The sequence below is a fragment of the Hylobates moloch genome, unplaced genomic scaffold (assembly GCF_009828535.3).
Source record: "Hylobates moloch isolate HMO894 unplaced genomic scaffold, HMol_V3 SCAFFOLD_8, whole genome shotgun sequence".
NCBI lineage: Eukaryota > Metazoa > Chordata > Mammalia > Primates > Hylobatidae > Hylobates > Hylobates moloch.
In genome coordinates this window covers 85961414-86105592 of record NW_026652283.1, presented here as the reverse complement: position 1 = coordinate 86105592, position 144179 = coordinate 85961414, and the positions used below count along the sequence as shown (strand labels likewise).

Sequence of the window (144179 nt, the reverse complement as noted above, 5' to 3'; positions counted from 1 at the left end):
ATACATATTCTCAATTCCTACAAAGTGCTGATCCACAGCACATGGCTGAACGCAGACTTGTCTCTAGGTGTACATGATGGTTAACTGTGGCAGGTGTGTTTGCATTCAGGAGACTTGAAGATGTCGTTTTGCTACATCTCACCTCCCTTCTGGGCCGCTGGAACTGGAAATGAAACTGCAGGTGGGTCAGGTGAGTGGATAATTGAAATGAACAGATGTAGGAAGAACAAGAGAGTAGGTGCAAGTCACAAATGACAGCCTGAAATGGTCCAAGCTGGGGAAGCCCAAGAGGGTCTTCAAGCCCAAAGGATGAGTGAGGAATCAGACGTAAGAGAGAAAAAAACAGGGCAGTTGCTGGCAAGATCCTAAGACAAGAGAGTTGAGAAGACCAGAGCACAGTGAAACAAGTGGTTCTAAAGCCACTGCTTCAAAAGCCCTACCATAGCATTGCCATGGGAGTTTGGTTACGACTGAAAGTTATAGGGCTGGAATAGAGTAGGGCTGGAGCTCCTCAATGCTTATTCAGCTCTTAGAACCTCCTTGTGAAAAGATTTCCCCAAGTGTTTGCAGTTCACACAGCAAGTTCTTTCTAGAAAAAGTGTCCCAGATGCCAACACTGCTTCAGAAGGAGCTTCATCATTTGAAGGGCTGCTCCTCACTGGGAACAAGCATGATTCAGGTGAGTGGTCTTTTTGATCACAGAGTTCCAATTCTCTAGGGCTTTGGCTATCTCACGGCAGAGTAGCTTATAAATTTTTGCCAATGCAGTAATTTTAACAGTCATTTTCAAAGCAGGTTTCAAAGCACTGGTGGAATACAAGAATTCTCCTGATGAGTGCAAACTGCTTTCCAAACAGGTAAATCCCCTCTGCTCTTCTGAGTGAATGCCACACAATCCTCCAACTGTCATTTTTACGGAGAGTTCGTTGCTTCTTACTAGTAACCTATTAAGAGAATCAGTAAGGATAAGTGAATTTGGAATTTGTGAACCAAAAGTAGTGTGTGACCTGAATACTTTAATTCAGGCTTCTACTCCAAAATCTGTCATCCATGTAGCAAGCGGCAACCAACAAAATTTCTGCTGTGCATTCCATACCTGTAGATGTCTGGAAGTCCCACACTTAGAAGGAAGCAAAGTTTGTTCTCTCACTCATCAGTGGCTACTGCTGTGCTATCCACGTAGTTGATTGCAGATAATCTGCTCTCCCTTGCAATGTTTAGGTTTCTGTATTCACCACATCAGTATTAGGGTCTTCTAATTTTCTAATTAGATTGAAAGATATGCATCCAGTGTGGTTCAGATAGGAATCACCAATACTCTTCATGCAAAAGCAAATGTTACATAATACCACTCCCTCCCAAAAGAGCCCTGCTCACACAGCAACATTTTGTTATTATACACAAGTCTCATGGTTTTTCCATAAGAATTTGTAAAAGGGTAGAATAGGTGAACATTGTGTCTTTTGCTCCACTTAAGTGGGTGAAAGTAAAAAATATTTGAGAGTTATTTTTCTTCTCAAGGAAAAATTTTTAGATGTAATTTCTTATTTTTTGAATAGCTTACATATTCTTATGATTCAAAAGTCAAAATAATATCAAAAGGAATCATTGAGAAGTTTTTCTCCACTGCTACCCTAGTCTATTAGGATCCTCGCCTCCATCCCCTGGAGGTCACCACTTTGTTAGTTTCCCGTATATCCTTCCAGTGTTTCTTTATGCAAATAGAGATGTATTTCACTAATGCATAAAGCTCCCCTGCCCCCACATTAGCAGGTAAAGCTGAAAAAGGTAGATAAAAGCATAAGTGACCTCAGAAGACTGAAATTGCACCTGAAGTCTATCTCCTTATGACCCTCAGCAGCACAGGTATTTTTTTTTCTACACCTGATTCTTGGGAAAATGATGGAATAAAAAGAGTCTTTTTCCATCTCCCTAGCTCTGCTTTTATACTCTTCTGCCCCCTGCCATGTCAACATCCCATAAAGATCTCTGACAAAGTTTTGCTTTTTGTTCTATACTCCACCCCTACCTCCAATAAACACACCTGTTAAGGGTTCCATCATATCAGTGCCTGTGGGGATGGGCAAATGGATTCTAATGTATACAGTATTCAATGAGGAGGTGGCTGGCTCATTCAAATCAAGGTGTCTTCCCACTGTAAATAGTCCTTCAAAATGGATCTCATGGGGAAACTTCATACTGGAAGATATCCCAAACATGCAATGTTCAACATATGTATGGAGTGCTTATGTGCCAGGTGCTATGGCCAAGTGCCAGGTAGAAGGGTGAACAGGACACGGATCCCACCCTTGCAGACCTCACAGCCTCATGAGGAGAGTTACAACACGTTGTAATAAGAGTCATGAGGATGCACAGAAGAAGGGCCCCCAACCGGGGTGGAGAGCTTGGAGAAGGCTTTGCAGGGGATGCCTCATTAAAGCTGAGACCAGAGAGGTCAGCAGGATTCAGCCAGTCCATGAGCGGGGCTCTGAGGCAGATTATGCACAAAGACTTTGGGTTGAGCAAGCCGTGGCTTATTCCTTTTCTCTTACAACTTTCTCTTCGACTGGCAGAGGACCTTCTGGAGATAATTCAGGTAACCAACAGAGTGACTTTAATAAAGGGATAACAGCAGCAGGAGTTGGAGCTTCTTGGGAGTGGGTGGAGGTGTGGAATCCCTCATATCACAACACAGGGATGTGGGCATTGCTCTGTGCATGGTCAGGTTGGGGGTGCTACCAGGGAAGAGTCAGGAAATTAGAGGTCTTCTCTCCTCAGGCCCCTCACATTTATTCTAGATACCATGCATGGCTTGGAAACCTCGGGAACGCTCATGGCAATGGGAGCTTCAGGGGGAAGGCCTTGAAATGTCAGTGAGTCAGGAAGTAAATCAATCAGATTCCCAATAGAAAACAGATGGCATGCTCAACATAGGATGACCTGGGGAGGGAATATTTACAAAAGTGCAGGTGGGTAGGGGCACAACCAATAGTGCAGTTGCTAGGGACTTACCATCCTTACACCTAAAGGAGGGAGGTAAGGGACAGTAACCAGAGCGCGACAGGAGACAGCATCTCATTAGGCTCCTGAGTCTTGAGAGGAGCAGTGATCTGCAACAAGGTGACCTTGCAGGGAGGGAGCCAGAGGAACAATTTCACTGACTTTACTCTCATTCCTTCTGCCAGGCCTTCCAAGTAGCCAAACCCAGTCATACAAGAGGGCACAGGGCCTGCTGATGAGGCTGCAGGCACAGAGCAGCACAGGGCATGGATCTGGAGGGCATGGGAGGCAAAAATACAGAAGGCAGCTCACCAAGTCCTCACTGTAACTCAGGGTGGCGGGAGACCAGACAAGCTTTCTTTTCTTCTTTATGCTTTTCTTTATTTTTCTAATCTTCTAATCATCTCACACATATAACTCTTAGAATTGGAGAAAATATTGTTCGTAAATTAAAAAGGAAAACAAACAACAACAATAATATCAACAAGAAATATGCACCAAGGAGGTACCCCAGGGCAGTACAAAAGCCTTCATTAACAAGAATGGGAAAAGGAGGCCTCAAGAAATTTTTGTTCCACTCTGAATAACCAGCCAACCTTTTTCCACAGGACACTAACCACAACAAAGGCAAATGCAACTGGCAATCTCAACTAAGTCCTTGGGAAGAAGAATCATTGGGGCATAAGGAAAGTGATGCCCAAGCCCCTCTTGTTTCTCTGAAGTGAATCTTGTGGGGAAGGAGGTAATCAGAGGGAAAGACACTCAGCATTCCAGGGGCATCTCTTCAAGTCCCAGCTCAGCCACTTCATCAAGGTAAAACCTCAAGCACATCACTTGCAGACTCTTGAAATCACTGTGAGGGTCCATGGTCCCGTAAACAATTAGACACTCTACAAGTCTTCCTTGTGAGTGTCAGAAGGGAGTGCACAAAAGATCAAAACCACCACAAAAGGCACTGAAAAATACTGCAACAGGCCCCCTCTGTTGCAGCCCGTAGCACCTGGAAGGCCTGTAGCACCACTACTCCTTGAAGCGAAAGAAAACAGTCTTGGGTTAAACTGAGCAAAACACACATGGAGGGCCAGAGACAGGTGTGATCAATTTCTCTATTTCCTATTTGATGGCCTCTATCTCTAGAGTTCTCCGTTTTTTCTGCCTTTTCCATGCCTCAGCTCCCTGAGTTCCCTGTGCCTGGGACATGGCCAGGAATCTCTCATGGGGGTCTCTCCTTGCTTAGAGGGTGGAGGTAAACTCTCAGGTTTAGAAATTCCAGTGATTTTGAAGGTGCGTTTACTTAGTGAGTTATAGCTGGGTCTAGGGAGGCTAGAATTCCAGGGCTAGAAGTGACCTTCACACATTCAAGCATCCATTTATCTCACACATGTTTGGGCATCCACTATGTTCTAGGTATTGTGCTAAGAACAAGGGACACAGAAGGAAGTAAAAGCAGACATCATAGAGAACATAGAGTCTGGCAGGAGACAGGCATTAACCAAATAATCATGCAATAGGGGACTAGTTGAATAAATTATAGAAGATCTACATATTGAAGTAAGGTTAAGTAGAAACTCTGTAATTTGAAATTTGAATTGGAAATAGAGTATGAAATTATAATATTTCCCTCTAAAAAATATTTATTTGTAGTGCTATCCACTGAAAAAGTCTGATGACGACAAGCACCCCTAGTGCCCAGATTGTGGTCTCTAAATACCATTTCTCAATATGATAGGCAGAGCTCCTTGGAGAGATGACTGATTCCAAGGGTGAGTAGGAAATGTACAAGATGAGCCTGGGACATCTTGTGCCAGAAAAAAGAAAAACTATAAAAAACTATGAAGACTATGTAAAAGATACCCAGAGGTCAACCTGAAGGGTTTCCATTCCAGAAGACTGGAAATTCTTAGCAACAACAACAACAACAACAAAATAATAGAACAGTAGATTAAAACAGCAATATAAAAATCCATGAGTTTAAAATAATACTTTAAAAAAAGAAAAGAAAGGAAAGGATCATGGTTCTCCACTAGAGGTTGCTAGGGCTTCAGCTCATTACTTCAAAAATTGGTAAATAGAAAGAAAAACATTTATTTTAACTTTCTGGTCTGTATAAGTGTATTTCTGGATAATTGAATTGTTTCTGGGGAAATTTCTTTATGGAAAAATTTCCACTATTAAATGCAGGAGGAATGATATAATTCCATTTGTGACTTTAGTGGAATAATTAATTTAGGAAACAATCATTAATGGATGCTGAAAACCTTAGGGGAAATGTTGATGGGGAATTTCATAACAGAGCAGTGAGGCTGACACCATCTAAATCCACTGATCTATCACTATTAGTGAGATAACCATGCTTTATGTGTCTACTCAGATGAGACAACATGAAATACACAACACTATGACACATTCTTGCCTTTGAAAAATTAATACTGAATTATAAAAAACCTCTAGATCTCTTACCAGTTTACAGGAAATATAGGGGACTGAAGAACAAATTAAGCAACACTGCAAATAAGCAATCAGCCCAATCTAGATTGTGAGACATTCTACAAGATAAATGACCAAGTTTCTTCAACAAATCAATAACATGGAAAAGAAACAAAAAGGAATGAGAACTGTTTTGGTTTTTAATAAAAATTGTGTACATTTAAGGTGTGCAATGTGATGTTTTGATATATATATATAGTAAAATGATTACTACAGTCAAGCTAATTAACATATCCATCACTCTACATAGTTGTGTGTGTGTGTAGAACACTCAATGTTCTACTCTCTTAGCAATATACAATATACAGTATTATTAACTACAGCTACCCTGCTGTACATCCTACTTTCATCTCCCCATTTCCTTTGCTGCACTCCCTATCCATGGTGTTAAAAGGTAAACTTAGGCACATTAAAATTTTAAAGAATTTATTTGAGCAGACAGAGATTCATTAATCAGGCAGCTTCAGACCACAAGTGGTTTGGGGACTCCCCTGCAGGGGCACAAAAGGAAGACTTTTATAGGATGAGCACGAAAGTAAGGCAAAGAAAATACTTGATTGGTTAAAGTGGAGCAGTAGCCTTATTTCAGTGGAAAATTCGTAATTAGAGATTTGTTGGCAGTTTCTGTTTGGTTAAGATTAGGTAAGACCCAAGGCCTTACCTCCTTAGCCTAATGACCTCCCAACTAACTATTTTAACTATTTTAACACTGGTAACCACCATTCTTCTTTGGTTCTATGAATTTGACTTTTTTAAATTCCACAATTAAGTGAGATCATGCAATATTTTTGTGTGTGTCTGGCTTATTTCACTTAAGATAACATCCTCTGGGTTTATCCATGTTGGGACAAATGGCAGGATTTTCTTCTTTTATGGCTGAATAGTATTCCATTGTGTGTATTTACCACATTTTCTTAATGTATTCATCTGTTAAACACTTAAGTTGATCCCATATCTTGGCTATTATGAATAATACTTTCATGAACATGGAAGTGCACATATGTCTTCAACATGCTAAATTTATTTCCTTTGGATATATACACTGAAGTGAGATTGCTAAATCATATGGTAGTTCCATTTTTAATTTTTTGAGAAAACTCCCTACTGTTTCTTCATAATGGCTGTATCAATTTCTATTCCCACTAACAGTGTCCAAGGGTCCCCTTTTCTCTACATCTTCACCAGCACTTGTTATCTTTTGTCTTTTTGATAATAATCATCCTAACAAGTGTGAGATGATCTCTCACTGTGGTTTTAATTTGCATTTCCCTGATGATGTGTGATACTGGGAACCTTTTCATGTACCTGCTAACCACTTGTATGTCCTTTTTGGGAAAGTGTCTATTCAGGTCCTTTGCCCATTTTTTAATCAGGTTGTTTTTGTTTGCTATAGAGTTGAATGGGTCCCTTATATATTTTTAATATTAATCCCTGATCACATATATGTTTTGCAAATATTTTCTCTGAATCCCGTAGGTTGTCTTTTCATTTTGTTGATTGTTTCCTTTGCTGTGCAGAAGCTTTTCAGTTTGATGTAGTCAAAATTGGGAACTATTAGAGAATAAAAGAGACTTAAACATATGACAATTGAATGAAATGAATGAGCCTTGTTTGGATTCTGACTTTAAAAACAATCCTAAAGAGATATCTTTGAGAGAACTAATCTAATATTAAGGAATAATTGTTAACTTTGTTAGAGTGGATAATGGCATGGTGGTTACATTTCTAAAAAGTCCTTATAAATCTCAGATACGCGTAAGGGATGGAATGGCAGGATGCTTGGGATTCAAAGGCAAGGAGTAATGGGAGGCAGTATTATCACTGTTGAGTGGGGTGATGAGTGTCTGAGGTTTCATTATACTCTTCTGTCTATATCATGTACATCTGAAAGTTTTCATAAAAAATTTCAAAGTATTAACAAATATATGACTATAAATTGTGTGAGGTGCTGAATCAGACAACTCTGTTGTGACTTTAGCATCTGTCAGGCTTACCTATGCTTGCATCCATGGCTGGGGTGGATAGTTCCATGAAGGTTTTGATCATCTTCATTCCAGAGTGAGTCACATGTCTCTGATTTGTGGCATTGGATGCTAACTAGGGACTGCCCAGGACCTTGCCACCACCACATATGCTTCTACACAGCAAAGGACACAATCAATACAATGAAAAGGCAAGCTATGGATTCAGAGAAAATATTTGCAAACCATATATACTGTATGTCTGATAAGGGGTTAATACCCAAAATATATAAAGAACTCATGCAACTCAATAACAACAAAACACAAATAATCTGATTTTAAAATGTGTAAAAGACCTGAACAGACATTTTTCCAAAAAGGACATACAAATGGTCAGCAGGTATATGAAAAGGTGCCCTGCCATGAGGAGCTCACAGTGTAGGGAAGTTAATGCCCAATGGGATAGTAAGCACAAGTGTCTTGTTTTAAAGGTGTATAAACTAAGCCTCCTTCAGATGAAAGAGCTGGACTAGGGCTTCTGTCTTGATGCCTTCCACAGAAGTCAGCAGAGGGCTTTGCTCAAAGTGGGCCCCCATTGAGGATGTTTTGCATGATTAAGTAAACGCCTGAGCAAAGGCATAGAGACCATAAAAACACAACACAATTAACAATGGAGAGTTCTAAAAATAGGTCTAATGAATAGACATTTCTCAAAAGAAGATATACAAACAGCCAACAAACATGGAAAAAAATGCTTAACCTCACTAATCATCAGGGAAATGTAAATTCAAACCACAAAGCGATACTACCTCACTTCTGCAGGAATGGCTATAATTAAAAAGTCAAAAAACAATAGATATTGGCATTAATGTGGTAAAAAGGGAATACTTTTACACTGCTGGTAGAAATGTAAATTAGTACAACTTCTATGGAAAATAGTATGGGGATTCCTTAAAGAACTGAAAGTAGATCTTCCATTTGATCCAGCAATCCCACTGCTAGGTATCTACCCAAAGGAAAAGAAGTCATTATATGAACTGTTCCAAACAATTGAAAAGGAGGGACTCCTCCCTAACTCATTTGATGAGACCAGCATCATCCTGATACCAAAACCTGGAAGAGCTATAACAAAAAAAGAAAACTTCAGGCCAATATCACTGACGAACATCAATGTAAAAATCCTCAGTAAAATACTGACAAACTAAATCCAGTAGCACATCAGAAAGCCTATCCACCATGATCAAGTAGGCTTCATCCCTGGAATGCAAGGCTGGTTCAACATACACAAACCAATAAATGTAATTCATCACATAAACAGAACTAAAGACAAAAACCACGATTATCTCAATAGACACAAAAAAGGCCTTCAGTAAAATTCAACACCCCTTCATGTTAAAAACTCTCAATAAACTAGTATTGAAGGAACATACCTCAAAATAATGAGAGCCATTTATGACAAACCCACAGCCAGTATCATACTGAATGGGCAAAAACCTGGAAGCATTCCCCTTGAAAACCGGCAGAAGACAAGGATGCCCTCTCTCACCACTCCTGTTGAATATAGTATTGGAAGTTCAGGCCAGGGCAATCAGGCAAGAGAAAGAAATAAAGCATACTCGAATAGGAACACAGAAAGTCAAATTGTCTTTGTTTGCAGATGACATTATCCTATATCTAGAAAACCTCATCATCTCAGCCCCAAAGCTTCTTAAGCTGATAAGCAACTTCAGCAAAGTCTCAGGATGCAAAATCAATGTGCAAAAATAACAAGCATTCCTATACACCAACAATAGACAAGCAGCCAAATCATGAATGAACTCCCATTCACAATTGCTACAAAGAAAATAAAATACCTAGGAATACAGCTAACAAGGGAAGTGAAGGACCTCTTCAAGGAGAAATAGAAACCATTGCTCAAGAAAATCAAAGAGGACACAAACAATGGAGAAACATTTCATTTCTAGGAATGTTTCTAGGAATACAGCTAACAAGAGAAGTGAAGGACCTCTTCAAGGAGAAATAGAAACCATTGCTCAAGAAAATCAGAGAGGACACAAACAATGGAGAAACATTTCATGCTCATGGATAGAAAGAACTAATATCATGAAAATGGCCACACTGACCAAAGTAATTTATAGATTCAATGCTATTTTCATCAAACTACTATTGACATCCTTCACAAAATTAGAAAAAAAATTTTAAAATTCATATGGAACCAAAAAAGAGCCCATATGGCCGAGACAATCCTAAGCAAAAAGAACAAAGCTGGAGACATCACGCTGCCTGATTTCAAACTATACTACAAGGCTACAGTAACCAAAACAGCAAGGTACTGCTACAAAAACAGACACCTAGACCAATGGAACAGAATAAAGAACTCAGAAATAAGATCACACATCTACAACCATCTGATCTTTGACAAATCTGTCAAAAACAAGCAATGGGGAAAGGATTCCTTATTTAATAAATGATGCTGGGAGAACTGGCTAGCCATATGTGGAAAATTGAAACTGAACCCCTTCCTTACATTTTATACAAAAATTAACTCAAGACGGATTAAAGACAAATGTATAACCCAAAACTATAAAAATCCTCAAAGAAAACCTAGGCAATACCATTCAAGATATAGACACACGCAAAGATTTCATGATGAAAACATCAAAAGCAATTGCAACAAAAGCAAAAATTGACAAATGGGATCTAATTAAACTAAAGAAAGAGCTTCTGCACAGCAAAATAAACTATCATCAGAGTGAATAGACAACCTACAGAACCAGAGAAAATTTTTGTAACCTATCTATCTGAGAAAGGTCTAATATCCAGAGTCTACAAGGAACTTAAATTTACAAGCAAAAAAAAAAACCCATTAAAAACAGGGCAAAGGACATGAACAGACACATCTCAAAAAGACATTTATGTGACCAACAAACATTTGAAAAAAAGCTCAACATCACTGATCATTAGAGAAATGCAAATCAAAACCATAATGAGATACCACCTCACACCAGTCAGAATGGTGATTATTAAAATGTTATGAAATAACAGATACTGGCGAGGCTGCAGAGAGATAGGAATGCTTTCACACTGTTGGTGGGAATGTAAATTAGTTCAACCATTGTGGAAGATGGGGTGATGATTCATCAAAGACCTAGAACCAGAAATACCATTTGACCCAGCAATCTCATTACTGGGTATATACCCAAAGGAATATAAATCAATCTATCATAAAGATATATGCATGTGTATATTCATTACAGCACTATTCACAATAGCAGAGATATGGAATCAACCCAAATGCCCACCAACGTGATACATGGGATAAAGAAAATGCAGTACATATACACCATGGAATACTAGGCAGCGATGAAAAAAATGAGATCATGTCTTTTGCAGGGACATGGATGGAACTAGAAGCCATTATCCTCAGCAAACTAATGCAGCAACAGAAAACCAAACTCATAGGTGGGAGTTAAACAATGAGAACAGATGGACACAGGGAGGGGAACAACACACAACGGGGCCTGTTGGCAGGGGAATGGGGAAAGGGAGCGCATCAGGAAAAATAGCTAATGCGTGCTGGACTTAATACTTAGGTGATGGGTGGATAGGTATAGCAAATCACCATGGCACACATTTACCTATGTAACAAACCTGCACATCCTACACATGTATCCTGCAACTTAAAATAAAATTAAAATTAAAGTTATAAAAGAAGTCATTGTGTAAAAAAGACACACTCACACTCATGTGTATAGCAGCACAATTCACACTGCAAAGATATGGAATCAACCTAAGTGCCCATAAACCAATGAGCAGATAGAGAAAATGTGGTATATATATACCATGGAATACTACTGAGCTAAAAAAGGAGTGAAATAATGTCTTTTGCAACAACTTGGATGGAGCTGGAGGCCATTATTCTAAGTGAGGTAACTCAGGAATGAAAAACCAAATACCATATGTTCTCACTTATAAATGGGAGCTAAGCTAAGAGGACACAAAGACATATAGAGTGATACAATGAACTTTGGAGATTCAGGGTTGGGAGAGGTTGCAGGGGAAGGGATAAAAGACTACACACTGGGTACGATGTACATTGTTCTAGTGACGGTGCATTAAAATCTCAGAATTCACCACCATAGAATCCATCCATGTAACCAAAACCCACTTGTACCCCAAGAGCTACTGACATTTAAAAAAATAAAATAAAAATAAAAATAGGTCTAATTTGTTTCCTGTGACTGATTTTGAGATCCCAAAACAGAATATGAGAAAATATGTAACTATAAAAGAAGATAGTCCTTCATCCCATAGCAATAAACTTCCACATAAGTGTTAAGATACAACTCTTACTGTCTCATAGCTCTGCCTTCAACATGATGAACACAAGTATCCAGGCACATTGATGTGCGTGCAAACAGGTGTATGTGCTCCATATTGTTGCAGATAAAAATAGCTCATGAGCTTGGAAAAACTATCTGCTTTAATCCTTGGATTTTGGAAAAACACTTGTAGCCAAGAGCAGAATCTCATTTTTGAAGATAATTGGCATTTCCCCCTCAACCACAAATATTTCAAATATTTAAATAAGCTTGATAGCATGCAGACACAACTCCTCAGGCCCAAGTCCTTGTGACCACGGGAATTCGATCTTTCTCCCTTATCTCTTTCTGCCCTCTCAGAGCTTTCGGGTGCTGTGATAGAATCTGTAGGATTATCAAGATTTAAAAAAAAATAAGCTACTTAGCTATCAGGCAAAAAAAAAAAAAAAGTCATTATGCCTTCTTTTTTGAGGTAAAGAGCAAGATAGGAAATATTTTTTATTAAAAAACCAGCAAGAGGAAAGCTAGTTGACTGATGAAGGTTCCAACTGTGCGGATAACCTGTTTAGCCAGGACCAGATGGTTGAGAGAGCTGATAATGAAATACAACGTCTTCTCTATCTAGGTCAGCACTGAATCCAGCCTAGGTCACAAATAACAGACAGTTGTTTGGCCAGATGCGTGTTCAGAGGCTGATGGAAATGAAAGGATGTCCTGGAACACGGACATACCTGAATTTGGTTCTAATTTGGCTCCTTTTTTGGCAGCCTTCGGTTCTGAGTTCTCAGATGGAGTTGTAGTGGAAGAAACGCTTTCTGTACAGGACAGATCTATAATTGTGGTTCTGTTTGAAAAGATTATAGCATATCATTGACTTTCCAGAACTTTAAAGAAAAACATAGTGTTCACCATAAACTAGAGTGTAGGGAATCCCCTCAGATACAGTAGACAAGAGTGTAAATTATTACAACTTTTCTATAGGTTATTTGACCATATATATCAAAAACTTCTAAAAACTTGCAAAGCATTTGCCTAGTATTCTACTTCTAGGAGTTTATTCTAAGGCAATAATCAAGAATGTGCCATAAGATCTTGTTTACAACAATCATTTAAAAACTAAAGCAGCATATTAATCTTATCGCTCAATAAGAGGGGATTTTTTTAAAAATGGTGATGCAATGGGATATCTTCAGCTATTAAGAACAATATTTCAAATATATATTTAATAACATAGAAAGATGCCAAAATTGGTTATAAAATAGCCAGACTCGACTTTTTCTTTTTTTCTTTTTTTTTGTAGAGACGGAGTCTCGCTCTGTCGACCAGGCTGGAGTGCAGTGGCGCAATCTCGGCTCACTGCAACCTCTGCCTCCCGGGTTCAAGCAATTCTCCTGTCTCACCCTCCTGAGTAGCTGGGACTACAGGCACAGGCCGCCACACCAGGCGAATTTCTTTTGTATTTTAATAGAGATGGGGTTTCACCGTGTTGCCCAGGCTGGTCTCGAACTCCTGAGCTCAGGCAATCCTTCCCCCCTCGGCATCTTAAAATGCTAGGATTATAGGCATGAGCCACTGCGCCCGGCTGACTTCTGCTTTTAAGAAAAGCTTTATATACACACATGCTTATATATATATAATACATATATATAATGCTTAAAAAAAATAAAAGCCACAATTAACCCTGGGAAATAGAAAAACAGGCAATTTTTCTTTCGTTTTAAAAATCATCTATTTTCTAAACTTTTTTATAACAAACAAGTGTTTACTTGTATGTTTCTTGTTGAAAAGATATTTAAAAACAGAAATTAAGAGCTTTTCAGAAGGATTTGACTTAGCGGCCAAAAGGCAAGATGGTGAAGGTATAGTTCAGGGAAGAAAGGAGGTCTGTGAAAGGAAGAGGTGACCAGGATTCTATCCTCTCTCACGGGAACTGTGCTTCTAAGGAAGTCAGCCCCAAACTCCCATGGAATGACTTTGCAGTGGAATTAAGAAGAAGCCTCTATGGTCTTTCCACAGCAACACAGAGACATCTGTGTTTTCAGAACTTCCAGGCTGCACTCAGCCAGCTCCCTAAGGAGAAACTTTCCCCTCTGAGTGTTGGGGTGGAGTGAGCAGCTCCCAGGCAGGAACAAAATCAGGGCACCTGTCCCTTTTTAAAAATGCTCTTCTTGTCTTATTTCTCATCCTCAGTGATTTAAACATTAAATTTTCTAATTCCCCAAGAAGGTTCTTTGAAAATATGAAAAGAACACATATAATGTGTCAAGAGAGAGTAGAGCCAATAAAAGGAGACTTCTTCTCAGCTTTGTTGGTTTCAGGTATTATCTCCTGACAACAGATGTCTCAGCACTGGGGGGCCGGGCATGGCGGGGGAGCAGGTGTGTGGGATTGGACAGGACCCAGCTCTGTGGCTGATGCCCCTTTTCCTGTTTGGTCCTCTGAGGCCTGCAATAAACATCTCTCTCTCACACACACACACACACACACACACACACACACACACACACCTTTTTAGCACAAGCATGTTCTCAAAAGAGAGTGCAGCAGTCAAACTGAGAATGAGTAAGTCCACTCCAGAATGCTAACATCAGCTCAAAACCCAAGTAAGCCAGCAGCCCAGCCTTGGTTTTCAAGACTCCTAGGTAAAAGGAGAGCTGAGATGATGTGCATAGTTTCCGTGCAACAGGCTCCTGGGCTTCTCCATGGCAGAGTGTGGAGTCAAGAAGACATATGTGTTTAGAGGTGACCATGCCTACAGCTGAGAGACCTACAATAGACCAATGCAGCTGTCCCCTGGCCAGACTCTACTTACCACATCTTGGTGCCACAGGGAAAGGGGCTTTGGGAACACACAGGGCTGATCCTGAAGAACGTAGAGGCCAATAGCACACTTTATGGAGCTGCTTTGGATTCAGTGACATAAATTCTTGGAATATTAGTGCTTTGTTTGTAAAGTGGAAATGAAACCACAAACCCAGGGAAGTTGTAAGGATTAAGTGAAGCGATTCAGCCAGAGCATCCAGAAGTGTCTCATGTAAAAGGTTTACAGTACTTGGACTGAAAAAGACTTTCAGAGTCCTATCTTCTGACCTAACTTTCCAGTGCCGAAGATTGCAAATCCTCTATCCCAATATTAGTTTTCCCTATCTAAACTGGGTAGACGGCTCCCTGGAATAAAGACCACGTTTTCTAGCCTCTCTTGTAGTTAGGTATGGCCATGAGACTATGTTCTGGCCACGGGGATATAAGTGGGAGTGCCATATACAGCTTCTGTTACTGGAAGGAGTGGGTCTCCTCACCCCTCCTCTTTCCCCGGGGCCAGAATATAACTTGATGACCAAAGCTTAAATAGTCAAATAGTCACATTGACCCACGAAGTGAGAATGACAGAACAACAAGACAGAAGGACAGAAGGAGGCTGAGTTCCTGACAACTTCACAGTAGCCACATCATTCCCTACCTCTGGATTCTGTTACATGAAGAAAACATAAACTTCTGTGTTTTTAAAGCCACTGTTGTTTTGAATTTTCACCTCATTTAAACATCACTCATGCTGTATTTAAAGCTGACTTTTTTTGGTCTCACTGTCTGTGAAAACAATGACTAGCAGCTTACCATCCTGATAGTAGACTTTCATATTTGTGAAATCTCCTGCCAAATGCCTCCTCCCACTTGCAGCATCATATATTACACAGTCTCCCCTGCTCCCCATCTTGTCTGTCTCCATCTTGTTTATAGAAAGTCCTGCCCACCCTAAAGTATTTCCCAGCTGAAACAGGGCTCTTCTGCTGGGCACTCACCAGAGTCACCAAATCTATTTGAACATTCAAAAAAGATTAATTTTATAAGAGAGGAAGTAAATGCACACTTCAGGGAGTGGGGAATGGAGATGGTATTCTAAGGTCTTTAAACTGCAACATTTCAGAGATGTTTTTAAAGATCCAGAAAGATTTGTTTGTAAACTTTTGGGAATGATGTTTTTTCCTTTAAATAGAAGATTAATTTTAGTCTCCCATTTCCTGTTTCTCTCTGTTTATTTTATGATGAGTGACCCTGATATGATGTTTGTTTTGTACTAATTTTATTTCCTAAAGATTTTTATCTCTGATGGTGTTTTGTACCCGCAAAAAAGTTATTCTATTGGCTATGATTTCTTTGGGGCAGTTTATTTCCTTGCTACAAAAAATATTTCATGATTTGTTTTGGTGGTTGCTGATGGTATGTGGCTGAATGTGTAAGTGTGTGTGTCAAAAGATGTATATGTATTTTTATATATAGAGAGAGATATATATATAAAGCATTATATACATATTTTATGTGCCAAGTGACAGTTGTCATGATATATATATAAAACATAAAATATACATATAAAACATAAAATTTATCATTTTCAGGTGCAGAGTTCAGTGGTATTTACACTCATATTGTTGTACAACCATTACCACCATCCACCTCCAGAACTTTTCTATCTTCCCCAACTGATACTCCATACCTATTAAAAAATAACTCTTCATTCTTCACTCCTCCAGTTCCCAGCAACCATCATTCTACTTTTTGTCTCTGTGAATTTGTCTATTCTAGGTACCTCATATAAGCATAATAATATGGTATTTGTCCATTTTGGATTGGCTTATTTCACTTAGCATAATGTCCTCAAGGCTCACCCATGTTGTAGCATATGTCAAAATTTCCTATCTTTTTAAGGCTGAATAATACTCCATTGTATGTATATACCACATTTTATTTATCTCTTCATCCATTGACAGTCACTTGAGTTGCTTTCTACATTTTGGCTATTGTGAATAATGCTGTTATGGGTGTACAAGTATCACTTTGAGACCCTGCTTTAAATTCTTTTGGGTATATACCTAGAAATGGAATTGGTGAATCACATGACAACTCTACATTTAATTTTTTGAGGATACCTCATATTGTTAAGGATTACTTCAGAGTTAGAGTGTGAGGGTACAGTTATTCCAGTAGTGAGTAAAACAATGGTTGCAAAACCAAATTATGCCACAGAATTACTTGGGAACTCTTAAATACAAATCCTTGAGTGTCCCACTCCCCAAGACTATCCAATGAGATTATCTGTGGAGGAGCTTGGCATTTGGAACTTCAACAAGTTTTCCATGCCACTCATTTGTGGAGTGTCCTTTGGGGCCATTGAGGAGAAGAAGGAGGGTTCTAGCTGCCCTGTATGTCTACTATACACACTGACACAGAGACAAGCTTTGTGTAGACACTGGGTCACACTCTGTCAAGATCGCTATGCAGTGTAGAATTTTTTTTGTAAGAAAGTGAAGGGGCAAGGAAAGCCTTCTCTGTGGCTTTGTGGAGAACCACAATAATACCTCTCACCTTTGGAGATTCACAGTTGCTTAAGGGCTGGTTGTCCTTGTTAATCTCTCAGGGGTGGACAGAGATGCTTCCTCAGAGAGTTTTTTACATGCACAATTCTTGATTGATCCTGTTTGTCACTCTCCAATATCAAAGGCTTCTGTCTGACAATGCCTTGGGTCAAGCCTTCTCATAGGTGATTGGGCTTCCTTCTACCCAGCCCACTGAAGCTTTTACCTCTAACAGGATTTCCTGGTTCAATGGATTATACCAAGGGTGGCAGGGTCACTTGGCACAAAGCGTGACAACTCTGTGCAGGAAGAAAGATCTGTGTCTGCCTATATCCCCTGTGCAAGAAGGAAGATCTGTGTCTGAGCTTATGGGAATGCTTATAAACCTCTGTGGATTCTCCAGGATAGACACCATTCACAAGGATTGTGCACCAGGGTATTTTCTTTAAATAAGTTATTTTTTAAAGTTTTGTTTTATAGTTTGGTATTGGTATAAAGTCATTCATATGGAGCTTAGTTTGGAAATGATGAAAAATAAAATCATTCCAAACCCACTCCCAGACTCTGCCATTTTAGTGAATTTCCTTCTTGTCTTTTTCTCTGCATAGTTTTTTGTTTGCTGACTTATTATATCATAAGTTTCTCCCCATGTTATTATAGACTCATAAGCACATTTCAGTGGGTACATGGATCTGCCATAATTTACTTAACTGTTTCCCTATTGTTTCCAACTTTTCTGTATTGAAAATAGTACTGAAATGCACATGTTCAGGCAGAAAGCCTTTTACAAATCGTTTTCTTGGGGCAGAGTCTAAGAAGTGGAATTATTAAGTCAAGGTCATGAACGTATTAAGGTCTTTGATATGTAGCCCATCTAATTTATGAAAGGATTGGTATCCAGTTGTACCCATTAGCAATGTATAAAAGTGGACAGCATTATATGGATTTTAAATCAGCAATTTTGCCCTCAGGGAACATTTGGAAATGTTTGGAGGCATTTTCAGTTTTACAGCTAGAGGTATACTGTTGGCATCTGGTGGGCAGATCCTGCAATGCACATTACAGTTATACACAGAAAGAATTATCCGTCCCTGAATGTCAACAGTACCAAGGTTGAGAAACTCTGCTCTATTAGTTGGCTCACAATCCTCTTTAAAAAATAGAGAATCTTAGTACAATTTCAGGGCTAAGTTGTCACTTATTTCTTCTCTCAGTGTCATATGATGTCAATGTTGAACACTGGCCTAACACCAGCTCAATGTGTTCTTGTTCAGAATTGGCACTCTGTTCCAGAATCCAATCTCCTCTTGACCAGCCCAAGGTACCCCTAAAGCATCCCTTCTTCTGAGACCCTGGGAGTTCTCACCAGTCGGCTGTCAGTGGCTCTCAGTCCACACCATTTTCACCCATCAGAAATGTTCTAACACAATTGCACTTCAAAAAGGGGGATCCAGGTGTCCAGATTTTGAGAAGTGTTCTGGAATCCAATGTAAATTTGTCCACATGTCCCCCATCCCAAACCTACCGTAGCCCCTGTACAACATACTAAAACCCTAGGATTTTGAGAACACAATTTAAAAATCACTGCTTATTCTGTGGTAGTAACAGCTAGCTCCTCCCAATATCTATACTCCCTTTCCTGTATGGAAACTGAATCCTCAATTTTTAGCTGATCAATAGCGTCTCAGAGTATATATCTCAATTTCCAGATTCTCTGACAGCTATCCAGTGGATTATAAGTGAAAGTGTTGAGTGTGATTCTGATGGTACCTTTTCAGAGAGAAGACATGCCCTTTTTCACTAAAAGCAGAAATGCTGGCTTCATGGCTTGAGCTAGAGTGACCATCTTAGACCAGGAAGTGGAAGCCATGTTTGGAGGATGGAAGAGCAACAAGATAGAAGGAGCTTGGGTCCCTGATGATCATGGAGTAACTGTACCAGCCCTGCATGGTTTACCTCCAGGCTTCACTTATGTGAGAGGGAAATAACCCTATGCTTAATTTAAGTCCCTGTTATTTTGGTTCTGTTACAATTGAGCCTAATCCTAATTCATACATAATCCAACTCCCTCATTTGAAAGATAAAAATGGAGGCTGGAACTGACTATATCAGCCTTGTTTCATGGTACATTTTCTATCAGCTCTCTTGGAGTTTGATGAATAGGTTAAAAAATGTGTGAACGATTTAAAGAAAATAGTGTATTTTGAGATACCTTAATACAAAGACTAGAATTTGGAATAAAGCATAGGTTTCAGAATATATGAGGTAAAATTTGGGGCACAATCAAGAAAGAGAAAATAAAACATCAGCATTCATTTTTCAGGCTTAGATCTTCTGAATCTGGGAGTAGTTATAGCTCTAACGACACCCTTAGTGATGTAATGATCCATTTTTAGCAATTGGCATGTCTGAACGCAGAGACTGTTTATAGAGCCGCGTAATTAGTAGATACTTCATGGAAATGATTGTTGTTGGTTCAATTATTCTTTAATAGATTGGATAGATCAAGAGACTGCTCTAGAAGGAGAATCAACCTTTCTTTTCTCCTCACCAGGATAAGAGAACAATCATAATTTATTGAGATTATCTCCTCAGTTTCATTTTGCTCACAAAGGAAATATATGCACCTTCTGAAAATATACAGATTTCTTTCCCTGAGGGTCTAGCAGGTAAAGAAAAAAGATAATTGGCGTTCCATTGAGTTAGAAAAAAGCTGTCTGCACATCGCCTAAGCAACCAGTCACTCGGGACAATTCTGCCAAAACACTCGATTCTGTGAAAAATTCATCAGCCTGGTGATTTGACATCCATGGCCTTCTGCTTGCACCTCCCAATTGAGTAACTGAATTTCTCCTTTTCTACTGCCTGTGTTAGCTTTCTATAGATCCTGCTGCAGGTAAAGCTTTGATTTCATAGAGGAAGTCATCTATCTTTAAAACTCCCCACTGGGTGCCTTGACTCATCATCATCAGAAAATTCTCTGCAGAAATGAGTTTCAACTGCCTAGTGGAGCCTGGAAGGCCAGACAAAACCCAGTCCATTGGATGAGAAGAAAGAATTTGAAAGATGATCATTAATTGGCTTTCTCCTTTTACTTCTTTCCAGTGTCTAGAAAATGGTTTTTCTTGGCTCTAAGACTAAATGGAGTGAACACCTGGTCCAGATTCACTTGAGCCTTCTTCTCTAAGCAACTAATTCCCAACAGAAAATATGCTCACACCACGTAGCCTCACACCAAACGGAAGGAAAAGCTTCCATTTATCCTGTCTCTTTGATTTCATTTCAGCCTCTGGGAGGCCAAGTCAGTCCAGGCAAGCCTCATCAGGTGATTCATAGCAGCAGAAAACACTTTGGCCTGAATGACTGCACCATTATCAAAGTGCAACAGAACCGCGGCAGCAGCCTTTTGAGTAGGTCTCTGTGTTTCTGAAGGATATTTGCATTGTAGAAGAGAAACTCAGAGCTGCACCAAGATTCAACCTGCAGAATGTGGCCTTTCTATGCCAAGTTACTCTTCTCATCTGGGACTGGCCTACTTTTATACTGCCTCCTCTTCTCATACCCGCTAATCTAGCTAGTTCCAATTTCTCGTAAGCTGCCACACCCTGATTCTATCTGTTGGTTTAATCCCTCACTTCAATCAGTGGTGTGTTAGAGCCAGCTCTTACCAGCTCAAGATAGTCAATTATGCATATCTCTTCCCAACGACATGTTCAATAGCATCACTTTGGTAGCATGAAATTGGGCAGGGTGAGTGTAGTTACACCACAGAAATGAGCAAATCCTGCAAATAGGGCTTTTTCCCTCTAGAGAGCCAGTTTTTAAACATTTGCCACTAGGCCACTGGATTTACTTCTTTTCAAAAGGTAAATCTAATTAGGACTGACTTTATGTTGATAAGTGTTTAACTCTAATTTCAGCCTTAGAATAACAAAAAAGGAATACCAATTCTGAGCAAAACTGTAACATGTGCCCTGTGCACTCCTGCATAGTTTTCTTCAGAACTCTTTCCTCCAGATTGTTCCTCCTCCCCTCCTTCAATCTCATCTATCCCCAAGCCAGCCCTTCTCCAGCAAGACTGGGCTTCCTGGACCTTTCCTGACCATTCCTTCCTTTCAAAATTTACCTGACCAGGCCAGGCACGGTGGCTCACTCCTGTAATCCCACCACTTTGAGAGGCTGAGGTGGGAGGATTGCTTGAGCCTAGGAATTCAAGACCAGCCTGGGCAACATAGCAACACCCCATCTCAAAAATAAATAAATAAGTAAAAATAAAAAATAAAAAAATTTACCTGATCAATGTTCCATTCACCCAGGCCAAGTGGATAAACATCTTCTAACTGGAATTGGCTCCATAATTTATTTCTATTAAAGGAGTATATTTTTAACATAAGGCATTCAATGTCTTAGCTTTAAGCAGTAAGATTGGGGAAATTTCAGTCATATTAGCAAAGCTAGCAAATATTTGGACAGCAGTAAAACCAATTGCTGTCTGTTAAATAGACCCTACATATTTATTTCAATAAAGAATGGTAAAGGCCAGGTGTGGTGGCTCACGCCTATAATCCCAACACTTTGGAAGACCAAGGTGGGTAAATCACTTAGGCCTAGGAGTTTGAGACCAGCCTGGGCAACATGGCAAAACCGCATCCCTAAAAAAAAAAAAAAAAAAAAATTAGCTGAGCACAGTGGCGCATGCCTATAGTCCCAGCTACTCAGGAGGCTGAAGTGGGAGGATCACCTGAGCCCAGGGAGGTGGAGGCTACAGTGAGCTGTGACCACACCACTGCACTCCTGCCTGGTAACAGAGTGTCTCAAAAATCATAATAATAATAATTATTATTATAAAATAATGCCACTTTGGAAAACAGTTTGACATTTCCTCAAAATGTTAAATGTAGAATTACCATATGACTTAGAAATTCTTTTCCTAAGTATACACTCAAGAGAATTGAAAATATGCACTAAAAAATGTATATGAATGTTCATAGCCACATTATTCATAATAGCCAGAAAGTGGAAACAACCCAAGTCAAATGTCCATCAGCTAGTAAATGGATACACAAAATGCGATTTATCCAGAGTTACCCCCACTTACCTCCTCACAGAAGAAATGAAGCATTCCCCCAACCAGAGATTCTCCAACCCTAGGTGGCTCAGGCACACGATGCCGACACTTTCCAGCATTTCTGGCCCCTTTCCATCATTTTGGGCACATCTGTGTGATTACAATCATATTCCTCACACAAGACTTTATTCTAGCTGATTCACGGTTCTCACTTTGCTGCCAGAAATGAGTTGTTAACGATGCACACACATTTTTGGTTTTCCTATGCAAACCATTTACTGAAGTGGAGAAAGCCTAGACTAAAGAATCCAGAAAAACCTGGATTTGAGGTTCTCCCTACCCATTAGTATATTACCAGCCCCAATTTGAGTATCAACAAACCATCAAAGGCAAATGGAAGCAGAGTCTTGGGCCCTTCACTAAAGTCCTACCACAACAGGATGTGGGCTTCACACATTCCTTGGTTATCTCTGAAGATTGCTCCAGTGACCTCCTTGCCATCTCAATCATCCCTTCTCAGCCTCATTTTGTATTTGCCCCTCAGATCATAAGACCAATGCAGCCCTGAATTGTATGAAGGGTGTTTCTGACCCTTGATTCAGGACCTTCTAGAGGAGAATGTCTCCAACTCCCATCCTCTTCCCCTTAGCTACTGGCACAGAGCTTCTTCCTTCTCTCTTGCTGTGGTCTGATGGCTTGAAGAGAACCACAAAGCTGACACAGGACAGACTGTAGTCTTGGACACCCTGCAGAGCCTTGTTTCATTCCATAATGGGATTAATAAAAGCTGTCTGTTTTATCTGCTTTACAGAGCTGTTGTGAGGATCAAAAGAATGAAAGTCTACCCAAGTCTGAGGTTTGCTATAAAGTCCATTATAAGTGTTGCTTGTTATTATCTATTTTTATACAATTGAATGTTTAATGTTAGACAGTATCTTTAGTGACTCTTCAAACAGCCCAGTGTTATTTGCTTTCTCATAAAAAAATGAGGATTAATGCAATATGTTTCCACCCAGAAAAATCTTAACTAAAAGGAGGGGTAGCAATCAGTGTCCTGTAAAGAGGATTCTCAGGCCCATATAAATGGGTATGTGGCTCCTAGACCATGTTCCTGCTCTGGTCATTACCTACAGATCTGGCTTTTGCTCATTTGGGAACTGCTGACATTGACTTTTCATTGGTTTTGATTTTTTCTTGGCCTTCATTACTTCCTTTCTTTCTTCCTCCCTCCCTGGCTTCCTAAACTTTTGTGATGTTCAAACTTTTGGCACAAAGGACTGCTGATGTACCTTTTGTACAACAAGCTGTCATGCTTTACTTTTATAGGAAGACACAATCAAATGTTGTTTTTTAAAGCTTCTAGGAACCTTTTGAGAACAGATTTTGTCCAGTTCTGTTCATATTTTGAACAGAAACAGTTCAGGTCTTCCTACTTCCCCACCTACTGGTGGAACACCCACTCCAGGTTCAAGTGTCAACAAAACCATCAAAGGCAAATGGAAGCTGAGGCTTGGATCCTTCACCAAAAACGTCCGTCAACAGAATGCAGGATCAGATATTCGGCACCAGTTATATTTCTGGTGGTGCCACCAAAACTCCCAACCTAAAATCATCTTGGGAGAGTGGAAGTCAGGGTCAAAACCCTGGAGGACTGCTATTAAAGCACTACAGGTGAAAGGGATCCCTTTTAATACCCCCGAGAAACTTCCCTCTTGATTAGTTCTGGGCCAAATAAATCATAGCTGTATTGAACTTTCAGCTGAATCAATTTCCTCATGTGAGCCTCTCAGTCCTCAGAGAGACATCAATCAACAGAAACGATTCCAGGGTGGGGCAAAGCTATTAATAGGTCTTCAGCACGTTGGCAGATGAGGGGCTCTCTAAGTTGGAATCAGAGGCCGAACTAGATCTGCAAACCTCCATAGTTCCTAATATTTGGTCACCTTCTTTTCCCTCCTTTATAATAAGATTTAGATTCAATTTGTCAAAGCCTGTCATTTAGTCCACCTTGGAATTTTCATCTGCAGAACATAGGCAATCACAAATCTTCACCTCCCTCCTTTCGAAGAGGTGAGATTTTGAAATCCTGGTCAATTCACATGTGTGGTAAGTGCTCAAGTGTAATAACAATCATCTGCCTTTAGATCCATTCTCTCACTAAAACCTCACTAAATGCCAGGAGGCTAAGGCAAGTACTACCAGAGTCCCTTTTTATAGTTGAAGCAACTGAGATTCAGAGAGTTGGAGGGGGTTTCTTCAAGGTCCTACTGTTGGTAAACAACAGAGCTACATCTCAGCCCTACATGTGTCTAAGTCTTACGCAGTTTCTTTGCATTCAGAGGGTTCTTAACCTAGAGTTGTTTGGCTGGCCTCAGGAGATTGCCTAAAAGAATGTATATGTATAGCACATGCATTTTTCTACAAAGGGAGTCCAGAGCTGTCCTGGAATTTTCAGATATGCAAGACTAAAACATTGTTAAGAACTTTCTGCCTGCTTCATCTGGCATAGAGTATGCATTCAACATTTGTATGCTGAATTGAGGATTCATTGTGGGGGAGCAGCAGGAAGAGGTGGGTCCCAGGGGGATAACACTGCTTATTTGGAAGAGACCCAGTAGAGAATGACCCCCAGGCTGCAGCAGCTGAGGTTCTGGCCGTGGCTACCTAGAGAGCACGTGCAGTGTGCTATGGGTAAATTGGTGGACAGCTAGGCAAATTTTATGATGGATATTTAGTTTGAAACCCAGGACCAATCCAATTCACTTGGAGAGGACACATCACTGTAGAAGTCTATAGAAAGAACCCAAGAACCCCATCGAAAGAGAGAAATTTCCTGCCCCTCTTCTGTACTTGGAGTGTAATGACCAGTTTAGGGGTTCCTGAGTCTTCCCTGGATGAAAAGACCCTCTAGTGCTTTTTAAGAAGCAAATAAATAAAACCTTCCTGGGGAGATACCCTTCATCGGCTGCCCAAGCCTCATCCCAGAGTGAGATAAAGGGGAAGGTTGAACCTCCTAGCCTTATGCAGAGAAGATAAATGAATATGAGGCTTTGGCAATAGAGCTGGAACAAATGTGTCGATCAAGGAGGATCATTGTCAAGCCGGTTTTCATCTCAGCAACTGGACTCACATTAGAGACACTCATTTGAACACCTTAAAGAACTCGACATGTATGATGGTGTGGCATCCCATCAGAGACATGAAGTACAATCAGGACATTTTTATCATAATGACAGAATATTATGTCCTCCCCTCTTGGTTAACAGGACACATGCTGCTAGAATGTGTAAAATCTGATTCACTTGGGCAGTAAGAAACAAGCATAACAACCCCAAGTCAGGCTTCTAGTTTTGGATGGTTTGGGTCTTTGTGTTTGACAGGATGTGTTTAGAGGAGAGATTTCCGTAGCCACTGAAGCACAGAGAAACCTGGTGCCCAAAGAAGAATGAGAGGAAGCAAGAGCTGCGTGTGTCTCATGGTAAACAATGAGGCCGGAAGCATCCATCTGGAATGCAGTCAAAAACAAAAAACCCTGGCCACTCAAATGCTGGAGGACCAATGCAGCTTTTTGGCAAAACTTTGACAGATGTCAGATATTAAAGAATGCATGTGTAGAGATGAGTTATATGGGGAAAAGTTAGGAACAAGAATTATTAGTAACCAAATAGTGTATGTTTGTACATGAAAGGTGGGGAGGGCGTCAAAAAGAAGCCCAGAGTCTTGCTGGAAATATCCTAAGTTTAAAATTCAGCCCACAATCCATCTCAGTCCCTTTCAGTAGAGTCCTGGCACTAGACTTGGCTCCTGGCAGCTCTTTGGGGGACCCCAAGAATAATAGCATGGGAAGAAATTTATGACATGTTTCAAGATCGTTGAATGCTTCTTAATCAAGTTATAGTGAGGAGGAGAGGTTCAAGCAGCAGTACTGGCATTATTTTAATTCAACTAGTGGGAAATTATCGAAGCATATTTTATATAATTAGGGTCAAGAATGGATTTGGTGTCATTTAAGGCAAATGCCCTGAACACAAAGCCGATTCAGCTGGCATGATTTCTAGCCTTGAGAACAGCAAGTCTGGCAACAATTAATCAGGCCAGAGGAAACAGTACAGAGACCACTGTTTGGCCACCCTCTGCATAAACCAGGGCAAGGAATTATGGAACTCCAGCAACTAGCAATAGAAAGGGCCCTCTGGAATACAGCAAAATGTTGTAGATAATGGCTTGTGTCCGGAACATCTCAGGAAGTTTTGTGAATGTTAATTTAATTGTGCAATAGGCCAGGAAAGTCAGTAGTCCTTGTTTTACAAGTGCTAAGCATGCTAGGAGCTAGGTCTCCTTAGGGCTCACCAGGTGTCCTGGAGTGAATTGTCCTGGGGGTGAATTGCTGAGAGATCAAAACGAAAAAAGAAAGAAAGAAAGAAAAAAAAAGAAACCAACATTATTAACAACACAGCTGATGAGCAGAAACAGGACTTGGAGCAGAACCATGATGCTTAGCACAGATGCGTCCATTCAGGACCAAAAACTGTTGTCCTGAGCCTCAAAGCTGTCAAGCTGTGTGCAAGAAAGAATGACAATGAAACCCCCCAAGCAGCCTCATGGCATTCTTGGACCATAAGCCTCTGAGGAGACTGGCTCCCAGCATGCGGAAGTCTGAGGTTCAAGTGTGGTGACAGCTTGCTAGTGGATGCTATGGAGCCAGAGCCAAAAGACACACATGGCACTCACTGTTTATTGCTTTGCTTTTCCCCTTTGGCCACTCCCTGAAAATGCCTTGGAGATAAGACCAGCAGACTTGTCTCCAGGCATATTCCAAGGAGAATGTTGGGAAGCAGAGCACCAAGTTCTATTACATACAACAGAGCAGATAAATAGATGAATTGGAGAAGGGAAACCTCATAGACACAGGTGACATAGTGTAAGAAGACTCACAGTTTCAATGACTCAGACAAGATGGAAGTTGCTTCTCTCTCAGGTAACGACCTGGACATAAATAGTCTTGGGGAAGTATAATGGCTTTATGGTGAAGGGACCCAGACTCCTTCAATGTTGTTTCTCCTCTGTGCCTAGGGCATTGCCCTCATCTAAATGGTCCAAGATAACTCATGACCATCATGGCCACATTCCAATAGCAAAGGAGAAGGGGAGGGCACTCCTGTATCTGGTATGAGAACAACCTAGAAGTTGTACACATCACTTCTACTCACATCCCATTGGTTAGGAAATAGTCATCTGATCACAACCAACTGTAGAGGAGGCTGGGAAATAATCTCTTTTTTTTTTTCTGGGTAGCCAAGTGCTTAGCTGAGAATTATATTTGTATGAGAGCAGGAGAGAGGCAGTCTGAAGGAGCAAAGTGTGATGGCAGCCAAGTCTTTGGCTGTCTGTTGGAAGTCTCCCACCCCACACTCCTTCATCAGTTACTCCTCCTTTTCCTCCCTCTGGCCCTCAACATTCCCTTTCCTGTGCTCCACACAGCACCTCCAGACCTGCTCTTTGCCAGTCCTCTGCTACCCAGATTCCATGATCCTGCTAGCACTCACTTCTTATTCTGCGCTTTTCACATTCTCTTTTTCCCTCAGATCAGAGAAACTTAAAAATAAGGAAGAAAATGTTGCAACTTGCATGAACATCTGGGGAACACTTTTGCCTGGTTATAACTCCTTGTGTTAATTATCTTGACACTTTAAACCATCACCTCCCTAAATGCAATGGGAGCCTTCTGTACATAGAAAGTGGCTCTAGCATTTTTCTGTACTACGTGTGCTCAAAAACATCAGATATAATTTCAAACACACAAATCAAGATTCACTTTGCCCTGGATAATGGTGGTATATATGTATATATGTATATATGACTAGATATGCAAATATGTGTATATATGTATAGATGACTAAATATGCAAATATATACATATGAGATTAAATATGCAAATGAACAATGACCAGACCATATATGACAATAGAATTCGGACTCACATAAGAAGCGCAGAAAGCCAAATCACAGTCTCTGAAGCAATTGGCACAGGTCAGGACTTGGTCAATGACTGCCAGCTTCCCTATATTTGGGCCCTACTCTTCCAACTCAGAACCAAACAGAAAAAAACAAATATGATGCCCTAACAATCACATAGGATGTCCCCCTTGTTGTTAGCCCACTTCCAGCTTCCCCCATGCTATTAGCCTCCAATCAGGGCACACCTGAAGTCTTCCCATTTTTCTGCCATAAAGTTTTCCCACTCCTGCTTGCCTTTGAGTCTCTGCTGATGAGAAGCGATGATGCTGATTCCCTTGCTATAGCAAGTTCTGAATAAATAACCTCTTATTTTCATTTGGGTGGTCTTTGTCTATTTTCACACTTGCAAAAAACTCACTGAACTGAATATTTAAGATCAATGCTCTTTATACTAATTACTGTACATATCTCATCCATCAAAAAATCTTGGAACCTGCCTGGTGAGGTGATGTGCACCTGTAATCCCAGCTACTTGGGAGGCTGAGGAGGGAGGATTGCTTGAGCCCAAGAATTTGAGACCAACCTGGGCAACATAGCAAGACCCATCTCTAAAAAAAAAAATTAAAATCTTTATTTTGCTCAGCTGTCTGATAAAGAAGTTAATAATAAGGACGAGTAAAGGAAAAGTAAAGTCAATGGTAAGATGAAGTAAGTACTGCCAGTTTCCATAGGCAGCAACAGAACTAACAGCTTCTCATCGCCTGTTCATTTGAAATGTCACAGACAGACTTAGGGATGTCTCCTTCATTTTATGGAGACACTATAGTCACTGTGTTGAAAAGGAAGATTAGAATAAAACATCCAGAGAAATTGTGTGTCCAGAGCTTCTGGGGCCCTGTTCCACTCCCTAGCATCTGCATGGGGGGTTAAGGGAGAGACAGCCCAGGATATAGCTGACCCTAAGTATTCAAACTTTACCAACAGACCCATACACACAGCATGTTTTTTGCTCCCTACCTCTACCCTAGTGACACAGCTCTCTGTAGGAATCCATTTCATCTTAATATGTAACTTATGCTAGCCAGTGCCTCCCTGAGACCCACCATAAGGATGGCAGAACCATCTTCCATCCCCTAAACCAGCTCCCCAGGAGATCTCAGAGCACAGTAAGGAATGTTCTTCAGTGCTCTCCCGTTGGGCAGTAGAGCACAGCTTGCAAATTAAACCCAGACAATTAGAATATAAAGAACTCCCCTACCAACAAACTGACTTTTTAAATATATATATATATATATATATATTTAAGAATGTAATTATGATTTAAGAATGTATTAATTACAAATTTATATATATATAAAAGAATTTAATTATGTGTAGTTCTAGAAACAAAATGGAACTTCCCCCATTGTTTTGGCTGAGATTCTGACATAAATTTTAATGCATTAAATATTCAAAAAAATCAAATATAAAAAGAGTGACACCTAGGATTAGGGTTGAGCATCACTAAAGTCACAGAGTCAACAATGCTATTTGTTACAATAACACAGGCCTGTTCTTCCAAATTCCAAAGTTGAATGTCAAATGTAAAGGACAAGCTCTTCAGTTTGTACTCCAGCATGAGTGGAGAAATGTGAGTAGAATCTACCAGAATAAAACATTATATATTGACGACTGACACCAAGCAAAAGATCCCTGGGGATCCTAACTCATGGTTTTCACCAGAGACATAAAAAGATAATAAATGAAGGGAAAGATAGCTAACAACAGACAGTAGGTGTGAGAGTCAACTTAGCAATGCTAATTCGTTACAAAGCAGCAGAGACCGGACATTAAATATGAATGCCAGGAACAAACTGATTATACCCAAGTCCTGCATGCAGCATAGGCTTCTCACCTTCCAGACAGAACATTACCTGTTACATGTTACCGAGCTCTTCCATGCTTTCTTAATTAATCCCCTGAGGCTCTGGGAGGGAGTTCTAATATTTCTTTCAGTTAAATCTGTCTACAGGTGTCCTTATTCTGGCACCAAATGTGGTGGTAGGAAAACCCCAACCACCACCTCTTCCCTGACACTATCTCAGCATGCTCCCTGCCCAGGACCCACCGACAGGGACTCTCGCCACTGAGGCCCTTAGCCCTCCTTGCTGCTCATATCCATCCCTTTCTCTCCCGTTTCTCCTGCTTTCCACTGACCAGGCTTTTGTGTAGGCTCTGCTGGACCCTTGTCCTGGCCCCTGAGTGGGTAGCCTTGTGACCCAGCCTCTCTCTGCTCCTGCTGACAACCTTATAGCTGTTCCCCATCGCCTTCCAAACTAAACCACATTCTGACAACCCCGCCTGACATTCTAAGTCCTCCTCCTTCCGGCTCAACCCTTAACCTGACTTCCCTGACAATCCTTTGGACACCCTCTTGTCTAGCCTTATTCTTTCTGGCCAATATTGCTTTTTTTCTCTTCTTTATAAACAAATTTTTTTATTATGAGATATCAAAATTCCTCTTAGGATGTAGAAAGCCACAAGAGAACAACATTCCTACTCTAGTCATGTGAAAATCTAGATAATCTACAAAATCATAAATTTTCTTGAACCCATTAGAGAGCTAAGATCACAAAGAAACCCAAGTGAACTAAATTCCAAAGATGACAAACCCCTTCAAGGAGATATGAGACAAAAGAATTGTTTCCCCTTTGACAGATCGTGGAAGGAAGAGGTAGCTGTGGGCCAATACAAGACATAAACATATAAAAGTGCATAGAACAGGTCTACAAAGCTTCACAAATTATTGGAGACCAAATACCTGTATAATCACCACCCAGGTCAGGAGACACCTCCCAGTATTCCTCCTCCCTCTGCCTGGTCTTTATGGTAAAGATGCCTTGCTTCTCTTTACCCTTTTACTGCTAAATGTGAGTCTCTAATCACTACAGTGCAGTTTGTCTTCTTTAAAACTTTATAAAATGGAATCCTACAATCAATAGATCCTCTTCAGCAACTGGCATCTTTCACTCGACATTGTGTGTGTGAAGTCCCACCATGTTGCATAGAGGTATAATTTAAGCCCGTTCATCTTCGCTTCTGACTTCTCCCTCCTAAAATGTCTGTCCCCACCATCCCAGGCAATCCCAATATCCACCCACCAAATTATCACCCATCCTGGATTCAATGCAAACGCTCCTCTTCCTCCAAGGCCTCCATATAACCCCTTGGAAGCTGCAATACCTGTATGTAGCTCCTCCACTTGGGACGTCTCTTCTACTCTACCTCTTTGCCATTTTGCTGCCTGCACAATGGTTAATTGTGTGTGTTTTAACACGTAGAGGGCGTCCTCCAAAGCAAACAGCTGGATTATTTTATTTATGTGGGATCCTGCAGAGTGCTTAGCACTGTTCAATGAATTCAATAAATGAATGTTTAACAATGTTCAATGAATTGCTTAGCAATGTTCAATGAATTCAATAAATGAATGTGTCTACTTATCAAACTCTGCCTGCATGACACAAAAGAATCATGGACTCCAGTAGGCCAGAGCCTGGCAGTCCCTGGAAGTTTTTCTTCTTATTAATGTTTGAATGTCTCATGTGGTCCTGTAGATGGTGGTGTGTCAGGGACTAGAAGCAAGACTGCAGCTTGATCTTGGAATTGCTTTGGGAATTAATTCCTCAATTCAAACTATTTCCATTTTATCTGCCTCTTTCTCAGAGGAGCGACATGCAGAACATCGTCTGGCTTTTTGAGCTTCCTTATTTGGATTTTGGGCAAACAGACATTTCCTTTTTGGCTCTCTCAGATTAAACAAGTTGGTATATTATTTCAGTTTGAATGAAAACAGAGCAATGTCTCTGACATTTGCATTTTGAAAAATGGAAACTGTAGAGACGATCTTAGTGCATCTTGGGTGACCCATGGCAGGGAAAGAAGTGGCTGAGAAATCCTAGCAAACCTGCCTCTTTGCTCTGAAAAGGGACCTGAGGATGTAGAGGGAAATGTGGGAAGCAGAGCAGCTGAACAGGACCCCAAAGCACCAGTTCCCATGACAATAACCACGAGGACTGAGGCTCTTGCCTGCACCTCAAGGGGCCCCGTTGCCTGGTAGGAACACTTTGCGTAGGGTGTCAGCCCTTGATCTCCTATTATTGTTTGCACTCTGTGGAGTCTGGAAGTTGAAAACAAGTGTAAGCTGGGAGCAGGAGGAACAACACTTCTCCCTCAAAAAGGCAAACAAAACAAAAGAACAGTGATTACCAAACTATTAACAGTGGCTACTACTGGCAGATGAACTTATGGTGGGGAGTAAAGGGAGGTGTCTTTTTTCTTTCTGTATTGTTCCTTTTGGAATTGTTTGTAATTCTTTCGAAAAATCAAAATATTTTATAAATGAAGCACAGGAATAAAGTATAATATTGGTCTCTTTGCAAATGTGAAGACATTTACCTCCAGACTCCCCCAGCTCCCCTTCAGTTTCCCATACCCCATCCAGACAGGTATCGAATGCCTTCCTCCCACTGGCAGCTTCCCTCTGGTTGGCTATCTTCCTCCCTTTTCCTCCCCTCTTTGCAGTCCTCTGCAAGAAACCCTTGGCTTGCCAGGCCTGGGAGATAAAGCTCTTATCCTCCCCAGACTTGCTGATATGGTTTGGATGTTTGTCCCCTCCAAATCTCATGTTGAAATGTGATACCCAATGTTGGGGATGGGACCTGATAGGAGGTGCTTGGGTCATGGGGGTGGATTCCTCATGAATGACTTGGTGCCCTCCTCGAGAAAATGAGTTCTCATTCTGAGTTCATGAGATATCTGGTTGTTTGAAAAGAGTATGGCTCCTCTTCCCTCTCTCTCGTGTTCCCACGCTCACCACGTGGCACACCTGCTCCCCCTTTACCATCCACCATGAGTAAAAGCTTCCCAGGAGTCACCAGAAGCTGAGCAGATGCTGGTGCCATGCTTTTACAGCCTACAGAACCATGAGCCAAATAAACCTCTTTTATTTATAAATTACCCAGCCTTGGATATTCCTTTACAGCAACACAAAAGGACTTACACACTTGCCCACACCATATTCCATTCCTTCAGCTGGTAGCCTGCCTCAGCTGGCTTATGTTTGATCAATTAACTCATAATGAAGTATTAATGCCCAGACTAATGCCTAAATTTCCTGCACCAAGAAACATGTTCTAAGAGTTATATACATGTTCCACCATTTTATCTAATAATCCCATTTCTTGAAATAAATATATTCCAAAGAAATCATCAAAAGAGTGTGTAGTGGATCCTGATGATGCCCCACTAGTCCCCCTCTGCTGAGAGTGTTAGCTGCAAACAGTGCTCAGCTGATCCTTTCTCTGGAGGAAGTTACGTGCGCTTCCCAACTACCCACCATGGGCAACCCATAGCTGATGACTGACTAAAGTTCCTCTGCCTCAAGGTAGGATCAACTTTGGTGCAATTCAAGTCCAGAGCTCCGCATGTGGACAGGCCAAAGCCACCTCCAGCTAAGACCCCATCCTTCTGTAGCGCCTTTCCTGCCCCAGCTTGCTTCCCACTCCTGTCCTCCTCTGCCCCTGCCTCAATAAATCACATGCACCTGAATCCTTCTCAGGCTCTGCGTATGGACAACCTTATCTGAGACACAGGGAAACATTAGACTCATGAAAAAGGTTTATTACAGAGTAATAGAAATAATCAGAGAAAAACTAAGCAGACATTGATAAGAGAGACTGCCTTGAAGGGGCAGAACTGGGGTAGGAGACTGTTGCTTTTCACCATAAGCTTCCTCTCCCCTCTGACTTTAATTCATCACCAGGTGCTTGTATTACTATGATTAAAATATTTTAAATTTAGAAATAAAAAACACCCATGCCTCTTCCAAATGAAGTGATGGTCCTGCATTTAACGGCTTTGATTTTGGAAAGTAAATCCAGAAAATTCAATAAGTTCCATTGGGCCTACAACAAAATCTATATTCTGGGAGAATTTTATCTCTCTATATGTATATTATTTTCTGCTGGAACTGAAAGTAACCAAATCCCAAATCACGATAGAGTGAAAAAAAAATGGAGCCCCAAATATTTGTTACTAAGCCACAGGACATTCCAATTATCTTAAACTGCCCAGTGTTGATAGCCCCTAATGTGGTTTTAGATTAAATGAAGAGGAAGAAATTGAGGAACAGGATAGACAGCTAAGCAGAAACTCTGAAAGGCATTGGCCCTAGCGGAACTGACCCAAAAGGACAGCAGCTCCTGCCTCTGTGTGGGGTAAGGCTCTGTTGGGGACGAGGGCCAGTCCTCATTGCGGTGGGGAGCAGACAAGGAGGTAGGGAGCTAAGCTTGGCCAGGTGACTGAGTTGGCCTCACTGAGGTGTGAGGCAGGAGTGACAGCTGCAAGAAGCCTGGGGGAAGGATATGGCCTACAGGCATCCATGCAACAGCTGCTGGTGCCCCCTCTGTGCCAGGGACTGTGAGGGGGCTGGGGACACTGGAGAACAATGAGGAGAAGTAGAGAGTAATAGTCAAGGACGTTTGATTGCAGGCAGCAGAAACAGATTTTGTGTAATGGCAGCAAAACTGAGCTTATTGAAAGGATAATGAGCCACAAAAGTACAAGAAAGTTGTAGAACCAACTTGGAAACAGGCAGGAAAGAAGGCAGTTCAAGGCGGAGGGACTAAGAAGAAGGAACCACAGGAATGGTCTGAGGGCAGTTGTAGTCAGTGTTAACAGCATGAAAGGCCAGCAGCCATTTCTTCCATCTGGTATGTTCCAGAAGAAAGCATCGCAGTGGCTAAGCATAGGCTACACATCTGTCCTTGGCTGTGTGGGGATGATCAAATGAGGAGTCAGCCTCCCACATTTGCGACTGGTGGGGCTCTATTGGAGTTACTGTCCTAAAAAGACCACATACCATGGTGGATTCCCCACAAGGAAATTGAGGTGCTGAGAATGTGAATGAAAAGACTTTCTGGGGGAGCTGAGATCTAAGCTGTGATGTGAAGGATCAGTGTGAGCTGACCCAGCAGAGGGGAGCAGGCAGCCGAGGAATGCTCTGGGCTGAGCACACTGCCAGTGGCCGGATGCTGGAGAGCCTGGAGCAGTTTTGGAAATGGTAAAGACTCTATTTCCCCATTTTACATGGTTCCTTATTCTTATAGGAGTGATTCAGTTGATGGTGCAACCTCAGGTAATGATGCAACCTCAGCTAATGAGGCCTGGGATTGGGGGACATCAGCATCTCCTTGGGCTGGATGCATAGCATGAGCTGGGTATGGCAGGAGAAGGGCCTGAAGAGGTCAGCAAGGCCACTCATGAAGGGCGCTCAGCGTTAAGCAGCTCCAGGAGGAGAGAAATTGAAAGAATCCTTCCTGCAGTGGGTAGAAGATTGCAGAGCTAGAGGCAGGCTGAGAGTCAGAGGCTGTTGCTGTAATCTATTATAGCAGAGACAAGACAAAAGCTGAAGGTGCAGGACACCAAGGGCAGTGAGCAGCAAGCAATGGCAGGCTTTGTCGTAGCATAAAAGGGGTCCCCAAGGGCAGTCTCTGCATGTACACAAAGTTGCAAAGCCTCTGGGTTTCCTGTTGACATTCTAGCCACAATTAGGACACCCAGGATTAGGTCAGGTCACAGGTTCAGAATGGATCTTAAAGGAGGAAGGACTGGGTTTCAGACTCACGGCTGCCACTTTCCTGCTGGGTGGCCCTGGAGACAACATTTCATCTCTCTGGGTCATGGAGAATAGTTTCCCCATGTGGTTTGACTCCTCAGCATCTGCTCCCTCTTCGTCCAGTAAGACCTTTGATTTTTGTTTGGGGATCTGCCCTGTCTTCATTCTCCAGGAGTGGAGCTCATCCCATGGGCAACAGTGATTGGTTCTGGGATGGGCACACACCCTAAGCCAGTCCAGTAAGAATGAATCTTGGGAATTTCTGTGGACGCCCTGAGATTTTTACTCTTTCCTACTGAGCTCAACCCTGAAGTTAGTCATTCTGCAGCCATCTAGCCTTCAACATGGAGAGAGCCACAACATGGAGTTCAAGAATGGCAGAGCTGAGAGACCAAGAGAAAATGAGTCCTGGTGGTAGTCTCAGCCCCTGGAGCAATCTAGACCCGAAGCCAGAAAAATAGTCCTGACTTTTCCAGTGCTTGTGACTTCCTGTACAAGTTGCTGAGATCATCCAATAAAACAATAGAAATAAACAAGCTCTACAGTGCCAAGCTCTCAAATCATTACCTTGACACCAAGGCCAGAGTTTGGTTGGTGATGTTTTTCAGATGAAGTAGGTCCTCTGAAGCAACTGCTCCTCTGGGCAGTGTGTTCATTTGTTAAGAACATCCTCAGTCACATGCATGTTGGCCTGCTGCAGCTGGCAGTGAGGACACAGGGGCAGGCCCTGCTCACTGAAGTGGGAGCTGCGTGGGAGGGTGCACAGGCAGGTGGTGCCTAGCTCAGCTCTGGGAAAACTGGCAAGTGTGATTTGCCATCTCTGTACCAGCACACCATGCACTACAACCACCTCTCAAAGAAGTGTTTCTCCAAAGGAAGTGCAATGGAAGCTTGTGGTACAGCCAGGAAGGACACGGGAGGCCCCAGGAAAGGAGTCTGATCGCAGCAGCATCCAGTGATGGAGGCAGCAAGACCTCTGAAGGGGTGGGTTGCCCCTCCACACCTGTGGGTGTTTCTCGTTAGGTGGAACGAGAGACTTGGAAAAGAAAGAGACACAGAGACAAAGTATAGAGAAAGAAAAAGGGGGCCCAGGGGACTGGCGTTCAGCATACAGAGGATCCCACCAGCCTCTGAGTTTCCTTAGTATTTATTGATCATTATTGGGTGTTTCTCAGAGAGGGGGATGTGGCAGGATCATAGGATAATAGTGGAGAGAAGGTCAGCAGGTAAACACGTGAACAAAGGTCTCTGCATCATAGACAAGGTAAAAAATTAAGTGCTGTGCTTTAGATATGTATACACATAAACATCTCAATGTCTTAAAGAGCAGTATTGCTGCCCGCATGTCCCACCTCCAGCCCTAAGGCGGTTTTCCCCTATCTCAGTAGATGGAATATACAATCGCGTTTTATACCGAGACATTCCATTGCCCAGGGACGAGCAGGAGACAGATGCCTTCCTCTTGTCTCAACTGCAACGAGGCGCTCCTTCCTCTTTTACTAATCCTCCTCAGCACAGACCCTTTATGGGTGTCGGGCTGGGGGACGGTCAGGTCTTTCCCTTCTCACGAGGCCATATCTCAGGCTATTACATGGGACGAAACCTTGGACAATAGCTGGCTTTCCTAGGCAGGGGTGCCTGCGGCCTTCCTCAGTGTTGTGTGTCCCTGGGTACTTGAGATTAGGAAGTGGTAATGACTCTTAACAAGCATGCTGCCTTCAAGCATTTGTTTAACAAAGTACACCTTGCACAGCCCTTAATCCATTTAACCCTGAGTTGACACAGCACATGTTTCAGGGGGCACAGGGTTGGGGGTAGGGTTACGGATTAACAGCATCTCAAGGCAGAAGAATTTTTCTTAGTATAGAACAAAATGGAGTTTCCTATGTCTACTTCTTTCTACGAAGACACAGAAACAATCTCATCTCTCTTTTCCCCACAACCTCCCCGTTTGGGGTCATAATAAAAGGTGTGGAACTTGGTGTGTGTTTAGGGTAATTGTACCAGCCCCTTCCCAAAGAGGCTCATGTTCTCCTCCCAGGATCTCCGTCATCATAGTGATCACAGCACTGACAACAGAAGCTTCCCTTGCTGAAGTGGCGATAGAGGGTGTCACAGGGCTTTGGCCTGCACTATGCATTTCTCAGTGGCACATAGTGTGCAGGTGTTGGAGCCGGGGGGCTGGGTTTGAATACTGGCAGCTGCGTAGAGCGTGGGCAAGTGGCTTGACCTCCATGCTTTAGTTTCCTTTCTATAAAGTACAGTTAATAACAGAGTTGGCTTTATGAGTTGTTGTGAGAATTAAATGAATATATCTAGGGAGTTAGGACAGGGCCTGGCCTGTAGTAAGGGCTCTGAGTCTGTGGAGTAAGTATTACAAAGAAACCTGTCTTTAGCTGACTGGCAAGGCTAGGCCTTGAATCAGGGCTTCTGACTCCGGGATCCACTTCTGACTCAGCCGGGAACAGAAGGGTGATGTTCAAAAGCCCCAGAGTGGTTCATGTGGGCACATCCACACCCTCAGAACACAGAAGCCTCCAGCAGAATCCCTGTCAGGTGCTCCCTCTGAGTCAGTGGCACACTGGGCACATTGTCATTAATTATACTCAGAGCAAGGATGTGTCAATGTTCCCATTCCCCACGTCTGCAGCTGCAAACAGCTGGAGAAACTGAACAGAAACCCATGGCATTTTTATCAATGTTCATATGCTACTCCTGCCTTCTTAGCCTCCCAACTGCTGACTACTTTGGTATTTAAGGACAATAGGCAACTGAGGATTCAGTTGAACATCTGACCTGATGTTCGTGGTGGCAAAACTTGAAGCTTCTCCCCTCACCTGGTGTGAGTGACGTGGTTCTTGGACATGTGACTCCTAGGAGCTGGGGATCCTGGGTCTAGTGAACACACAATGTTTACATAACAAGCTCCAGGACCTACTGGAGATGAAATGAGATTCATCCTACTAGGTGGGATGCCCAGATTCGCTAGTTTATTATTTTGAGGGGACTCCTATCTCCCAAATTGGGCTGGGAGGACATCGGGACTGAGGTGAAACATTAGTCACCCAGAATATTCTCCACTCAGCTTTGCACAAAACAAAGGGGGACAATTCCTCTGTTGTGACCACAGCCTCTTGGCTTGGCAGTTTCAATCATCTTCTAACTGATCTCTAGCCTTCTGTTATGCCCCTTCTGATCCATCCTCAAGTGACCACAAGGAGAACTCTGTGAAATACAAATATAGATATGTCATTCCCTTGCATAAGATTCTCTCACAGTCCCCCTCCTGTGGTCTAGACCAGCACTGTTCAATAGGACTTCCTGTGATGGTAGAAATGTCCTTTATCTGCTTTGCCCATTAGCCATATTGGACAGCTGGGTGATTGTATGGCTATTGGACAGAGCAGATATAGAACCCTTAGTCACAAGTGCCTACTGAGCACTTGAAATGTGGGTGCTTGTCTGAAGAATGGGATTTTTAATTGTATTTCATTTTAGTCAATTAAATGGCCACATATGGCTACCATATTGAACTGCACAGGTCTAGAGAATAAAATCCGAAGTCTCAGGCACAGCCCAGTTCTCCCTATCTGAGCAGCCTAAATTTTTTGCCAGAATTCATTCAAGTTGGGAATTCCAGCCCTAACAAATGGCTTACAACTCCTTAAACATTGTGCCTACTTCACACCTCCATGCATTTGCATCTGCTGTTCTCTCTGCCTGGAATGTTCTCATACCTTGCCTAAACTCGCAAGCTGCCTGTTTGAACAACCTGCTTTCAATAAGTAACTCCAGTGTTACCTCTACTATCAAGCTTTACCAACCACCCCTGCCCATCTCCCCAAACCAGAATTAATCACACCTTTGTGCATCCAGCACAGACATGCTTAGAGGCCCTTTCAGCACTTATAGCACTGATGTGTCTCCCATCTGCTCCCTCCAAGGGTAAAGGAAGGCTCCTGGAGAGACAGTCCTGTGTCTATTCCCCTTTGGGTTTCCACTGCCTAGGATTGATTTTAATCAAATAAAGCAGTCATTGGATGATGGCTGAAGAAATAAAATTATCATAGCAGACATATGTCACAGTATGGGTTGTCTTGCATCCAACTTCCTGCCTTATTCTACCCCTGGGACACCCTGGGACATCTCTTTATGTGTGGCCTTGAGATTTAGGGGAAGTCAAAAAGAAGATCCTCCTCTCACTGTCCTAGCTAATTCTTCCAGGGACTGATGGAACCATGAGAGATGCAGTAATGCCAGGGCAAATAGTAGCATTTCTGAGCCTTAGCATTTCTGTTGCCCAGTTTGCCAGCAGCTCTAAGACTGGGTCTCCAGTCTCTTGTCAAGCATGCCCTGATGGCCTTCCAAAGATTCCCTGAGATAGTCAGCTACCTCCTGGTAGTTGGCTACCAAGTGACCTTCATCAGCAGTTACGCAGATAAAGATTCCAGGTCAACGGGGTCCTGCAGGAGGGGAGGGTATGTCATCCTGTAAGCAGATTCGATGGATGATGGGGTGAACTATTACAATGCACACAGCTGCAGTCGAAGCTAGAGCAAAAGACACCCAGCACGCTGGGGAGGACCCACCTGAAACTGGAGGGAGATGAAACTGACAATGCCAGGGGCCTGGCCCATGCCAGCAGGGCAGAGCGCCATCCACTGCAGCCAGAGTGGCTGGGATAGCTGGGTGACTACATGCTGGGCCATAGTTTGGGCTGAGGGAAAGAAGGTAGGTTACCTTGGAGATTCCAAATAATGCTGAAAGATTGTTTTGATAGGAATTGGGAGACTGGGGGTCATGGGGGGGATCTGGGGTCCTATTGGCAAGTAGTTTTGGTTGGATTTCTAGTCTCTTAAATAAACATACCTTCAAATACATTGTAAACTGAGAGCTTCGTTCATCTGTTCAACAAAGTTTGTGAAAAGCCTCTTTGTATGAGGGACCATGCATGCCAGCACTCTTTCCCATCTCTGGCCTTTGCCCAAATTGTGTCGTCTGCCTGGGTTGCTCTTTTTGCCTTGTCTTAGCAGCTCCTACCCATTATTCACACTCAGCTTAAATGTCACTTCCCAGCAGAAACCTACCTTGACACCCAGATTAGATCAGCTGGACCATATTAAGTCTCCTGTTAGCTCACTTTATAGCACTTACCATAGCTGTAGTTGTACAGTTATTGGTAGAGTCATTTGAAGAAAGCCTCTCCTCCTTGCTAGGTGGCAGGCTCCACGAAGGCAGGGATGGTGCCTCTCCTGTTAACAGATACATCTTCACCACCTCATAGCACAGTGCCTAACACTCAAACATTTGTTGAGTGATGAACAAAGGAGAAATGGTACAGAGGAAAGGAAGGAGGGAAGGAAGGGAGGGAGGGAGGGAGGAAGGAAGGAAGGAAGGAAGGAAGGAAGGAAGGAAGGAAGGAAGGTGGGAGAGAGAAAGAGAAAAGAAGGGAAGATTTCAGGGAAGGAAGGAAGGAAGGGGAGAGAGAGAGAAAAGAAGGGAAGATTGCTGCATTCCCTCTTGGCCCTCTGTGTGCCCACAGTATGTTACTGTGTGTTACTTGTCCCCACGTATGCTCCTTACTCTTACAAGAGGAAACAACAAGTGGCCTCTCTAGGCCAAGCACTCAAAGCCCTGGGACCCTGCACCCCTGCCAAGCAGGGTACCACTGCTGGGTCTTAGCCATCCTCCTCAACTTCACACCAGGTCGTCTGTAGGGCGCTGGACAAAACAACTCAAAACAAACTCCCCACTTTCCCAAACTACTGTTACAAGGGTGGTAGGTATCCAGTGTTTTATTCTGAAGCTCAAACATCAAATAATATAAAGACAATATTTCCTTATTAGTATTTTGCACATTACACCTAGGGAGAATGAAGACATGAAAACTGAGCACTATGTCCACCCAATGTATACCCTGAAGAGGATCCTAGACAACACAAAGGACATAGTAGAAAAACTGGCAAAATCTGAAGAGACTTTGTGATTGCGCTAACAGTATTGTACCAATGTTAATTTCTGAGTTTTGACAAATGTTCCATAGCTATGTATGATATTGACATTAGAGGGAAATAGGTGAGGGGGATATGGGAACTCTGCATCATGTTTGCAACTTTTGTGTAAATCTAAAATTATTCCAAAATAAAAAGTTAATTTAAGAAAAAAGGCTGGGCACAGTGGCTCACGCCTGTAATCCCAGCACTTTGGGAGGCCAAGGCGGGTGGATCATGAGGTCAGGAGTTTGAGACCAGCCTGGCCAAGATGGTGAAACCCCATCTCTACTAAAAATACAAAAATTAGCTGGGTGCTGTGGCAGGTGCCTGTAATCCCAGCTACTCGGGAGGCTGAGGCAGGAGAATCGCTTGAACCCAGGAGGCGAAGGTTGCAGTGAGCCAAGATCGCACCACTGTACTCTAGCCTGGGCGACAGAATGAGACTCTATCTAAAAAAAGAAAAAAGAAAAAACGGAAGAGTTCATTTCATCTCTTCTTTAAAGCACTGCAAGATATAAATTTCTGGGTGAAGAAATGATGGGTGATTTTTACTGCCTTTATTATATTTTCTCTACTTTTTACAATAACATATATTGCTTTTCAAATTAGAAAAGTATTTTTATTAAAATAATTAAATAGCTTGGTTTAGAAAGTGTTCGAGTATGTGTGATAATTTGTGTTTTTAATTGAAAAGACAATGGCACCATTAAGAACAAATTGTAAAAGATATAATGACTCATAATATTACTACCACAACAGAACTGGATTCTCAATTTTGCATGTAACTGTTCACATGCCAACATAATTCTAAGCTGCAGTCATTACTGGCTGCCATTCTAACGCAGGTGCCTGCTTGTATTTCCTTCAGATGCAATTAAAACAGACTGTACAGTGAAATACAAATGATAAGTGCTCGAAATGTGCAGCCGCTCATATAGAACAAGTATGCAGAGGTTCTGAAAATGGAGCGCTCAGCCCTCTCGGCCTCTTCAAGACCTCCTGCCCTTGCCATGAGTACAGGGAGCATGGTCAGATAGGGATCTGGGAGAGTCATCCCTTCCTTGCCATCGTGTCCCAGAGCACACCCATGTGACACCACTCTGAGCCACAGCTGCCTACTGGGAGTAGAAGAAACTGCCTGAGAGACCTCTAGAGCTGGACATGCAAAATGGGCACTAATGGGAGCCTGTTGTTCTGATGTCATTCTAGATAGGAGTTTTGGGAGAAAAGAAAATGGATGGCTCCATCTCCTCTTGCAAAGTGAAGCAGAGAATTAAGTTAATTATTCAGAGTCAAACAGCCTTCTTGAGCATCAAACAGGAACCAGGAATCCTGAGGTTTTGCAATGCTCTGTCTGTCCCTACCTAGCCCTCCCGCATCCCATATTCTTATCTTGACCTGAATAACTTTCTCTTGAAGACCTCTCAATGGTTGTGTGAGCTAGTCCAAATCCTGTTAAATGAAAGCTTTCTTCTTTTGCCAATTTGGGAAACAAAATACCATTTCCCACAAAGAAAAGTGACACTTGCCTTGCCTGCCTGAAGAAACTAGCCCTGTCCCATAAATGAGGAGAGCAGCCCTTTGTCCACTGCAGAATATAAGCAGCTCTGGAGCATCCCTGCAATTTATGACTACACCCGTGTCCCAGGAGCGGGACCAGAGTGACACATTCTCTGCTTGGGGTGGTGGAGGCCTGGCTTGCCAGGGAACCCTGACCTTGGATCCAGGCCCAACTCAGGATCATTGGTTGCTCCTTGGACACCTGTGCCTGGGACCATGCCCTTGCTCCTCCTGATTCCCCATGCTACCAGAACACTGGGCTCCCACTTAAAACCACCAGCAGTTGCTGATGGGCCAAGTGCCAGGTCCTTGGCCTGGCATCAAGGTGCCCACCAGGCTCTCTGCTGCTTCTTCCATCAGGCCAGTTCCTTTGACATCCCTTGGCACAACTCCCTCACTTCTACCTCCTCATGTCGGCTCCTCCTTTTCCGACATCCTTCCCGCACCCATGAATTTCTACCCATTTCAAAGCCTGACTCAAGTCAAGCTTCACAGAAGGGGACCAGCAGCATCAGCTTCCTACAGATACAGAATCCTGGGCCCCACCCCAGAACTGCAGCAGCGGAATCGTGCTTTAATTAGCCCCCTAGGTGATTCATGTGCACCCTACAGTGGGAGAGGCAGCTTTTAAAATGAAATATTCTCAAAGTGTGGGCCTTGGGCCATCAGCAGCAGAAATCTCTTTGCTGAAAATTCAGGCTCCTGGGTCACACCCCAAACTTCAGGAATTAAAATATCTGGGTGTGAAACCCAAGAATCTACATGTTTACCAGATACCCCAAAGTGATTATTTTGAATTTCATATACAAATTATGAACTGCATACGTAAAAACCATAAATTGCTATAATAACCCTATTTAATAAATTACTTCAATAATACTTGTGTTGCATTGATTATAAATTATTATACATTGCTATATAGTTATTGTATGTAAAAATATGTTATTAGCTATTACATGTGATGATTTTTACTTTGTACTTGAACCACATTGGAAAACAGCAAAACGTTTTTGAGATGGCTGACTTCTCATTCGACCACTTTAACCTGTAGCTGTCCCGTTTCCAGAACATCTTTCTGTTATTTACACACACACATACATATATTTCCAGAGAATGAAATACAATTATTTTGCATTTGGGTTTTTACATGACTGTTACTTTTTGTATCATTCTGCAATTTTATTTTTCTCACTCAACAATGTGCTTGAAGAACGGCCTATGATAGAAAGCAGAGGGCTGCCTCATTTTTAGCTGCATGGTGTTTCATTGCATGGATACACGTTGTTTAAGCCATTAATGGACACCGAGGTTATTGACAGTTTTTCTGCTTGCACAAGTATATAGTGAACATGCTCAAACATACCTCCTTATGCCAAGGTGTGTGGGTTTCTTTAGAGGAGAAACCATGACACGCTGGAAGGTGGAATTGCTGGTAACGGAGGGCTGAGCATTTTGAATGTTAACAGCTCTTGCCCGCGATCCTTTGCACCTTCAGATTTAATCCCTTTGGGGGTTGATTCACACTAAGTCTGGAATTAAACGTTGTGTTTTGGCATCAGAACTTCTGCTCCAAATATGTTCAAATTCACTTCCTTGCACTACTGGTAACAGCTGACATTTACTAACCTTTCTAAGCACTGCTCATGACTTCACTCATTTAATCCTCCACCTCAACAGCCCTTTGAAATATTTGAGGGTATTTGCATTACCCTCAGAATACAGATGCCAGCCTGAGGCCTTGACCAAGTTTGGACAGCAATGAAATAACAACCCAAGATTCAAAGCCAGTGTCTGCTGCTCTCCCTTGTTTGCTATTCAGAGTTCTCGGTAAGCCAGGGACCTGATCGGACTGAGGCATCTTTAAATGTTGGTTTGAACCCACATATTTATAATGGACTTATCTCAGGAAATTACCAGTAGGATTTGCACTGTGTCAATCTGTCATATGTTTAAAATATGTACATCAGAGCTTTACCCAAGGCTTATGGAAGGTTTAATAGAGGTTGTAGTGGCAGGGACAAAAATTTCTGAGAAGTCATCATAAGCACTATTGAAAACAAAACGAAACGCAGGCAAGCATTTTCCATCCATAGGTAAGAATGTGCCCAGGACTCAGCATTCAATTTTCACCTTGTGAAGTTTCTCTGACATGAAACAAAAGGAAGCTGACCTCATCTACCATCTCTGAATGGAGCTTTCTCATGGTTCTCTGGAGTTACATTCAATTCAATATATATTGAATTTAAAAACAGTCCCAGCTCTCAGTGTATCAGGACGCAACTGCACTCAGTCTTATTTTTTTTCCTTTGACACTTTTTACAGAGAGAAAATGTGTGACTTTTTTGATGAGCAAACAGCCAAAGGTGTTTAGGAAAGGTCTGTCATTTTTCTGGTGGCAAGACACCCCAAACTAAATTCATTAACAGCTCTTCTGTTGGGAATTTTAAAATACTCTGTGACCTATATAAATTCCTTGCTATGTCATCTACTAATATAAGAAAAGTAACTGACATACACTGTGGCTACAGATCAAGGAAGCAGCGTGGAATCACAGGAAGGTGGTGGGAGATTGTCACTTCACAGTTGAAAACGTCGAAATCCATGTCCTATGCCCTGCTTCTACCCCTCCCATGAAATGTTCTTTGTTCTTTGTGAATAGTAATAGTTGCTTTTTGAACATTGATTCATTTTCTCTTTAGTTTGACATGTATATGTCATTCAATCAAGTGTTTCTATATTTTCATAACTTCTAGAAAATATTAGAGGAACACCCGGACAGAGCAACAAGAGTTTGGCTGTGTTTTATGAACAACTAAGTATAATGAGTGCCATCAGCCACCTGCTGGGCTGGTGACCCTAACCTGAAATTAATCAATTCACTTCCTTGCTTCTCAGTTTTCTTTCCCAAAATATCTAAATACATGACACAGATTTGTGTCATTCATTCATGCCAGTATACACGACATTGGTTCATCCATATGATAAATATTCATGGAGCCCTTACTCTGCGCCTTGCATCCATGAAAGGGACTGGAGCTGCAATGGTAAACAAAATATATGAGATTCCTGTCCTCATAGAACTTAAACTGCAGATCTATAGAAGCATTGCAGAGGCAAAAATTCTGTACCAGTCAAAAGCAACACATGCATCTGCTTACAGAGATTTCTTTTTTCCTTTATATCTTAAATCTAAATCTCTTGCATGTCTACACTGTGTAATGGCGCTTATTCTACAACACCTTGGCAGAAAATAAGCAGCAACCTCCTTGACAGGAAGATACGGCTTAGAGTTTTCATGTCGCCAGTGTTTATGTTGATGGGGTAGCTGGCTCTGAGCCCTGAACATAGCCGAGAGTCCCTAGGCTTTCTCCTTTTCCAATGGCCTTTTAGCTGGGGCAGGTTATTGTAAATATTGAATAAAATGATAATGATGATGATTATGGAACTGATGTTTTCCTACCAGAACTAACAGTGGGTGAATCTGTTGAGAGGATACTTTAAACAATATTAATGATTTGAATGATTCAGACTTGGGTTTATAGACATTTGCACACAGTACATTTTATGTTCATTAAACCTCAATTGGTTTAGTCTAGTGACTTTTTCCCCTAGTTTATGACCAGGATTAGCAACTCCAGAAAGCTGAATTAGGCCCTTTGGTCGATTTCATTTAGAGTAGGGTTAGATATAGCTCACTGGTTATAAGGAATTATCTTGTTTGCACTCTCAGTTAAGATTCGGGTATTTTTCTGGTCCATCCCTTGGCTCTGAGCTTCCATAAATACTCCATCACCTTGAATAACTGAGAGTTTACTTTTGGGAAATATGAGGATTGTCATGAATAATCCACACCCATCCTCTTTATTGCAGATTGATATCTAGTAATTAGCATCAGGTACAGGCAATGGGCCCTTGTTGGGTGGGTCCCCAGTACAGATTAGGGATCTGAGTTTAGTCATTTTCTGGGTGAGTCAGGCTCCCATGTAGCATCAGGAGTGTGTAAATGTCAGAAAAGAAGAAGAGTTCAGCTCTTGCCAGCAACCTTTGTTCCTTTCCCCACTATCCACACCCCTCAATTTTCCTCCATTAAAAGAGGCAGACGTGGATTGGATGAGGAGGACGAGTCAAATGACCTCCCCAGTCATTCCAGAGAAGGTGGCTTCTTAAAGAAAAAAGAAAAAAGGAGGGATGATGGATGCCTGTACAACCCATTCCACTTCTTATGCCAAATCTTTTCACCACTTTTTGAAGACTATGATTCCTCCCTTTCAACATTATTAACTTAAACCTTGTGGACAAAAGTTTTGTTGTTGTTGTTGTTTGTTTGTTTTAAACACCTTAACAAGTAGGATAGTCTAAATGTAAGGTCTTAACTACTAGACTCTTGAATCTTGAAAGTCATTCATTCAACTACTTGGTATATTCACTGAAAAGTGTTTATTGAGTAGCTACCCTGTGTAAGTCACTGGGGATTCAATGGTAAAAGACTTTCAGTCCCTGTCTTAGAGACGAGCTTACAAATTGGTGTGAAATTAAGAGAGATTATTGTAATAGCACATTGGAAGATCCATGACAGATGACTTGTGTTGTGTTATGGGAATGGAAGGTAGAAAGTAGGCCACCCAATCCAGACAGAAGGGCAGAGGATGTGACACTGAAGCTAAGACCTGAGGGTCATAGAAGTAAGCAAGGAAGGTAGGAGATGGGCGTGTGGGTGTGTAACTTTAGAGGGCTACAAAATTGTGGTTTGTAACTTTAGAGGGCATCAGAAAAAAGATAGGTCTTTCCTGAAGGTGGGCTGGATGGAGTAGCCGAGTATGACCTCTGACAATAGCCTGGCTCGGAGTAACCAGCAAGGCTTGGAGAAAACCAAGGTTGTTTTCAGTCAGGAGTGGATTGTCAGGCACACGGTGTATGACTTGGGGGCCAAAAGTCAAGAAACAAGTAAACCAAGTAATTTCCTGGTTTCCTTTCCTTGTCAGCAAATTCAAAGCTAGAGCAGAAATAAAGGAAGAGTTAATGGTTTTGAAAACACAAGTGCCAAGGATTTCACTTCTATTATTATTATTAAAAACAATACTATGTTTTCTGTGTTATGTAACTACTTATAATCTCCCCTGCCTAAAACAATTTCAGTAATGTCTTCTAGAAGGATCCAAAACTATCATGGCAGAGAACACTGAGTTTGTTGTGAGAACTGGGGCTGGGGTGGGAGGCATTGAAAATGACACATTTGGCATTGGTAGAGGAGGGATATTCCCATAAAGAAGACGACTTCTAGAATCAGCAATAAGATTCAAAAGTAGCACTGGATTCGGAACCAGGAGTTAGAGTTCTTGGGAATGGTTCTTATTCTAATGAGTTGCATCCTACCTCAGGAACTTAACCCTTTAGGGTTTCAGTCTCTACAGATATAAAACAATGAATTGGGTTCTGTTTATATATTCCTCAAATATGTATTGAGCACCTACTATGTGTTAACACCATCCTAGATGTGGGGAACGCAGAGAATTATAGGAATTGATTCTTGGTCCTTAGTAGGAGATGGGAGGACAGCTCACAGCCTGGTGGAAGAGGATGAATAAGTTTTTAGAAGTCAATGGGAAGGCCAGGCCCGGTGGCTCACGCCTGTAATCCCAGCACTTTGGGAGGCCCAGGCAGGCAGATCACTTGAGGCCAGGAGTTTGAGACCAGCCTGGCTAACATGGCTCGTCTCTACTAAAAATACAAAAGTTAGCCAGGCATAGTGGTGCATGCTTGTAATCCCAGCTACTCTGGAGGCTGAGGCAGGAGAATCACTTGAATCCGGGAAGCAGAGGTTGCAGTCAGCTGACCTTGTGCCACAGCACTCCACCCTGGGTGACAGAGCGAGACTCCATCTCAAACAAACAAAAAACAACAACAAAACAAACAAAAGATGTCAATGGGAAGAGAAAAGTGCTCTTGGGAATACATGGAGCAGAGGAGAAAACCATCCTGAGGAGTCCCACGGGTGGACAAGAACACGCAGGTATGCTGGGCAAAAGGACTCGTAAAATTCTATGCTTTATAGGTACATAGTATTGCTTTATATCCTAGTTTTGTGAATATAGCATTTGTTTTAGCTTTTATGAAAATAACACTATGAAGAAAGGAAATATAATTCAGGGGCTTTGACAGGATTTTTTTATTGCTTTTTCATTTCACTGCTATTACCATCTAGAATACAGGAAGAAAAAAATAATCACCAGTTAAAAAACTTTTTATACAAAATGTTCAGCTCTGTATGAAAGTGGAGAAAAATTATAATAAACCCCTTTTTGTGTCACCCAATTTTGTTTCCTCCCTACTCTACCACACACAATATTTGCTGAAATATTTTAAAGCAAATTCCAGAAATCATTTCATTTCATCCAGAAATATTTAAGCAAGTATCTCTATCATATAATAACTTTGTAAAAATATAACTACACTACCATTATTATGGGACATAATACTCAGAACTTATTAAAATTGTCCTAATTAGCTCAAATAATATTTTTATTCAAATCAGTATCCAAACAAAAGCTAAATATGGTATTAATTTTTTATTTTATTTTATCTCTCTTTTTTCCTTTTTTTTTTTTTTTTAGACCAGGCCTCACGTTGTCACCCAGGTTGGAGTGCAGTGGTATAATCTTGGCTCACTGCAGCCTCGACCTCCCATGTTCAAGCAATCCTCCTGTCTCAGCCTCCCAAGTAACTGGGACTACAGGTGCACACCCCCACGCCTGGCTAATTTTTTTTATACTTTGTAGAGATGGGGTCTTGCCATGTTGCCCAGGCTGGTCTCAAACTCCTGAGCTCAAGAGATCTGCCCCTGCCTCCCAAAGTGCTGAGATTACAGGGGTGAGCCATCGCACCCAGCCTATTCTCTCATTTTTTGAGGTAGGGTCTCACTCTGTCACCCAGGCTGAAGTGCAGAGGCACAGTTACGGCTCACTGCAGCCTCAACCTCCCATGCTCAATTGATCCTCCCACCTCAGCCTCCACAGTAGCTGAGACTACAGGCATGCATCACCATGCCTGGCTAATTTTTTTTTTTTTTGACGGAGTCTTGCTCTGTCGCCCAGGCCAGAGTGCAATAGTCTGATCTCAGCTCACTGCAACCTCTGTCTCCTGGGTTCAAGCAATTCTCCTGCCTCAGCACCCAGAGTAGCTAGGACTAAAGGTGCACAACACCACGTCAGGTTAATTTTTTTGTATTTTTAGTAGAGACGAGGTTTTACCGTATTGGCCAGGCTGATCTCAGACTCCTGACCTCAAATGATCCGCCCGCCTTGGCCTCCCAAAGTGCTGAGATTACAAGTGTAAGCCACCACATCAGGCCTAATTTATGTATTTTTTTTGTAGAGTCAGGGTTTTGCCATGTTGTACAGGCTGATCTTGAACTCCTGAGAACAAGCAATTCGCCTGCTTGGACTCCCAAAATGCTGGGATTACAGGCTTGAGCCACTGCACCTGTCTTCTTTTTTAATTTTAGATTGAGGGGGTACATGTGCAGGTTTGTTACATGGGTATATTGCGTGATGCTGAGGTTTGAGCTTCTAATGATCCCATCTCCCAAGTAGTGAACATAGTACCCAATAGGTAGTTTTTTTCAATCCTGGCTTGCTCCCCTCTATCCGCCTTTAGGAATCCTCAGTGTTCATTGCTCCTATCTTTGTGTCCATGTGTACCCAATAAACAATGTATTTTATTGAAAAGACTCTTAAGTCTCTTTTACTTTACAAGTCTTTCCCCTTCCACCTTCCCCCTTTTCATGCCATTCACATGAGGAGGGAAAGAAAGGAGTCATTTTTCCTGTAGAATATCTCACATGCTAAACTTATCTGATTGCTTCTTCTTGAAGTCGTTTAGCTTGATCATCCATTTCTGGTAAACTGGATTCAATTCTTCTTAAAACAGTTTTTTGGCTAGAAAACTTCATAGGAGATGGTGTGTACCTTCTGATGTATCACATCCTAAGGGACATATCAGATTGTTCCACTTTTAGAGATGTAAAAATTGAGCAATGGGTTCAAGTGTTCTTAGCTTGATCCATCCATTATTAACAGTTCTCTGTCATTCTTTTACCTAATGGTTATTGATGGTCATTGACTTGAGTCATTATTTCATTACATGCTGTGAAGTGGTGATTTTCTAGTTCTATCATTCCTTCTGTCTTTATTAGCTGGGATTCTTCCTTAAAGAACTCCTTATCATCTCTTTGGTTACTCTGAAATACAGTTCATACAGGAAAGGCAGGAGAATTGCTTGACCTTTCCCTTTATGTATCCATTTTCAACAAATTTTAATTCATTGTAGGTTTTTTTTATGCTCAGATTATCCCCTCCTTGGCCAGTGGAAGGCCCTTCAAGTTGGCTCCTGTGCTGTTTTGATCTGATCCCAATAGTCTCTGATACCTCCCGTAATTTCAAGAACTAAAAGCATCCACAGTTTCTTTCTGAGGCATTAATTAGACTTGGAAAACACTTGCTGTACTCCCTACCCCCACCCTTTTGCCTACCCATGACAAGTAATGGTTTATATTAGTCGTATCCATTAGGAATGCTTTCAGCTATAAGGAAGCATAATGAACAGAGTTCTTCATTTATTCACAGAACAAAATGTCTGAAGCAGGCAGCTGTTAGCAGTAGTTCAGCAGCTCATGAAGTCCAGAGCCAGCGTGGCTGTGCTTCTCCCAGCCACTCCTTCATGGCTTCAACATGGCAGCTCCTATTCCAGGCATCATGCTCACCATCAGGGCAGGAAGACAGGGGAAGGCCAGAACCAGCTGCAGCTGTCCCTTTGTATGAGAAAAACAAAAGCTTTCCACAAACCCTTTCCCTTGCCCCACAGTTGAATTCCATCTGGGTCTATTGGCTAGAACCAGATTCTATGGCCACCCCTATTTGCAAAAAAAGCATAGGAAAATGAGCAATTAGTTTTGCCGGTCTCTACAGTCCAGGCAAGGGAGTGGGGTTTGAGAGTGAATATAGGGCTACTGTTTCTGGGAACCCTAATAATAAAACCAGGGTAAGGCAAGTTGATTCTGGGGCCAAGAGGCCCCCCAGAATCAACTTGCCTTACCCTGGTTTTATTATTGTCAATGTTACATGCCTAACACTTCCTAATTTTGAAGCAGAGTAGAAAAGTTAAAGAGAACTGTGATCTGAAAATTAGTAAAGCTTTATTTTCAAGACCACCTAAGGAAGTAAGCATCAGCCGTTTTGACCTCAAGGTCCCGATGCTTCAGCTCGGCTCTGTTCAGTTATCGGATGCCAAGTCCAATGGCTGGGTCTGCACTGTCCAGTGTTCCTCCTGTCTCTAAAGGGATGGATCAATCTCACCCTCATCAAAACACACACTTCATTTGAGCTACAGTGATTTCTCGTGATGGTGGAATACCTCATGGCCACAGCTTCACAAGAGGCTGTCCAGCATTCACACTGTTTTTGTAAAGACCAAGGCAAATGTTCAGCAGCACTCAGTACTGATGTTAAAACACGAAGCTTATTCTGCACCAACTGATAAACGGCCACTGCCTGGAGCCCCCAAGTCCTTGGTTATCCCAGCTCCTCTTGGAAGTCCACACAAGACCTCCTCCCAATCCAACAGCTAAGGGCGAAGACCTGGCCTGGCGGGGGCCCTAGGACCCTACTCTAGCCAGCACTAGGGCCATCTACTTTGTGTCCATCCATTTAGGGGTCATATGGCTCCAATTTTTAAAGTGTCTTGAATACTTTCCATGAGAAAGAACCCTTGTCACTATTCTTTCCTGTCATTTCTCTTGACCTTCCCTGTCTCAAGGACAAATGGGTAATTAATGATAACTAACTCAAGGAATGGAGGTGGATAATTTCATCACTGATAGTCTTGGTTTCTTCAAAGCTAATTCATAAATTTCTTATTAGAAAATCTGAGCTGCTCTGATACTGTTTTTTTCCTTTAATATTCCTACTGCAAGTAAAAAAGTCAGTCACAGAAGAACCCACTTGTATGATCCCATGTATATGAAGTTGAAGAAGAGGCAGCACTAATCTGTGTTGTAAGAAATCAGGCAGTGGTTACCCTGGTTGGGATACTCATGAGGAGGAAGCACAAGAAGGCTTCTTGGGTGCTGGTTTTGCTCTTTTTTCATGATCTGAGTGTAGAGACTGATAGTCCATTAACCCAGTATCGCCCACCTCTTTTCTCCTTTCTATCAGAACGCTGATTTCCTTGTTGGAGCTGGGGTGGCATGTGATGAGCTGAAAACTATATTTTCCCGTCTTCTTTGGAAGTAGCGCTGGTAATTTGACACTCTTTTGGCCAGTGAGATGAGATGTAAGTGAAAGTTCTTGATGGGACTTCCAGGAAATCTTCAGGTGGACAGGCTTTGTGGCCAGTGTCATTCACCCTTCCCTAAGTGCACTAAAGAATACATTGCCATCAGCCTTGGTCATCCCAAATGTCCATTCACGTGCTCATGTGTAAAAATCTCCCATGTGTTGCCTGTTCACTCATTCAACTAATACTGAGCACTTACTACCAGTTAGGTTGTGCTGATCAGGTGTTACGGATTCAGATGTTCCAAAGCCAGTGCAGTAGTCCATTCTCACACTGCTATCAAGAAATACCTGAGACTGGGAAATTATAAAGAAAACAGGTTTCATTGGCTCATGGTTCTGCAGGCTGTACAGGAAGCATGATGGCTTCTGAGGAGGCCTCAGGAAACTTTGAATCATGGTGGAAGGCCCAGGGGAAGCAGGCATGTCTTACACGGCCGGAGCAGTAGGAAGAGAGAGGCGGGATGTGCTACACACTTTTAAACTGCCAGATGTCCTGTGAACGCTGTCAGGAGAACAGGACTAGGGGGATGGTGCTGAACCATTAGAAATTGCCCCCATGATCCAATCACCTCCTACCAGGCCCCTCCTCCAACTTTGGGGATTACAATTAGACATGAAATTTGGGTTTGGGCTGGGACACAAATCCAAACCATATCAGCCAGGCCTATAACTGGAGATGTAGGCCTGCAGTGAAGGACAAAAGCAGGTGAACTGGAGGCCCTAGACCCTGGTAAACAAAGAGCACAGGGAGAGTGCTGCTCAGCTCTAGCAGATGTTAGAAATTCAAATCTCAAGTTGCAAGATCTTCCAATTTTTCAAGAGAAGCCAGAAATCTTGATTTTATTTTTCAAAATTAACTCTGCCAGGAGGTAGGACTTCTAGCTATGGCAGAGTCAAACTGGACAAAGTTGTCATATTAGTTTTCTATTGCTGCATAACAAATTACCACAAACAGCAGCTTCAATAACACACATTCATTACCTCATTTTCTGTAGGCCAAAAGTCCAGGTAGACTCTACTGGGTCCTCTGCCTAGTGCTTCACAAGACTGAAATCAAAGTGTTGGCCAGACTGGTCTCTTATCTGGATGTTCTGAGAAAGAAACTGCTTCATTCAGGTTGTTGGAAGAATTCAATTTCTTGCAGCTATAGGACTGATGTCGTGTTCCCTGGCTGTTGGCTGGGAATCACTTAGCTTCTAGAAGCTGCACTCTGGTCCTTTGTATGTGGCCATCCATCTTCAAAGCCAGCCACGGAACATTTTTAATTCTTCTCATGCTTTGAATCTCTGACTTCCCCCTTCTTCCCACCAGCAGGAGAAATTCTCTGATTCTGAGGAGCTCACATGATTATATTAGGCCCATCAGATAGTCTCCCTTTTCCTATAAAATACAGGCATACCTTATTTTATTGTGTTTCACTTGATTGCACTTCACAGACAATAGGTTTCTTATAAATTGAATGTTTGTGGCAACCCATAATAGGTTTTTTTATAAGTTGAAGGGTTGTGGCAACCCTGCATCGACCAACTCTATTGGCAAGATTTTTCCAAAAGCACGTGCTCACCTGTGTCTCTGTGTCACATTTTCGTAATTCTCACGATGTTTCAAATTTTGCCATTATTATTTTATCTTTTATGGTGATCTATGGTCAGTCATCTTGATGTTACAATTATAATTGTTTGGGGGCACCACACACAGTGCCCATAGTAGACAGCAAACTTAATAAATGTGTGTCTTCTGACTGCTCTATCAACTAACCATTCCCCCATCTCTCTCCCTTTCCTCAGGCTTCCCTATTCCCTGAGAAACAACGATACTGAAATTAGGCCAATTAATAACCCTACAGTGGTCTCCTAAGTGTTCAAGTGAAAGGAAGAGTGGCAATCTCTCACTTTAAATCAAAAGCTAGAAATGATTAAGCTTAGTGAGGAAGGCACATCAAGCTGAGATAGGCTGAAAGCTAGGCTTCTTGCACCTAACAGTTAGCCAAGTTGTGACTGCAAAGGAAAAGTTATTGAAGGAAATTAAAAGTGCTACTCCAGTGAATGCATGCATGATAAGAAACTGAGACAGCTTTATTGCTGATATGGTCAAAGTTTTAGTGGTCTGGATAGAAGATCAAACCAGCCACAATATTCCCTTAAGTCAAAGCCTAATTCAGAGCAAGGTCCTAACGCTCTTCAATTCTATGAAGGCTGAGACAGGTGAGGAAGCTGCAGAAGGAAGTTTGAAGCTACCAGAAGTTGGTTCATGAGGTTTTTTTTTTTTTAAGCCATCTCCATAACAGTACAAGTGCTGATGGAGAAGCTACAGCAAGTTAGTCAGAAGATTTGGCAAACATTATTGATGAAGCTGGCTACTTTAACAACAGATTTGCAATGTAGAAGAGACAGCTTTCATTGGAAGAAATTGCCATAGACATCAACCATTATGCAACCCACGGATCAAGGAGTAATTTTTACTTTCAAGTCTTATTGTTTAAGAAGGATGTTATGAAGCCTGGGCAATATAGGGAGTATGAAAAATAAAAATTAGTGGGGCATGGTGGCACATGCCTGTGGTCCCAGTTATTCAGGAGGTTGAGGCAGGAGGATCTCTTAAGTCTGGGAGGTCAAGGCTGCAGTGAGCCATGATCATGCCACTGCACTCCAGCCTGGTTGACAGAGCAAGACTCTGTCTCCCCTCAAAAAAGAAGAATAAGAAGAAGGAGGAGGAGGAGAAGGAAGGAAGGAAGGAAGGAAGAAAGAAAGAAAGAAAGAAAGAAAGAAAGAAAGAAAGAAAGAAAGAATATTTTGTAAGGCTATAGCTTCCATAGATAGTAATTCCTCTGGTGGAAATTGAAAACCTTCTAGAAAGGATTCACTATTTCAGATATCATTAAGAACATTCATATGGTCAAGCACAGTGGCTCATGCCTGTAATCCCAGCATTTTGGAGGCCAAGGAGGGAGGATCACATGAGCCCAGGAGTTTGAGACCAGCCTGGGCAACATGGCAAGACCCCATCTCTACAAAAATTTTTTTTAAATTGCAAGATGTGGTGGCACGAGCCTGTGGTCCCAACTACTCGAGAGGCTAAGGCAAGAGGGTCACTTGAGCCTGAGAGATTAAGGCTACAGCAAGCCCTGTTTGCACCAATGCACTCCAGCCTGGGTGAAAACAAAACAAAACAAAACGAAACAAAAAGAATATTCATGATTCACGGGAGAAGGTCAAAATATAGACATTAATAGGAGTTTGTGAGAAGTCAATTCCAACCCTCATGGATGACTTTGAGGGATTTGAGGCTTCAGTGGAGGAAGTCTCTTCAAATATGGTGGACATAGCAAGAGAATTAGAATCAGAAGTGGAGCCTGAAGAAGTGACTGAATTGCTGTAATATCAAGATAAAACTTGAATGGATGAGGAGTTGCCTCTTATGGATGAGCAAAGAAGTGGTTTCTTAAAATGGAACCTACCCTGATGAAGATGCTGTTAATATTGTTGAAACGACAACAAAGGATTAGAATACAACATAAACTTAGTTAATAAAGCAGCAGCAGAGTGTGAGAGAATTGATTCCAATTTTGAAAGAAGTCCGACTGTGGGTGACATGCTGTCAAACATCATCACCGGCTGCAGAGAATTCTTTTGTGAAAGCAAGAGTCAACTGAAGAGACAAACTTCATTGTTGTCTTATTTTAAGAACTAGCCACAGCTACCCCAACCTTCAGCAACCATCAACCTGATCAGTCAGCAGCCACCAACATCGAGGCAAGACTCTCCACCAGCAAAAAGATTATAACTCACTGAAGGCTCAGATGATTTTTAGCAGTTTTTAGCATAAAGTGTTTTTAAATTAAGGTGTGTACATTTTTAAAGATATACACTTGATAGACTACAGTAGAGTGTAAACATAACTTTCATAGGCACTGGGAAACAAAAAAAAGCTGTGTGACTCACTTTAATGAGGTAGTCTGGAACTGAACCTGCAATATCTGTGAGGTGTACCAGTATTACATATCATAGGAGTGACATCTCATCATATATACAGGTTTCACCCAGACTCAACGGGGTAGGGATTATACAAGGGCAAGGGTCATTGAGGGTCATTCTTAGAATTCTGCCTATCACAGTTTTTAAAAACAATGATTTCTTTTTTGAAAATTTTTAAACATTTTAATTTTTGTAGAGATGGGATTTCACTATGTTGCCCAAGCTGATCTCTACCTCCTGGCCTCAAGTAATTCTCCCACCTCAGCCTTCCAAGTTGCATGGATTACAGCATAAGCCACAGTGCCTGGCAAAAACAATGATTTCAGAACACTAGAAATAGACCAAAATCAAATGAACGAAAAGAAACCGAAAAACGAAAAAAGAGAAATATTTGTTCATGAAGAAATTCTAAAACTTCAGATATTAATAGTGGGAGTATGCATTCCATTCCCCAGTCCAACCCTCAGCTCAGTTAGTGAGGTAGTGTTTACCAGGGGATGACAGGCTATGAAAACCAGTAGTGTTGTTTTGAAAGACAGCTCATTTGATTTGGAGTGGAGGGCACAAACCCACGCCCTGCGGTATTATCTATAAAAGTAGTAAACATGGTAGGAAACAGAGGGGGAAAATACATAGCTTGGCTAGTCTGAGCCTGCAATCCTTGGTGTAAGGAATGAACCAGCAAAAATGTAAAGGGAAGAGCATGTAAAGAAGAGAGCCATTGAAGGACTAGATAGATAAGCTTTCCTCACATCCTTGGCTGACTGGGAAGGTAAGCACGTGTGCCAGGGAGACCTGAAAGGGTTTAGTAGAAAGTCAAAGCTGAAGTAGGCTTGAAAACTACCTTGCTTTTCAATTCATGCACAGATTCATCAGCAACGTGTGGAAACCTTATGGGTTTGGACACAATGTCTGCCCGATCATTGGCTGACCATTAAGATATGCAAATACAGAAGCAACCATGGGGAAGACAGACTAAGAAATAAAACTAAGATCAAAACAACTGAGCAGAATCATGTGCTGCACACCATGAGGGAAGATTCTGCAGATTAAGTTCAGGCAAGCTACTAATGAAAGGGGGGAAAGCTTTCAAAGGAGAAAATCAGAATCCAGAGTTGCTACAACATATAATTTTAAATGTCCAGTTTTTAATAAAAAATACAAGACATGGAAAGAAGCAGGAAAATGGGACTCCAGATGAGGGGGAAAAAGCAACTATTAGAAACTGACTGGCCAGGCACGGTGGCTCATGCCTGTAATCCAAGCATTTTGGGAGGCCAAGGCAGGTGGATCACCTGAGGTCAGGAATTCAAGACCAGCCTGGCTAACGTGGAGAAACCCCACTCTACTAAAAATACAAAATATTAGCTGGGCGTGGTGGCAAGCACCTGTAATCCCAGCTACTCAGGAGGCCGAGATAGGAGAATCGCTGGAACCTGGGAGACAGAGGTTGCAGTGAGCCGAGATTGTGCCATTGCACTGTAGCCTGGGCAAGAAGAGTGAAATTCTGTCTCCAAAAAAAAAAAAAAGAAAGAAAAAGAAAAGAAACTGACTATACATATCATATTCATGAATTGAAAGACTCATTATTGTTAAGTTGATAATTCTCCCCAGATTGATCTATTCATATAACATAATCTCAAAATTTCTAAAAGTCAACAATTTTTTGTGAAAATTGACAAGCTGACCCTATAGTTTACATGGAAATGCAATGTACCTAGAATAGTAAAACCATTTTGAAAAAGAACACTATAGATGGAAGACTTATTCTACCCATTTTCAAAACTTACTATATGACAATAGTAGTCAAGACTGGATCATAATGTTGTAAGAATAGCCATATAGATCAACAAAAATGAGCAGAAAAATCCTTACATTAAGTTGATTATCAACAAATTGCCAAGGCAATTTAATTGAGAAAGGATACCGTTTTCAACAAATGATTCTGGGATGATTAAATATCCATAAGCAAAAATCAAATGAAAAAAAAAAAAACCCCATAGCCTCTAAACCTCACTTCATGAATAAAAATAAATTTAAAATGGATCATAGACTTAAAGGCCAAACTTAAAACTATAACACTTGAAAAGACCAGAGGAGAAAATCTTCGTGACCTTTGCTTAAGCAATTTCTTAGATACGACACCAAACCATGGTTCATGAAAGAAAAATTGGACAAATTGGAATTCACCAAAATTTAGAACTTTGTAACTTCTAAAGACATCATGGCTGGACGCGGTGGCTCACGCTTGTAATCCCAGCACTTTGGGAGGCCGAGGCGGGCGGATCACGAGGTCAGGAGATCGAGACCACGGTGAAACCCCGTCTCTACTAAAAATACCAAAAAAAAAAAAAATTAGCCGGGCGTGGTGGCGGGCGCCTGTAGTCCCAGCTACTCGGAGAGGCTGAGGCAGGAGAATGGCGTGAACCCAGGAGGCGGAGCTTGCAGTGAGCCCAGATTGCACCACTGCACTCCAGCCTGGGCGACAGAGCAAGACTCCGTCTCAAAAAAAAAAAAAAAAAAGACATCATTTTAAAAATGAAAAGACAGGCCACAGCCTGGGAGAAAATATTTGCAAATCACATTTCTAATTAAGGACTTATATCCAAAAAGCATAAAAAATTCTTACAACACAATAAGACAAACAACACAATTAAAAATGGGCAAAAGATTAGAAAAGTCCTTTTATCAAAGACGATATATGAATGACCAAAAATCACATGGAAAGCTAAGGAACGTCATTACTCGTTAGGGAAATGCAAGTGAAAATCATGAGATACCACTATATATGTATTAGAATGGTAATAATCTAAAAGTCTAACAATGCCAAGTGTTGGCAGGGATATGGAAAAACTAGAACCCTCATACACTGTTGGTGGGAATGTAAAGTGGTACAGTCATTTCAGAAATAATTTGTCAGTTTCTTAAAACGTTAAGCATAGAGTTATTGCATGACCCCAAAATTCCACTCAGCAATGTACCCAAGAGAAATGAAAATATGTCCCCACTAAGAGTTTAAATAGTCATAGCAACACTATCCATAATAGCAAAAATCTGGAAATAAATGAAATGTTTATCAGTGATTGGATGGATAAAGAAAATCTAATACATCCATATAAAGGAATACTGTTCAGCAACAAAAAGGAATGAACTACTGATACATGCTAGATGGAAAAACATTATGCTACATGAAAGAAGTCAGACACAAAAGAGTACACATGGTATGATTCCATTTATATGACATTTCTAGAAAAACACAAATCTATAGAGGCAGATAACAGATAGTATGTGTTGGGGGCTGAAAGTTGGAGTGGGATTGATTGCATGTGCACAGGAGAGACCTTTTGGGGTTGATAAAAAAATTTTTTTTTGAGATAGGGTCTCACTCTGTTGTCCAAGCTGGAGTGCAGGGGTGAGATTCCAGCTCACTGCAGCCTTGCCCTCCTGGGCTCAGGTGATCCTCCTACCTTAGCCTCCCAAGTAGCTGGGACCAAGGTGCATGCCCCCATTCCCAGCTAATGTTTTTCATTATTTTTGTAAAGATGGAGTCTCTCTGTGTTGCCCAGGTTGGTCTTGAACTCCTGGCATCAAGTGATCCTCCCACCTCTGCCTCCCAAAGTTTTGGGATTACAGGCATGAGCCACCTCTCCCAACCCAGATGAAAATATTTCAAAAGTGGATTGGGGCGATGGCTGCATAACTTTATAAATTTACTAAAAAACCATTAAATTGTCCACATATTATTGGTGAATTTTATGGTATGCAGATTATACTTCAATAAAACTGTTAAAAGTATTAAATCTCTCAATTTAAAAATGTTCTCAACTAATTCAAATTCTTAAAGAACCTATGTGGGGAAAAACAATGCCACAAGTCTGTGGGTGAAAAGCCCTGGGACTGCCTATTTGCAACCTCAGTGCTAGGTGGCAGGAATAGAAATTTGAATAAAATACAATCCTTGTCCCCCCGGAGTTTAAGATCCAAAGGGAGAAAATGGAAAAATAACGTTACAAAACTGTATGATACTATGAGTGGGATGGTATGGGCGTCCCAGAGAACTCCTGGCTCTGACTGGAGTGGGACAGTTAGGAGTAGCACAGAGGATGTGACACGGGAGCTGGGTTTTGGTGGGTAAGTAGGAATTCAGGAAACTGCAGGTGTAGGAAGTGGAGAAAAGGAGTAGGTGACATTTCCAGACAGAAGGAACAGAATAGGCAAAGGCTGGGAGGTGTGAAAAGTCAATTCTCTTTCTGAGAACTGGGAAGGTTGGAGACAGGGTACACATGCAGAAAAGAAAGTGCAGGAGAGGAAGCCAGGGACCAGATCAGGAAGGGCTTGGTAGGCTGTATTGAAGTTTTTAGATAAGGGATTTATCAGGATTTATTTGTTGGAAGAACAACATGGACATGCTTCTTTTGGCCTAAATTAGACTTTGCATATTTTGGCAAGATCATATTGCACACATTAAAAAATATTCATTAATATACTGCTTACTGTATGCCAGCCTCTGTTCTAATACTTTATATAAACTCAATCTCATCAACTCTGGTTCTCAAACTCTAACCTGTCTCAGAATCACCTGCAAGTCTTAAAACAGAGAAATCAGAGTTTCTGATTCAGTAGGTCTGAGGTGGAACTGGAAAATCTGCATTTCAATCCAGTTCCCAGGAGAAGCTGATGCTGCTAGTCCAGGGAGCACACTTTGAGAACCACTGCTTTACATCAAACTTATAAGAAAGGTATTATTATCATCACTGTCTTTCTCATTTTACAGAAGAAACATATACAAGGTTATGCAACTTTCCCAAAGCCATCTTGCTCTTAGCAGTAGAGATCGGGTTAAATGTCAATGTCTGTCCTATCTTCTAGTTCACTGGTTGCAAACAAGCAGAGTTAAGGACTGGCATTTCCAATTCTTGTTTGCAACTATCAAAAATATCACACAGACACACACACACACACACACACACACACACACACACACACACGACCTTAACTGACATCTGAGATAAAAGAGTAGAAGATGTTAACTGATGCCAATAGGGTGGTGAAGGAGTCTTTGAGGAACTCTTTAGGTCATTCCAATTAAGTATTATTTTGATCCTACTGGAGTGAAGCCAGGATCTAGAAATGCACAAGTATAAATGTATGAAATAACTAATTAAATATGTAAAAGGAAATGTTGTTAAATAAAATGTCACAACTCAAAATTGAACTGTGTACGAATATTCAATGTCTGTTGTTTTAAATACATTTATTTTAAAATTTGAAATAAATTACAAAAACTAACAATATCCAGAGAAGATAACCTTGTTACATATGCTGCTTTTGGGGTTCCAAAGATGAGAATGACAATTCTTTCATCAATCTGCTCAATTTTCACATTTTGATCTAATTTGTAGCACCTCCCTGGTTTCCTTCCAATAAACAACATCTTCCTTAAACTGGTGGCATTATGTTATTTTTGAGATCTGAATCACAGAGACTGTAATACAAGCACGCATGCTTCATCTTGTCGTTTTGTAGAACGCTGTACATCTAATTAAAGCTTCTTACAGGTCCATAAAAAGACCCAACATTAAAAAAGCAGTGTGTTGGAGAAAGCCCCAGGGCAGAGTGGAAAAGGAGTTTCTTCATTAACTATAAGCACATTTGCTTAAATTCCAAGTTAAGTAATACTATTAATTTGTACTTGAATATTTTAAAATATTGCCCAAGTATAATGAGATCATGTCACCACATTTATGGTGTGGAACCAAAAATGGGTCACGTTCTTGCCAGCAGCACTTCAGCTACCCAAGAAATACTGGGGATGAATAAATGATTTACCATGTGGTCAGTACTGCGTCCTTCTCTAGAAGAGTATTGCAGCCAACTTCATTTAAATCAATTTATTATTTTGCCCTTTTTCATTTGTTTTGCTATTTTATGCCTTGTTTTCCTCAGAAAATTTATTCAAAACCTAGTTAAATAGCAGCAATATAAATACTTTATTTTTCAAGAGCTTATATATTATTGTCATTGTTCTGTAGTTACTGATATAACTCAGAGACTACAGACTCAGGGGTGGAGGCCTTCGCCCACTGGAAATCCCTTGGGAGACCATTACAGTGGTATTTTCTCCCTTTAGTTGGCTACAGAGTTCCCTGAATAGTGATATCTCCCTGAGGAGAAAAGTGCATGGTCTTCCTGATTTCTAGCAACAAAGGAACAAATTCTACAAACCCAAGTTAGAAGCTCTTGCTTAATATGCTGCTACAGTTACGATTTCCATGTCGAAATGAGATGACTCTTTTATGGTCTTTTCAGGTCAGAGTGATCCCAGGTGGGACCCTAAGGCGCAGAGGCATAATCTGAGGCTTTCCCTGGTGCTCTCCCACCACCTGATGCAAGGGTATTAGGGTAACTGGGAGTCCCCCTTGATCAGAAAACCCTATGTTATTACCCTAAGAATCAAACTGTTTGCACCTCCCAACAATCCACTCCTGCTTCCCAATCATCTTCAGTCATGCAAAGTTGATGCATAGAAGCTAAAAGGCTTTTGACATTTGCAGGTCAACAGAGATTTGCTAAAACCATCTAGATTTCTCTTCGCAGTCCAGTCAATTCAACCAAGCCTGCAGCATCTCCGCAGCCCTTCTGGCTTGTGTCCTTCTTTGCTAGGGGTCCTTTCTTGGGGAAGGGTGGACACAACGTGGGAACAGAAGGAGAAAAGCAGGTTGAAGAAATCTGGCGTCTGGTTCGTTGGTGCTCCCTTCCAGGAAACCTGAAGAGCTGGTCTCTATTGCATGCCATGCTTCCAGGGGTGGGAGTCGGGAGTCCCCTCCCACCCTCTGCGGCCATCCCTAAGCTCCCTTCCAGAGGAACCCGGCCTGGCGACCGTACCACTGAACCATCCAGGGCTATGGTTAATGCCCGGCGTGTTTTGAATCTCTGACTTCACGTGCTTTGATATGTCCCCACGACCGTTTACTTTTCTATGCTGTTGCCAGAGGCTGCCTAGCAGGGCCTGTGCCTCTCGCTGACCTTTAAGGCCAGCACCGCATTCAGATGTTGGGCTTTTCCCATTTTGCTTAAATAACAACAAAATCAACAGAATTTTTTCAAATTAGAGTCCTAGCGAGAAGAAACTACAGGGAAAAAAATCGTATTATGTATATATATGTATATACATATGTGTATGTGTGTATATATATGTATTTTTACAATTTTTTAATCCTTGTTTAAACCTGGGCGGGAACCAAAGAGTAAAGCGCGTGCGGCTCCCTGCCCCCTGCCGCCAAGACGCAGTCCTGTACAGATGCGGTCCCTTCCCTCCGATTTCCCCTGACAGCTCGCGCTACTTTTTCCCGGCCATTGTTCCGTGTCCCTGGTGCTTCCTCCTCCCCCGTCCTCCATCCTCCTTGGGCGCCTTGCCCGCTTGGTCCCGCCAGCCGCCGCAGCCCCGGCTCGCCGGGGTCAGAAAACCGCCAGGGTGCCCTCCAACAGCCCGAGCGCCGGCCGCAGGTGCGCGCCGCCCCGCCCTGCCCTTCCCGTGGTCCCGCCCCAGCGCTGACGTCACAGCAACGCGCATCCCGCGCAGGCGCAGCTAGCCGGCACCCCCTCCCCGCGGCCGGCAGCCCGCTCGGTATTATGATTAGCGCTGGGTGCGGGGTTTCGGCGGCCGAGAGGGAGTTGTCGGCGCCGCGGCCGCTGCGGACGGACGCTCGCCTGCCGGCTGAGGTAGGGGCGAGCGCGGAGCGCGGCGGGGCGCGGCGGCGGTAGGCAGGGTTCGGGGGCGGCCTCCGCCGCCTCAGTAGCCTCCGCTGCTGCCGGGCTGGGCGCCCGGGCCGGGGCGCTCGCCGCAGGCGGAAAGTAAGTTGCGCTCTCGGCGCCGGCCGCAGAGCGCGGCCCGGGAGGACGCGGGGCCCGGGCTGCGGCGGCCAGGACCCCGCGGCGCGGCCTGGCGGCGGGGCGGCGGCGGGGCCCGGCGGGAACCGTCACTGCGGCGGCGGCCGCGGTCGCCTGGAGGCCCTGCCCTTGCGGCCGCGGCGGGATTGCGGCACCTCGGAAGGCGCCCGCATCCCCGCGCCCCGCCCCGGAGCGGGCCGAGTGCGGCGCCCGAGGGGCTCCGCGCCCTGGGCGCTCGGTAGGGTGTGTGTTCTTTGAATGCGTTTTCCCCTTTCAGAGGACTGTAGAAATCTGGCCTCAGCAGAAGGGTTCCGTGGTCAAACTGCTTTACAATAGAGTGGGGATGTTGTCTGTAGAGAAAGGGCAACGGGGTAAGGAAAGAGGAGCAGTGCCATTCCCGAGGGAGAGCTAGAATTTTGCGGACTGGGAGACTGGGAAACCTCCGTTCTTTTCCATAGTCATCGCCTGTTGATTTCTTTCTGGACCATTTTACAGGAACCTTCCTGCCTTTTACTTGGACTTGGTTTGCAGGAAAGTGGCAGCCTTTTATCTGCGGGGTTCTTGGAGCTGTGCTATTTGTAACTGTTGGATCGCATACAATCCAGTAGCTTCATAGGGAGTTTCAGGCTTTGGGGAGAATTTAGCAGTGGAGTTCCTAAATCTATAGTGGTCTGAGGATATGGGACCTTTCAAACTGTCATGTTACTTTCCACCCCCCTTCCCTTTAATTATGTGCATTCTCGCAGTCTTAGGAACCGTGGTAAAGTGGACTTAATGCGTTAAACATTTTGTCAGGTTTTAAGGTGAAGCATGGCTTGCAAGTGTTGGACATCCTGTTGAATCTCCACCAAATTCCTATCAAACATGAAATGCCTCAGTTTGGGCTCCTTGTATGGGATTGGAGCACTATGTCCCAAACCAGTCTTTAACTTATCAGAATATATATAGCAGTGTACTTTAAAGCCCGGGTTGTCAAGGCTTATGTAATCAGTTTGTTAATTTATAATCTCGTTACATTGCTTTCCAGATTTATAAAATAATTCCCTTAAGGAAATCTGTCCTCAGCGTCTGCTTAAATATTTCTCTTGGAATTGGATTCCTGAAGAGGAATGTACTGTACAAGTGATGATTAAAGCATACTAATTAGACAAGTTTCTTTTTTTAAAGAACACTAAATACCAAATTTTTAATCTGATTATCTGTGTAATTGTCCTTGAGAGGAGAACAGGTGGACATTCCCATTTTACAGAACTAGAAATGAGAGAAATTACGTGACATTCCCAAGGTCACATACTGAGGCAGTGTAGAAAGTCAGGTGCACGGTGCTAACTTTTTATAATATTCTCATCCTGAAGGCTTTTCAGGCAGGAAACTTTCAGTGCCACCTTTCAATTTTTTTTTAAATTTGTATAATCAGTTTTTAATTGTTCATTTTGTGCACAAAAATTACTCTTACCGTATTTTTTAATAATTCTGAGTATCTTTTTTCTGTTTTATTGCAGTAAGATCCATTAGTCTAAAACATGCTAGAACTCAGAAGTTGTACTAATTTTATTTTTCTAGACCGGAAGTATAGATTGGGGCTTTATGGTTTAGATTTAATCACATAATCCTAAAAGAAAGGCTTTTAAATGTCCTTATTAAAATTGTAGGGCTTTCATGATATTTTTACTGGTCACAGGAAATACTGTTCATCTGAACTTCACTGTGAGTACTTCCCTCATATAGAAAGTGAAACTAAATAGAAAAATATTTATTTCTGGAGATACTGAGCAGCCATGGTTCTAAGTACTGGTATAAATAAGACATGATTTCTTCCCTGTAGCAGCTTGTCGAATCCTAAGAGCTCTTTACACTGCCCGAGAAGAAAAGGGTACAAATGAACTTTCCATAGGCCAGAATCTTAGGAATTAAAAAAGTAGATGAGAAACTCTAGACTTAATGTAACTGCATCCCAGCTGTTTGCTTAAAGATAGAGTGTTTATAACTAAGATACTTTAGTAAGAAAACTGTTATTCAGAATTCAGGTATTTCCCAGTGTATATGTATGTGCAGGTAAACTTAGAACAACTTAGGTGGAAAAATTGAGTGGATCCTAGCAGTTCTGAAGATAAACTTAACCTTTGATCATTTATTCATGGAATGTTTGTGTGTCTCTTTTGGGGACCCTAGGGTAGAGGGAGGGCAGCAGTAGAAAAGTGAATAAAAACTAGTTCTGACTGTAGGTTCTTAGAAGCTATTGGGGAACACCAAGGTAAACAATAACAGTACGAACAGATGAACTGTGGTGAGGCATAGGGAAAACCCAGCAGAAGCACAAGGATGGCGGCAGTGAACAACCTGACATGGAAATGCTTCACAGAGGAGGTGATGGTTAAACTGGTCTTGAAGGATAGGAAGAATTCCCAGGCAGAGAAAAAGGGAAAAGGCTCAGAGGGTTCAGGGAGGGTGAGAAGACAAAGTCAAATGGTGGGTGGGAGAAGAACATAGATCCAAGTGGGTGAAAGGGAGTTGAGAAGGCTGAGACAATACAACTGTTCTTTCCTTAAAGCCTTTGAAAGGAAGGAGAGAAATGGGGCAGTTGCTTTGGGGGATGGAGGAGAAGGTTTTTGGTCAGGTGTTTGTTTTGTTTTGTTTTAACTTTGGGAAGAGCTGGTATAAAATTCCTCAGATTTAATGGCCTCACGAGTGAGCACTGGAACTGTGTTGTCTGCTCTGGATAATCCAGAGCTATGTCATTGATCCTCATCTGCTTTTCCGCACATCTGCTTTGGATTGTGGCTCTGTGTCTCATGGGAAACCATTTCTTGCTGGTGGTAGGGAAGGAACCTGTCTAAAGAGGATTCTTGCTTTGCCCTCCCTGAACATTTATTTCTCTGCTGTCACTTCCAGAGCCTCCTGAGAGTCTGCTTTGGCATCCCCAGCATTTGGCTTCTGCTCAGGTAGGCTCTTCCATGGCAAATCAGGCCTCTTTCCCTTTCCTTTCACTATTATGCCCCCTAGTCTGCTGCCATGTGGCTACTCAAAAGTTACTTCAGACTCAGAGGTCATTAGTTGTTCATCTAACGTGTTTTAAGTTTTGGAGTATCTTCAGGCCCAAAGCAAGATTAGGTCTATCTGTACATCTAAACACATACCCTCTTGACTAATATTTGCCTGGACCGTTTAATGTAGGTTATGACAAAAATGCTCCAGGAACCTGGATTACACAACATAACGGTGGTCAAATCGCAGCCTCACTGGGCCTCAATTTCTTAGTTGTTGTCATGCAGTTATCTCTCTTAAACCCATAAAACTGTCAGCTCTTTGAAGGCAGAGACTACTTCTTTGATCTCTACATTATCAGACCCAAGTAATGCCGGCTACGTAGTCTGTACCAAGAAGTGTCTTGGTGAAGAAGGTTAAAAAAACTAATCTTTAATTTGTTGATTTTATCAGCCTGTTATGGAAACCACACCCTTTCTAATAAAGCTGAGTTGGATTTGAATTGTTTTTCAATCATACAATTTTAGAACTAGAAGCAAAACCTCTACTCTCTGCTAGCATGTTGTGGATGTTCCTGTCCTGAAAGTCCAGTCTGAGAGAATGGCATCACAAGCTACCACTCTCCGCTAGACTCATTCTGGATTTCTCCCTTTGCTTAGCCTTCTGTGCATTGAGTTCTTGGATTCTACTTCCAAAATGTGTCTCCTCCACAACATCCTTATCATCACTGCCTGTATACCAGCTGCCCTCATTTTTAAGTCTTTAAGTAATTTACCTGGAGACATTTTCAGTTGTCTGTGTACCTGTCTTCTAGCTCTATTCTTGCCCTTTCAGTCTGATCTTCACTTTGCTGCCAGAGTAATTTGTTAAACCATCATCTCTGATTGCCATTCTGCTCAGGATTTTTCTTGAGCTCTTTTTTTTGGCTCTTTATGCTAGCCTTCATTTGTTCATTTAATAAAATATATCTGTATATTTTGAGTAGATGCTATACTTCGCAGGCCCTGGGATAAAAAACTAAATAAAATGAACACGATCCTTACGTGAACTGAGCCTGTCATTTAGTTTAGTGGGGGACACAGATTATTAACCACACAGTCACACACATAATTATATGACCTCACATTTGTGATAAGTGTCATAATGGCAAAGGACACAGTGCTGTGAGTGAGTATAGGGAGCTGGTATGTGCAGGGAGTTGGGGAGGGCAAGGGGATGGTCAGGGAGTCATCCTTTAAGCTGGGCCCTAGAGCATGGGTAGGGCTAGCCTAGACCTAAGAAGTAGAAATTGATGAATTATATGGAATACAAGACCCTCTGGGTATCTGGTTCTTACCTACATGCCTGACCTTGTCCCCTATGCTCTGCATATATTGTTGTCTGAGTCACACTAAACTTCCTTGGGTCTCTTTCCTGAAAAGCCTCTTCCTTACTGTTGCCAGTTTCAGTTCTTAGCTCAAACACACAAAAATTATTTCTCCAGAATGCTGTCTGTGGCATTCTCCAAGGCAGATTTAGGAGAAAAGAACACCTCTTTTTGCATATCTGTTCCCGTAAGAGACTGTGAACAAGTTGAGACAGGGACCATCCTAGTATCCAGTACAGGTGTTTAGGGGCCAGTTTGTTGGGCCAATAGGGGATAAGGTTACTGATAAGAAAATGAGATGGAGAACTATATATACAACCCCTCTCAAATACTGTAATCTCGTGGGAGGGAGGCCAGTTCTAAAGTTAGGGGGATAAAATCCTTAGGTGATTTGTATTCTACTCACACCCTGCTAATATATATTATCCCATTTAGCTTTCACAATAGCTGTCCAAGGTGGTGATTATCTTTATTTTATCAAGACATGCCTTTTCATAGAAGTTGAGTAACTTGTTGGGCTGTAGATCCTGTGGTACTCTTTCCACTGTGCTGTCATGCCACTCTGCATATGTGCTTAATAAATGAATTCTGATCATTCCTGAAGTGTACCTCTATGGTGAAGATAATAGGAAAAGTTAACTGTGTGGTACTTTGAAATGTGGAATCTTAGGACTGTTATCCTAGCTCCTCCTCTGATGTTCCCTCACCCCCATATGTACACACACACTTAGGTTATTATATTGTCTTTTACTCTGTTGCATAGCTAGGGGAATAATAATCAAATTTGTTTTAATACTTAGCTATGTTGATTCTTCTATATTGGAGACATTGTAGATATTTTAATATAAGTTTTACTCTTACAGTATGACTTTAATATAAAGTTCATTTTAGACTTAGGACAATATACTAACAAATATTCGTAGACAGATTATTAAGCTAGAGTGTACTATATTCATGGATCTCTTTTTAAAATAGCTGTAATATTATACAGCCTTTTTATTTAATAGTGGACAAAAAACAGAGTGATTACCTTTTTTTTTTCAGAAACTTAAAATATTTAATTGATGTGTAACTTAAAAAGAAATAAGTTTTAGTGATCTGTTGCACCGCATGGTGATCACAGTCAACAATAATGTATTGTACATCTTTAAATTGCCGAAAGAGTAGATCCTTAACATCCTCAACACACAAATGTGGTAAGTAGGTAAGGTGAAGGATTTGTTTGTGAGCTTGATTGAATCTTTCTACAGTGTATACGTAGATTGAAACAGGAGTGATCGTATTTTAAAGTTTAGCTTTCTGTTTTACCTCATTTTTTGCATGTTAAACAGTTCTCTCTTTATTGGCATAAAGTTTTATGAATGGTACTAAAGAAATTTGGAATGAGAATATTCAGTCTGCAGTTTCAGGGCTTGGTTTTTGTCCTTTGCTTTTCTATTTTGTGAGTATTTGCTAATCCTCTTGTGAGGAAAATGCTTTTTCAGAAACATGGAAAGAGTATAATTTGCAAAATACATCAAAGTTACAGTTTGGGAAAGAAGAAAGGACAATGTTTTTAAGGAGAAAATAAAACCTGCTTTAATTTTACCTGAGTTACTTACATGGTGTTGGCCGGGGAGGAATCTTGCTGTCACAAAATAGTATGCAAACAATTGTGTGAAGTTATTTTCAAGGGGCCCTTCCATTTTTAGATGACCAATAATTGCTTCAGCCTGTTTTATGAATGGTTATTTTCCTGTAACTTCCTTTCTCAACTTAAGATGCAGTTTCTAAACATTTCAAAAAGTTTTAAATGGAATTATTTGTTCATAATGTTTATTAGATGAGTCTTCGGTGGTCCTAGGGAATTTCTTCCCCTTAAGACAGCTAGAGCAGGTAACTTGCACAGGATATCAGAATTGAAGGAACACCAGAAATGTCAAAATAGATTAATTTTACTGTCTTTGTTTTTCTTTGAATTAGAAAGGAGTTAGGTAAAAGCTTCGTATTGTTTAAGGGAAAAAGAAGCAAGGCTCAGGGGTTGGTGAGGGCTAGAATCCAACCCAGGCAACTCTTAACTGGGTGTAGGACCTGGACAAAGTGAGTTTTTAACCTCATTGGCCCTGCTTTTTCATTTGTAAAATGGGTATCACTCTTAAGGAATTAAATGATATACTGTAAAAAGTGCAGTACATACATAGATTCCTAGAAATTAAGATCTGTTTTCTCATTTTGAGACCTGCATTCAAACAAAACTGGAATTCTAATGGGCAACTGTGGCAGCAAAAGACATTTTAAAAATTAGAAATAAGACAAAAGCCATGGTTTTGCTTTACTCATTTCTGTATAAACCTGTTTAGGTTAGTAATAGATTTTTAGTAGTATGTATATGGGCGATAACGAGAGAGATCTATTAAGCCACAACAAAAATGTAGTGTTTTATGGAACTTTGTAGTGAACAATGAACTTTTAAAATTTGTTTGAATTCTCTAATAAGCTTATTTCTGTGTTGCTTTCATGTTAATATGTAAAGGATTTTCCTCTTCCATTGAGGCTCTTTGATGAGAAGCTTTTCCTATGCATTTTTTATTCTTTAATGACACTTTGACTAAACTTAAGTATAATTCAAACACAGATATGTGGTGAATTAGTATGGCAAATTTTCCATTTGTTTTGTCCAGCACAGTTGCTTAAATGATGAGCCATTAGGTATTCTTCAGAATCAGCTCCCTCTCTTAAAGTTTATCTCACACCCCCAACTCATCACTTCACCTAAACTGGTGTTCTCCTTTCCTAAGCTAGCCAGCTGTAGGCACTCTTACTTTGTTGCTTGTTTACCCTACTTTCAGGAATGGTGTTCCTCTACTCCTGTTGAAGGATAAGCCCTGGTCTGTGGGCTGCCCCTGTCCTTGGTGAGCCTGCCTTCTATAGTGTCCTCTACTCTTCCTCTGACATGCCTCACCTAGGCTCACTTGTATAATTATTTCTCTTTTTATATGTGGATACTATTTTCTTTTCTTTTTTTTTTTTTTAAGTACTGGGATACATGTACAGAATGTGCAGGTTTGTTACATAGATATACATGTGCCATGGTGGTTTGCTGCACTGTAGATCCTGTTTTCCTAAATCATTTTTAAGATTCGAATGGACAGGGACTGTGTTATATCCTGTACAGTTAAGGCTTAAATTATTTGTTAATGAAAATGACTTAGTGTTTCTGTTATTTAGACTGAAGCAGTTGCATACCTTTCTTTCTTTTCTTTTTCTTTTTCTTTTTTTTCTTTTGAGACAGGCTCTCGCTTTGGCTCCCAGGATGGAGTGCAGTGGCTGATCTCGGCTCACTGCAACATGGACTCTTGAGCTCTGGTGATCAGCCTGCCTCAGCTTCCCAAAGTGCTGGGGTTACAGGTGTGAGCCACCGTGTTGGGCTGCATACCCTCTTTCTCAGAGGGAGTAAATATTTCATTGAATATGCCTTGTTTATTAACATTACATAAATAGGCATTAGATAGTATAGTACGCAGTGTATTTTCAGAAAAATTGGTGTATTTCATAGATCTCTTAATGGAAAAGTAAATGGAATGAATAGTTATGTACAGAAAGTAAAAAATTGAGTAGCCTCTGCCTTTCCTGGAGTAGAAAAGCAGCACACATGCACTGTCAAAAATTTTAAAAGAAAAGCATAAAGAGAAAAAATATCCTATAATCTTACTAATTTAACATTTTAAGTTTTTAAAATATATACATTCATACAGATTATATGCTTTTTAAGAAAGATTGGGACAGGCCAGGTATAGTGACTCACGCCTCGTAATCCCAGCACTTTGGGAGGCCAAGGCAGGTGAATCACTTGAGGTCAGGAGGTCGAGACCAGCCTGGCCAATATGGCAAAACCCCGTCTCTACTAAAAAAAAATATTAAAATTAGCTGGGTGTGGTGGCATGTGCCTGTAATCCCAGCTACTTGGGAGGCTGAGGCAGGAGAATTGTTTGAACCTGGGAGGTGGAGGTTGCATTGAGCCAAGATCCTGCCACTGCACTCCAGCCTGGGTGACAGAGTGAGGCTCCGTCTCAAGAAAAAAAAAAAGATTGGGATTATATGCTGTGAAATTTGGTATATACAATTTTTTTTTTAAACTTAACATTCTGTTGTGATACTTTCCCCATGAAATTTAATAGCCTCAAAATATGGTGGCATACTGTTAACGTTGGGTATATTATGTTTTGTTTAACCATCTCCTTATTGTAGACCTTTAGATTATTTGATTTTATTTTGCATGTATAAATATCACTGAACATTGTTGAATACAAATATTTGTCCTCATCTTTCTTTGAGACATGAATCTAGTAGTAAGATAATTGTCAAGGATATTAATTATTTTAAGGCTCTTGAGACAGATTGAGTATCTCTTGTCTAAAATGCCTAGCATCAGAAGTGTTTTGAATTTTGTCAGATTTTGTAACGTTTGCAATATATAAGATGGGACCCAAGTCTAAACATGAAATTAATTTCTGTTTCATTTACACCTATACATACATGCTAAAGGTAATTTTATACCCCATTTTTAATAATTTTGTGCATGAAACAAAGTTATTACTGCATTTCCTCTCAAAAACTAATAGAAACTGTGATTGGTCACATGAGGGTTTTTTTTACTTGTGGTGTCTTGTTGGCACTGAAAGTTTCAGATTTTGGAGCATTTTGGATTTCATATTTTCACCTTAGGGATGCTCAACCTATACACATATTGCCAAATTGTTTTTCAGAAAGGTAGCTTGCTTGCAGTCCCACCAGTGTAAGAGAATCCCTGGAATGAGCCTGTCTTTGAGTCAAAGTCAGTGAAATGTTAGGTGCCAGTATTTTGGTTTATTGATTAGTTTTTTTTTTCTGTTTCACAGTTCTTTTTTTGACCATTTTTTAATGATCACTTTTATCAAAATATTAGGAGGAATAAAAAGATGGTAGGGAGTTAAAGTGAGTTTTGACAGTGTTAATAAAAGCTTTAGATCAGAGGAGATTTAGATTATTAAAATTCTGCGTAACTTAATATTCTGTTTTCCTGGGCACAATAAGCAATTGTGGGTTGGCTTTATTTATTTTGGAGTAATTTCTATACACCGAGCGTTTGTTTAAGTCATTACTTATTACGTGAACACTTAATGCTGGAGTTGTCACCATGCTAATTTTTAAGTCCTACTTACCCGTAGGTAGAAATGATGACATGCTTAGCATTTTTCATCACTTTAACAAGAGGCAGAATCTGTTTAGGAATTTCAACTTATTATCTGTGTTGCTGGTCCAAGTCATGTGGCTTGGATGTTAATCTCTTCCTCTCTACAAATACTAAGTACTGTACATCAGTTAATGATTTGCCTAACTCCTGAATACATTCAAATTCCTTAATATATGCTGGACTGCAGCTTATTTTACTTAGAGGAAATAAAGATTACGTAAACCAGTACTTCAAGGATTCTACACTGGCAACCAAATCATTGCCTCAAGAAACTGCAACAGGCTTCTCACCATGACATTCCTAGTCCCCTCAGCGGGGCCCCTAGTCCATCAAATTGATGAAAACGAAGAACATACTTTAGTAGGCAGCTACCTTGTCTTGGAAAATGCTTTCTTAGAGACTTAGGAGTACAAATTGCCCGAAAGAACATTTCTAATAATAAATGACTTTAATCTTTTAATTTGTAGATCCCATCTTGATTCCGTCCAGTGATTGCAGGCTGATAACTGCATAACCATATAGTAATATAACCAATCCAGTGAAAAACTCTGGATTCTTCTACAACTTAGGACCTATTGACCTGTTTATGGTTCTTATCTTTGGTTTATAGCTTATATTAATAACTCCTAGGAGGAGGCATGCTGTCCTTAAAAAGTGAAATATTGTTTACTTTTTTTTTTTGTTTTGAGACTGAGTCTCGCTCTGTTGCTCAGGCCGGAGTGCAGTGGCGTGATCTCTGCTCACTGCAATCTCCACCTCTTGTGGTCAAGCGATTCTCCTGCCTCAGCCTCCCGAGTAGCTGAGACTATAGGCCCATGCCACCACGCCCAGCTAATTTTTGTATTTTTAACAGAGATGGGGTTTCAACATGTTGGCCAGGCTGGTCTCGAACTCCTGACCTCAAGTGATCTATCCGCCTCAGCCTCACAAAGTGCTGGGATTACAGGTGTGAACCACCATGCCTGGCCAAAGTATTATTTACTTTGAATAAAGAAAACAGCAGTGGTGACTGCATGATAGGGTTGTGTTTATTTTGCTTGACTAAAGGTTATTCCTGGAAGACTTAGTTTACTGTCTTCCTTTCAGCCTATACCATTTTTAAAATTTTAGCAGTAAAATCAGGTTGGTAATATCATTGAGAGAGTGTTAGTCCCTCTACTTAAGTTGGTTTTTCTATAGATGTACAGTTTGGTCTACTATTTCTCAGGAGTAAGGATTACAGTTTTCGTTTCTTGGTATTTGTAAAATATACCAGATAATTTCTGTGTGTAAGAAGCTTAAATGCAGTTTTAGTGTAGCTTTGCAAAAACTCAACTTTTAGTTGTCTATATTAGATGGATATACTGGCATATATATATATATATTTTTTAAGCATTTAATATGTTTGAGAGGAATATTGGTCATCTGATTTTGGAGGAAAACATATTCTAAATAAAATGTTTATTATATATAAGCTATAGAAGTAGTACGATTTTTGTGCACAGCCCTTTTTGTTCAACTCCTCTACTTTCTCATGCCATGGATTGGTTCAGAGTGGTATCCAGGCAGAGCTGCCTTTGTTGAGCATACTGTTTTGTCCCTACCTCTCTCTAAGAGGTGTGAGGAAGAGGCATTTGTTTGATGTACAGATGAGACTGCAATGGTGATGATGTTGACGAAAACCTAAAAGTGAGTTTTAACAAGAATAACAGGGTGAATTCCAAATTGATAGTAGGTTTAACAGAAGCTGGTTCTACAACTGTTTTCAGCAGCTTGCAAAACGTGTGTAGGGCCACCCACACTTCCTTCCTCTTCTCCAGCCACACCCACATGCTTCAGTTGCTTCTGCTGTCTTCAGTAGGAGAACATCAGTATATTCTTGCAGCGCATAACAGTACTTGTTTCTCAGACACAAGTTTTTATGTTATGAGCACTCTTGGCAAGTTGGCCTATTTCATTTAGGTCCAGCCTAGTTATATGCCTGTGCTAAATAAAAAGGTTGCTTTAGAATGGCCTATCTAGTGGTTGCTGTGTAAAAACATGTTATCTTAGCTGTATAGTCATTTAAAATATTGATCTAGAAGAACTTAGTGCATGGGAAAATGTTCAGTTTATACAATAGAGGAAAAAGTAGTTATCAAACTTCATGTCAAAAATCTTAGCTTTGTAAAGAACTGTAAGTATAGAGGATGCACACTCGGACCTGATGAGAAGTCATCCTAGATGAACGTATAGGTGATTTTTATTTTCTTTTTTGTGCTTTTATGCATTTTCTAAACTTTCTAAAGTGAAAGTCTTGTATTAACTTTTCCAACTTGTTTTTTGGAGAGAAGTATTGTGAAAATAGTTACAAATCTCTTTTTACCCTGACATCCCCCCCAAGCTCTTAAGTATTATCCCCATTTTATTTTTTAAAATTGTGTCTGGCCATATATTATAAATAGAAAATAATTTGAAAGAATCTATACCAAAATGTAAACAGATGTTATCATAAAGGGTGGATAAGGGATTTATTTTTTTAAAATCCCCCCCCTTTTACCAATCTGTAAGTTCTAATTGTATTTTTCTCCTGATTTAAACAGATTTTTCTTTCATAATTGTTTTTGAGATTTTCTGTAAGAATATATTTGATGTGAAAAAATGTAAAGGAGTATTAAGTCCTTTTTGAAAAGCTAAATTTGATAGAAAATTATATTAATATCATTTTAAAAGCAAATACTTATATTTTGTGAGATATTTTATTGAAAAACCCCCAGTCTTTGATGCCTAACTAGAGACATTATTTCCTATGTCTTACAGCACTCATTTTCAATTTATTTTAGGAAACTGAACAGCAGTTCAGTTTCTGAACTGGTCTATCTTATGAAAGCAAAAGAGAGATAATAGTTTGGTGAATTCTTTCTCTTGAAGTAGGGTCAGCAACTGAAAGAATTTCTGCTTGGATGGTGGGAACATCATCTTTGTAACAATGATGGTGGTGGTGGTAGCTGGTATTTACAGAATGCTTACTCTGTGCCAGGCACTATTCGAAACACTTTACCTATATTAACTTGTTTGATCCTCACCATATCCTATGAGATTGTTTTCTTATTACTAACATTTTCTAATGAAGAAACTGACCATACAGAGGTGAAGGTAACTTGCTGAGTTCCTTTGGCTAGTGATTGGTGACCTGGGATTCAAATGCAGTTGTTGGTCTTTAGAACCAGTACTTATCACTGTACTACCGCACTGCTTTGCCACAGAGACTAGGAATGAAACAGGGGCTGCTGGAAAAAGAGGAGCAGGCAAGGATAGTGGAAGGAGCTACCATATCCCTCTTGGAGCTGAAGGACCAGTCAGGTAGGCATCCCAGGGTTCATCTGTCACTAGATGTGGACCTGTGCCCATGACTTTGCCAGCCCTGTGTGTGCTACAGAACTGTTGCTCCTCATTCCCTCATTCCCTCATTCCTGGCAGGACACTTGCTTTCATATCCAGAGGTCAACCACCTTTCCTCCTCCTTTCACCTGTCCTATCTTGTTTCTTCCATTCCCTTGCACTCCTTTTCTCCCAAGTGCAGTTGAACTTTACCTGGACACCTCTCCCTTTAGTGTATAGTGTAAATTATCATGTTGGTGTAATGTGACTGTTTAGGCCTTTCTGTTATTCATGTAATAGTTCATTTTCATGGAAAGACCTGCAAGGCTACCTCGGTCAGTATTCCCTCATTGTGCCATGAAATTTTGGATATATGTGATTTGCTCACATTCCTTCTGTTTGTGGTGATAGTTTCTTTGTTACTATCAAGTGGCAGGCCTCTGATGAGGAAGGTGTTTTGTGTGATCCCTGATGCTGACATCATAAGTGATTTCCACTTGCCTTCTAGAGGACAGTGTGTTGTAAAGCTTGCCCTCCTTGGCTGCTATAGTGTGAGTGTTTCATGAGCCTGTAGGGGCTCCTAGAGATTGGGTGGCTTTGATGCCAGGCTGAGCATGATTGGAGCTGGAGACTGCTGCTTCTCAGGCAAGTTAAGCCTCATTGTACCTACTATGCAGTTTCATGGGGAGGATTCAGTGAAATGTGAGTTCGGGGCCTGTTGCAGGAGGCATTTAAAAAATGGCAATTGTACTGTTGTTCATTATTATTATTATTATTATTATTATTATTTTATTTATTTATTTTTTTTTGAGATGGGGTCTCGCTTTGTCACCCAGGTTGGAGTGCAGTGGCGCCATCTCGGCTCATTGCAACCTCCGCCTCCCGGATTCAAGCGAGTCTCCTGAGTAGCTGGGATTACAGGCACCCACCACCATGCCTGGCTAATTTTTGTATTTTTAGTAGAGATGAGGTTTCACTATGTTGGTCAGGCTAGTCTTGAGCTCCTGACCTCATGATCCACCCGTCTCAGCCTCCCACAGTGCTGGGATTACAGGCATGAGCCACCGCACCCGGCCTTGTTCATTATTATTTCTTCATTCCAGTGGAATAATTTTTCTGACCTGTCTACCTGGAACAATCTCTATTCACTCTGAAATCCCTGTTTATTAAACATCGCTTAAAGGAGTTGTAATTCACAGAAGGCAGAAGGATAATAGGAGGAGACTGGGTTACTAAAGATAAATTTTACTGTTTTTATACATTTGTCTAGATCCAGCCTTAGAGTATATACTTTGACTTTAAGCAAAATAAGCAAATAGAACTAAACCTGAATCTTTTTCTTTATTTTCTTTTAGGAAAAAGAAGCAACTAACAAAACACTGTGATAATAAGGATTATTCAGTATTCAGTTTGCAGGGTATGTCTTGGAGACAGTACAAATTCACCTTTACTTTATATAAGCCACATCTTAACATTCGGCATTGATGTTCAGAATGACTTTTGGGAGCTGCAAGATCCTCAGAGATCAAAAAAAATGATTTAGTTACTTTGTACTCTAACTCAAAATGTACTTAATACTAGGATTAGACAGTAGACTGGTGTTTAAAAAGATGTTCACTAACAAGGATGTTTTTCGTCTAAACTTTCAGTTAATCATTGTGTCCCGTTCTTAGCTATACAATTTAATTGTAGTTTCATAGACTGTGGAAAAGGGGTGCTCACAGAAAAAGTAAATTATTTGGTAGTAAGAGTGATTGTTTCACTATAGGGTACTCATTGTGAAGATACCAATTAGATTATTTCCCACAAGCTTGCTATAGATTAAAAATTATTTCACCGTGCCCTCTTGCTGGCAAAGGTTTGGGAAGAGAAACATTGAGGTTTTTTTGTTTTTTTTTTAATTTTTATTTTTATTATTATACTTTAGGTTTTAGGGTACATGTGCACAATGTGCAGGTTTGTTACATATGTGCCATGTTGATTTCCTGCACCCATTAACTCGTCATTTAGCATTAGGTATATCTCCTAATGCTGTCCCTCCCCCCGCCCCCAACCCCACAACAGTCCCCGGAGTGTGATGTTCCCCTTCCTGTGTCCATGAGTTCTCATTGTTCAATTCCCACCTATGAGTGAGAACATGCAGTGTTTGGTTTTTTGTCCTTGCGATAGTTTACTGAGAATGATGTTTTCCAGTTTCATCCATGTCCCTACAAAGGACATGAACTCATCATTTTTTATGGCTGCATAGTATTCCATGGTGTATATGTGCCACATTTTCTTAATCAGGTTTAATAGTACTTATCTCTGGGTGTCTGAGGCTCTGAAAAAAGGCTTTTTCATTTATTTTTGTAATAAAACTTTTATTTTCAAAAATCAGATTCGTTTATAAAATCTGATGTATATGTCACTTTCCAGGAACACATCTAAACTAAAATGATAGCTGAAAAGAACAAAGTTATATAACTTGAGGGCAGCCTGAAGGAATATGTTTTGAAAGCTAAAGTGGCATTTGCAAGCTTATGCAATAGAAACATAGACTTGGGTAGAATTTTAAACATAATTATTGCCCTTGTAATTAATTGAAGTTAAATATTTAAAGATAGTTTCCTTACCCCCCCCCCCAGAGTTATTATATTTGAAAATTAAATATACCCAAGTTAAAATTTCTTTTGGGGAACTACTGTCCAAATAAAGCAATGTCTTTCAATTTGGATTTTCCTGTTAATCCTGTCATTAAAGTTATTAGTTCAGATGACAGGGATAATATACATATAGAAGAAATTTGTTTCCCCCCTACACACCTAGGCATTGTATCAGTTTCTTATTTAAAAATCTTAATAGTTTAAAAATCTTAATAGCAGGATTAATAGTTTTGGTTCTAAAATCAATTTGCAGACACAGCATAGCATAGTGTTTTAAAGCATGGACTTTGGTGTCAGACAGCCGTGGGTTTCAGTCCCAGCTCTTTTACACACTGGTCATTTGGCCTAGGCCAAGTTACTGTGCCTCAAAAAGGGGTTAATAATTCCTGTCTCTGAAGGGAATTGTGAGGATTGAATGAGGATGATGTGAAGTATTTGGTATGTGACTGGTGTGTAATACTCATTCAGTAAATGATAGTGCTATTTACTATTACAATAATTACTAAAATGCAAAAAATATATTAGTAAACATTAACATTGACTTTTTGAACTTATAATTTACCTTATGTAAATTTTTTGAGAGGGTTCTAGGTATGTGATTCAGATCATTTCTGAAGTGGTATAAATATAAAAGTGACTTTATGCTTCTTTTATAGTTGGTATTTTAACTCTTAAAATGATGTTATCCTAAATGGGGCATTGATTAGAGTGGCCACATGTTTATAAATAATGTGGGCTTTGAAATGTATTAATTGGGTGTGAATCCTAGCTTTTGTAGTTAATGTCACTTGTACCTAGAGCAGCCTATTGCCTTAGCTATAAAAATGAGACCATGCTGACTGGCCAGGCACGGTGGCTCAAGCCTGTAATCCTTGTACTTTGGGAGGCCAAGGCAGGAGGATTGCATGAGGCCAGGAGTTCAAGACCAGCCTGAGCAACATAGCAAAACCCTGTCTCTAATAAAAATAAATAACAGTTTTTAAAAATTAAAAAAAACTTACCTATTATATGTCAAATTTCATTTTTTGGGATATTTTTATCCAAGTGGACTCAATAATTAATGCTCTTAATATGTAACTGAAAATGTGAAACTGTATATTGAGAGCATTAGAAAAAGCTTCGTCAAAGGGATAGATACTGACTAATGGGAGAGAGCTAGCTATATTCCTTGTTGGATTTTGTTACTCAGTTCTATTAAATGTTGGTCAGAAAAAAAAGTGAGGGTTCAGCCTGTGAGATATAAAGTTGCATCATGTTTTATTTTATACACGTTTGTTTTTCTGAGTCAGTGTCATTTATAAATAGGAACCTATTTCTATTCATTTATTATAAAAGTTGAAATTTTTAAGTACAGTATGAAATGTGGTTCTTAAAAACCAACTGATCTTTAAGACTTAAATCATCTGTAAGAATGCATGCCTGTTTACTCTTGGAATATAATCACGTTATGCTGGGTTGTGGTTGACAGTTGGAAAACAATCATTAAAAGTCAGCATAACTGCTGAGTACCAGTAAATTAACAAATATTTACTAAGTACCTACTACCACATACCTAGAACCTCCTCAAAAAATTTATATAAATTCAATTATAAGTTTAAAAAGTCAATGTTAATATGTTTACTGATATGTTAAGTACCTACTATGTGCCAGGTGCTTATCCTAAACAGTAGTGATGCAAGAGCAAACAATTACCTCCTAAACATTTTGGAAAAAGTTGCATTTCAAAATTTATAAGACAGTTTTGATTATATGCTATTTGTAAGCACTGTTCTAGGTGTTGGGGGAAAGTAGAAGAAAAAAAAATAGAACCTTAGAATAGAAAATCCCTGAGAACCTGCTACTGTCAGAATAGAGGAGATGGTGTACCCAAATACCTGTAGAATAAGACGACATAGAATAGAGGTGTCCCAAGGTGCTCTGGATTTGAGGAGAGAAGGTAATTCCAGCTGGGAGAGTTAGAGAAACCTTCACAGAGTGGATTTTTTTTTTTTTTTTTTTTTTTTGCACTTAAAGGAAGTGGTGTTGGTCTTGGGGAAACTGAAAAGTTGTCGGGTTTCTGTGCAAATGTTTATTCTTCGTATTTTCCCTTGTCAACTGTTGCGTTATTTTTTAAGACACTAAAATTCCTTTTAGAAAATGTTTGTTTTTTAAACATGCTTATCAAACTTGCCAGTTTTCTTATTACTGACATCACCAAAAAATTGCTTCCAATGAACTAATTTTTTTTTCAGTTTGCAAAAATTTAATATGGTATTTAAATTCAGCCTTTGTAATATAAAGTCTAAATATAAAAATAGGTTTTATTAATGACCCTGACTCATTTTATATCTCAATTTATTTTCAAGTTTCTCTTAAAATGAAAAAAAAAAACAAAAAATGAAGCGATTTTTAAGTTTGTGAAGAAAAGTCACAGAAACTTAATTTTGTTTCTCTTCTTATTTTGTAGATATCCATGACGACATTGAAAATGAATTTTTTGTATTCACCAGATATTCTTATATGAGAAGATCTATTTCAAACAGTCTAAATATTTTTTCTTCTGTTGGACCAGCATGGCAGGATTTAAGCGAGGGTATGATGGAAAGATTGCTGGATTATATGATCTGGATAAAACTTTGGGTCGAGGCCATTTTGCCGTGGTTAAACTTGCCAGGCATGTCTTTACGGGTGAAAAGGTGGCAGTAAAAGTTATTGACAAGACAAAACTGGACACTCTAGCTACTGGTCATCTTTTCCAGGAAGTGAGATGCATGAAACTAGTGCAGCATCCTAACATCGTCCGCCTTTATGAAGTTATTGACACCCAGACCAAACTGTATCTTATTCTAGAACTTGGGGATGGAGGAGATATGTTTGATTATATAATGAAACATGAGGAGGGTCTTAATGAAGACTTGGCCAAGAAGTACTTTGCTCAGATAGTTCATGCTATATCTTATTGCCATAAACTCCATGTGGTTCACAGAGACTTAAAACCAGAGAATGTAGTCTTCTTTGAAAAACAAGGTCTTGTAAAGTTGACAGACTTTGGGTTCAGCAACAAATTTCAACCAGGGAAGAAGCTCACTACAAGCTGTGGATCTCTTGCATATTCTGCTCCAGAAATTCTGCTTGGTGATGAGTATGATGCACCTGCAGTAGGTAGGTAACCTCGGTCCAGTATTTGGCCACTTGAATTCTGCCAGCTAGAGTTGGTCAAATCGGTTGTTTATCTAAAAATGATTTCTAGAGAATTTCTGTTAAATTGGCCTTAACTAGCAAATTGGGTTTCATAAATGCCATATATGCCTAAAGCTGGCATTTTGTTTATTTTGACCTTTAGATGGCAAATGTCTAAAGTATATTTGTTAAGTACAAAGGAAAACGAGTAAGTTACCATTTAAGGTAATCTCTTTTCTGTTCATTGTCATTTTTTTCTTAAGGTCTGAATACTTTTCCTCAGATTTTTCTTTTAGTGGCTCTCTTTAGCCATCTCCTGTCTGTGCATATCCTCTAACAATCATTGGAGACCCATATTGGAAAGGTACTGTGAATATTACAGTGCAATATAAAGAATTTGGGTATTAGAATCATTTATTAACTGTGAACTTGAACAAGTGCTTGACCTCTCTGCTTCATTTTTTATCCATAATATAGAATTGAATCAGGTACAGGTGTAGCACTCCCATATTATCTTGTTTACTTTTCACAGCGACCTGTGAGGTTATTATTGTCTATCTCATTGTTCAGAATAGGAAACTGACATACAGAGGCTTTCTGTATGGTGGATTCTGGAATTGTGGTACCTTTGGCATTCCTAACTACCTTCTTTCCCTCTCCACATACTTTGTGCTCTTTCACTTGTCAAGATTTGTCTTTGTGGTGAAAATATTTACTGCCTTTCAGTTTGTGTCAACTTTGTCTCCTTGGGATTGTATTTGTTTTGAAGATCATGTAGGAATTTGTTCTTAATTTTTTCAAAGGATTTGTTGATCTGAAGGTGCAGTCAGCTTCTGGTTAGTTTAATCTTGGAAAAAATGTACTAATATTACAGGCACATGATGTCAGATTCATATGTATGAGTATTCTGCTTGCATTTGTGGTAATTTGAAATGCAGGTTAAAGGATTAATGACAAAGGTGCACTTAACTTTGAAGAGTGTTGGTGTTATATTGAATACTCTGTACACCAAGACACTGATTTTCATGTTACAACTATCGTTCTGGAAAAGAAAGGGTTAATGAGCAGTTTCTGTGTACTACAGATAACTAGACTTCACTGAAGTCTTTCATTAGAATATCTGAGTGGAGATTTTTGATTAATGGAGCCATTCTAATCAGACAATGAAGCCAGGAATTTCCAGAAGAGGAAACACAAATGTCTACACAAGAAAAAATCTTCAACCTCATTAGTGCAGATTTAATAAGAGTATCTTATTAAAAATAAGGTACTCTTTAAAATCTATTAAAAATAAGATACTCTTTTATACTTTTCACATCGGGAAAAACTAAAGTCAGACAAAACTAAGTGTTGGTAAGACCATAGAATATCAGGAACTCTTATTTAGAAGACAATTTGGCAATATCTGGTAAAGTTAAAGATGTACATGTCTGATAACCTAGCAATTCTCTCCTACATATGCACCTCAGAGTAGCTCTCACTTATGCATACAAGAGATTTTCAAAGGACGTTTTTAACAGCATTGTTGAATGTACAGCAGGGGAATAATTTGTTCAGTATTCATATTGAATTCTGTATATGGTGAAAATTAAACATTTTGCCAACATGATTGGATCTCACAAGCATACTTTTTAAGGGAAACAAAGCAAATTGATGAAGAGTACATAAAACATTTATAAAATTTTTTTTTTTTTTTTTTGAGACAGAGTCTCCCTCTGTAGCCCGGGCTGGAGTGCAGTGGCGCGATCTCAGCTCTCTGCAAGCTCCGCCTCCCAGGTTCACACCATTCTCCTGCCTCAGCCTCCCGAGTAGCTGGGACTACTGGCCCCCTGCCACCACGCCCAGCTAATTTTTTTTGTATTTTTAGTAGAGACGGGGTTTCACCGTGTTAGCCAGGATGGTCTCGATCTCCTGACCTCGTGATCCACCCGCCTTGGGCTCCCAAAGTGCTGGGATTACAGGCATGAGCCACTGCACCCAGCTAATATTTATATAAAATTTTAAAACATACAAAGCAGTGTTATATATTGTTTGGGAGTACGTGCACATGTAGTACATGTAGTAAACTCCGAAGAATGCATGAGAGCAAGATAGATTACTTCTGAGGGGCAGGCATATCTGTAGGCTTTCAGCTGTATTGGTGATGTTTATTTTTGAAATTGGGTGTGGGTACATAGGAGTTCATTGTAATGTTCCTTTTTCTTCCCCCCTTACATCTTAAATATTGCATAATAAAACTTTTAAAAAGCTATTAAAAAAGGAAAAGAAAACCACTTGGGAAGATGTTCACCAGTCTGATAAATGATTACCGTGTGTTGGTGAAGTAGGCTTGGGTGGAGTTCATGGGTAACTTTTTCATTATTTATGGTTATTTCAATTTATATTGTGTGATGTGTGATTGAAATAAATATAGAATTGCTATTTTTAAAAAAGGACAGGTGTCTTTCTGTTAATCTACTATTAGTTTATCATGCCAAAATTAGTCAGTGATTTTTCACAAATGTTTAGTAAAATGAGCATACACAAATATTAGAATCTGTCATTATATTGTGAGATGTTACTAAATAAACTTTGGTTCATTTTTTTTATATAAGTGTTTTATAGTATACTGGTCCTCAGCATTGAGACTTAGCTGAGGAATTGTCTATTTTATTATTATTTTCAAAAGATCAGATTTGATTTTACTTATCAACTATACTTTTTGTTTTAGATGTCAAAACAAAAGATTTTTTTTTCTTTCATCTTTATTCTTTCTAGGATCTTTGAGGTTTCCTATTTTTTAATAGCATCATGTATCAAAAGCTTATTTCTGTGTGTCTTGATTTCTAACAAGTGGTTTATTAATGCTATTTAGAAGACAATTTGGCAATATCGGATGTGTACATCTTTAACTTTAATGCTATATGATTTAATGCTATATGATGCCCTCTCCCACAATCCCTGATGACATCCTAGGGGTTTCACTCTGCAGTTGTTCTTGCTAAAATTTGTCTTTGGTTTCTTACTTAACTGAAAAGTTATTTAGAAAGGTGTTCCTTTTTAAAAATTCTAAATGGATAGGCTTATTTTTCTCTTTAGTTGTCTGGTTTTTAACTTCTAATTTTAGTACATTGAAGTTAATTTATGCCCAGTTGGTTTCTGCTTCGGATACTATTTTTAGATTTTATTTGTGGCTTGATACATGGTAATTCATACCATGGTGACTGTTTTTTATGTGATTAAAATATTTGTTTAGTTTTTATACATACTTAAGATTATGCATTATGCACCTTGTTCCTTTGTACCCTTACATGTTTTTATTCTGACCTGTCATTTTCTGAGAGAATAATGCTAGTCTTCTATTCTGATCTGTGAATTTTGTAGTTTAACCATTTTTTGCTTTATACATGGTATTGTCAAGCTATGATTGACAATAAAGATATTAAAAGTTTCTAATATATTTTACATGATGAGTTATACCTTTTATCAATATGAAAGTATACTCCTTGATACATATTGCCTTAAATTCTGTTTTGTCATTGCTTTAGATTTATCCCTTTTAAACAAAGGCATACTTCATTTTATTGTGCATAACTTTATTGCACATCTCAGATCTTGCGGTTTTTTTGTTTATTTACAAATTGAAGGTTGCTGCAACCCTTCATCAAGCAAGTTTCTTGGCACCATTTTTCCAACAGCATATGCTTACATCATGCCTGTCTGTCACATTTTGGTAATTCTCAAAATATTTTAAACTTTGTCATTATTTATTTTTTATGGTGATCTGTGATCAGTGATCTTTAATGTTACTATTGTAGTTGTTTTGGGGTGCCAGACACAGCACCCATATAAGACAGCAAACTTAACCAATAAATGTTGTGTGTGTTCTGACTGTTTTACCTACCAGCCATTCCCCCATCTCTCTCTCTCTCTCTCTTCTTGGGCTTCCCTATTCTCTGAGATACAACAATATTGAAATTAGGCCAGTTAATTACAGTGGCCTCTAGGTGTTCAAGTGAAAGGAAGAGTGGTACATCTCTCACTTTAAGTCAAAAGCTGGAAATGATGAAGCTTAGCGAGCAAGACATAGTGAGCCAAGATAGACTGAAAGCTAGGCTTCTTGCATCTAACAGCCAAGTTACGAATGCAAAAGAAAAGTTCTTGAAGGAAATTAAAAGTGCCACTCCAGTGAACACACGAATGGTAAGAAAGTGAAACAGCCTTATTGTTGATTTGAAGAAAGTTTTAGTGGTGTGGGGAAAAGATCTAACTAGCCACAATATTCCCTTAAGCCAAAGCCTAATCCAGAGCAAGGCCCTAACTCTCTTCAGTTCTCTGAGGGCTAAGAGAGGGGAGGAAGCTGCAGAGGAAAAGTTTGAAACTAGCAGAGTTTGATTCATGAGGTTTAAGGAAAGAAGCCATCTCCGTAACAAAAGTACAAGATGAAACAGCAAGTGCTAATGGAGAAGCTGCAGCAAGTTAGCCAGAAGATCTAGCTAAGATAATTGATGAAGGTGGCTCCACTGAACAACAGATTTTTGATGTAACTAAAACAGCCTTCTATTGGAAGAAGATCCCATGTAGGACTTTCATAGCTAGAGAGGAGAAGTCAGTGCCTGGTTTCAAAGCCTCAAAAGGCAGGCTGACACTCTTGTTATGGGTAAATGCAGCTGGTCACTTAAAGTTGAAGCCATGCTCATTGACCATTCAGAAAACCCTAAGGCCATTAAGAATTAAGCCAAATATACTCTACCTGTGCTCTATAAATGGAACAACAAAGCCTGGATGACAACACATCTGTTTACAGCATAGTTTACTGAATTTCTCAAGCCCACTGTTTGAGACCTACTACTAAGAAAAAAAGATTCCTTTTAAAATACTACCACTCATTGACAATGCTCCTGATCACCCAAGAGCTCTGATGGAGATGTACAGGGAAATTGATGTTGTTTTCACACAGATAACACAGCATCCATTCTGCAGCCCATGGATCAAGGAGTAATTTCGACTTCCAAGTCTTTACTATTTAAGAAATGCATCTTGTAAGGCCATGGCTGCCATTGGTAGTAATTCCTCCGATCCATCTGGGCAAAAAGTAAGTTGAAAACCTGGAAAGGATGCACCATTAAGTACATTTGTGACTCGTGGGAGGAGGTCAGAATATCAGCATTAAGAGGAGTTTGGAAGAAGTTGATTCCAGCCCTTATGGATGACTTTGAGGGGTTCATAGTTTGTGGAGGAAATAACTGCATATGTGGTGGAAATAGGAAGAGAAATAGAAAGGGAGCCTAAAGATATGACTGAATTGCTACAGTCTCATGATAAAACTTGAATGGATGAGGAGTGGCTTCTTATGGATGATCAAAGAAAGTGTTTTTTTGTGGGTTTTTTTGGTTGTTGTTTTTTTAAATCTTAATTTTTTTTTTAATCCATGAACGCAGTAAAGAAAGTGGTTTCTTGAGATGGATTATATTAGTGAAGATGTGGTAAATATTGTTGAAATGACAGCAAAGGATTTAGACTATTATGTAAACTTACATAGTAAGTTTGATAAAGCAGTGGCAGGGTTTGAGAGAATTGACTTCAGTTTTGAAAGAGGTTCTACAGTTCTACTGTAGGTAAAATCTGTCGAACAATGTTGCATGCCAGAGATAAATCTTTCATGAAAGGAAGAATCAAATGATGCAGCAAACTTCATTCTTATTTTAAGAAATAGCCACAGCCATGCCAACCTTCAGCAACCACCACCCTGATTTAGTAAGCAGCCATCAACATCAAGGCAGGAACTTCCACCAGCAAAAAGATTATGCCTTGACTCATTGAAGGCTCAGATGATTGTTAACATTTTTTAGAAATAAGGTTTGTTTTTTTTTTTTTTTTTTTCATTCTTTGAGATAGGGACTCCCTCTGTAGCCCAGGCTGGAGTGTAGTGGCATGATCATAGTTCATTGCACACTTGAACTCCTGGGCTCAAGCAATCCTCGCACTTCAGCCTCCTGAGTAATTGAGACTACAGGCATGCACCACCACATCCAGCTAATTTTTAAAGTTTTGTAAAGATAGAGTCTTACTGTGTTGCCTGGGCTGGTCTTGATAAAGTTTTTTTTGTTTGTTTGTTTGTTCGTTTTTTTTAATTTTTTGCCCGTGACACAGCCCTGGGAGATTCTGAGAAAATGTGCCCCTCGTAAAGTATTTTTAAATTAAGGTATGTACATTATCTTTTATAGACATAATGCTGTTGCACATTTAATAGACTACAGTATAGTATAAACAACTTTTTATGCACTGGGGAACAAAAAAATTGGTGTGTCTCACTTTATTGCAACATTCACTTTATTTCAGTGGTCTGGAACCGAACCCACAGTATCTCTGAGGTATGCCTGTGTGTAGCTGTATTTTGTGTCTAATCTATGAATCAGTCTTTGAATAGGTGAATTTATTTATATTATTACTGGAATGTTTGGACTTGTCCTATCTTATTTTATGGTTTTCATTTGCCTTATTATTTATTACCTTTTCCCATATTTTGTTAGATTATTCAAGCTTTCTTTGCTCTTTCCCCCGTAGTGGTTTGCACGATGTGTAATCTGTTTCTCTGTGTTGGTGTCTACCTTTAATGTCTAGAGTCAGACAGTATCTACATTATTTCTCCTACCCTACAAATAAGAATCAGTTTGTTTTTACCTCTTTTTTGGTTAATAACATTCTTATTTGCTTGTGTTTGTCTGTAATAAATGCTTACTTTTTACTTAATTTTATGAATTTCTTGGCCTCCCTGTCCCTTTCTTGGATTATTTTTATTTTGCCTTGTTTTGTTTGAAACCCTTGCAGAGAGGATTTGCGAAAAATTCAAGTCCTTATGTGTCTAAAATGTCTTCACATTTTAATGATAATTTGGCTGGATATAGAAATATATATTCAAAATCATTTTTCTCCCAACTTTGAAGATAACGTTTTTCATAGATATTTTTCTGTCATCTTTTTGCTTTTAAAGTTGTCGGTGAGAAGTCTGATGCAAGACTAATTTTCTTTATAGAACTACATTTCATTGATTTGGTGGAGCATATTTTGTTTTTCTTATTTTAACAGTTCCGAAAGTGCTTCATTAAGCAGGTTTTCTTGGGTGCTGCTGCTTCTGTTTGATGAACTTGGTTCCTCTCTCTCATTGTACTCATTTTTCCTACATTCTTGGAGATGTTAGTTGTTTGTTCATCTCTGTTTTTGAGATTTCCAGATACCTTGTCTGTGAATATGGTGTCTGAGTACTCTAGTGGATATGGGTGAGGAGCAGGGTCATACAGCTAACTGGGAAGCCCTGGTATCTGGTCTTACTATTTGTTAGGTTATTAATATACCTCTGGGACACCATCCCTCTCTCTGTGTTCCTAATGTCCCCAATAGAGAGGGACATCCTCAACTTGGTAAAGACAGTCTACAGAAAACCTGGAACACATGTCTGCCTGGACATGCGTGGGGCTAGTGTAGAATTATAAGGTGGGAAACTAGTCCTCAGTTAATCCTTCTAATGGTTGTCTGGGTGCAGTTCTTTCCTGTTTCCAGTGTGCATCATCTAGAAAAGAGCACCACAGAAGCCCCCCAGCTGGGTTTTGGGGCTCTGGTTTCCTCTTTCAGTCTGATCCTACCTGCCTTCTACCGTTTCTGTCATATCTAGGGATTTGGGAAGAGGAAGGGTAGCTAGATCATGCTCATGCACTATTGATTCAGTCAGCTCTTTGGGCTTTCAATAATGTGTATTAAGTTGATTTCACAGAGTCAGAAAGGATGGGGGAAAAAGGATCTGTGTGAAAAATCCTGGAATCTCTCATTGCAGTGTGTGGAATTCCTGTAGTAGAGTGCAGTGCAGTGGTGTACACCGTGGAGAGCTCATTGCTGCTTGTCACATCAGTTTATTCAGTGGAAGAAGAGACAAGACAATGAACCTGTGCCTGCTGGGCCAAGACAGGTGTAATGTCTTTGCTCTGAGCGACCAGGCTCTGCTGAAACCGATGGATGCCTGGCTGCTTGTCCTGTGGGGTGGCCTGCTTGTAGTGAGGTTCCAAGTGAATTTCTTGATAAGTAAAGGTTTCGTCAGAGCAGCATTAGGAAAGAACTTACTCTTTAAAAAATGATACTTTAAAATTTTGTTCATTATAGAAACTCTAAAATGGGAAAATTGTTTCTTAAATAATAGATTCACAACTTTTCAATAGTTGTAAAACCCTGACATTATTTATGACCTTTTTCTACTTTCCTAAAAATTCTTATTTTCAAGTTAAAATGAGTTAAATTTGGTATTGAGAACTTCGTCATCTCACCTAAGTTTTGGAGTCTTAGGATGTTACAGATCTGGATTTAAAAACCCTTATTTTAGGCGTTTCCTAGTTTATAGACTATTTCAAAGATGAAATATTCAGTCTCTGCATTATTTCTTACTACCAATTATGCAGTAATCAATGAAAGCTGAATTACTTGAAACATGGCTCCATATGGATGCAGTGCAAATGTTTGGATTTAGATTAAGTCTTGAATATAACAAAAAGCCTATACACTCTCTACAACATTTCTCATTTGCAGTTCAGCATTTAATGGAAATTGTTTAGAGTCATGGGGTGTGTCCTCACACATATTGGTGTGTAAAAAACTAGACATCTTTTCTTTATAAATCTGTATTTTGTCCTACATTAAAATATTACTCTTTGCCTGCTCTAAGTAAACAAGGAATAGAGAATAACATCAACTTTATAAAGAGAATCTACAAAAACCCTACAGATAACATCCTACTTAATGGTGAAAGACTGAATGCTTTCGTCCTAAGTTGAGAAACAAGGCAAGGATGTACACATATCACTTTTACTCAACATAGTACTGAAAGTTATATAAAGATAGGAAAAGAAGAAATGAAAGTGTTTCTGCTTTCAGATGACATGAATGTGTACATAGACAATCTCATGGAATCTACAGAAAAATTCCTAGAATATCAAATGAATTCTGCAATATCACAGAATATTAGATCAACACAAAATCAATTGCTTTTCTATACGGATAATGAACATGTAGAGACTGAAATTTAAAGTCATGCCAAAGAAAGTGAAATACCTAGATACACATCTAACAGAACACATCTAACAAAAAAAAATTAATGATAGAAATCAAAGAAGGCCTAAATAAATGGAGAGACATGCGTTCATGAATTGAAATAAACATAGTACAGATGCCAGTCTTCCCCAAATGGATCTAGACATTTAACATAATTCCTATCAAAACTCTGCAGGGGTTTTATAGACATAGACCACATTATTCTAAAATGTGTCTGGAAAGGCAAAGAACGTAGAATAACTAGAACAATTATGAAAAGAATAACGAGAGAAATCACTACCACAGACACTCTGAAAAATAGTTTGACAGTTTCTTATAAAAGTAAATATGCTCTTATAAAACTAAATATGCAGTTGCACTCCTGGGTGTTTGTCCCAGAGAAATGAATATCTGTATTCACAAAAATCTGTACATGGATGTTCATAGCAGTTTTATTTATAATAGCCATAAACTGGAAACAGCCCAGGTGTTATCCTTAAACATGCTAATTGTTATACTGTGGTATATTCATACCATGGAATAAACTATTGATACAACAACTTGGATGGATTTCAAGGGGCAAAAACAATCATCTCAGGTTACATGCTATATAATTCCATTTATAAAATTCTCTTGATATAACAAAACTATAAAAATGGAGAACAGATTGGTGGCTGCCAGGAATTAGAGATGGTGGTGGGTGGTGTGCCTGTAAAAGATAGCGTGAAGGAGCCTTGTGGTGATGGAGCACTTCTGTGTCTGGTGGTTATACAAATCTCCACATGTGATCAAAATTTCATAGAAACTACATACACAAATAAATACATGTGAAATGATGAAATCTGAATAAGCTCTGTGGACTGTACCAATGTCAGTTTCCTGGTTTTGATATTTTACTATATTTAAGCACGATGTTACTATTGGAGGAAACTGGGTGAAGAATACATGAAACTTACCTGTCCATTTGTTTTGTTGGCCACTCTTGTGAATCTATAATTATTTCAAAATGAAAAGTTTGAATATAGATACATATTATTCATTAACTGGAAGGCAAGTATCCCAGTGTGGGTGTTTCTGGCTTATTGAGTAGTGTGGTTTTGGTTTTTAGCAGTAATGCCTGATGATGGTCTGGGAATGAAGGTTGGTGTGACAGAAACACACTATATTTTGCAGTGTTCAGATGCATTCTAACAAATGTCAGTCTTACACTGGTATTTTTTATTTTGTAAAAATAAATATAAAACCAGATAATCAGCAGAAAAATTTCTCTACCGAGGTGAGAGCATTTACCCCTCACCATGTTAAAAGTATGTACTTGTATTTTAGAGCACTGATTCTTAACTTTTTCTGATTCATAATGCCTTAAAATCTTCCATAATGAGGAAGGATATAGACATATCAGAATTGTGTTCTTAAGCATCTTTATTTGGCTTAACTTACTACATGTAAAGAACATTTTAAAATCCAGTATGCATTTAAAAATTGCTATCTCTGGTCTGTCTGAAATGAATTGCCTTGTCTTGTGAAAAGGTAAATTAATAAAATATAAATTGAGACATTCTTTATAGCTATTGACTTACTGTTTCTTATCATTTGTATAATATGCCAGTTTTTGGAAATCTTGACATATTCAAGCCAAGAGTTGTACTTAAGACTGTCATTTCTTTCTGTCTACCCTAGTCTGTGATAAAATAGCTCCTCAGTAGACTCTTTCCTATAAAAGAGTCTTTTAGAGAATTTTGGAAATGGGTATCCACTAGAAGAATTGTGATTGTAGCATTATGTATAATGTTAAAATGTTTAAATATTTTTTAAAGGATCACTCCTGCTTGTAAGATAGTACAGCCTAAGTAAGCCGTAAAACCTTTTGATAGAACTTTGAACTATTTCAGGACATAAATGAAGTCAGGCCTGGTAGTATGTGCCTATAGCCCCAGGTACTCAAAAGGCTGAGGCGGTAAGATTGCTTGAGCCCAGGAGTTCAAGTCCAGCCTGGGCAACACAGTGAGACTCCATCTCTTAAAACAAATTTTAAAAAAAGGTCATACATGAATCAGAAATTTTCTTTTTGGTTTATAAATAATCTGCAATTATAGCTGTGTGTGGTGGCTCACACCTATAGTCCCAGCTACTCAGGAGGCTGAGACAGGAGGAAGACCACTTGAGCCCAGGAGTTCTAGGCTGTAGTGTATTATGCCGATCGCGTGTCTGCACTAAGTTGGCCATTAATATGGTGACCTCTTGGGAGCCAGGGTTACCACTAGGCTGCCTAAGGAGAGATGAACTGGCCTAGTTCAGAAATGGAGCAAGTTAAAACTCCTGTGTTGATCAATAGTGGGATAGTGCCTGGAAATAGCTACTGTGCTACAAGCCTGGGCAAGGTAGTGAGGCCCCATCTCTTAAAAAAAATCTGCAATTATAAGTTATACAGAAATCGATAACACCTTTTATTTCAGATTCCAGAGATGCTATTAATGTATTTATTTTTACAGTCCTTCCCAAGTGGCACCAAATTTGAATGTGTAGTTTCATTTCCCATTTTAAGTCATTGTTTATTAGAAACAAATGTTTTAGTAACGTTTCAGTTTTTCAGAGGACCTTCTCTTCCCAGAGGCAGAATTTGTTTAACTTTTATAGTACTTACTCTTGTACTATTTACCATTTGGATATACAGGCCCTGATGACTTCTAGGTTAGAAGACATTAGACTTGTGTCACAGGGACTACTCCTGACTGTGGAGTTGGGGATTATCTGTTTTAAAGGGATGATCTGTGCCTCTTCTATGGTTAGGGAAAGAAGTTTGATCTACTTTAAAGTAGCACCTCAGTAAGTTTTATTAAAAATAATACCTGCCTGGTTAAGTGTGCCCAGCACAAACTGCGTTGCAGCTTGGGGCCCAGGTGTAGTCACTAGTGTAATATTAAATTGTCAAGAAACAAACAACGTATCCATAGAAATGTAGCACACACCATCACCCAGCTGCCAAATGAAATGTCACATACTCTGAAAGATACTTTATACATCTATAATGTTACCACTTGTCATATAAAACCAGAAGGAAAAAATGAAAATCTTTTCCTAAGCTTCCTGAAATTTCACACGCCTATAAGAAACAAATATTTCTGAAACCACAATTAAAAATTGATCTGGCATAAACCCTCTGTAAATAAAAAGTATCTAGAATTAGTAAAGATTCTTGAGCATGAAATGTTTATGGGAGGTAGTCTATAGGTACCATATAGGTGGGTTTTTCAGTCATTTAAAAGTATTTGAGCAGACTGAAAAAATGATAGAAATCATTTATGTGTTTTTTATTTTCCCCACTGATTTTTAGCTGTGGTACTTACTGTTCTCACTGTGTTACAAGGCTCAGATCAAACAAAATATATGTTGATACAAATGTATAATTTATTCTAGTTTAGTGGCAGAGTAAGATTTAAACTGGTGGCTCTCAGTGGTCACCATCCATCAGTTTCACCTGGGGGGAGATTTTTCAAAAATACCTATGTTGCCTGGGCCCCACCCCTAGAGATTGTGATTCAGATTGACTTGGCTTAGGCTCACATTCAGAAGCTTCCATGCAATTATAATATGCATCCAGCCTTGCCTACTGCTGATTTTAACCTATAGAGTCAAATATTTTTAGATATTAGTGGAAAAGGATATTTTCAACATTTTAAATTCTGATGTTCTTTAAAAATTGTTTTTAACTTCTTTAAGTTTAAAGAGTAAACGGAAATATTTCTTTTTTGATGTTGATAATTGGAGCTTAATTCTTTTTTTCTTCCCTGCCTCCCATTTTTAACCACTGTCTGCTCATTTAGGGATAAGTGGAAACCACATTTTAGACCCCTTGGAAATTTTTTCTGATGTGTGTGTCCTCAGAGCCAGTGTCTGGAACTTCAAGCTAGACCCCCCTCCCCGCCCCCTTGGAAACTCCTCTGCATTGATTGCTTGTCCTTTCCTATTCCCTGAGGAGACTGTCCTGCCTGCTTCCTTTCCACTGCCGTTCCCTGGAGCTTCTGATTAGTGCCCCTGGTCCTGTGCAGGTCAGATTACCACACCGCCTCATTCCAACTCATTTTCTTGGGTTCATAGTACCTTTGCAGTTTTCTAAGGGCTGTTAGTGCTTTTAACTAGAAAGGGATTTTTTGTTTGTTTGTTTGTTTTAAAAGGGTCCTTAGTGCCTCTTACTCCCTTCCTCTAAAATCCTGTGTAAAATGACAAAGGTGTGCACAATTGGTCATTGTAAGTTCTAGTACATGAACAAAAACCAAAAGTTAATATTTATATAATTTTCAAAGCAGAACTCATGCGCTGAATCTGGGTAGTTTGTCTGAACTTCCTAATGGGGCTGACTGGCATAAGTGTGTGTATTTTAGAAAGACGACAAGAGAAAGGAGGGATTTTAGGGGCAGGTTTTCTTTCCTTTGTTTCTTCTACCACAGTTCTCTGATGTGGAAAGTTCCAGATGAGAGGAGGATCTGGGGCTTTGGGCAAGAGTACATCGGAAATTGCAGTGGGGAGCAGCTGTAAGGAGAGAATTCCTCGGGTCAGCAGACTGAGGTAGCAGTTTCAGGTAACCCTTACTCATAAGGAAAACAATGTTTACCCTTTCTTTGTACAATTCAAGTTGGATCATGTTATTCCTCTGCTGAAAACTATTTAGAGACCTTCCATTTCAGTCTGAATCAAAACCACATCCTCACCGTGGCCAACACAACCCAAAAGATTGGCATCTCCATTTCTTCCCAGGCTTTCCTCTCACTACCTTCCTAGTTGCTCCCTCAGCTCCAGCCATGCTGCCGCCTTGCTGTTAGGCACACTCCAAGCCTAGTCCTACCTCAGGGCCATCCATCTCCCTCCTCTGCCTAGCCACTCTTGCCCCTGATTTTCTTGCCCACATGTCACCCCTCAGTGAGGCCTCAGCTTCTTCTCCAGAGGTGTAGGGCCCCAGCACTGCCTGTTCTCTTTCCCCACTTGACTTGCATCTCTGGGCTCTGTTACCTCCATTTGTGAAATGGGGTTCATAGTTCCTGCCTTTAGGATTATTGTGGGGATTAGATGAATGAATACATGTAAAGTACTTAACATAACGCCAGACACAAAATTAGCCCTCAGTCCATCAGATGTCACTGTCTCAGTGCTGCTGCTTTGGGAAACATCACAGGATCCTTTATGTTTCTATGGTGTTGGTGCTGTGGTCCCAGAGGGACACTTAACATTAGATCCTGGCCTCATTTTCCTTTCCTGCCTCTTTCTCAATGTGGAAGGCAGAGTATCCGAGGTACCCTTGTCCCATTTGGAAATTTGTCCTCAGGGGAATTTCTGAAATGTTGGCTGCCGTGGGAAAATGGGGAGGAAGGGCAGGCCCGGGACCTTTGCTCTTGTGTTTTTCTCACATGTTGTTTTTAGTTGTATTTAACTTTCAGAATGTTATGTTATTTGTATTTAGGGAATAGGTTAACTTCTAAAGTAGGGATTTTTCTTTCTTTTTTAAAATGTTAGATAAAAAAAGAGATGAAAGTCTTGGTGTTTATTTGATAGCAGGTTAGTTTCTTAGAACTTCAGAAGGGCTTTTCAAACCACTCAAAACAGTAGCTATTTTAGTACAAAAATACATATGGAAACTGAATCAACTTACACTCACCTTAGGTCGTAACATGGGAAACCTTTAGGGAGTTGAAAATATTAAATTTTCTTTTTTTTTTTTTTTAACTTTTTGAGGTAAGAAATGTATGCCTGTTGAAGAAGAAAGGTAAGTTTGCAAGACAGAAAAATCAGCATTAGAGCAAACTTTCTAACACAATAAATTTGGAATTCTGTTATTCGCATTGCATGTTGCCGAACAGACTGAACTCTTAAAAGTTGTTTTAGTGTTTTAGAATGTACTAAAGAATCGAGCCCAGTGCTGTGGCTCACCCCTTTAATCCCAGCACTTTGGGAGGCTGAGGCAGGTGGATCACATGAAGCCAGGAGTTCGAGACCAGCCTGGCCAACCAGATGAAACCCCGTCTCTACTAAAAATACAAAAATTAGCCAGGTGTGGTGGTGCATGCATGTACTCCCAGCTACTCAGGAGGCTGAGGCAGGAGAATTGCTTGAACCTGGGAGGCGGAGGTTGCAGTGAGCCGAGATCGTGCCACTGCACTCCAGCCTGGGCGACAAAGCGAGTCTTTGTCTCAAAAAAAAAAAAAAAAAAGAATTGGTTTGTTTGTTTACATGCAGGCTGCTATGCTTGATCACTCTCTTGTGCTCACTGAGAGGAGCCAGGTGGGATTAGTTAGTGACTGGTCTCAGTTCCTGGGGAGTCCCTGTCCCAGCACATTAGGAAGTTGCATGTATGGTTATCAGGTTGATCTATTAGCCTTATATAGAGTTGTAATAAGTATTTCTAGTGTAGTGTAAACAGTGCCTAATTTAATATTTTTAATATTTTAATTTAGATTTTAAACTCTGAAACCCAAGAAAAAAATTATAGGTTCTCAGCCTTTGTAATATTGTGTCTGGTAAGTTGGAAAACAAGACCTTTTAGAGTGAGACCCTCTTCATAGATATATCTAAATCTCGGCACCTGGGATGCAGCCAGGCACAGAGTAGGCATACTATTTTGCTGGGTAAAAATAAAAGAGGGGCTGTGGATGGCTAAAAAAGGAGGATGATGAAGTTAGGAGAACACATGCCCTGATTGCCCTTTCTCTTTGGAATTGGTTGGGGCGATGCCAAGCCTGCCTCACTCCAGATGGCTCACTTGTCCCCCTTGCTCAATAGTAAGGTCCTTGAGAGAGGGGACTGTGTGTTTGTTTATATTTTGTCAGTGTCCTATCACCTGGCAAACGTAACAAGCTCTTAATCTTTATTTAAGTTAATAAATGTTACAGAGATGAACCAAGGAAATGAAGATTACATTAATTGTGGTCACCCTCTATGGTTCTTCCTGGTCTCTTTGCTCATGTCGTAATTCCTTTTCCTTGCCTTGTATATGTTATATTTAATGAGTCCTAGACTCTTAGAGGACCCAGTGAAAGCTGTGATTCCTGTTTTCAGAGAGATACAAACATACATTTTGGGTTAGTTTCAGAGGTGTTTATTGAACACTATGAAGCCCTTTCTTGGATCTGATCTTTCAAGCTTATGAAGTTGAGTAAAAAGTGGACCCACAACTATTTGGATGAACACAAACAGTTTTGAAATAAGCTTTGGGACATAAAATACACATGTAAAATAGTGTTCCTATTTTTGTGCCTTTGAATACGTGACTCATTCATTGTTGTTTTATATACTAGATCTCCCATTTTCCCTATTGTGTTTTAAATTTCATAGATATGACTTGAGTAGGGGATTGTAATGGAAAATTGTAGGTAAGGTTATAAATGGGTCTGTTTCCAAAGGAAACATCAAGTCATTGGGTACAGTATTCTTTTTATTTCCTAAAGTCAGATAGACTTGTAGATGTTTGGTATATTTTAGATGGTTTTCTTAAAAACACATTTTATATAACAGAGTTTGTATGTATCAACTCTCCACTGACATTTGGAGGTCCTTGTTAGGGTTTAAAAGAGACTTAACATGGATTGGGAGCTCCAGTAGGTGGAAGGAAGCCCCTGAGATGGTGTGACTGATTATTCATCACTGTGTTCCAGGTTGTGATTCTCAGCTTTGTATTCAGTAGTGATTAGTTTCTAGAGGACTAAAACTGGCTTAACAAAGTGTTTTGTGTATATACTAATGTATACACTATAACACCAGTCAGTTGATTACAATGAAATGTATTAAATGTTAGTCAATGCCAAGCTTGTATTCTTGTATCAGAGTAGCTGGCTTGTTTTTTTTTCCCAAATTTACCTATTTTCAGAGTTTTAATAAGATACGCTACCAAAAAAGCCTGTTTATTAGTGTATAATATAAGTTGATTAGGTTTAATCATTTTTAGGAACATTTGTGATCCATTGTCCTGAGGTCACACTTTTAAGATTCTTAGATGGATTTTTGCTTTAGGTCTGGAAAGGGCTCTTCATGACTATGAATTTTAGCTCATGTATTCCTGTTACTCCCAAACCTTTACAAACATGATTTTTTCAAAGTTTGTTTTTTTTTTAAGTTATTATAGCAGAACCTTCGTTTGGCTGAAACCCATTATGTTCCACCTGGAGGCAGAAGATTCCCTTGGTTTTAGATTAGTTCTAGTTTTGTACTCAGTTATCAGTTTGTGAGGTACCTTGCCCTCTATCCCATTCAAGGCTGTATTATCAATATCAGTAAACAACTTGATAAGAATTTCTTGGATTTACCATCTAGCTTCAGTATCAAAATGAATTTATTAATTAGTAGAGGCAAGAATAGAGAGAGAACTTGAGTGTCCCCTGACTTTGTAACCTTTGACTCTTCCAGCTGTTGTCAGGAGAACAAAGGGGACAGCTTTTCATATGGTAAGGAGGCTTTCCAAAATTGTTTTTATGTTACTTTATGTAAGATAAACAATCTTCAGAATCCTTAGCTATCCGTGAATCTTACCAATTAGAGGACTGCCTATTGATCACTTAGCAGTTTTTGAGTTGTCCTAAACCCAGGAGAGCACCAGGAAGCAAGCAAATAAAGACTCCTGGTAGATGAAATGGACTGTCCTAAGTCCATGTACAAAGCTCATGTATTTTGCTCGTAGCTGTCATTCAGGGTCTCACTCAAACCCTTATTTAGTTAATTTTACGTATAATTCTAGCAAGTTCAGTAAATTCGTATTTCCAGCTGTCAGCTGATAGGTAACATAGGGACCTCCTAAAGTCAGGTGCCCTGATTGATAGCAGCAAGATGAGAAAGAATCATGAAATCATCATCAAAAACTTAAAAAACACGGTGTGCGCCTCTCCTTCCCACCTGAAGTCCAAGTGTTTAACAGTGCTTATGGGCACCTCTGGAGGTAAGGCGAGGCACCTGCTTATCATGGAAGCAGCTCTAAAAGGAGAATCTTTGATGGAAGATAAGATGGAGGCATCTTTTAAAGCCAGGTGGTTGTTACTTTCTTTGTGAGTGAATGAACAGAGGTGAATTTTGGCCAAGTCCCAGGACACAAAGTGCGGTAGTGCTGTCTCACCTAGGTCCCTTCATTGCCAACCTTTTAGTTTCATTATGATTATATCTCAGCACCTAGCGCAGTGCCTGGCAAATAGTGCTGCTGCACATTTGTTGAATATACATATCAGTGTCTGCTTTGTGGCTTTTTGGCATAGAGACTGATGCCCGCAGGGGCACTGCTGTATCTTAGCATGGTTCTTCAGCTGGTCATTCTGAGTGATGCAGAAAAAAGAACAGGGTCTAATCATTTTAAATTCCTCTATTATTAGACAACATAAGAGGAAGAATTAATAAATTGACTGGAAAAATTCAACATTTGGAGAAGAAATGATTGATTTCTATGTATGTCTGTTTCAAAATAAATTCCAGGTGAATTAAGGATTTGTATATGAATAATTAAGAAAAAAGTGAATATTCATATGATCTTGGCCTTTCTAAGCAAGAGTCATAAGGAAAAGGGTAGTAGCTTTGATTACAGTTGATGGATGTAGTACACATATTATTCGAAACAAAATTATAATGCAAACAAGTTGGGGCAATATTTGTAATATAGGAAATGGTTACTATTCTTAATGTAGAAAGAGTTCTTACAAATCAGTGACAAACTCCCCTAGACAAATGAAAAGAAAATTTATTAAAGAAGTTATATAACTAGCCAGTAAAAGAAGAAGTAGTTTAACCTTGCAAATAATTAGAGTATTCAGGACTTAGTAGAAAAGCTACAATGATAAAGACTGTATTGGTAGGCCAGGCGTGATGGCTCACACCTGTAATCCCAGCACTTTGGGAGGCCGAGGCGGGCGGATCACGAGGTCAGGAGATCGAGACCATCCTGGCTAACACGGCGAAACCCCGTCTCTACTAAAAATACAAAAAATTAGCCGGGAGTGGTGGCGGGCACCTGTAGTCCCAGCTACATGGGAGGCTGAGGCAGGAGAATGGTGTGAACCCGGGAGGCGGAGCTTGCAGTGAGCCGAGACCATGCCACTGCACTCCAGCCTGCGCGACAGAGCGAGACTCCATCCCAAAAAAAAAAAAAAAAAAGACTGTATTGGCAAAGAGTAGACTGGCAGATCAGTGAAATAGAATAGAAAGTCCATAAATAAACCTACACATATGTGGCCAGTTGATTTTCAACAAAGGTGCTAAAGCAATTCAATGGAGAAAGGGCCGTTTTTTTCAGCAATGCTGTGGCAACAGTTGGATATCCATATGCAATAAAATGAACCTTGATCAGTACCTCACGCCATTTGTAAAAACTCAATCTGTCACAGACATAAATGTAAAATGAAAAACTATAAAACTTCTGGAAGAAAACATAGGGGATCTTTGCAACCTTAGCTTAGGCAAAGATATTTTGTACAGTACCAAGAGCATGATCCAAAAAAGAAAAATATTGAATAATTCACCAGAAAAGACATAATATGGCAGATAAGCACATGCAGATGTTCCACACCATTAGTCATTAGGGAAATGCAAGTTAAAACCACACCTATTAGAATAGATAAAATTTTTAAAACTGACAATACCAAGAGCTGGCAAGGGCGTGAATGGAGCAATTGAAACGCTCATACATTTCTGGTGGGAATGTAAAATCGTATAACCAGTTAGAAAAATCATTTGGCAGTTTCTTAGAAAGATAAACATACACTTACCCAGCAGTGGCCCAGCAAACTCACTCCTAGGTATTTACCCAAGAGATGAGAATTTATGTTTATGCAAAAGCCTGTACACACTTTTTTTGTGACTTTAAACTGTCCCAAACGGAAATAAATTGTGGAACATCTACACAATGGAATACTATTCAGCCATGAAAAATGGTGACCTATTGATGTGTACAACAACATGAGTAAATCTCAATGCGTTATTGAGAAAAACCAGACTGCAAAGACTACGTACTCTGTGACTCCATTTCTAGGCAAAACTTGCAAGGACACACAATAGCTGTGGTTGTCAGGGGCTGGGCTTGGGGAAGGGATGACTACAAAGAGGCACAAAGGAAATTTTGGGGTAACACAGCTGCTCTATATCTTGATTGTGGTAGTTGTTACGTGACTGCATTTGTCAGAACTTGGAGAAATGCACCCTAAAAATGGTGAATTTTGTTGTATATAAATTATACCTTAAAGAAGTTAGGGAAAAAATAATCAGGCCAGTATACATTAAAACAGATCTTTATAATTTTACCTAATAGGCTAATAGTAAGGATTATCTATGGTGTTGGTGAGTATGGGGCCCTCCCACAGGCTGCTAATAAATCTTACTGGCGTTAGGCTGGGCGTGGTGGCTCACGCCTGTAATCCCAGCACTTTGGGAGGCCAAGGCGGGTGGATCACAAGGTCAGGAGTTCAAGATCAGCCTGGCCAACGTGGTGAAACCCCGTCTCTACTAAAAACTACAAAAATTAGCCGGGCATGGTGGAACGTGCCTGTGGTTCTGGCTACTCAGGAGGCTGAGGCAGAAGAATCGCTTGAACCTGGGATGTGGAGGTTGCAGTAAGCTGTGATCATGTCACTGCACTCCAGCCTGGGTGATAGGGTGAGACTCCGTCTAAAAAAAAAAAAAAAGAAAAAAGAATAAATCTCAGTGGCATTAAATATGCACTACTTTCATAATCTGAAAAAAGTAGTGTTAATTTGGAAAACAGGAAATGTGTGGTTATATTTGAGAGAACTTTTCTAAACTTTTAATATGAAGGAAAATCTGAAAGTTATAATCCTACATGGAACCAACCAGGTTGTGTATTTATTGTAATTCCTAGAAAGATATACTGATTTTTTGCATACATTTTAAAACCACATGTCTAATTTAGGTGTTATGCCTGGAGAACTAGCCAAAACAAACATTTCAAGAGCTAATATTTTGAATTTTGAAATTTGTTATATTAAATTTGCTATTTAAAGTTCATTTCTCTTTACTCTCAAATGAGGAAGTTAGTTTCCTGGCAAGCTTAAACATTTTAGAGAAACCTGCATAATGTATCTTCTGTTAAAGGACATACCTTGCTTGACTTTTATCCCCAGTGCCCAGAAAGCTTTGTTTCATTAAACTTTTTGCTTTTTGAAAGAGAACCCATTTTCTTAGCCTGCCATTTGCAGCAGGTGATTTTTATCAACTGGTATTTTAACAGCTTGTATATTCATCTTACGTTAGCACACCTCAGCCTCACACAAAAGACTGTTTTTTGTTTTTGTTTTTGATTTTTTTTTTGTTTTTGAGACAGAGTCTCGCTCTTTTGCCCAGGCTAGACTGCTGTGGCGCTATCTCGGCTCACTGCAAGCTCCGCCTCCTGGGTTCACGCCATTCTCCTGCCTCAGCCTCCTGAGTAGCTGGGATTACAGGTGCCCGCCACCGCACCCGGCTAATTTTTTGTATTTTTAGTAGAGACAGGGTTTCACTGTGTTAGCCAAGATGGTCTCAATCTCCTGACCTCGTGATCCACCCGCCTTGGCCTCCCAAAGTGCTGGGATTACAGGTGTGAGCCACCGCGCCCGGCCCAAAAGACTGTGTTTTTAACATCAACTTAAGAAAACATCAGAATACTCCACTAGCTATCAAACTAAAACATTTAGTTGGTGGACACTCCAAATTTATACAATGCTAATTCATATAGGTCTCTAATCTAGTTGCATTTGACTGACTAGACAAATAGAATTGGACATTTTTAGATGTGGTGCTAAATTTAAATGTTTCTTCTTTCTAGTTCGAAGTTAAGCATATAAGCCTAAAAATTGCATTGCATTTGTCATAATCTTGTGGGAAATTTGAAATGTGAAATCACTGCTTGAAACTAAATTTAAAAAGCCACTCTGTATCCCTGGTGAAGCAGTTCTCCAATGGGTTCCCCCTTGGATGAGTATATCCATATTGAAACTCAGCTAAGCAGCCATCAGAGGATTTGAACCAGGTCTCTCTGAAGCTTTAGATCAGGCATGCTGTTTTCATTAGGCCACACTGAAAGAAATTGCCCAAGTATGATGTTTTCGCCGTCTTACCTTTCCATTTTCATTTGTAAAGTACTCTTCCTGAGTGGTACCAACAGCAGGCTTGTAAAATGATTTTATGAAGGAATGCTGAGTTGGAAGGGTGTCTGCTGCTTGTCTGGTTTGGATTTGTGTGAATGTGTGCAGTCCCACAATATGTGATTGATAACACTTTGACTTCTTGAACTTTTTCTGTTTTAACTTGAAAAAACAAGTTTGCACAGGGCCTTAAAAAGGTGACTGAAATAAACTGCAGCTTATCTTCCCTGATTTATCCCACCACAGTCTGCTCTGAGCACTTCTTAGTCTCCTTTTCCTCTTAGCTTTGTGTGTGTGTGTGTGTGTGTGTGTGTGTGTGTAGGATTGGTAATAACCACCACCTTCCTCTGTACCCTAAAACTCTGCTTCAGCTGCCTTTTGAGGGGGCCCCACAATATTTGCAGAACTCTTTTTAATTTCAGGTTTTCATTCAGCAAACTTCTGTTGAGCAGGCCCTGACTGAGTGTAGACTAGGGCCTGCTCAACAGAAGGCCCTATTCTGCACTCAAGGAGCTCCAAGTAATGGAGGGAAATAGAATATCTGTAATCACAGCCCATTGTGATGATGCTGAAATTGTTAGGTAGCCCAGGTTTCTAAGTTGGAGGGCAGTGTGGGAAGACCTTGGGGAAGATGAGGATCATTGGAGGATTTTAAGCACGTGATAGAATTGGCAGTGCCTTCTTGATCTGGAAGTCAGAGGACCCTCAGAGTAGGGAGTCTGGGATGTCTCCTAAGTTTAGATTGTACCGACCAGGGTAGATGGGGAGAAATAAACTTGGGGGGAAAAAATGATAAGCTTAGTTTTAGCAGCATTGATTTTTGAAGTTCCCCAAGGGACATTTAGATGAATTAAGATCTGGGAAAGGAGTATTTTAAAAAGTAGGTATCAGATGATGGCATTTAGTCTTTCTAGGGGAAAAAGAAACATTTCCCTGTTAAATAATAAAACCTTGCTTCTAACTAGAGTATTGATAAAACCAGGAATACTAGACATATCAGAAAATAGATCTAAAAAACTTGTGCAAGTTCTTCATTCCTCTTCTGCTTCTTTCGTATGCTGTTCAAATGATCTGACGGTTTTCTACTTTTGGAATGCTTTCTAGTCATGTTCCTTAAAACTAACCACTGATCTTGTTTGGAACAAGAAAGAATCTTTAGTAACCAAAGCTCTACATGATTTTGAATGCAGACAAGTAGTTCTTCTGTGTAAATAGGAATTCAGATGGATAAACATGGGCAATTAGGTTTCTGAGTGTTGTACAAAAAACAAAGGTCCTAGGTTTTATTATAGAACTCCTGGGACCTACACACTTCTGAAACAATACTTGCTATTCTAAGAAAGCATTGACTTCTACATTAGTGTTAGGTCATATGTCAGTGGCTTGTGACCGTAGTTGGAACTGAAAAGTGATTGTATAAATCCTGGCAGCTGTTAAGTGGTCTTGTAAAAGGTGCCCCTATTTTATCTGCTGTGGTTTTAGAACATTCTAGTTCTATTGCTTCTTTCATGATTTATGGCTATACTGATAAAAGAAAGCTGATAAAAGGAAAAAAGTAGAGGTTTCTACCTAAAACCCTTCTTCTGGTCTTCCCATTTTTATTATTTTCTAATCCTCCTCTTTTGTTGTATAGATAATTCACTTTAGAAATGACTTTTTAGGAAACCTCTCAGTAGTCCTGAAGTCCCCTCCCCATCCTGTTGGCATTTGCTTTTCCTCATATGAATGATTAGCATGTTCTTTTATTCTGTTTTGTTTCCATTTTGATCTTAAACTCTACCCCAACTCTAGAAATAGCATAATTCAGTTATATTATATAGACCTGCTGAGTGTTAGCCAGATAAGACTTCAGTGCTCATTTCTGTGACCTTATTTCCAGCTAGCTTGAAGGCAGCCAGTAAGGGGAACTTGTAACTCCCACCCTTTATATTATGAAAAACCTCATTATCTCCTCACTCCTTCCCATAGTTCCATGAGTTGGGGTTTGTTTTTTTTTTTTAACCAAGCCAATTACATTTATTAAATATTTCCTTTTTTTCATTTTTATTAACCAAGTGCCTATAGCTGGGTCTGAAATAAAAACATACACTTCAGATAGTCGTATCTATATGAAATTTGATTCAGATGGTTGATGTTTGTTAACCCGTGGATCTTTAATATGAATAGACAATTCCATTAACATTTTTTGGAAATGATTATAGCATAAGGTCCCCTGTACATTTCACTCTGTTACACCCCCATCCCCCATTTATGGTTTCGGTGATCCCTTGCAGTCTTAGGATCTCAAGCTGAGGCTGTGGTCTATACCTTAGGAGTTTGTAGTTTTGTTAACATGGTTTTTTTTTTTCTTATGGAAAAAAATAATTTAAAATATTCTCTAAAATGAATGGTTTTTCTTTTTTCTTAAGAGATGGGGTCTGGCTGTGTTGCCCAGGCTAGAGCACAATGGCTATTCACAGATGTGGTTTAGCACACTGTGGCCTCAAATTCCTGAGTTCAAGTGATCCTCCCACCTTAGGCTCCCTGCTAGCTGGGACTGTAGGCATGCACCACTGTGCCTGGCTTAAAATGAATGTTATATTAAGACAGGTACCACTTCCCACCTCCATTTGTGGAGGAATATGGTGGATAATTTTTGTTGATGCCATTCTTAGTCCTATAATACCAGATGTCTAATTCTGGGGACCCAAGCTCCTGAATCATCACCTTCTTTTAAAAGACCTGAGTTACTAAGAATAAGAAGCTTCCCCTGTTTCTTCTCTCTCCCATCTCAAACTGTGTTGGCCTTGTGCCTCCTTGAACTTACCTACTGTCTGTTTCCCACATCTGTTTCACTAATTTCCACTGGAGCATCCTTAGTGGCTTGGGAGGCTTGTAAGGGCAAGGGCATCTCTCAATTATCTCTGTCTGCTATGCCAAGAACAGTGCCTGCCACAGATGAAGCAGGGCAGGGCAGCAGCAGCCACCTTTGAATGTTTTCTCCGTGCCGAATACTTAGCATGGATTCTGTTTTAATTCATTTGATGTCCACAGCAGCTTTACAAGAAAGTAGATTACTATTAGTACGCCCATTTTAAAGATTGGGAACACATTTTAAAATAATTTGGTTAAAGTACCGCTCTGTTGAGTGGCCTGTTTTTATCTCTTTCCTTTGGCCCTTGGGATGAAAAAGTAAAATTATTCAAAGACAAAAGTAAAGTAAGAAGAGAAATAAAAAGTCTGGAAAATGAGGTGGGTGGATCACGAGGTCAGGGGATCAAGACCATTCTGGCTAACACAGTGAAACCTCGTCTCCACTAAAAATAGAAAAAATTAGCCGGGCGTAGTGGCGGGTGCCTGTAGTCCTAGCTACTCGGGAGGCTGAGGCAGGAGAATGGCGTGAACCTGGGAGGCGGAGCTCGCAGTGAGCCGAGATCGCGCCACTGCACTCCAGCCTGGGCGACAGAGCGAGACTCCGTCTCAAAAAAAAAAAAAAAGTCTGGAAAATAAATATATGGAATAAATGGCCCCTTGAATAATCACATTGTCTCAGTGGGAGAGTCATTTGCCCTCTCTGAAACTTAGTTACCCTGCTGTTCTTTTCTAGTTTAAATGCTTCAAATTATGTCATTTAGCTTAGCCACCTACTTGACATAGAATTGTATTTCTAAGTTTTTCAACCTTTTAGCATTTCTATATTTAGAAATTATTTGAGCCCTAACTGGAAACTGTGGGACTGTATATTTATGTTGCTTTTCTTCTTTTTTATTCTTCTAATCATGTATCACATCATAACAAGCAGAGTGTGTTAAGGTGATTGGACAAATCATCCTGAAGAGAAAATTTCCAAATAATTGGACTTCTTGTTGTTTGTGAGGCTGATCTTTAACAGAAAAAGAAAGTTTTCTTCAGTCAAATAAGAATGTTGGGTAATTGTTAGTTGATATTTATATTATTCATTATATTTTTAAAACATTATTTTGAATAATTGCACTATCAGATATCCAGTTTGGTGTGGACAAGAGGTAAAAAACCAAACTAGTTTATGTACAGTTATAGTATGAGATAGTAGTGGAAATAATGTAATTAAACTCATTTTATAAAAGTTGATGTTTTGTAGGACTTATATGGAAAGACATGAATTTATTGTATTCAAATTCATATGTGTTAGTGGTTAGGTATGATTATAAGTAGTCGCATTAAACATTGTCAATATTTGAACAACAGAAGAAAAAGTTTTTAACTACCTGGATTTTTATTGTTTATGTATTTTCATTGTAAGCCATTTAAAATCACCCCTTTTTTTGCTGTGGAGGGATAGCCAAGTACATATTATTTTTTTACAACTTGGTAGGTTTCCCTCCTTGGATAATGGACATAGTTGGAAAGGTGGGATTTACTTTACAGTGAATTTCTAAAACATAACTTTTTGTAAATGAAGTGCACATTGCAAGAAAGGGAAAATAATTGTAATTGCCACTTGTTCACAGTGGTGGCTTGGGAGTTGGGACAAGTGACCCAAAATAGCAGATGCAGTTGGTACAAAGAGGAGGATTTAAGTTAAACATCAACTGTATAAATTTCCTTTAAAAAATCTTAATAAGGTACTACTAGGACTGGGGTTATAAATTCTTTTCACTGGCTGTTTAAAGAATAGATGTGACTAGTCGCCATTATTAAGATATGTTTGATTTTTGAATGGGGATGGCTCTCTGGATTCCAAAGTCAAGGCAAAGAAATGACAGTGAGTGGAGTGGACTCCTGAGTCAGCTTGCTGTCCTGGGGCAGATAATGCATGCATTCAAAAAGCGATGTCAGACCTCTTAGGGACACTGCAGAGCCAAGGGTTTGGACTGAATGATGCCCTTTCATCTTCAATTATGTAAATGTTGAATTTCAGTCTGCTTTTTTCATCTGATGCATTAGTTTCCATCAGAGTATCCTTAGTACAATTTATTATACATATTAAAAAATCACATTGTGTGTAACTTTTGGGTTTCTGCCTTTGTTGCCAATCTTTGTTTAGTTTGAACCAAGGAAAAGATATTAAGTTTTAATTATCTTGGGAAATAACATGGAACCTACATTATTTTGAGTGTTTTAAGTTTAAATGGAAACAGCAGTAGAATGTTAACAGATGTGATGACAAGGCCATGTGGTCTGCCCTTCCATTCTCTTTTAAGCCTTTTGTGGTCTAGAATACTTCTTGAATTGGTTTCTTATTATGTGAATGTTTATATTATCATGCCTGTTCTTTAGTTTCTGGAATGAATGAATGATTTGTGATGCCTTTCCTAAGTCATTTTCATCTTAAAAATTTTTTTTCATCTGAACAAAAGATCATTTTCCTGTATGATTGATGGGTTTGCTTTTTATTTAATGATGAAAGAGGTAAGGAGTTGTTTGTTACTGTCAAAGTTAGTCTAATGCTAGAGTTGAGAGGTCCTTAGATGTCAGCTAGCCCAGCCTTACCATTGGTGCAGAAATGCCTTATGCAAAATTTTAGACAGATGTTTGCCCTGCCTTTGCTGGAATACTTTTAGTGATGGATAACTCACTGCCTTTTCTGGTATTGTAACGGCTCCATTGAGTAGTTCCCCATTTTTAAGCTGAAATGTGTCTCTTAAGTAACCAAGTTTCATCCATTTTTAAGCTGAAATGTGTCTCTTAAGTAACCAAGTTTCATCCTCTGGAGTAATAGATAACCAGTCTTTTTCCTGATTGACTATATTGATGGCCATGTTTCTTTCCTCCTTGAGCTTTAATTTTCTTGCATATAAAATGGCATGAGTTACGTCACCTGGTTACCTCACTAGCATTGAGGTAAAGAACAACTTGAGATAATTGTGACCTTAGGCAAAATTCTTTTCAGGTTTCAGAGTATTAATATATTAGTTTTATTTCTGGTATATATTCTCATGGGAAAAACAGCAGTGTGTTGTCTGTTGGCTTGGGCACCTGGATACTTTTCAGTTGATGTTATTGCTCTGTTACCAAAGGCATTAATTTATCTCTTCATTGAACATTTATTGACCATTCACTGTGTACTAGCAATTACTATAAAAACATTGAAGAAGACAGACACCTTCCCTGCCCTATTGAGGCTTCTTTTCCTTCATGGATGTTTGTACTTTGAGATATAAATGCTTTTGACTGCTCAAGATAAAATAATATTGTTAGCCCACTTTTACTCTTAATGTTTTTGGTTTTCTAATTAGTCCAATATTTTAAAGTATGTCTTTGATTTATAGATATTTGGAGTCTGGGAGTGATCCTTTTCATGTTGGTGTGTGGGCAGCCGCCCTTTCAAGAAGCCAATGACAGTGAAACACTGACAATGATCATGGATTGCAAATATACAGTACCATCCCATGTGTCTAAAGAGTGTAAAGAGTAAGTAAAATAAAGTATGTGCAAACCTTAAGGACTCAGATTAAAACCAGACGTTTTAATTCCATTAATATGTCAAGAAAATTTGAGAGGACTTCAAACATCCAAGCATCTGGGTTGATTTTAATTTTTGAATTTAATATTTCTACTGTTGTTAAGAGTGTTTGGTTGGTGGGGGGGTGGTTAGCCCCTGTATGATCTGAAATTTAATATTAGAGTACAAAATGTATTCATCTGTTCCTTATTCAAGAAATCTATTACATGCCTCTTCAACCTTCAGGAGTGGCGGTTATTTCACTTGAACTGAAGAAATAGCATGGGAACTACCTTTCTCTGCATGAGCAAAAAGCAAGATCACCTGGAATTGTTTTAAGTTCCAGAGAAGAGTTAGGGCATTTACTTTCCTGAATAGACCATCAACACACTATTTTAGGGTTTACATAGTATGTCTCATAATTTTCTTCACACATACCTTCCGCTAATTGACTAAAGAGCTGTTTAGGTTTATGTGACTATGGGAAGCCAGCATAAAAAGTATACTCAATTATTTGGAATTTAAAGTAGTACATAGTACTGTGATATGTGTAGTGAGAAATATAGTAATGGAATAGAACTGTTGAAAGTTCAGTATTATATTGACATTTTAAGTGACATTTTTTAAATGAGCTCAGCTGAGATTATAGCCACTACTTAGAGGACTTTGCTGTAGAAACAGAGTTTTGCGTTTCTCCTATCAGCTGGTAAGAAGGAAATCTGATTGCCTGAGGAATTTTTTTCTCTAAATGAAGCCCCATCTCAGGTGGATGTTTAAGAACTTAGGTATTCAAGGCCAAGGCAGGTGGATCATGAGGTCAGGAGATCGAGACCATCCTGGCTAACACGGTGAAACCCCGTCTCTACTAAAAATACAAAAAATTAGCCAGGTGCCTGTAGTCCCAGCTACTCAGGCAGCTGAGGCAGGAGAATGGCGTGAACCTGGGAGGTGTAGCTTGCAGTGAGCCGAGATCGCGCCACTGCACTCCAGCCTGGGCAACAGAGCGAGATTCCGTCTCAAAAAAAAAAAAAAAACTTAGGTATTCAAACTCTGGATTCAAATATTGACTTCTCCATTTACTAATGATGTCGGAGTGGTAGAAACTACCATATAGGGTTATTGTGAAAATTAAATGAATTAATATGTGTAAAGCTCTTAGCTCGGTCCTTAGCATATAGGAAACTGTGAATATTGATGATGATTATTTTTATGACCTTACTGTTAACTATTCTCTACCCCAAGAAGCAGTGCAGTTGTCTGGGGGCATACGTTGTCTGCATGTTGGATGTTTGTGATTCATGTTGTAATTCAAGGAGTATTTCCACAGCTTCTACTGAAAAAACTTATTTTTATATTGATACATATATCATGCAAATAAGTATACAATGTATATATAGTAAAATGAGTACCTGTGTACCCATTATCTAGCTTAAGAAATAGAACAGTTCCTAGTATCTTAGTAGCTGTCTGTGTCTCCCTCCTAGAAAGATTATTTTTAATAATTATTGAGGCTGGTCACAGTAGCTCACACCCGTAATCCCAGCACTTAGGGAGGCCGAGGCAGGCGGATCACAAGATCAGGAGTTCAAGACCAGCCTGACCAACATACTGAACCCCTGTCTCTACTAAAAATACAAAAATTAGCCGGGCATGGTGGCTGGCGCCTGTAATCCCAGCTACTCAGGAGGCTGAGGCAGGAGAATCACTTGAACCCGGGAGGTGGAGGTTGCAGTGAGCTGAGATCATGCCACTGCACTCCAGCCTGGGCAACAGAGTGAGACTCTGTCTCAAAAAAATAATAATTATTATTATTGGGGCCAGGCATGGTGGCTCGTTCCTGTAATCTCAGCACTTTGGGAGGCCAAGATGGAAGGATCATTTGTGCTCAGGAGTTCAAGACCAGCCTGGGCAACATAGGGAGGCCCTGTCTCTACTAAACAAACAAACAAACAAAAATTAGCCAGTTACGTTGGCCCATGCCTGTGGTCCCAGCTACTGGAGAGGCTGAGGTGGGAGGATGGCATGGGCCCAGAGGGTCGAGGATACAGTGAGCTGTGATTGCGCCACTGCACTCCAGTCTGGGTGACAGAATAAGACCCTGTCTCAAAAAAAAAAAAAAATTATTGGGACTGTTTAGGTTTTTAAAATTTTTTCCTATTTTAGTTTTGCTAAGCTGTATTTTTTAAGGGAAATGTCTGCTTTATCTAATTTTTCAAATGTATTAACCTCAAGTATTTATATTATCTTTTTTTTTTTTGAAATGGAGTCTAGTGGTGTTCCCAGGCTGGAATGCAATGGCACAGTCTTGGCTCACTGCAGCCTCCACCTCCTGGGTTCAAGCCATTCTCCTGCTTCAGCCTCCCAGTTAGCTGGGACTAGAGGCGCGCGCCACCGTGCCCAGCTAATGTTTGTATTTTTAGTAAAGGCAGGGTTTTACCATGTTGGCCAGGATGGTCTCAATCTCTTAACCTCGTGATCCGCCTGCCTCGGCCTCCCAAAGTGCTGGGATTACAGGCATGAGCCACCACGCCCAGGCTATAATATCTTTTAGTTATATTTTTTAAGTCTGTAAGAAGTGTGGATATATTGTCCTTTTAACTGTCCTTTTTAATTTAAATATCACAATAGTGATAATTTATGCCTTATCTTTTTTCGTCTTGATCAGTTTTGCCAGAAGTTTGTTATTTTATTAGTCTTTTTCTAAGAACTACCTTTTGCTTTTATTAACAATTATAATTTTTGTTTTACGTTTTATTAATTTTCTTTTCTCTTGTCTGTAGTATTTCATGCCACTTACTTTCATGGGCTAATTCTGTTCTTTTTCTTTCTGTTGTTGGATACCTAGCTCACAAATTTCCCTTTTCTGTTGTAATAATTTAAGGCTATAAATTGCCTTCTGATACCATTTTAGCTGCATCCCACTAGTTTTGATTTATAGTTCTTTTGTTATTATTCAGTTCTAATAAGTATTTTCTAGTTTGTGTTGATTTATTTCATGTGTGAGTTGTTTACAGGGGTGTTTTACATTCCCAAATGTATGGCATTTTTCTAATTAGCTTTGTATTGATTTCTAACTTAATTGTGTTGTTGTCCAAGAATAATAGCCTCTATGGTACCAGTGTTGCTTTTGTTTTTTTGTTTTTTTCAGATTGCTGAGGCTTGCTTATGGCCTAGCATAAGATCTTTTTGTTCTGGAAAATAGTGTATATTTTCCAATTTTGGAGTTCTGCATAAATCCTTAAGATCAAGCTTTTTTATTATGCTGTTCAAAATTATTTGCATCCTTTCTGAGTTTTTCTTTCTCCTACTGGATCTATCAGTTACTGAGATATTCTTCCACTGTGATGGTGGATTTATTTTATTCTTGGAGCTCTGTCAGTTTTTGCTTTGAGTGTTTTGAGGTAATGTTATTAGGTGCAAACAAGTTGAAAAGTGTCGTATCTTCCCATTCTATCAATTTGTATCAGTGAGGTAATGGCCCTCTTTAGTACTGCTTTTTTGCCTTAAAGTCAGTCTGTGTTGTCTAATTTTAGCCACACCAGTCTTCTGTTGGTTACCGTTTGTGTGCTGTATAGTTTTTCTTTCTTTTCTTAAAATTCCCATTGTCCTGGTTTTAAATACATCTTTTTTTAACAGGCGGGAGCCGAGTTTTTCTTTAATCCCATCTGATCATTTTTGTGTTTTAAATGGAGAGTTTATTCCATTTACATTTATTGTAGTCACTGATAGATGTAGATCTATTTATGCCATCTTTTTATATGTTTTATGTTTGTCCTACTTCAGTTTTTTTTTTTCTTTTTACCCCATTATTCTTTGGAGTTGATGGAGGATTCCTTTCCTTTCCTTTCCCTTCCCCTTCATTCTTTCTTTTTCTTTCTTTCTTCCCTCCCTCCCTCCCCTTTCTTCCTCCCTCCCTCCCTCCCCCTCCCTCTGCCCTCTGTTTCCTCCCTTCTCTCCTTCCTCCCTTCTTCTCTTTCCTCCCCTCCTTACCCTCCCTCCATCCTCTCTCCCTTGCTTTCTCCCTCCCTTGCTCTCTCCCTCTGTCCTCCCTCCCTCCCTCTCTTTCTTTTCTTAGACAGGGTCTTGCTTTGTTGCCCAGGCTGGAATACAGTGGTACAATCATACATAGCTCACTGCAGCCTTCAACTCCTGGGCTCAATTGATTGTCCTGCCTCAGCTTCCTGAGTAGCTAGGACTACAGGTGTGTACCACCATGCCTGGATAATATTTAAACTTTTTGTAGAGACTGGGTCTCACTGTGTTGCCCAGACTGTTCTTAAACTCCTGGTCTCAAGAGATCCTCCAGCCTCTGCCTCCCAAAGCGCTGGGATTATAGACATGAGCTACCACGCCCTGCCAAGGTTTTTCTTTTTCCCTTCATTTGACTTTCCCCCTGAATTAGCGAGGAAGTTATAGTCTGTTATTTTAGTGATTTTTGTACCTGTTTTAACACAGATATACATTTTGTTTGTTTGTTTTTGTTTTGTTTTTGGGTTTTTTTTTGAGACAGAATCTTGCTCTGTTGCCCAGGCCGGAGTGCAGTGGTGTGATCTCGGCTTGCTGCAAGCTCTGCCTCCCAGGTTCACGCCATTCTCCTGCCTTAGCCTCCTGAGTAGCTGAGACTACAGGCGCCCGCCACCACGCTCGGCTAATTTTTTTGTATTTTTAGTAGAGACGGGGTTTCACTGTGTTAGCCAGGATGGTCTCAATCTCCTGACCGCGTGATCGACCTGCCTGGGCCTCCCAAAGTGCTGGGATTACGGGCGTGAGCCACCGCACCCAGCCAAATATACATGTTTTTATACCTTTTTAAATTATTTTTTGAGATGGAGTCTCAATCTGTCGCCCAGGCTTGAGTGCAGTGACACTATCTTGGCTCCTCGCAGCCTCCACCTCCCGAGTTCAGGTGATTCTTGTGCCTCAGCCTTTGGAGTAACTGGGATTACAGGCACACGCCACCACATCTGGCTAATTTTTTGTATTTTTAGTAGTGCTGGGGTTTCGCATTTTGCCCAGGCTGGTCTCGAACTCCTTAGCTCAGGCAGTCCACCTGCCTCAGCCTCCCAAAGTGCTAGGATTACAGGCATGAACCACTGTGCCCAGGGGCCTCATGTTTTTATACTTAATTTAACAAAATTTATAGCTTATTCTTATCTTTATTTTTTGGGGGGTGTGGGGGGAATGGTCTCACCCTGTCACCCAGGCTGGAATGCCTCAGTGCAATCATGGCTCGCTACAGCCTCAACCTCTCAGCCTCCCAAGGAGCTGGGACCACAGGTACAAGCCACCACAATTGGCTAATTTTTTTTTTTATTTTTTTGTAGAGATGGTGTATTAGTCCATTTCATACTGCTACAAAGAACTGCTGGGTAATTTATAGAGGAAAGAGATTTAGTTGACTTGCAGTTCAGCATGGCTGGAGAGGCCTCAGGAAACTTACAGTCATGGCAGAAAGTGAAGGGGAAGCAAGGCACCTTCTTCACAAGGCAGCAGGAAGGAAAAGGAACTCAGGAGAAGCTACCGAACACTTATAAAACCATCAGCTTATCATCACTATCACAAGAACAGCATGGGGAAACTGCCCCCATGATTCATTTACCTCCACCTGGTCTCTCCCTTGACACATGGGGATTATGGGGATTATAAGGATTATAATTCAAAATTAGATTTGGGTGGCGACACAAAGCCTAATCATATCAGACAGTGTCTGTCTGATATGTTGCCCAGGCTGGTCTGAGACTCCTGGGCTCAAGCAACCCCTCTGCCTCAGCCTTCCAAAGTGCTGCGATGACGTGCATGAGCCACTGCATCCGGCCTCTTTCTTCTCTTCTTGAACAACACAAAATCTTTAGAATATTTTAACTACCATCCAATATTTTAATAATTTTTCAAATGCCACAAAGTAGATATGATTATCATTCTACACAGTTAAAAATTTCATATTTACCCAGATGCTTGACAGAAACTGTTTACCCTTCCAAGTGGAATCACACTATCCTGTCAAAATAAAATTGTTCAGAATTTGTTTGGATGAGCATATGTTGGTGATAAGCATTCTTAGTTTTTATTTGGAATGTCTTCATGTTATATATGCTCCTAAAAGATGGTTTCATTGAATATAGAATTCTAGGTTGATACTTATTTTCTCTCAGCTCATGGAAGATACTATTCCACTGTTTTCTGGCACCCATTGTTGCTGTTGAGAAGTCAGCTGTCCATCTTATCATCTTCTTGTCTCTACGTAGGTGTCCTGTCTTCACTTAGGCTGCTTTAAGATTTTCTATTTATTGTGCTTAGGATGTGTTAGGCTTAGTGGTTCAAGATTTGTGTTCTTTGATGAATTTTGGAAAATTCTCAGCCATTATCTTTTCAAATACAGTTTCTTCCTCATTTTCTCATTTCCCTCACTCTGTCCTCTTCTTTTTATAAAACTGTTTTGTATTTCCTGTCTCAGTCTATTGATAGTTATTTCCTTAATTTTATCTTACATTAATTCTGTGTCTAATTTTTAAATTTTGTTTATTGATTTTGTTTTTAGTTACAGTGATTATTTTTCATTTTTAGAAGCCCTATTTAGTTTTTTCTCGATTGCCTAGTAATTTTATGTATAGTAGCTTCATTTATAGTACAAAGTACCATCTTTAGTTCCCTGGCTATATTTTCAAGATTCTCTTTCATGTCTTAAACATATTTAACACAGTTACATTTTATATCTGAAAATTTCAGTATCTGAAGTATTCGCATTCTAATTTTGCTTATGTTTTCTAGGTCTTGCTGTTGGTACTTTGTTTCTTTTTTTTGACTGATATTCTTTGTAATATTATTTGGAGAATTACTTGAGGCTGGTTTTAAGTTACATTCCTACAGGAAGGGTCTGTATATTTACTTCTCTACTAGTTGCCTAGGAGTGCTTCCAGCTGAAAGCACTATAAATTAACTTCTGTGTACCACACAGATATCATTAGTTTGGAACACAGACTTGTGTGAGGACCAGCTTGTAGTTAGAAGTTCTAAGTTGTTTCTCATTTTTCATTTACCCTCACACTGAAGCTGGAGTCCTAGCTCTTTGCAAGGGCTCTAGTTGTACTGTCTACCTTCAGTAGGCCTTACACATTATATTCTGTTACATGCACCCAACATAGCCTGTAAAGCTGAAGCAGAAATAGGCCAAAGGCCAGTTTTGTCATTCATTTCATAAGGGTTCTCTGCTTGTACTTCATTTTTAGTTGCTGAGTGTTACTTATTTATTCTGCCAAAATGGTGCCTTTAAATAAAATAGTTTCCTAAAAATACATTACATGGGCCGGGCGCGGTGGCTCATGCCTGTAATCCCAGCACTTTGGGAGGCCGAGGCGGGCAGATCACTAAGTCAAGAGATCGAGACCATCCTGGCCAACATAGGGAAACCCTGTCTCTACCAGAAATACAAAACTTAGCTGGGTGTGGTGGCATGTGCCTGTAGTCCCAGCTACTTGGGAGGCTGAGGCAGGAGAATTGCTTGAACCCAGGAGTTAGAGGTTGCAATGAGCCGAGGTTGCGCCACTGCACTCCAGCTTGGCAACGGAGCGAGACTCCATTTCCAAAAAATATATATATATATATAAAATATGGTATTTTAGTTGTTTTCATCAGAAGCATCATTCATTTTTTTCTGAAACAGGAGTGGGCTTGTATACTCTATTCTGTATGTCATTGCTGATCCTTGAATTTAATTCTGTTATGTCACTAAGCCAGCAGTGAATTCAAGAACAGATGTTGATACCTATAGTTAATTCTAGATGATAGGGAGCTCTTATTTGTGCATTTGGCTTATCAGTATACCGGGAGGTTGTGATTTTTTATTTTATGACTACAGTGGCACTAAATTTTTATTATTCCCATCTGCCCCACTGCCACCACTAGTGCACCTAATTGATGGTATAGGAAATCATTTTTATTAATAAAATGATCCATCATTACTAATCCTTGCAAGCAGTTTGCTTTAACAATGGACTTACCTTCCTTTCCAGCCTAATCACACGGATGCTACAGAGAGATCCCAAGAGAAGGGCTTCTTTAGAAGAGATTGAAAATCATCCTTGGCTTCAGGGAGTGGACCCTTCACCAGCCACAAAGTATAACATTCCCCTTGTGTCATACAAAAATCTCTCGGAAGAGGAGCACAACAGCATCATTCAGCGTATGGTGCTTGGGGACATAGCGGATCGAGACGCCATTGTAGAGTACGTCAATGCCCGTCAGTACAGAGGGCCACAGGTTTAGGATTCTTGGAATGGGCTCTGTCTGCTTAACACAGCCTTTGGACACCTGTGTAATAGATAAGAGTTCCCAGTTAGCAAAAGTTGTGTCATTTATCTCTAAAGTTTTTGGCCCAGGGCCTGACACAGGTTTTTTTTTGGTGTTTTGGTTTTTATGCTAGTGAACAAGTAAGCCATTGCTGGGTGGTGTCAGTGAGTGCTGTGGCCTTTTTCCCTTTCTATAGGGGTGGAATGAAACAGCTTGTTTTGTATCCCAGTATGTACCTTATCTGTAGCACTATTCTCATTCCTCTGTCTCCTTCTGGTCCCCAGTGAGTAGGGAGAACAGTACCACCTGCCTAGAGTCTTCTAAATCAGGAGTTGGTAAATGGTGCCGGCCACACATTTTTATAAGTGAAGTTTTATTGGGCCACAGCCATGCCCATTCATTTAAGTATTGTCAATGGTTGCATTGTGCTACAATGGCAGAGTGGTTGTGGGAGAGACCACATGGCCTACAAAGCCTGAAATATTTATTTTCTGGCCCTTGAGAGCCCCTGCTGCAGCCACCTGGAGCCTGCAAGTTATACAAGTTGTTAATTACATCCTTTAAAACCAAAGCCAGTTGTTTTTTTGTTTTTTTTTTTGTTTGTTTGTTTTTTGAGACGGAGTCTCACCCTGTCTCCCAGGCTGGAGTGTAGTGGCACGATCTTGGTTCACTGCAAGCTCCGCCTCCCGGGTTCACGCCATTCTCCTGCCTCAGCCTCCTGAGTAGCTGGGACTACAGGCGCCTGCAACCACGTCTAGCTAATTTTTTCTATTTTTTAGTAGAGACGGGGTTTCACCATGTTAGCCAGGATGATCTTGATCTCCTGACCTCGTGATCCGCCCGCCTTGGCCTCCCAAAGTGCTGGGATTACAGGCGTGAGCCACTGTGCCCAGCCCCAAAGCCAGATTTTAATAAACAGTTTGGAATCAAAGATAATACAGAGGAAAGATGCATTTGCTTTGTTCTGATAATGATTAATTTCTGTAAGAGGTCCTGACTGTAAAAACAAGGAATATTTCCACAAATTAAAGGTCAGAGGTTATCTAATGTGTTGAATGAAACAGTTGGGTATGTTGGAAAGAGAGTATGCTCTAGGAGGCAAAAAAGGGGCTCCCATCAGGAGGGCCCTTTCAGGATTTGATCCAGTTCCCTGACTTCAGGGAAGAGAAGCCTGTGGGCTGGACCTGCAGACCCCTGCCTTGTGTCTTCTTGCCACCCACAATGCCCACTGGGAGGCTCTGATCCCTGAGAAGGGCAGTGTTTGTATAAAGGACACTTTAGAGTGTTTTACATTACTGGAAAGAAAGGCTTATAAAAATAAACCCAGGTTCTTAATTTTGGTTTAAGCACAAATTTCTATAAGTTTCCAAATGTATTATGGTTCTTTACAGTATTGACTCACAGCTACTTAAATGACCTAAACATGTGGCGGAGATGGGACACTTGCTGTTTCTGCTACAGACACTCACTTTTGGAATGTGTAGAAAATGATTTTTCACTTCTGAGTGGGTAAAAGGCTGTTTATCTCTCTGAACTGGCCTTACGTTCTTAGCTTAAATAAATACATACATGCAGTAGTGTCATCTAGAACTACTTAATTAATATAAATTCAATGATAAATCCAAAAGGTAGTGCCATTTAAATGGTTCAGGTGACTCCAGTTTGTCAGTTTGCTGGTTTCCCGATAGCTGGGTGAGCCAGTCTTGCTGTCCTCTCAGCTAGCCTCACTCCGTGCTTGCTGCTCACATCATGAGAAGCTGCTCGTTCTGAGGGTGACTCCTGAGTTCCAGCACACACCTTTCTCTCACAATACATTTCCAAACCCAGGCCAACTCCTGTATTCAGTACTTTGCTGAAGAAACTAATAAGTCATTCTACCCTTGAATTTTACCTTGGACAATTCCTTTGGAATCTCATGCCTCAGCCTGCCCTGCCCCCAGTAGCTGTGACCCCAGTGTACATTTTGAAAAATGGGGTCTCTTGCTTCTTTCCTAAGTGTTCATTGTGTCAGTATTTTCAGTAACTACAGAAAGTTTCTGAAAACCGTAGTTATGTATTTCCTGGCCTCGTGGGATCCGCCAAAGCACACTCCTAGTGTGTCCTGTGACAGGTCAGCTACAAAAGAGTGGGCAGGGCTGTGGGCCTTGTTGGGCCTTGTGTCCCAGCACCTTGTCTAGCCAGACTAGGTACTCGGTGAACATTACTTTTTAAATGGATGAATGACTACATTGATTTTATTCAAAGTGATTGATGGTGACATGCTTTCAATTTCTTTGATAATTCCGTAGTGTCTAAATTGCCAGTAAATGCAGAGGGAGTATGAAAATAAAAACATTTTCTAAGTTTTCTGACTGATATTAGTACTTCAGTGCACATCCACGTAACACAGACCTCGTCTTCATGTACTTCTAGTGGAAGCAAGTAAGCCACCTGAACAAATACAAACACTGTACACACAAATTCAAATTTTGAATAATGCGTGCACTCATTATCTTATGTGTCTAAAACTGACGTCTAACTCAGCTGCTGTTGCCATTTTGGATTTTTCTCTCATTTATGAAAAATCTTCATAAAAATATGAACATTTTTATGCAGTGGTTTTTAGAATTTTGAGTGACCTAAATAACTACTAGTTTGGTTTTTTTCTGGTTTGCATTTTTTGCATAATTTTAAAGATTCCAGCCATTGAATTTAACTTGCTTGTACTTTAAAAAATCAGTTCTGCTTCTTGTAAAAAACCTCCTGATAATGGCTGACATTTGCTCTCACCTTGTTTTCCTCAGAGCCCTGGAAACCAACAGATATAACCATATCACAGCCACGTACTTCCTGCTGGCTGAAAGGATCCTGAGAGAAAAGCAGGAGAAAGAAATACAGACCAGATCTGCAAGCCCGAGCAATATCAAGGCCCAGTTTAGGTGAGAAAAAAATCTTCACTGATTTTAGTAAGTTTAACGTTTTGAAATAGCGAACTTTTTTTTTTTTTTAATGCTTCCTAACTCTTTGGGGCAAGAGAGTACAAATAGTGATGACGGCCTCATTGGAGAGGCCATACATGGGCTCTTCAGGTGTACATGAGGGTCTGGGTTCCCTCGTCACCAGGGATGCCATCCCCTCCTGGGCTCAGTGGGGACCGGGGCTGTGTCTGTTGGCATGGTCAGGAAAACGTGTTTGGAGAAGCAGCCTCAAGCCAGAGTGTCTTGCTAGTTATTTTCATTAAATTCTTCCAAATCCAACATGTATTAATCTGTTACTTTCTTTAGTTTTTCATTCTAGGAACAAGGCTGAATTTTCCCTCAGTTATTTGAAGTAATTTTTAAAATTAAATAGAGTATTGCTGTGCCACAGTGTTCTCTCAGGATTTCCGGGATTGGATAGTCACATTAGCTAGTTGATTTCTTAGCTGCTTGACCTTGGGAGGTTGCTTAACCTCTCTATGACTTAGCTGCCCGATCTGTAAAACAAAAGTAACAATGCTATTTACCTCATGGGGTTGTGGAGAGGAATGATGAATTAATATATATAAAGCACTTAGAACCAGGGCTTTGTGTGTTTGCCGTCACTGCTGGGAATATTTTGCCACCATTGTCTTCACTAAAGTCATGAACGTGCTGCTCCCCAAGCCTTTTCTAACCCCCTCTCTCCTCCTTCTCCTCCTCCTCCTCTCCCCCAACCTTCCCACCTTGCTTTTTCTTCTGCCAGAGTAACTTTCCACTTAAAATCAAAGCATGGAAAGGGCTTAACTTTTTTCATTATCATTATGAAATTTATTTCGAGTTTATCTTTACGCACTCAGATAAAGTAACCCATGGAACTGTAGTTCAAAAACAGAAGAGTGCTCCTGATTCTGAGTAAATCTGTGTGTACTTCCAAATATTTATGAATATATGTGTGTGAATATAATTGTGAATAATATTATTGTAAAAGATTAAGAAAGCCATTTCGATTTTAAGTTACTTGCAGTTGGCTCGCTACGTGAACTTTGTTGCTTGGGTAGAGTGGCAGAGTAGGGGGAGGGAAACATTCCCAGCTTGCCAAACAGTAAAGATTTAGAAGTCTAGTTTAACTAGAACATGAATTTAGTAACTCTATTCATATCTTGGATGCATTCCTCTGTAATAAAAACTAGGTACACTGTCTAGTGTCTGCTTAGAAGAGGACTGAACCCAGGGAGTGAGGAGATTCTTGGGGATGAGATAAACCACAGACTGATGCTCAGAGGTTACGGTCAACCTAGTCCTGACCCGAGCTCCCTGGCAAGAAAGAGTAACCCTAAGGCAGATCATCACTACTCGCCAGGTGCACCGAGACTGGAGCTACCACCAGGCTTCTGGAAAAGAATATTTAGATTTGAACTCTCTTCTATTCAGTGAAACATACCAGAACTCAGTCTAAAGCTGATTGTATATGTGAGACCAACATTAGCTATAAAGAAATAGTAGGCCAGGCACAGTGGTTCAACCCTTTGGGAGGCCAAGGTGGGAAGATCCTTTGAGCCCAGGAGTTCATGAGTAGCCTGGGCAACATAGACCCTGTCTCTATAAAAATTAAAAATAAAAAAAATTTTAAAATACCAGAGCTTTCTGAACTGTTTTCCTTTTGCTGTCATGGAGACTGAAGTGGAGAAGCTATGAGTGCCTTTTTTTCTATGGCACAGGGCCCACCGGCAGTGGCAGTGTCTCCTGACTTGCCTTCTCTTTGTTGTCACTGTAATGTTATTGACAAGACCCTGGACCTCCCTTGGTTCCATTGCTGGGTATGCCTTGTGGTCAGAATGACCTAGGAGGTAGAAACCTGGACTGAGTCAGGAGACTGTATTTAAAATGGCAACTAGCTGGGCAGGGATGGAGGAAGGGCAGGCCAGTGAGAGCCACAGCCACAGAGAACAGATACATGCTCTGTGGCCAGTGGGTAGTCTGGAAGAATCTGTGACAGGCCGGTTGAGATGGGTGGTTAACAGGAGACTGATATCCAGCCTCCTAGCCGGGCTGGGTGTCTTCACAAGCACTTTGGTAGGCAGAAAGAAACAGGGATTTGGCCTGCAGGTTCTGGAGTCCAGGGCAGGGTCCTAGACCTGGAATTGAGTGAGAACACAGGGACTCCACTAGAGAATGAAATCCCAGATGCCATCTCAGGAATGCAGGTATGAGACGTGACTTAGCTGAAAGGAGTGGTGTTGGTACAGATAGGATCCTGCAGCAGCGAGGTGGTGTGGTATTGGGAGTTGTCAAATCAAGTAGCTTAAGGTTTCTTAAATTCTAGAACAGATTCTGTTTCAGATATAGTAGCATTAACTTTGTTAAAAATATGAATAATTGTAGGGCTGCCCCAGTACATTCGTATGGAAGAACATGAGGTCTGAGAGAAGGGCCTAGGCATTTAGAATTATTTCTAATTGAGAACTCCTATGACTGACTGTGTCTGGGGCCTGTCTGCAGACTCCAGAGACTCTTCCTCCAGCCTGCCCTGTAGAGCCGAGGACAGAACTGTTGGAACTCTCTAGGGAGGAGCCAGATAGCAGGGTAGACATCTCATAGACTGCACGCAGATAGTCCTGGAGTGGAAAACCAAGAACTTAACCCATAAGCAGATAGTTCTGGAGTGGAAAACCAAGAAGTTAACCCATAAGCAGGACGTGGCCACACAGTGTTAGCCATTGTTCGGTTATGACCACTTCAGAGAATCCTGCTTCTTAGCTTCAAATTAAAATTTTTTTTTTTAACGACAGGTTTATTTTATTAAAGGGGAACCTGTGCAAAACAAAAGAAAACTTGCACATAGCAAGTCTAGTAGATATTCCACATACAGTGGCCACTGGTAAAATTTTGTTCCTGCTTTATTATTATAACCATATGACTATCCCCCTTGGGGAGAGAGGATAGTTGACAATTCAGGGATGTTTATTCAGAATAGCAGCTAGAGAGCCTCATTTAAAAAATTCATCATCTTTGGGTACCAAGCAGTATTCTTGTTACTTTGGCAACTCCAGCTCCAGGTTGGGAGATAAAATGAAAGTTTAAATAATGGCGAATTTTGTTATTCACTACTCTTGTATGGGCATTTAAAAATATACTTATTTAAGGCTGGCACGGTGGTGTGTGCCTGTGGTCCCAGCTATTCGAGAGGCTGAAATGGGAGGATTGCTTGATATCCCAGGGGGTCAAGGCTGCAGTGAGCTGTATTCATGCCCTTGCACTCCAGCCTGAATAACAGAGTGAGACCCTGTCTCAAAGACAGATATTTATATTTAACTTAGTGAGTTTTTTTAATTGGAGAAGAGATTTTTATATGATTTTGTATGATGTATATGTGTTATACATATAACTTTTTTAAAATTCAGATGCATTAAACTGTTTCCATTTCATTTTATAAACACCAAGTTCTTACCCCATGGTAAAATCAGGAGCCCTGGAAATTTCAGGTGAATTTTATTTGTAGTAATATACCTTTATGTGATCTAAGAACCAAAGAAACAAAACATGGTGTTCAGGTTTTGCTTTGCCAATAACCTCCATGGGCTTTAAAAAATGTTTGTCTTGTAGTTTAAAGCTTTTGTATAGAAAAGATGGAGTAGCTCTTTGCCCTATTTTCTTTTCTGACAGCTGTGATGAAGTTGTCACTTGGCCAATAAGCCACAGACTGAACCATGTTTCAAAACCACATTTGCCCTTCTGGTGGCCTTGCTGATGTTTACAGGATGTTGAATGGGCTTGCAAGGCTGCTGCTTTTTTCTTTAAATCTGTAGATTTTGTCCCAGTAAGTTCTATGTAATATACTTTACTATCATCTGCATAATGATTATATGGCTTTTTTTCCCCCCAATCTGTTACATAGGCAGTCATGGCCAACCAAAATTGATGTACCCCAGGACCTTGAGGATGACCTCACGGCCACTCCTTTGTCCCACACGACTGTCCCTCAGTCTCCTGCTCGGGCTGCTGACAGTGTCCTCAATGGCCACAGGAGCAAAGGCCTGTGTGACTCAGCTAAGAAAGATGACCTCCCCGAGTTGGCTGGACCAGCACTCTCTACAGTGCCACCCGCAAGCTTAAAACCCACAGCCAGTGGGCGGAAGTGTCTGTTCAGGGTGGAAGAAGATGAAGAGGAAGATGAGGAGGACAAGAAACCCATGTCCCTCTCAACACAAGTGGTTTTGCGCCGGAAGCCATCTGTGACCAACCGCCTGACATCCAGGAAGAGTGCACCCGTCCTCAACCAGATCTTTGAGGAAGGGGAATCTGATGATGAGTTTGACATGGATGAGAATCTGCCTCCCAAGTTGAGCAGGTTAAAGATGAATATAGCTTCTCCAGGTACAGTTCACAAACGCTACCACCGGAGGAAAAGTCAGGGCCGGGGCTCCAGCTGCAGTAGTTCGGAGACCAGTGATGATGATTCTGAAAGCCGGCGGCGGCTCGATAAAGATAGCGGGTTCACCTACTCCTGGCACCGCCGGGATAGCAGCGAGGGGCCCCCTGGCAGTGAGGGGGATGGCGGGGGCCAGAGCAAGCCGAGCAATGCCAGCGGAGGGGTGGACAAGGCCAGCCCCAGCGAGAACAATGCTGGTGGGGGCAGCCCCTCCAGCGGCTCGGGTGGCAACCCCACCAATACATCGGGTACCACACGCCGCTGTGCCGGCCCCAGCAACTCCATGCAGCTGGCCTCTCGCAGTGCTGGGGAGCTCGTTGAGAGCCTCAAACTCATGAGCCTCTGCCTCGGCTCCCAGCTTCATGGGAGCACCAAGTACATTATTGATCCACAGAATGGCTTGTCATTTTCCAGTGTGAAAGTCCAAGAGAAATCTACGTGGAAAATGTGCATCAGCTCCACAGGGAATGCAGGGCAGGTCCCTGCAGTGGGCGGCATAAAGTTTTTCTCTGACCACATGGCTGATACCACCACTGAATTGGAACGGATAAAGAGCAAGAACCTGAAAAATAATGTGCTGCAGCTACCTCTGTGCGAAAAGACCATCTCTGTGAACATCCAGCGGAACCCTAAGGAGGGGCTGCTGTGCGCATCCAGCCCAGCCAGCTGTTGCCATGTCATCTGACTGTGGCCCCATCTGGCCGCTAGCACGCTTCCTGCTCGGAGCAGTGAAGACCGGCTCACTTCACTGTTCCCATTTGGTTTTACTATTTTAAAGTGGGCGTTAGGAGCAATTATTTATTACCTTTCCATTTGTTCGCCTGATGATGTGACAATGCATGGTCTTTGTGCATGCTGCTAGACACTTCTTTTCCAGCCGAAAAGCCTATTATGTAATTTTTACATTCATAATTTTAATGTGGATGATCAGGATTAAATCAAGATGTATATCTGGAACCTCTTATAAATGGAGCACTTAGAAATTTGATGTTCTGCACTTAACCTAGAGAGAGAAAAAATGCTTTTCTTTGTGAAAAATCTGAATTCCTGTCCTGACCTTCTGTGATGTGGAAACTCTGGGCTCTGAGACACACTCTGGTGTCTGAGACAGAACCAAAGCAATAACGTTGTGATGCCCACAGGCCTGGAGCCAGCTAGCGACCTTGTGCCGCCCAGCTGTCCATGGCCCGTGCAGAGCAGAGGACAGTGAGTGTCTGCACTGAGAACCTTAAACCACAGTTGAACATACCCACACCTGTTTGTCTTAAGCTATAGTGTAAAAACAAAGTTTGGGCTCTGAAAATTTTAACTGAAAAAGATTTCCTTGTTTTTGTAATAGGTGAGATAAAGTACTTAGATTTATAAGGCAGCTTTCCCTGTAGTGATAAATTACAAGCAGACAATCTTATTTTGTAATGTGATGAAGTGATGATGTCTTAACTCTACTTAGAGAGTGTATGTCTGTCTAACAGAACAAAAAGATGCTCTGTGTAAATTCCTTCCTGTAGGGCACACTGCAGGATTTCCATGTAGATAGAAGAACTATAGGGCCTAGTACAGAAGGTGCACACAAATGTTGGCAAAGTCAAAACCCATGAATTAAAATCTGCTGGGATTTGGGTTTTAGGAGTTTGGTAATTAGGTTATCTCTTTTGTTATTTTCATTCAGTTATATCCTTTGGCTCAGCTAGCTTTGAAATTGGCTGATGAAAAAATATACATAAAAGGGTAAAATTCACACATACAGCAAACAAAAATGCACAAAGCCTGCTTTGTAACTTTTTTTTCTGGAATTGTTTTTCACTTGCCTTTTCCTGCCAAAACAATAATCAAAGAACTCTTACTTTAACCTATTCCTGTACAAAGACTGTTTTTGACCAGATAATCATCTGTTGTGGCATTCTGTCTTGTAGGACACTGTATATTGCAAATTGCTGATTATGGAAGGGGCCAGTTGCTGTTTTTTCATGCAGTGCCCTGGGAGTCTTAAAAGCAGTGCTTAGCAACATTGGTGATAGAATGTGGCTGGGACCCAGGGCCCTTCCCCACTCTTCAGCCCTGCGTCATGTCTCTGAGGTGACGGACTGAGACGCATCTGGTCCTGTAATTCAGAGAGTGGGCAGATCACCAAAGAACTGCATTGCTGTGGTCACTGTTTCTTCAAGTACACACTGACTCTGTTACTTTAGGATAAATATATTTTACTCAGAACTCTGAATTTCACAGTATACTTACTAAACTAAGTAAAAATGATACTTAAAATACTTATTTTACTTTCTAGACCTAGGCTAGATATGTTTTAAGCTACAGCTCTAGTTCATTGTGATATTTATAATTTGAAAGCTATGAGAATAGATGTGTGGGTGAAGCCATAGAACATATTTGCTTGAAATTCTTGAGCAGGGATCTTATAAAGGGCCAGAAATAAGATGTGTGGTTCACATAGATAGTGAGCATAACATCTGTATTAAACGTAGGAGAGAAGTTTATAAAGGGCATTGGCAATAAACTCTTTGTTGCAGCTGTTTTCCAAGCAGTGTAAATACTTTTTCCTGTGATTATGTATAGCCTTGGAATGGCACCTTTTAACTAACCCATATGTGTTTGGTTTCAATGGTTTTTTTATATTCAGATGTATATATGGTGCTCACTTTAGGATCAGCAGTGTTGACCATTTATGCTGCATAGCTGTATTATAGCCTTATTAGTTGTGTGGTTGACCCTTGGGGTATACAAATGTCAGTCTGAGTGGTGTCTTACTCCTTTGTTTATAAGTGAATGATTGTGCATGTTTTGTATGTCATAGTATGTCGTCACATAAAAGGGAGGGAGCGAAAAACCATTACATTAAGATAATATTGGACCAAACTACTTACTTGCTCTAAACAGTTACTTGTACCCCTTAACCTGTCTTCAAAAGTTGCATATAGTTACGGTAGTGTATAAATTAAATATTGTGGAAAAACAGTTAGTCTTGTATTTTTCTGTATGTGTGTATATATATAATTATGTACTTCTGGCAATTCTATCTGTATTTAAAGAAAGATGTGACAATCTTGACACCAATTTTAAGAATAGCTGTGAGACCGAATTAAAGATAATCCCTACCAAGTGAAAATTGATGTGTGTTAAGAGGGTACAGAATTATCAACTGATTTGGTCAGTTGCTTCCAATGCTGGTTGATTTCCTCATTGTGTAAACATTGACAGGTATGTGACAAACGGGAAAATCCAAATAATAAAGTGACATATTGGTGTTCAGCAATATAAACCGTGTCCTGTGTTGTATTGCTTCTCATGAGTGCAGCTTTGTGTGATCCCACCTCAGTTAGACCCAGCCTCCTCCACGCCCTGTGCCTGCACCACCAGATGTGGCTGAAAAAGTACAGTCATTATTATGTTTAAACTCATGGCCACAAATAAGAGGTGGGGCCAGGGTACCCATTAAGTATTCTTTATTTCTCTATTTCATCTCCTTTCCTCACTCTGCTGGTCACCATGCTGCCTAATTAAATAGAGGGAAGCAATGAGAACGGCCACAAGTTCCCACCTTTGCCTTCCTCCCTCCCTTCATATACATTCACATGCTCTGCCCTTCCTCCTATTACTGTGATTCCAAGGTCAGCTACTCTTACTCAGTTCTCACAACCATTACCATAATCGGCTTTTACAACCCCCCGCCCCGCAAAGAAATCTTGTGCCTTTTGGCATACTTTACCTTGTCCGCAACAACTCCCTTTACTCCAGCCTCATGCAACCACTTCCTGCGATCAATTTGCAACCCCATGTTAGAATCTGATGAATTGCTCCCTCTTCCTTATGAACTTCCCATCTTTCAGTATCTCACTTCTGCCTTGCTGCTCTTCAAGTCCACTGGTCCTTCCTCATTCTTCCAACCTCTAAATTTGGAATGTCCCAAGGTTCAATTCTGGACCCCTGCTCTATCTGCAGTGACTCCTGATCTCATTTAGTCAGTATCTATATGCTGATAGAAGCCCAAAACATATTTAGCCCATATACCCTGGGAACACTGGATTTCAACTATCTATTTGACATTTCTACTTGGATGTGTCTGTGTGTCTACAGCATCTCAATTTTTACAAGTTCAAAACTCCTAATCTTTCCCCTCAAATCCTTTTACCTAATGCACCCATCTTCATAAATATCAACTCCTAGCCTTCAGTAGTTTCATTCAAGCTGAAAATCTTGGTGTCATCCACTTTTTCATCCCAACATTCAGCTTATGAGCAAATCTTAAACTTGCCTTTCAAAGTTGACTGCTTCTCATTGCCACCACCACTACCACTGTAAGTCCATGACACTCAACTGTAAATGCCTCTTAAAGGGTTTCCCTGCATTTGCCCTTGTCCTTCTCATTTATTTTCCACTTAGCAGTATGAGAGATCATTTTAAAGGCTAAATCATACCATGTTTTGAAAGGTGTTTGGTTTCCAAATATTTGGGGTTTTCCCACATAGGTTTCTATAATTTTTAGTTTAATTCCATTTTTATCAGTGTGTGCTTTCTATAGTTTAAATCTTTTGAAATTACTGAAACTTGTTTTATGGCCCAGCATACGACCTATCTTGGTGAATGTTTCCTGAGTGCTTGGAAAGTGCTATTAGTGGAGTGTCCTGTACATGTCAGTTCGTTCAAGTTGGTTGATAATGTTCAAGTTTTCTATATTCTTACTGATTTTCTGTCTCAATTATTGAGGAGTGTTGAAATCATGGTTGTGGATTTGTCTATTTCTCCTTTTAGTTCTAGCAGTGTTATTTTAGAAAATTGAAGCTCTGTTGTTTGGTACATACGCATTTAAGATTGTTATGTCATATCAATGAATTTTTATCCCTTTCCTCATGAAATGTTCCCTCTTTATGCCTGGTAAATTATTTGTTCTGAAATCTACTTTGTGTGATAGTGATATAGTCACTCCAGCTTTCTTTGGACTTGTGAGAATATATCTTTTTCCATTCTTTACTGTTAACCTATTGTGTCTTTATGTTTAAGGTTTGTTTTTTGTAGATATCATATAGTTCGAGCTTGCTTTTTTATCCCTTCAGCAAATGTCTGTCTTTGATTGAGGGTTTAGATGTATTACATTTAGTGTAATGGTCAATATGGTTGAGTTTAAACCTACCTAGTTTTCTATTTGTCTCATCTGTTCTTTTTCCCTCTTTTACTACCTTGTTTTGGTTTAACTGAGCACCTTTTGTTACTCCATTTTATCTCTGCTATTGGCTTATTGGCTGTAACTCTTGTTTTTCAGTGGGTGCTATAAGATTTGCAATACATGTCTTTTATTATATCACAGTCTATCTTAATATATCACTTCATGTAGAATATAAAAACCTTACAACTGTATGCCTCTATTTTCCTCTTCCTGTTCTTTATACTACTGTTGTCATACATTTTATTTTTGTATATGTATAAATATTGTTTTAACTAGTTTTTAAGGGATTAAACATGGGTTAGGGGGAGTATTTTAGCTACATATTTGTCATTTGCAGCACTCTTCATTTCTTTGTGTAGATCCAGACTTTGGTTTTCCTTCTGCCTGTAGAACATTCTTTAACATTTCATATAATGCAGATCTGCTGACATTACATTCTGTCAGCTTTTGCTTTGAAAAATTATTTTTCCTTTATGAAAGATATTATCATTGGGTATAAAAATTCTTGATTGATTTTTATTGCAATGCTGGACACTGAATTTTACATTGTTGAATGCTGGAATTTTTTGTATTCATGTGAGAAGTGTTAGATTTCATTTTGGAATGCAGGTATTTAAAATCATTGGATCCTTCATATCTCACTTTTAAACTGTTAGGGCAGATCCTGAGCAGTCTTCAGTCTAGGGCTAATTTGGCCCACTACTGAGGCAATACCTCTCTAGGGACTCTATTGGGGCTTTTCTACTCCGGCTGGTAGGAACATGAACTATTCCCAGCCTTGGGTAAGTTCTGAGCATTGTTCAGCCTGCTGCTTTCCAGTGGTTTTCTCCAGCCTCAGGTAGTTTTCTCATAAGTACTGATCAGTACTCAACCAAAGACCACAGATTTTCTTTTGGAGCTTGCTCACTATCTGTGCAGCTCCCTCCTCTCTGCCCTGCACATTGATCTTGAACTTCAAACTACCTGCTCAACTCAACCAGACTATTTGGGCTCTCCCTGTGTTCTGGCAACTGCCTTTGGGCAGTGAGCTGGGGAATTCAACTCAGGGCTCACCTCATTTGCCTCCCTTCTCTCGGGGTGACAGCCCTATGCTGTCTGTTGCTCAATGTCTGGAAACTATTGCTCCATATATTTTGTTTGGTTTCCTAGTTTAAGGCCAGAAACAGCAGTCTAAATAGTGGGTCACTCCCCTGCTCAAAATCCTTCCATGGCTTCCCATCTCAGATTTAAAAGTTTAATCCTTGTGTGGTGGCCCACAAGGCCCTAGTCTGTCCTCTGCCCCAGTTACCACATCTGCTCCTCTCAACTTGCTCATTCAGCTCTGGCTGCAATAACCTCCTTGCTAGTCCTTGAACAGGCCAAACACAGGAGATGTCAGACTTCGGGTGGTTGTTAATCCATGGCCCTTCTGCCCTCTACAGCTGCTCAGCAGGGATGAGGTTTCTCAGACTTCTGGGATCTGGGGAGAGACAGATGAGAAGGGGAAATAGGATGTAGCCCTTTTTGAGCTATTAGGGCCTAAGGACATTGTGACTACCAGGGAGAGAGTCATGTTTTTCAGGACCTCTGAATCCAGGACTAAGCACTTGCTGGACACCGCACTCTGAGCAAGGTGTTACAGATTGGCAAGTCAGAAGAGAAAAAAATGAATCGTGGTTCTTGCCAGTTCTTAATGCCCTTGGAGAATAAGATGGTGATTTAAATTAGCACAAGTTGATGGATCAGAGGTGGTGATGTGTCTGCACAGCACCGCTATCGGGGTCAGGGAATTCGAAGAAGGGCAAAGCAGGGAGGGAGAATGCAGAGAGTGGAGAACTGAAGAGTGTGAGCAGGGCTCCAATCATCTGGAGGTCCCTGTGTGAGCCACAGGAGGTAGCAGTGGACTTTGCTGAGAGAGCATTCATTTTGCTTCTTGATTCCTTTATCCTTTTACAAGGACTCCAAGGTTTCTGGATTAGAAGATGGAAAGAGTGGGGGTTGGGGTGGGGCCACTGGTAGAGTCACTAAGGGGAACACCAGCATGAAGGTGGAAACAAGACTGAGTCAATGTCCTGCTGGCAGAGCTGGCTTCATGTGTGTATGTGACCTGTATACTCATTTGGGAGCACCACACTTAGAAGAGTCCCACACTAAGTTCGATGCTCTGCTGTTGTTTTAAAATTCATTGCCACATGGCACATACTCCAAAATTGATCACACAATTGGACATAAAACAATCGTCAGCAAATGCAAAAGAAGTGAAAACATACCAATGACTCTCTTGGACCATGGTGCAATAAAATTAGAAATCAAGACTAAGAAAATTGCTCAAAACCATATGATTATACATGGAAATTAAATAACCTGCTCCTGAATGACCTTTGGGTAAATAATGAAATTTAGGCAGAAATTAAGAAAGCTACCAGAAGACAAGAAATAACCAAAATCAGAGCTGAACTTAAGGAGATTGAGACACAAAAAAACATTCAAAAGATTGAATCCAGGCATTGTTTCTTTGGAAACATTAATAAAATCAACTGCTAGCTAGAATAATAAAGAGCAAAAGAGAGATGATCCAAATAAACACAATTAGAAACAACAAACAGGATATTACCACTGACCCCACTGAAATGCAGATAACCATCAAAGAATATTATGAACACCTCTATGCACACAAACTAGAAAATCTAGAAGAAATGGATAAATTTCTGAATACATACACCCTCCCAAGACTGAACCAGGAAAAAACTGAATCCCTGAACAGACCAATAATGAGCTCCGAAATTGAATCAGTAATAAATAGCCTACCACCCCCAAAAAGCTCAGGACCAGACAGATTCACAACCAAATTCTACCAGATGTACAAAGATGAGCTGGCACCATTCTTACTAAAACTATTCTTAAAAATTGAGGAGGAAGGACTCCTTCCTAGCTCATTCTTTGAGGCTAGCATCATCCTGATACCAAAACCTAGCAGAGACTCAAGAAAACTTCAGGCCAATATCCTTGATGAACATTGATGCAAAAATCCTCAACAAAATGCCGGCAAGCCAAATCCAGCAGCTCATCAAAAAGCTTATCCACCACGATCAAGTAGGCTTCATCCCCAGAATTCAAGGTTGGTTCAACATATGCAACTCAATAAATGTGACTCATCACATAAGCAGAAATAAAGACAGAGACCACATGATTATCTCAATAGATGCAGAAAAGGCTTTCAACAAAATTCAACACCCTTTCATGTTCAACTCTCTCAATAAACTAGGTATTGAAGGAACATACCTCAAAATAATAAGAGTCATCTGGCCAGGCATGGTGGCTCACGCCTGTAATCCCAGAACTTTGGGAGGCTGTGGCTGGCGGATCATGAGGTCAGGAGTTCAAGACCAGCCTGGCCAACATGGTGAAACCCAGTCTCTACTAAAAATATAAAAATTAGCTGGGTTTGGTGGCACGTGCCTGTAGTCCCAGCTACCTGGGAGGCTGAGGCAGAAGAATTGCTTGAACCTGGGAGGCGGAGGCTGCAGTGAGTGGAGATCGTGCCACTGCACTCCAGCCTGGGCAACAGAGTGAGACTCTATCTAAAAAGTAATGATAATAATAATAAGAGCCATCTATGACCAACCCATAGCCACATCATACTGAATGGACAAAAGCTGGAGCATTTCCCTTGAAAACTGGCACAAGACAAAGATGTCCTCTCTCACTACTCCTATTCAACATAGCATTAGAGGTCCTGGCCAGGGCAAGTCCTGGCAAGAGAAAGAAATAAAGGGCATCCAAATAAGAAGAGAGGAAGTCGAACTATCCCTGTTTGCAGACACATGATTCTATATCTAGAAAACCCCATAGTCTCAGCCCAAAAGCTCGTTCAGCTGATTAACAACTTTGGCAGTCTCAGGAAACAATATCAATGTACAAAAATCACTAGCATTCCTATACATCAATAATAGTCAAGCCAAGAGCCGAATCAGGAAGGCAATCCCATTCACAATTGCCACAAAAAGAATAACATGTCTAGGAATACAGCTGATCAGGAAGGTGAAAGATCCTCTACAATGAGAACTACAAAATACTGCTCAGAGGCTGCAGTGAGCCGAGATTGCACCACTGCACTCCAGCCTGGACGACAGAGTGAGACTCCTTCTGAAAAAAAAAAAACAAAAAACAAAAAACAAACAAACAAAAAAAAAACACTGCTCAAAGAAATCTGAGATAACACCAACAAGTGGAAAAACATTTCATGCTCATAGATAGGAAGAATCAATATCATTAAAATGGCCATACTGTCTAATGCAATTTACAGGTTCAATGCTATTCCTATCAAAATACCAATGACCTTCTTCACAGAACTAGAAAAAACTATTTTAAAATTCTCATGGAACCAAAAAAGAGCCTGAATAGCCAAGGCAATTCTAAGCAAAAAGAACAATGCTGGAGGCATCATGCTAACTGATTTCAAACTATATTACAGGGCCACAGTAACCAAAACAGCATGGTACTGGTATCAAAACAGACACACAGACCAATGGAACAGAATAGAGTCGAGAAATAAGTCTGCACACCTACAACCATCTGATCTTTGACAAAGCTGACAAAAACAAACAATGGGAACGGACTCCCTATTCAATAAATGGTACTAGGATAACTGGTTAGCCATATGCAAACTGAAACTGGACCCCTTCCTTACACCATATACAAAAATCAACTCAAGACAGGTCAGAGACTTAAATGTAAAACCCAAAACTATAAACACCCTGGAAGACAACATAGGCAATACCATTCTGGACATAGGAATGGGCAAAGATTCCATGACAAAAATGCCAAAAGCAATTGCAACAAAAACAAAAATGGACAAATGGGATCTAATTAAACTAATGAGCTTCTGCACAGCAGAACAAACTGTCAACAGAGTAAACAGACAACCTACAGAATGGGAGAAAATTTTTGCAAACTATGCATCTGACAAAGGTCTAATATCCAGCATCTATAAGGAACTTAAATTTGTAAGAAGAAAACAACCCTATTAAAATGTGGGCAAAAGACATGAACAGACACGTCTCGAAAGAAGATGTACATGTGGCCAACAAGCGTATGAAGAAAAGCTCAACATTACTGATGAGAGAAATTCAAATCAAAACCATAATGAGATACCATCTCACACCAGTCAGAATGGCTATTATTAAAAAGTCAAAACAGACGCTGGTGAGGTTGTGGAGAAAAAGGAACTCTTATATACTGTTGGTGGAAGTGTACATTATTTCAGCCATTGTGGAAAGTACAATTCCTCAAAGAGCTAAAAAAAGAACTATCAACATACCAAGGGGTATATACTTTTGATATATACCCAAAGGAATATAAATAGTTCTATCATAAAGAGACATGCACATTTATGTTCACTGTAGCACTATTCACAATAGCAAAGATATGGAATCAACCTAAATGCCCACCAATGATAGACTGGATAAAGAAAATGTGGTACATATACACCATGGAATACTACACAGCCATAAAAAGAACAAGATCTTGTCTTTTGCTGCAATATGCACAGAGCTGGAGGCTGTTATCCTTAGCAAACTAACACAGGAACAGAAAACCAAATACCACATGTTCTCACTTGTAAGTGGCAGCTAAATGATGAGAACACATGGACACATAGAGGGGAACAACAGATACTGAGGCCTACCTGAAGGTGAAGGGTGGGATGAGGAAGAGGACAGGAAAAATAATAGATACTAGGCTTAATACCTGGGTGATGAAATAATCTGTACAACAAACCTCCATGACACCAGTTTACCTATATGACAAACCTGCACATGTAGCTCTGAACTTAAAAGTTGAAAAAGAAAATAAAGTTTTTTATTTTTGTGACAGAGTCTCACTCTGCCAGGCTGGAGTATGGTGGCATGATCTCAGCTCACTGCAATCTCCATCTCCTGGGCTCAAGTGATTCTCCCACCTCAGTCTCCTGAGTAGCTGGGACTACAGGCGTGTGCCACCACACCCAGCTAATTTTTGTATTTTTAGTAAAGATGGGGTTTCACTGTGTTGCCCAGGCTGGTATCGAACTCCTGACCTCAGGTGATCCACCTGCCTCTGCCTCCGAAAGTGCTGGAATTACAGGTGTGAGCCACTGCACCCAGCCTAAGATAAAATTCTTAATAATGTTTGAAAAAGGGCATTGCATTTTCATTTTGCACCTGTGGGTTCTGCACCTGGCCAAGGGATTCCTTTGTAGATCTGTGCTCTGCAAGTATTGAGGAAATGCTCTCACCCTTGAGAATGGGAGACTTTGGTGAGAGCTTAGGCCCAGAGAAGGCAGCAAAGGCCCGAGACAGAAGCCCAGGGACCACTCAACTGTGGAGGTGGGGAGTGAAGGGCCAGAGAGTGGGACACCAGCAGGTGAGAATTCTCACAAAGGCTGTGCAGCCTGTGAGCCAGAGGTCACCCTGAGGCCAAGGGGAATTTTTAAAAAACCTAGAAGTAGGTCCTGTGGGGGCCTCTCTGGAAGTGTGAGGAGACAGGGGGTTAGAACACAGGTGGGCACTCAAGAATGGAATGGAGGCTCTTGGAAATGGGAATTCCTTCCCTCTTAGCTATCCTGCTCCTTCCCCTGGCTCTGCCTGGACAACTTCCCTTCCACAGCTCTCTCTAGCTCACCCATGCTGCTCTCAACCCGAAATTCTCATTGCCCGTCCACTGACTCATGACCTGTGTGCCACGAAAAGAGTCTCAGAGGAGGGCGGGGCACGGTGGCTCACACCTGTAATCCTAGCACTTTGGGAGGCTGAGGCGGGCAGATCACCTGAGGTCAGGGGTTCGAGACCAGCCTGGCTAATGTGGTGAAACCCTGTCTTCTACTAAAAATACAAAAATTAGCTGGGCGTGGTGACAGGCGCCTGTAATCCCAGCTACTTGGGAGGCTGAGGCAGGATAATCGCTTGAACCCAGAAGGTGGAGGTTGCAGTGAGCCGAGATTGCACGACTGCACTTCAGCCTGGGGAACAGAGCAAGACTCCGTCTAAAAAAAAAAAAAAAAAAAAAAGACTGGGCACAGTGGCTCACGCCTGTAATCCCAGCACTTTGGGAGGCTGAGGCGAGCAGATCACGAGGTCAGGAGATCAAAACCATCCTGGCTAACACGGTGAAACCTCGTCTCTACTAAAAAATAGAAAAAATTAGCCGGGCCTGGTGGCAGGTGCCTGTAGTCCCAGCTACTCAGGAGGCTGACGCGGGAGAATGGCGTGAACCCGGGAGGCGGAGCTTGCAGTGAGCTGAGATCATGCCACTGCACTCCAGCCTGGGCAACAGAACGAGACTCTGTCTCAAAAAAAAAAAAAAAAAAAGTCTTTGGGCAAAAGAGGCATGGTGTGTGAACCTCTTCTCAAAGGCAGACTTCAGAGGCTTAAAAGCCAGAGAATGCAGATGTTATTTTGATGGAACCCCACAGAAAGGGATGGGCAGGGCAGGCTGTTGTTTGCATTTCATTTGCAGGGGGCAATGAGGCTCAGAAAAGAGTCTTGGCCAGGGATGCACTGTTAACCTGATCCTGGAGCCCACTCCTCAGGCTGCCCAGCTGGGTGGGGAGAGGTGTGAGAAGATGGCACTATCTCGACTTTGCCTTTGACCTTTTGGTAATAGAGGGCTGAGGAAAGCAATATTAAGGAAATTGACTATAGGAGTCCACTTTATACCACACTGAAGCTGTTGCATAACAGCATAACACATGTATATGCATCTTGTTACCTTTCTAACACGTGAACAAGTCAAAATTCTGTGACACATCTGGTCCTGAGATTGTAGGAGTGTAGATGAAATAAGGTGAAGCCACTTCTTACACCTCATGATGAGGAACCATTCAGATTCAGGGGCTAAGACCTGGGCTCACATTTCCCAAAGAATTGCAGCACTAGGTAGCTTCCCTGGTCTGGATGGCCATTCCCTGGGACCAGCTGTCTGAGAGGAAATTGGAACTAGGCAAGCAGTGCCTCTCGGTCCCTAAGATGCCTTCTGTCCATTAGGAATCAATGTCATCAACATGTTTGTGCAAGAATTGCAGCAAAATCCTGCACCAGTGGACATACTTTAGGTGGAGGCCTGCCACGTCACTGGATTCAGATTATTACTGCAAATCCCAGCCTGCATTCTTCCTTCTGCTGTGGTGCAAATGCCAGCAGCTACAGAGCCATTTATAGCTGGAGAGCGGCTCCTGCAGCAAACGGCTTACAAGGGCACCATGACCAGGCAGGCCACCCCAGTATGGTGGCAGAAGGGCAGGCAAGTCCCAGAAAACAGTCGTTTGTGCCACACTATTGCCCTCCCTGTCTTTATTGACCCCACTTGCTAGGACAAACTCTGGGTGCCAGTTTTGTGGCCTTGTGTTCTGGGAAGGGGAGGTAGAGGTGACAGTGAGTTGCTCTTCGGTCTCCCTTAGGACGGAGACACCTTTGGTTTCTGTTTTCTGAGCCAGACAGTTATGTAAAGGGAGGTACATATCCACGTATCCACGTCTACCCTACTGTTGCCCTTCTGGTTAATTTTTCAGAAATATACAATGATTTTCCTTGTATTGAGCACACATTAATTTGATGATTTGGCCAGAAGCTCATCACACCTCAGCTGGTTGCCCAGGCCTGGGCCTTGGGAGACTTGGGGGTGCGTTTTCCTTTCTCCCACAGAGGGTCGGCTGGCCTGGATTTATTGAAGCTCTGCCTCCACTTCTTGCAGCGACTGCATCTATCTGCCCCCTGGGCCGTGGGACTCTCAGGAGGTAATAATGGGTGGGTGGGAATAATACAAGGGAAGGAGCCTCACAATCCATGTGCTCTGTGCCACTGTTTTCCCCTTTCACTGAAGAAATTCACCAGCACTATAAGATCTAGTGAGGAGGCCACCTTTCTTGAGCCAAATGCAATCAGCGTGATCTGTGCCACAAACTTAGGGGACAAACTTCATCAGACCTCTCTTTTCTATCATGTGAGGCCCCCACATACCAATCAGCAGGAAGCCAAGGGTCTCCTCCCTCCTGAGTGGAGACTGCTGCCAACTCTGAATTGCCCAAGAATCTCCAAGGCTTACGGAGGATGGTGGGAGATGGCAGTCATCTAACGCCAGGTGGGGAGGAAACTGGTCTCTTCGGTCCCATATCTTGTTGCTCCTTTCTGCCCTGGATCCTGTTCAGGCCCAGGATGCTTGTGGCTCTAGATCCCTGGCAGCCCCAGAGAAGCACCCCAGACCTGCCCCCATGGTGGCAAGTTGGCAGGGAAAGAGGCTGGCTCTGCAGGGGCCTTTCACATCAGCTGCTCTTGGGCAGAAACCAGCAAGGCTTTTTACCCTGCTGTGGTTCTCGGATTTCAGCGTGCAACAGCATCCAATGCAGGCATTGTTAAAGATACAGATTCCTGGGCCAAACCATCACCATGTGGCTTCCAAGGCCTGGGTGGTGGCACTGGGCATCTGCATGTAACAAGGTCTAGGCGATGCTCTCCCGGGGTCTGTGGCCACACTCAGAGGAACGTGAGGCCCTGTTGCTGAGCCTGGCTCCAGCCACAAGGCCTTGATTTCAGGCTCCCTGCCCACCCTGGTGCAGGCCTTGACTGGGGCCCTGGGGTAGCGAACAAGACCTCCTAACTTTGACTCCTGGAGAGTTGGGAAGCGGCTCCCCACACCCTTCCACGGTGCCTACCTGATTGGTTCCCTTTCCAGGACCAGGAAAAGCATCTTCCTTCCCCTCAAGTGGCTGTGGCCCCTCTTGTGGTTGGGACAGAAGGGTGTTCCCAAGCCTGAGGACACAGCTGCCCTGGCTGTGTCCTGTTGGGCTTCTAGAGGTGCTGGAGGCTCCAGGTTCTGTCAGGCCCCTTGGATGGGGTATAGAGGGCATGCAGGGAGGCCTGGAGCCTGGCAACCCTGTAGACTCAGCTACTGGCAAGAAGTTCACCAAGACCCACCCTGTCTGGCTGTTTATCAAGACACTGGCCAGGCACTGTCCTTGCAGGGTCATGGGGTTCTTAAAACTTAGTAAGGACCAGTCTGGACCCTTCGGTCCTCAGTGTGTGGCCTTCGGCCTTCCTCCTTCCTGTTGCTACTTTTGTGCTGGAAGAAGGGCAGGAGCCACAGGGTTTGAGGCTGGGAACTCAGGTGCCGGGCAGAGGCTGTGTGGAAGCAGGGCTTGGCACAGATGGCAAAGGACAGATGTGGGTGGACATGGGTTGTAGAGAAATCACTTGAACCCTGCAAGCCTCAGGGTTCCTCTATTAAATGGGGACAACGTGAGGCAACTGTGACCCAGAGGGCTCTTGGCCGTCCAGCTTTGCTGCAGGACCGGTTGGCCATGAGCGTTCACTTCTTATTTGCTAGTGAAGCTGCTAAAATAAAGATCTGTTCTCAAATCTGAGCTTTTGAGCTGCTGATGGGGAGTATGGCAGTGTGGCCACCATGAGGGGGAAGGGTCCACCGCCTGATCCCCCTGCCCCGAGGCTGCAGCCCTGGGATGCTCTGGGGTTTCTGTTGGCCTCTGTGTGGGGCTTTAGTGCCCTGGAGAGTGAGAGGAGCCACCTGTGTGGAGTGGGAC

At 40.7% G+C, this 144179-nt stretch overlaps 1 protein-coding gene across 6 annotated transcripts; it reads left to right on the top strand.

The window, feature by feature from the left end:
* The first annotated feature begins 65245 nt into the window (after positions 1-65245).
* Positions 65246-132687, top strand: SNRK (SNF related kinase). 6 transcript variants are annotated; one of them, XM_032161904.3, is made up of 7 exons: positions 65254-65381; positions 68442-68491; positions 83540-84234; positions 112631-112772; positions 120813-121025; positions 123873-124007; positions 127924-132687. In XM_032161904.3, exons 3-7 carry the CDS (start codon positions 83646-83648, stop codon positions 129140-129142), a joined length of 2298 nt encoding a protein of 765 aa, XP_032017795.1. In that variant the 5' UTR covers positions 65254-65381; positions 68442-68491; positions 83540-83645; the 3' UTR covers positions 129143-132687. The 6 variants fall into 6 exon arrangements, with proteins under 6 accessions (XP_032017794.1, XP_032017795.1, XP_032017798.1 ...); XM_032161903.2 differs by lacking the exon at positions 68442-68491 and having other exon boundaries at positions 65246-65381; XM_032161906.2 differs by lacking the exons at positions 65254-65381; positions 68442-68491 and adding an exon at positions 65493-65513.
* The last annotated feature ends 11492 nt before the right edge of the window (positions 132688-144179 follow it).

Bases quoted from the DNA above. Each gene is read 5' to 3' on its own strand.
- SNRK (XM_032161903.2), top strand. From the start codon at position 83,646: ATGGCAGGATTTAAGCGAGGGTATGATGGAAAGATTGCTGGATTATAT. The intron at 112,773-120,812 runs GTAAGTAAAATA...CTTCCTTTCCAG, and splicing joins GTGTCTAAAGAGTGTAAAGA to CCTAATCACACGGATGCTAC. The intron at 124,008-127,923 runs GTGAGAAAAAAA...TCTGTTACATAG, and splicing joins AATATCAAGGCCCAGTTTAG to GCAGTCATGGCCAACCAAAA.